At 37.6% G+C, this 144,179-nt stretch overlaps 7 protein-coding genes and 1 pseudogene across 10 annotated transcripts; all 8 read right to left on the bottom strand.

Moving 5' to 3' along the window:
• Window positions 1-16,674: 16,674 nt before the first annotated feature.
• LOC135361476 (olfactory receptor 4F3/4F16/4F29-like) lies at window positions 16,675-17,613 on the bottom strand. The gene has a single exon (XM_064569685.1). The coding sequence runs from the start codon at window positions 17,611-17,613 to the stop codon at window positions 16,675-16,677; it is 939 nt and encodes a 312-aa protein (XP_064425755.1).
• Window positions 17,614-35,455: 17,842 nt separating this feature from the next.
• LOC123862363 (olfactory receptor 4F3/4F16/4F29-like) lies at window positions 35,456-36,397 on the bottom strand. The gene has a single exon (XM_045901929.1). It carries the CDS (start codon window positions 36,395-36,397, stop codon window positions 35,456-35,458), a length of 942 nt encoding a protein of 313 aa, XP_045757885.1.
• A 23,378-nt stretch (window positions 36,398-59,775) lies between these two features.
• Window positions 59,776-60,611, bottom strand: LOC123862119 (olfactory receptor 4F6-like; annotated as a pseudogene).
• A 12,219-nt stretch (window positions 60,612-72,830) lies between these two features.
• LOC123862362 (olfactory receptor 4F3/4F16/4F29-like) lies at window positions 72,831-73,754 on the bottom strand. Its single transcript, XM_045901928.1, has one exon. It carries the CDS (start codon window positions 73,752-73,754, stop codon window positions 72,831-72,833), a length of 924 nt encoding a protein of 307 aa, XP_045757884.1.
• Window positions 73,755-85,152: 11,398 nt separating this feature from the next.
• On the bottom strand, window positions 85,153-123,607 carry LOC123861390 (olfactory receptor 4F15). 2 transcript variants are annotated; one of them, XM_054513622.1, is made up of 3 exons: window positions 123,513-123,597; window positions 92,692-93,971; window positions 85,153-88,194 (listed from the first exon to the last, which is right to left on the bottom strand). In XM_054513622.1, the coding sequence occupies exon 3, from the start codon at window positions 88,149-88,151 to the stop codon at window positions 87,222-87,224; it is 930 nt and encodes a 309-aa protein (XP_054369597.1). In that variant the 5' UTR covers window positions 88,152-88,194; window positions 92,692-93,971; window positions 123,513-123,597; the 3' UTR covers window positions 85,153-87,221. The 2 variants fall into 2 exon arrangements, with proteins under 2 accessions (XP_054369597.1, XP_045756384.1); XM_045900428.2 differs by lacking the exon at window positions 92,692-93,971 and having other exon boundaries at window positions 123,513-123,607.
• Window positions 96,748-101,728, bottom strand: LOC123861391 (olfactory receptor 4F6-like). The gene is given in 2 exon segments (XM_054513623.2): window positions 96,748-99,853; window positions 99,855-101,728. Coding segments are annotated over 2 exon segments (918 nt in total). The 5' UTR covers window positions 100,250-101,728; the 3' UTR covers window positions 96,748-99,330.
• Window positions 109,513-123,599, bottom strand: LOC123861388 (olfactory receptor 4F3/4F16/4F29-like). The gene is made up of 2 exons (XM_045900426.3): window positions 123,513-123,599; window positions 109,513-116,237 (listed from the first exon to the last, which is right to left on the bottom strand). Exon 2 carries the CDS (start codon window positions 116,202-116,204, stop codon window positions 115,233-115,235), a length of 972 nt encoding a protein of 323 aa, XP_045756382.1. The 5' UTR covers window positions 116,205-116,237; window positions 123,513-123,599; the 3' UTR covers window positions 109,513-115,232.
• Window positions 123,608-129,684: 6,077 nt separating the features above from the next.
• On the bottom strand, window positions 129,685-143,876 carry LOC123861389 (olfactory receptor 4F6-like). 3 transcript variants are annotated; one of them, XR_010405085.1, is made up of 4 exons: window positions 143,741-143,876; window positions 143,075-143,149; window positions 138,326-138,463; window positions 129,685-130,981 (listed from the first exon to the last, which is right to left on the bottom strand). XR_010405085.1 is itself a non-coding variant. In XM_064570728.1 (2 exons), exons 1-2 carry the CDS (start codon window positions 138,396-138,398, stop codon window positions 135,252-135,254), a joined length of 780 nt encoding a protein of 259 aa, XP_064426798.1. In that variant the 5' UTR covers window positions 138,399-138,447; the 3' UTR covers window positions 134,817-135,251. The 3 variants fall into 3 exon arrangements, 2 of the variants coding, with proteins under 2 accessions (XP_064426798.1, XP_045756383.1); XM_064570728.1 differs by lacking the exons at window positions 129,685-130,981; window positions 143,075-143,149; window positions 143,741-143,876 and adding an exon at window positions 134,817-135,958 and having other exon boundaries at window positions 138,326-138,447; XM_045900427.3 differs by lacking the exons at window positions 129,685-130,981; window positions 138,326-138,463; window positions 143,075-143,149; window positions 143,741-143,876 and adding an exon at window positions 134,817-138,318.
• Between the last annotated feature and the right edge of the window lie 303 nt (window positions 143,877-144,179).

Below are 144,179 nucleotides of genomic sequence, written 5' to 3'. Positions count from 1 at the left end.
GCCATCAATATTGAGGTAAGACCCTCCACTGGCAAAAAGATTATGACTCATTAAAAGCTCAGATAATGGTTAGTATTATTTAGCAAAAAAGTATTTTTTAATCAAAGTATGGTTTTTTTAAGATGGGTTTTTATATGGTTTTTGATGGTTTTTTAGATGTAATGTATTGTACACTTAATAGGCTACATATAGAGTAAACATAAACTTTTATATGCACTGGGAAACCAACAAATTCATTTGACCCACTTTATTGCAATATTTGCTTTACTAACACAGTCTAAACCCACACTATCTCTGAGGTATGCCTGTAAATAAAAAGCATAATAGAAATGAAAATCACTATAAGAAGAAAAAAAAAGTATGGACTTAAACATTGAGTAAATAAAATAAAAAAACCAAAGAGCTAAAAAGAATTAGAAAAAATACATAGATTAAAATAAGATCTAAGAAATGAAAAATTAGTGTTCCCTTCTTTTTTTTTTTTTAAAAGATTTTATTTATTTATTTGTCAGAGAGACAGGCACAAGCAGGGGGAGGTGTAGAGGGAGAAGCAGGCTCCCTGCTAAGCAAGGGGGCCAATGCGGCACTCAATCTCAGGACCCTGAGATCATAACCTGAGCCGAAGGCAGACGCTTAACCATCTGAGCCACCTAGGCATCCCAAAAAATTAGCGTTCCTTAAGAGTTCACAATATTTGGTAAAGAAATAATTCAAAAGGAAACTTTCCTGAAATGAAAGAAGCATTAAACCTACAGTCTAAAGACACTTTCATGACCCAGGGGGAAAAAAATGTTATTGCATGGGCCACATCAAGGCCAATCCAGTTGAAGTTACCAGACTCCACGTGCACAAAGTAAACAGCCTACAAAATAACAAAAACAAACAAACAAAAACCTAAGGAAATAGAGTTCCCATGAGGTCTTATTAAAGAAAACCATTAAAGAATAAACTTCACTAATCAAAGGTGAGTAGAGATAACATATTAAATTATGAAGACTAATATTAAGCAGTTCTGGGGATTATGATTAAAGAACAGAATACAAATACTATAAACCATGACAGTATTAAAGAATATTTATCTTAGTAACAAAAATTTAAAAAAAAAAAAAAAAACATTTCTACTGAAAAACTCTGGTTTCCTCACCTTTCTCGGGGGAGAATCAACAGATTATTTTAAGGGTAATTAACTATTATATTAAAGTATAAATGTAATTATTAGAACTAAGAATACTAGAATCAAATAAAATTGAGTGAAGGTAGAAAGGGAAGTGGGGTAGAGGGTTAAAGTATAATAATTTGTCTCATAGTGAGGATTCAGTGGATACTGTCTTTGGCGGTAACACAAAATTAAAGAATTAACTTACAAACAGTGAATAACTAAAATGATCTATAAACCTTCAATATTATCAAATCATTCACACAAAAGAAATAAAACATCATATAGAGAAATCTTAATGAAAGGATTAAATGGATGCATAAAATGTATTCATTCATTTATTCTACTAAAATTTACTGAGCACTCATATGCCAGTATTGTGTTGAGTGCCAGTGATGTAGAGCTCCTGAATCTTGGAGTTTTACAGAATAGTGGGGGAGGTATATATTAATCAAACAATCACACAAACAAATGTAAAATTGCAACCATAAAAATTACTCTGCAAAAGAGTGAATATCACATTAATAGAAGAATTTGACATAAACAGGAAACTCAGGGGGGGTTCCCTGAGGAAGTGACACTGGAACTAAGATCTGAAGGATAAACAGAAGTTAAGGAGTGGAGGAGAAAGGATTCCCTGCAGAGGGAACAACTTGTGCTCCCCCTTGAGGCCAGAGGTGGCATTGGGAGTTGTGTCTGGAACCACACTGCAAGAAAATGAGGTGAACATTATACAGAATACGGCTGAATTAAGTAGTGAGAGACTGCTCCTAAGGGAATGAAAAGGAAGATTTTAAAGCAGAAGGGTGATTTGACCAGACTTGATATTTATGAATATTACTCTTGCTACAGTGTACAGAATGGATTTGAAGGAGTCCAGACTGACTGCAGGTGAGCCATACTTGTCAAGGCAAAAAGTGTTATTTAGACTAGGTTTAAGAGTTTGGGAAGGAGGTAGGTTTGCCATATATTTAGGAGAGACAATCAAAAGGGCTTGATGACGGGTTTAGCTGGAGATGTACTCACTCTAATGTTTCAAGTTTAAGAATTATTCAACTCCAGGGTGCCTGGGTGGCTCAGTTGTTAAGCATCTGCCTTCGGCTCAGGTCATGATCCCAGGGTCCTGGGATTGAGTCCCATATCGGGCTCCCTGTTCGGTGGGAAGCCTGCTTCTCCCTCTCCCACTCTCCCTGCTTGTGTTCCCTCTCTCACTGTCTCTCTCTCTGTTAAAAAATAAATTTAAAAAATTTTTAAAAAAGAATTATTCAACTCCACCAGGACCTCCAATCCAATGATCCTACCAATATTTTTACTGTCCCTCACTCCCCTGATGTCCTACCTCTCTTCCTTTCCCAGCTTAAATTCCATGGTCAATTTTCTTGCTCCCTTTTATTTTGTTGTATTCACCTAGCCAAACCTGCTAAAACAGCACTGACTGCTATGTTTCTACTATTTCCACCTTTCTGAATGAAAGTGCCTACTGTCGTTACCCTATGCAAGTCTTGCCATTGTATGTATTGTGTGTGGACAGAGAGCTAATAATTTATCTTCAGATCAAGAAGAATCATACTCCAACAGCTGTGTCTAAGGAACCGTACCTGGGGAATATCATCTGAACTTGATTTAAAAGGCAAGACCTTGGACTTTCAGCTAAGGCCATAATGAGATGAGATTTGGGGGCTCTTAGGAAGAGGTGGATGTATTTTGTATATGGGAGGGGCTTACACTGTTGAAGCCAGACAGCAGATGGTGGTAGCTTTTCTATAACAAGAACACCATCAATTCCTTCCCATCCACCCCGAATATACATACCACTCCCCCATCAAGAGACAAGGTCTATGCCCTCCCTCCTTTTGATCCTGAGCTGACCTCAGTTATTTGGCTGACTAACAGAATGAAGCATAAGTGAACCCTAAGGCCTCCGATGCTAGGCATGGGATGTTTCAAGTTTAAGTGTGAGTTTAACTTTTATAAAAGAAACTGCCAAATGGTTTTGCGAAGTGGCTTTACATTTTACATTACCATCAGTAATGCATGACAGTTCAGATGTTCCACAACCTCAAGAGCCCTTGAAATTGTCAGGTTTTCTTTTCTATTTTCTTTCTTTTTTCTTTCTATTTTGGATTCATTTATTTCCATTAATAACTAACAGTGTTGAGCATCTTTTCCTGTGTTTGTTATCCACATATTTTCTTAGGAAAAGTATCTGTTCAAATCTTTTGCTAATTTAAATGGGGTCATTTTTTTCTTAGTATTGAGAATTCTTCATAGATCCAAAATACAAGTCATTTCTGATATATAATGTGCAAATATTTTTCCCCACTATGTAGCTTGTCACTTAATTAACAGAGCAGAAATTTTTAATTTTGATGTCAATTTTTTGTTTTGTTTTTGGTGTCATATCTTAGAAATCTTTACTAAGCTAAGGTCACAAAAATTTTTCCAGTATTTTCTTCTAGAAGTTTCATAGTTTTAGATTTTACATTTAGATCTACAATCCACTGTGAGTTAATTTTGTGTAAGATGTAAGATATGGGTTGAGGTTCAATGTTTGCATGTCAATGTTTGTTTTAGCATAATTTGCTGAAAAGACTACCGGTTCTCCATTGAATTGTTTGTACATATGTGGGTCTATTCCTTGAGTCTTTTTTCTGTTATACTGATTCATGTGTATTTCATAAAATTCAACTTGATCTTTTTTAAATTGTTTTTGGCTGTTCTAGTTCCTGTGCATTTCCATGCAAATTTTAGAATCAGTCTGTTGAGATCTTCAAAAATTTGATGGTATTTTCACTATGGTTTTGTTGAATCTGTGGATCAGTATGGAAAGAACTGACATATTAATATTAAGTGTTCCAATTTATTTATACCCTTTGATTTATTTCATCAATGTTTTATAATTATCAAAGTGTATATATTCTGTTATATTCATACCTAGGTGTTTCATGTTTATAAGTGTTATCATAATGGGCATATTTATATTTTTTATTTCTAACTGTACATTTCTAGTACATAGAAATACAATTGAACTTTATATATTGACTTGAAGCCTGTGGCCTTCACTTACCAGTTTTTGGAGCTTGTCTTATAGATTCTTTAGAATTTACTTTATAGAGAGTCATGTCTTTGGCACATGGAGGCAGTTTTTTATTTCCTCCTTTTAAAACTACATGTCTCTTCTTTCTCTTGCCTTTTTCCCTGGCTGGGACTGCTACTGTGATGATAGTCATGAGAATGTACATCTTTGCCTTGTTCCCAATCTCAGGATGAAAGCATTCAGTCTTTTGCCAATGAGTTTGATGCTACCTATAGGTTGTTGGTGCCTTTAATTAGATTAAGGAAATTCCCTTATATTTTTGTTTGCTGAGTGTTTTTATCATGAATGAATATTTAATTTTGTCAAATGTTATCTCTGCATCCATTAAGACAATCATGTGGTCTTTTTTAGTCTCTCAATTAAGTGTTGAGCCAGCCTTTCATGCTTTGGATAAACCCTAATTAGTTATGATGTATTTATACTTTTTTATACGTCTGATTTTAATTTTCTAATAGTTTTTGAGCATTTTTGTGTCTGTGCACATGGCAGATATTAGTCTACAGTTTCTTTTCTTATAATGTATTTGTACAGTTTTGATATCAGAGTACCATTGATCCCATATTTTGAGTTGCAAAGTGTTCCCTCCTTTACTATTTTCTGAAAAAAAAGATTGTATAAAATGGATATTATAGACAGAATGGGAGAAGATATTTGCAAATGACATATCAGATAAAGGGCTAGTATCCAAAATCTATAAAGAACTCATCAAACTCAACACCCAAAGAACAAAGAATCCAATCAAGAAATGGGCAGAAGACATGAACAGACATTTTTCCAAAGAAGACATCCAAATGGCCAACAGACACATGAAAAAGTGCTCAACATCACTCGGCATCAGGGAAATCCAAATCAAAACCTCAATGAGATACCACCTCACACCAGTCAGAATGGCTAAAATTAACAAGTCAGGAAACGGCAGATGTTGGCGGGGATGCGGAGAAAGGGGAACCCTCCTACACTGTTGGTGGGAATGCAAGCTGGTGCAGCCACTCTGGAAAACAGTATGGAGGTTCCTCAAAAAGTTGAAAACAGAGCTACCATACGATCCAGCAATTGCACTACTGGGTATTTACCCCAAAGATACAAATGTAGGGATCCAAAGGGGTACGTGCACCCCGATGTTTATAGCAGCAATGTCCACAATAGCCAAACTGTGGAAAGAGCCAAGATGTCCATCGACAGATGAATAGATAAAGAAGAGGTGGTATATATATACAATGGAATATTATGCAGCCATCAAAAGGAATGAGATCTTGCCATTTGCAACGATGTGGATGGAACTGGAGAGTATTATGTTGAGCGAAATAAGTCAAACAGAGAAACACATGTATCATATGACCTCACTGATATGAGGAATACTTAATCTCAGGAAACAAACTGAGGGTTGCTGGAGTGGGGGGTGGGGTGGGAGGGATGGGGTGACTGGGTGATAGACACTGGGAGGGTATGTGTTCTGGTAAGCGCTGTGAATTGTGCAAGACTGTTGAATCTCAGATCTGTACCTCTGAAACAAATAATGCAATATATGTTAAGAAAAAAAAAAGAAGAAGAAGGTAGCAGGAGGGGAAGAATGAAGCGGGGGAAATCGGAGGGGTAGACAAACCATGAGAGACGATGGACTCTGAAAAACAAACTGAGGGTTCTAGAGGGGAGGGGGGGTGGGAGGATGGGTTAGCCTGGTGATGGCTATTAAAGAGGGCACGTTCTGCATGGAGCACTGGGTGTTATGCACAATGAATCATGGAACACTACATCTAAAACTAATGATGTAAGGTATGGTGATTAACATAACAATAAAAATTTTTTTAAAAATGGATATTATAGCTTTCCTAAATATCTGATAGAATTTGCCAGTGAAATCATCTGGATCTAGAGTTCCCTTTATTGGAAGGTTTTTAACTAGGAATTCCATTTCCTTAACTAATATAAGACTATTCAAGTTATTTACCTCTTCTTGATTCAACCTGAGTATTTTGTCTTTCAAAAATCAAGACATTTAAGTTGTTAAAATTATGGGAATAATTACTTGTAGCATCTCACTATTGTCCTTTTGATGTGTCTAGAGTACACACTGAGGCCACAACTTTCATTTCTAATAATTTAGTCTTCTTTTTTCTTGATTAGTCTGGTTAGAAAGTTTTCAATTTTATTCGTATTTTCCAAAAATCTTTTGGTTTCAATGTTATTACTTTATAGATCTATTTTCTTTTTTTATTTAAATTCAATTAATTAACATATAGTGTATTATTAGTTTCAGATTTTCAAAATTTTTTCTATTATCATTGCTGTTTCTTTTCTTCTGCTTATCTGTATCTAATTCAATATTGTTCTATTTTCTTATGGTTAAATATTAGAGTACTGATTTAATAACTTCCTTATATTCTAATATTAGTATTTTTATAAACCTTTCCCTAAGCATTGCTGTAACTGCATTCCAGGCATTTTGATGCTGAGTGATTTTCCAAGATGGTGGAGGAGTAGGAGACTAGTTTTGTCTGGCCCCAGGAATTCAGCTAGAGAGCTATCAAATCATTCTGAACATCTGTCAACTCAACCAGAGATCTAAGAAAAGAATTTGCAATTCTACAAATAGAAAAGTGACCACTTTTTGCAAGGTAGGAGGTTCAAAGAAGTGAATCCAAGCAATATATGGGAACATAAACCATGCTGGGGGAGGGAGCCTCAGTAAGCTGGCTATTGGAAAGTGATACAGCAGCTGAGCACAAAATTGGAACTTTTAGAAGTTTGTTCCAGTAAGGGACAACCCTGCCTGAAAGGCACTCAGGTGGAGAAGCGGGTTGGAAACCTAGGTGGCACAGTGTGGGCTCAGGATCCATGGGGCCACAGAAAGAACAGGGGTGCCTGAGTGCATCAGAGTTCCCAGGCACCAGACAGGGGAAGCTGGCTGCAATCAGCGAGCCCAGGAGTGGACTTTCAGCTCAGTGTTGCCATAAATCACGAATCTCAGCACAGGTCAGGTGACTGCTCTCTAAGCAAGGGCCCAGCAAATGGCAGAACCACAGGGAGACCCTCCCCCCACAGGATGAGCAGGGCAGGTGTACACAGCAGGACTCTGCAGGGTTTGGAGACTTGAAGTAGGGTCGTGTGCCTGAGATTGAAATGCTCGGTCACAGGCTGGATGAGCACGGAGTGCAGATGGAGACCAGGGAGACAGGAGTAATTGACTGCTCTTCCCTGAGGACGCACTGAGCAGTGGGGGAGTGTAAGCTTTAAGTGCCAGAGCTAGAGATTGGGAGGCTGCCATTTTCATTCTCATCTTCTAAGGCAGTGCAGAAAGCCTTCAGGGAACAAAGTCCATGTAGAGCAATCTGGAGCCCCTTACTTAGCCTAGCCTCCAGAGCAAGCGTGGTACAACTCAGCACAGAGCATCAGTGAAACAGGACCCTCCCCCATAAGATCAGCAAGAATATCCAACTAAGACCAAGTTTATTATTCACACAAAACTGCAAAACTCCAGGGTTAAGGGAAAATAGCATATAGAATTCATGGGAGGTTTTTTCATGATTCTTTAGTCTTTCTATTTTAATTTTTTTTCTCTTTCCTTTTCAATCAATTTCTTATTTTATCAACTCTTTAAGTCTTTTTTAATTTTCATTTTTGTAGTTACATACTATCTTTTCATTATATTTAATTTTATTTTTGTATGTATATAAGGTTTCTTTCTTTACAATTTTGGGATGCAGTTTCTTCTAACAGAAAAAAATACACACAGACTCTAGTGTATTGCTCTGTTCTCCTCCCTTGATTATATTATTTTTAAAAAGTCTTTTTTAATATTCATCTTTATAGTTACCCTTTCAATGTACTTAATTTTATTTTTGTATATATACAAGTTTTTCATTCTTTACAATTTTGGGATGTAGTTTCTTCTAACAAACAGACCAAAATACACCCAGGATATAGTATATTGCTCTGTTCTGTTCATCTGTCTGTTGATATTCTTTCTTTTTTTGTTTTGGTCTTTTAATATTCATTTCTCCAATTACATTCTATCCTTTTACTCTATATAATTTTATTTTTTCTACATATATAAGCTTTTCTTTCTTTACAATTTTGGGATCCAGTTTTCTAACAAAAAGACCAAAATACACACAAGACCCAGTGTACTGCTCTGTTCTGTTCACCTGCCTGATTATATTCTCTTTTTTTCTTAATTTTCTTCAGTTTTGGGTCTCTTCTGATGTATTTAGTGTATATTGCTCTGGGGTCGTTGTTCCGATTTTAGTATTTTGTTCTCTCGTTCATCTATTCTTCTCTGAATAGAATGACAAGATGGAAAAACTCACCTCAAAAAAGAGAACAAGAGACAGTACTGACTGCCAGGGACCTAATCAGTATGGATATAAGTAAGATGTCGGAATTAGAGTTCAGAATAATGATTATAAAGACAAGCGTGGCTTGAAAAAAAGCACAGATGACACTACAGAATCCCTTTCTGGAGAAATAAAAGAACTAAAATCTAATCAAGTCAAAATCAAAAAGGCTATTAACGACATGCAATAAAAAATGGAGACTCTAAATGCTAGGATAAATGAGCCAGAAGAGAGAATTAGCGATATAGAAAAAAATGAAGAATAAAGAAGCTGAGAAAAAGAGAGATAAATAACTACTGGATAATGAGGCGAGAATTTGAGAGATAAATGATACCACAAAGCAAAACAATATTAGAATAACTGGAATCCCAGAAGAAAAGCAAAGAGAGAGAGGGGCAGAAGGTATATTGGAGCAAGTTATAGCAGAGAACTTCCCTAATCTGGGGAAGGAAACAGATATTCAAGTCCAGGAGACACAGGTAACATCTCTTAAAATCAAAAATATAGGGCAACATCTCGACATATAATAGTGAAGCTTGCAAATCAGAGACAAAGAGAAAATCCTGAAAGCAGCTCAGGACAAGAGGTCTTTAACCTATAGGGTAGAAACATTAGACTGGCAGCCCACCAATCCACATAGACCTGGCAGGCCAGAAACGACTGGCATGATATATTCAGGGAGCTAAATGAGAAAAACATGCAGCCAAGCATACTTTATCAAGCAAGGCTGTCATTCAAAATAGAAAGAGAGATAAAGAGCTTCCAGGACAAACAAAAACTGAAAGAATTTGTGATCACCAAAACAGCCCTACAAGAAATATTAAAAGGGATCCTATAAGCAAAGAGAGAGCCCAAAAGTAACACAGACCAGAAAGGAACAGAGACAATATACAAAAACAGTGACTATACAGGTAATACAACAGCACTAAATTCATATGTTTCAATAATTACTCTGAATGTAAATGGGCTGAATGCCCCAATCAAAATGCACAGGGTATCAGATTGGATAAAAAAGCAAGACCCATTGATATGCTGTCTGCAAGAAACTATTTTAGACCCAAAGACACCTCCACATTTAACGTGAGGGGATGGAAAACCCTTTATCATGCTAATGGACATCAAAAGAGCTGGAACAAATAATCCTAAAATTTGTATGGAACCAGAAAAGACCTCAAATAGCCAAAGGAATATTGAAAAGCTGGTGGTATCACAATCCCAAACTTAAAGCTCTATTACAAAGCTGTAATCATCAAGACAGTATGGTACTGGCACAAAAGCAGACACATAGATCAGTGGAACAAAATAGGGAACCCAGAAATGGACCCTCAACTCTATGGTCAACTAATCTTCGACAAAGCAGGAAAGAATATCCAGTAGAAAAAAGACAGTCTCTTCAATAAATGGTGCTGGGAAAATTGGACAGCCACATGCAGGAGAATGAAACTGGACCATTTCCTTACACCATACACAAAAATGTACTCAAAATGGATGAAGACCTAAATGTGAGACAGGAATCCATCAAAATTCTAGGGGAGAACACAGGCAGCAACCTCTGTGACCTCAGCCGCAGCAACTTCTTGCTAGACACGTCTCTGAAGGCAAGAGAAACAAAAGCAAAAATGAACTATTGGGGCTTCATCAGGATAAAAGGCTTTTGCACAGCAAAGGAAACAGTTGACAAAACCAAAAGACAACCTATAGAATGGGAGAAGATATTTGCAAATGTCTTATCAAATAAAGGGCTAGTATCCAAGATCTATAAAGAAAGAACTAATCAAACTCAACACCCCAAAAAACAAAAAATCCAGTCAAGAAATGAGCAGAAGACATGAACAGACATTTCTGCAAAGAAGACATACAAATGGCTGACACATAAAAAAATCATCACTTGGCATCAGGGAAATACAAATCAAAACACAATGAGATAGCATCTCACACCAGTCAGAATGGCTAATATTAACAAGTCAGGAAATAACAGATGTTGGTGAGGATGCAGAGAAAGGGGAACCCTTGTACACTGCTGGTGGGAATGCAAGCTGTACAGCCACTTTGGAAAATAGTATGGAGGTTCCTCAGGGAGTTAAAAATAGAGCTACCCTATAACCCAGCAACTGCACTACTAGGTATCTACTCAAAGGATACAAACATAGTGATCCAAAGGGGCACCTGCACCCCAATGTTTATAGCAGCAATGCCCACAAGAGCCAAACTATGGAAAGAGCCCAGATGTTCATCAACAGATGAATGAATAAAGAAGATGTGGTATATATATACAATGGAATACTACTCAGTCATCAAAAAAATTAAATCTTGCCATTCACAAGGACATGGATGGAACTGGAGGGTATTATGCTAAGTGAAATAAGTCAATCAGAGAAAGACAATTATCATACAATTTCACTCATATGTGGAATTTAAGAAACAAAATAGAGTAGCATATGGGAAGGGAGCAAAAATAAAATAAGATGGAATCAGGGAGGGCGACAAACCATAAGAGACTCTTAACTAAAGAAAACAAACTGAGGGTTGCTGGAAGGGAGGTGGGTGGGGTGATGGGGTAATTGGGTGGTGGGCATTAAGGAGGGCATGTGATGTAATGAGCACTGGGTGTTATATGCAACTGATGAATCACTAAACTCTACTTCTGAAACTAATAATACACTATATGTTAATTAATTGAATTTAAATAAAAACATAAAACAAAGACTGTAACAAGAGACAAAGTAGGGCATTATATAATCAAAAAGGGAACAATCCAAAAAGAAGATACAACAATTACAAATATTCACACACCCAACATGGGAGCACCCAAATATATAAAACAATTAGTAACAAACCTAAAGGAACTAATTAATAATAATACAATAATAGGAGGTGACTTTAACACCCCACTTGCATCAATGGACAGATCATCTAAACAGAAAATCAACAAGGAAACAATGGCTTTGGATGACACCCTGGCCCAGATGGACTTAAGAGATATTCAGAACATTCCATCCTAATGCAGAATACACATTCTTTTCAAGTGTACATGGAACATTCTCGAAAATACATCAGATATTAAGTCATAAAGCAGGCTTTGACAAATACAAAAACATTTAAATCATACTATACACCTTTTCTGATGACACTATAAAACTTGAAGTCAACCACAACAAAAAACCTGGAAAAACGACAAGTACCTGAACAACATGACACTAAACAATGAATGGGTCAACCAGGAAATAAGAGAAGAAATTTAAAAAAAAATACATGGAAACAAGTGAAAATGAAAACATAATGTTCCAAAGCCTTTGGGATGCAGCAAGAGCAGTCTTGAGGGAAGTAAATAGCAATTATAGGCCTACCTCAAGAAGCAAGAAAAATCTCAAATAAACAACCAAACGTTACACCTAAAGGAGTTAGAAAAAGAACAACAAATGAAGCCTAAAAGCCAGCAGAAGGAAGGAAATAATAAAGATTAGAGCAGAAATAAATGATACAGAAACTAAAAAAAAAAAAAATAGAACAAATCAATGAAATCAGGACTAGTTCTTTGAAAAAATTAATAAAACTGATAAATCTCTAACCAGATTTATCAAAAACAAAAGATAAAGGACCCAAATAAATAAAATCAAAAATAAGAGAGGGAAAATAACAACCAACACCACAGAAATACAAACAATGTAAGAGAATATTATGAAAAAATGTACACCAGCAAATTGGACAAACTGGAAAAAATGGGTAAATTCCTAGAAACATATAACCTACCAAAACTGAAACAGGAAGAAATAGAAAACTTGAAGAGATCAATAACCAGCAAAGAAACTGAATCAGTAATCACAAAAAACCCCAACAAATAAAAGTCCAGGATCAAATGCCTTCACAGGCAAATGCTAACAAACATCTAAAGAAGAGTTAATACCTAGTCTTCTCAAACTATTCCAAAAAATAGAAAAGGAAGGAAAACATCCAGATTCATTCTATGAGGCCAGCATTACCCTGACACCAAACTAGATAAAGACACGACTTAAAAAGAGAACTACAATATCCCTGATGAACACTGATGCAGAAATTCTCAATAAGAGACTAACAAACTGAATCCAATAATACATTAAAAAATCATTCACCACAATCCAGTGGGATTTATTCCTAGGTTGCAGGTGTGGTTCAATATTCTTAAATCAATCAATGTGATACACTACATTAATAAAAGAAAGGATAAGAACCATATGGTCATTTCAACAGATGTGAAAAAATCATTTGACAAAGTAAAATATCCATTCATGATAAAAAAAAAAAAAAAAACCTCCACAAGTAGTATTAGAGGGAACATACCTCAACATAATAAAAGCCATATGAAAAACCCACAGCTAGTATCATTCTAAATTGGGAAAAACAGAGTTTTTCCTCTACACTCAGAAACAAACAGGGATGTCTATTCTCACCACTGTTATTTAACATAGTAGTGGAAGTCCTAGCCACAGCAATAAGACAATAAAATTAAATAAAAGCATCCATTTGCTATTTGTAAAAGGCAGGATACGATATATAGAAAACCTGAAAGATTCTACCAAAAAACTGCTAGAACTGACATATAAATTCACTAATGTCACAAGACACAAAATCAACATACAGAAATCTGTTGTATTTCCATAGACCAATAATGAAGCAGCAGAAAGAGAAATTGAGGACTCAATCCTATTTACCATTGCACAAAAACCATAAGATACCTAGGAATAAACCTAACCAAAGAGGTGAAAGACCTATACTCTGAAAACTATAAAAACACTGATAAAGAAATTTAAGACAACACAAAGAAATGGAAAGACATCCCATGCTCATGAATTGGAAGAACAAATATTGTCAAAATGTCTATACTACCCAAATCAATCTACACATTTAATGTAATCCCAATCAAAATACCACCAGCATTTTTCACAGAGCTAGAACAATCCTAAAATTTGTATGAAACCACACACAAAGACTCTGATTAGCCAAAGCAATCTTGAAAAAGAAAAGCAAAACTGAAGGCATCACAATTCTGGACTTAAAGCTATATTATAAAGCTGTAGTCATCAAAACAGTATGGTACTGGCACAAAAATAGATACATGGATCAAAAGAAAAGAATAGAAAACCCAGAAATGAACCTACAACTTTATGGTCAATTAATCTTCAGCAAAGCAGGAAAGAATATCCTATGGGAAAGTCTCTTCAACAAATGGGAAGGACTTCTGGGAAAAATTTGACAGCTATATGCTAATGAATGAAACTGGACCACATTCTTACACCATACACAAAATAAATTCAAAATGGATGAAAGACCTAAATGTGAGACTGGAACCCATCAAAATCCTAGAGGAGAACACAGGCAGCAACCTCTTTGACCTCAGCCAGAGCAACTTCTTACTAGACATGTCACCAGAGGCAAAGGAAACAAAAGCAAAAATGAACTATTGGGACTTCATCAGGATAAAAAGCTTCTGTACAATGAAGAAAACAATCAAGAAAACTAAAAAGCAACCTACAGAATGGGAGAAGATATTTGCAAATGACATATCTGATAAAGGGTTAGTATCAAAAATCTATAAAGAACTTATCAAACTAAACACCCAAAAAACAAATAATCCAGTTAAAAAATGGGCAGGAGACATGAATAGACATTTTTCCAAAGAAGACATACAGATAGCCAAGAGACACATGAAAAGATGCTCAACATCACTGATCATCAAGGAAATGCAAATAAAAACTACAATGAGATACTACTGTATGGCTAAAATCAACAACACAAGTAACAACTTGGTGAGGATGCAGAGAAAGGGGAACCCTTTTGCACTGTTGGTGGGACTGCAAACTGGTACAGTTACTCTGGAAAACAGTATGGAGTTTCCTCAAAAAGTTAAAAATAGAACTTTCCTACAATCCAGCAATTCCACTTCTAGGTATTTATCCAAAGAACACAAAAACACTAATTCAAAGGGATACATGTACCCCAATGTTTATAGCAGCATTATCTACAATAGCCAAACTATGGAAGCAGCCCAAGTGACCATGGACTAATGAATGAATAACGAAGAAGTGGTATATATATAATGGAATATGTTACTCAGCCATAAAAGAAGAATGAAATCTTGCCATTTGCAACAACATGGATGGAGCTAGAGAGTATTATACTAAGTGAAATAAGTCAGTCGGAGAAACAAATACCATATGATTTCACTCGTAATTATATAGAACAAACTGATGGCTACCAGAATGGGGGCGGGGGGAGGAGGATGAAACAGGTGAGGGGATTAAACAGTGCACTTGTGATGAGCAGTGGGTGTTGTATAGAAGTGCTAAATCACTATATTGTACACCTGAAACTAATATTACAGTGTATGTTAACTAACTGGAATTTAAATAAAAACTTTTAAAAAATTGAATAAAACAAGTGAATAAACAAAAAGCATAATCAGATCTGCAAATACAAAGAACAAATTGATGGTTGCCAGAGGGGAGGGGAATGGAGGGTGGGCAAAATGAGTGAATGTGAGTGGAAGATACAGAAGTCTAGTTATACAGTAAATAAGTCATGGAAATAAAAGACACAGCACTGGTAATACACTCACTGGTATCGTAGTAACACTTTATAGTGGTGGTAGCTACATTTATGGTGTGCATAGCATAACATATACAGAAGCTGAACTGCTGTTATATACCTGAAACTAATGTAACATTTTGTGTCAACTACACTCAAATAAAATTTTTTTAATTTTTTAATTAAAATAAAATAAATTTAATTAAATAATTAAATATATAATCTCCTAGGCCATACACTTTAGGGTGCTTCCATGAATTCCTAGAAACAATTCCCAATATAGAGTAAGCACAACTCCATACATGCAGTATGCCAAAAAAAATAATTTTAGAAAACAAATGAATAAAACAAAGAATAAATTACTGGTTCATGAATGTGCATATGTATGTGATCAAAAGGAAATCAGAAGGTGCCATTGGTTTATGCTTTTCAAAATTCTTTCAGAAAGAGTTACATCACCAACAGAAAAAATATTGAGTAATCATGAGGCAATTATCTAAGAGAAAGATTAGCAAGAAAAGGGGGGGGGTGAAGGGAGAACACAACGAAGCAGGAGAGATCAGTACTCCTCTAGTCTGAAATCAGATTGCTTTTAATTATTTGAAGAACAATCTGAACGCAAAATTTTCCTGCTGAACAAGATAACTATGTCCTCCAAAACATAAAGAAAAAATTGACTTGTACTAGACCTGAAGAACCTGGATTAGATGGGACGCCTGAATGGCTCAGATGGTTAAACATCTGCCTTTGGCTCAGGTCATGATCTCCAGGTGCTGGGATCCAGCCCCAAATCAGGCTTCCAGCTCAGCAGGGAGTCTGCTTCTCCTTCTGCCATTCTCCCTGCTTGTGCTCTGTGTCTCTGTCTCTCTCAAATGAATAAATAAAATCTTCAAAAAAAAAAAAAGAGCCTGATTAGATATGAATATTTCCCAACTCACCAAAGGAATAAGGAAAAGAGACATTATCGGTAAAAGTGGAGATTAGCAATCATAAGTGAATAATTAGCACCTGGGATACATCAAGAGAAAGATTATAAGAAAGTATGTAGATAAACTGAACAAACAATGATAGACTGAAAACTTTAACAAAAAAAGTGAAGCAAAGAAATTATTATAAGTAGCACATATATGTGCAACTTCATATGAATCAACGTAAGTTTTCAATTAAGGTTTTATTTGTCTAAGTCTTCATTATTCTAAGGAAAGAGGAGATTCTTAAAGGGTGCAGTAACACTCAAATCAACTGCAGATGCATTAAAGAAGCCAATTCTAAAATTCCAGAAAAAAGCTACATGATGATCACGATAAAAATCTTTACAGCATTTTTTTTTAAAGATTTTATTTATTTATTTGATAGAGAGAGACACAGCGAGAGAGGGAACACAAGCAGGGGGAGTGGAAGAGGGAGAGCAGGCTTCCCTCCGAGGAGGGAGCCCGATGTGGGGCTGCATGACCATGGGATCATGACCTGAGCCGAAGGCAGACGCTTAACGACTGAGCCACCCAGGCGTCCCTTTACAGCATTTTTTATGAAATCTTTCTAAAAATCACTAATGGTCTGAAAGCTCTTTTCATTGCTGCCTTCATCTCTTTATTCCTGAATGTGTAGATGACAGGATTTAAAAAAGGAGTGAGAACAGCATCAGAGAGAGCAAGAAATTTGTCCATGTGCGAATTGGGATGTGGCCATGTATAGATAAACATGGTTGGACCAAAGAAAAAAAATACCACAGTGATGTGAGCTGACAAAGTGGAGAGGGCCTTGGATGAACCACCTGAGGAATGTTTCCAAACAGTAAACAGGATGAAGATGTAGGAGATGAGGAGTGTGAAGAAAGAACCAACACAGATAAACCCACTGTTGACAGTCACCATGAACTGCAATCTGTAGGTATCTGTACAGGCTAGTCTAAGGAGACGAGGAAGGTCACAGTAAAAGCTGTCCAATACATTAGGACCACAGAAGGGTAAATTAACAATAAATGCTAGTTGGAACAGTGAGTGAATAATGCCAAGGGCCCAAGCAGCAGCCAGAAACAAAATGCACATTCGCGGGCTCATGATGGTCAAGTAGTGGAGAGGCTTACAAATGGCAACATATCTGTCAAAGGCCATGGCAATAAGCAGCACCATCTCCACGCCACCAATGACGCGGATGAAGAAGATCTGGGCAATGCAGCCTCCAAAGGAGATAACTTTGTGCTTTCTGAAAAGATCATAAATCATCTTGGGTGAGGTGGCAGAGCAGGCCCCCAAGTCAATGAAAGAGAGACTGGCCAGTAGGAAGTACATGGGGGAATGTAAGTGAGGATCGATGGTTACAGAAAACACAATGAGGATGTTTCCAGTCATGCTTGCCACATAGAGCACAGAGGAGACCACCAGGAGGAGAAGCTGGACCTCCCATGAATGAGTGAGTCCCAGAAACACAAACTCAGACACAACCGAGTGATTCCTTCCATCCATGGATCCAGCCAACTGGGCTGCCACTGAAATGATGAGAACTAACAATGTGAGAAAGAAATTATGATTCTCAGGAATTATAGTGGTATTAATTATTTATGTTGCTTTCCAAATGAGAACTACCTGGTAATCCAGTTCTTCAGACTTCATAAGTAATGATGATAATGATGACAATGATGATGACATAAGCACAACTCAGGAGATCATATTATAATTGGAACTATCAGGAAAATCTCTCATTGCCTAAAATTAATAGGAGAATTTGGCAAGAAGAAAAGCTTCACAGGTGCCTGTAACAATAAACAAAATATACAAGCAAGAAGGTATATTTGCTCACAAAAGAAAAAGAGACAGTAGGTGAAAATAAAATTTAATTACCCACAAAGGGAAATTATAGTTATACAAATTATATCTGACGCTACTTTCCCATATCAACATATTTCATCCCCCTTTTATGATCATTGTCCATTTCTTCTCTCTGTACAATTTACACTCAGAGAGTAGGATTGTGGGGAAACTGATTAATCAATGGATTACCATTTAGGAGTGAAAGTTTTCTGAAACATGAGATAGGAATGAATTAAGGAGAAACACACTGTAGAACAGGATGAAGATTGAGATTAGGGACAATGAAACTGGGGAATAAGAAAACACCAAAACCAGTCAAGAGTAGTAAAAGGGGAGAAATGGGCTTTATCGAAGATAGAATTTCATTCTTTTTCATCACATCAGGTTCATTGCTTTTCTGAATCTTCCCATTTTTTTATTGTGGTAAAAACCATATAGCATGAAAATCTACAATATAAACCCTGCAGAAGTGTACAGTTCAGTATTATTAAGTATATTCATCTGTGGTAGAAAAGATCCCTAGAATTTCTTCATCTTGTAAATCTGAAAGTCAATACCCATTAAACAACAACTCCCTTTCCCCCTCCCCTCAGCCCCTGGTAACCACCATCCTACTTTCTGTTTTTTTGGATTTGACTACTTTAGGAACCTCACAGAAGAGGAATCACATAGTATTTATTTTTGATTGTCTTATTCCACTTAGCATAATTTCCTCAGATTTATCAACCACACCTTCCCATTTTTTAAAGTACTATCAAAATCATACAGAGATCTCTACTGGCCACTCTACTCAATAAAATTCCCCCTGGAACCTACACCTGGCCCTGCAAGACTTCTATCCAGACTTAAGATATGTACAAACATATCTCTATAGTTTGCTGTCCTCAAAAGTCAAATAAATGTTCTCAATTATTTTTAATAAGCTTTCCCTGAGAGTTCCAGTACATAATGGTCAGGGTTTTTGTTTTTGTTTCTGTTTTTCTAACTTCTGTAAGTCACAAACTCAATAAACCCACTGGAAATACATAAATTGCACACATAATATCTACAATATAAGGTAGTATACAATATATGCCATACAAACAGTACAGAAAATTATTTGCTGAATGTGTGAGAAAAAAAAAGAAATTCAAAGGAAGGACAGTATTATCCAGTAAGGTCAAGGATTTCAGGAAGAGGATGGAATGTAATGTGTCCCTTTTTTTTAAGATTTTATTATTTATCTGAGAGAGAGAGAGCAAGAAGGGGGAGGGAGAGGGACAAGCAGACTCGTCACTGAGTGCAAGCCTGACACAGGCCTCAATCCCACGAACCCAAGATCACAATCTGAGCCAAAATCAAAAGTCCAACCTTTAACCGCCTCAGCCACCCAGGTGCCCCCATGATGTGTCCTTTTAAATATGAGTGGGAAACACCTTAATCTGCAAACTGTAGTCTTTTGCTATTAACCATAATGCCTCAAAAGTTTTATTTTATTGTCTGAAGTTCCTAAGTGTAAACGTCAGTAAATATTTCCAGAATGAAACATTGGTTAATAATCACTCCACACTCAGGAACCAGTGACTCTGACACTGTTTTTCCACCATCTTTGAAATAGATTGCACACATGGAAAAGAACTTTTCTTATCTCTTATATCAAAACTGACAATAACCATAACTAAGAGTCTCTATTCAGAGGCACCCCAACCTCTACAACATATACCTTGCTTGGGGATGGAGGAAACTTTTCTCCGCAAACCTACACCTAACACTCAATTTCATGAAGCTTGGCGATAATCTGAGAGGTAGAATGAAATAGGGAAGAGAGGAAATAGAAGACAATATGAAAAGAGAGAAAGACACAAGGAAAGCAGAAATTAGAAAAGATACATACTGCAGTACCTGGGTGGCTCAGTCGGTTAAGCATCTGACTCTTGATCTCAGCTCATGTCTTGATCTCAGGATCATGAATTCAAGCCCCATGTTGGGCCCCACACTGGGTGTGGAGGCTACTTAAAAAAAATAATAATAATACACACACACACACACACACTGATAATGAAAGGAAGACAAAAAAGAAACCATAGAGGAACAGAGGGGGAAAGTTCAGAAGAGTTCAGATAAAATTAAACAGGAAGATCCAATTCCCACCTCTGAACAAGTGATTCAATTTGAAAAGGCAAACTCCTTCAGTACCTGCCCAACAGGCTCACAATTTCCTGTGATTATCACATATGATAATGAATGGAAAGACTGCTTTTTATAATGCAACGGAAATGGAAATTACCCAGAAGTTAAAACTGCTACTCTAACTTGAGAAGGCCACAATAGAGCTGTGAATAGCTTGGGCTTTGAAGTCTATGAAGGCTGTTTTAAATCCAGACTCCACTACAACTTGCTATATGAGCATGGGAAAGTTATTTAACTTCTCCAAGCCTCAGTTTCCTCTTCTGTAAAGGTAGATCACAACACCTCTCTTGCAGTGCATGGTGGGAACTAGGTGATATGATGATACATGTAACATGTACCTAATGCAGTACCTACCATATTGTAAGGGCACAATAAGTGGTACCTAATAAGTAGTAAGAACCAGTTAGCTACATGTCCCAGTTCTGAGTTCCAAGTATTAAAATTTTTTTAATTTTCAATACATTATTGTGAGATAATTAAGAACTGGTTTCAGTTTAGGTTTTCATGTCTAAGCTGCTGTCCAATAGCTTGAAAGGCTTCATTAGGGATATTTTCTATAGAATAATTTGCTCCTAAGTGGAGACACTGCTCAGGGCTTGATTTGTGAGAAGTTTGTGTCCTGACAATAAGAAGGGCTGTGCCATTTCCACAACCTCCCTACAGCCAAAGTCATAGATAAATTCTCACAAAAACTATTCTGAAGCCTTTCTTGACCACCTTAAATCATACTGGTCATTTGCACCTGCATGGGGGTGAGGTGCTTCATGGAATTTCCAAAGGTGTGCTCATTCAGATAAAAATTTGCATAAACTTACCTAAAAAGAGGCAAACCCACAAAGACCTGCCTTTCAGGAAATAACTTGCTCCCTAACTCCCATTTTTTTTTCAAGATCCATTTAGCATCTTTAGTTATAACTGTTGCTAATTGTGTACAAATGCAAAACACAAAGAGTATTTATGCATGTCAAAAAATCAGTTATGGATGCAGATGGCAACTCAGACCAATGTAGTCCTAGTTCTGTTTATTCCTATTCTACTGTGCCTTCTTATTTAATTATTTTACTAATTAAAATGTACTTACTTAGTATCTATATCTTAGTATCTGTTAGTTGCTTGGTAAGACAATGCCTCTCTCACATCTTAAGTCAATATCAACAAGCATAGTGAGATGAATGCCACAGACTTAGCAATACCTGAGTAAAGTGGAAGGAGAAAGCCATAGCTGTGGTGATCAGAAAGACAAAATGGAAAATGCAGCATTGAGCAGAACTTTTATAAATAATAATATTATAATACATAAAGAGAGTCTGAAGAATCATTTCAAGCAGATAGCACAGTATAGAAATGACAGTTAAGTTCAAGGTATTCAGATAATGGTGAAGAGTGCAGGTTGCCCAGAGAATGGGAAATGTTTAAGAGAACAGTAGAAAATAAGATGAAAAAGAAAGTTGAGACTACTTTTATTTATTTTTTTTATTATTATGTTATGTTAATCACCATACATTACATCATTAGTTTTTGATGTAGTGTTCCATGATTCACTGTTTGCGGATAACACCCAGTGCTCCATGCAGAACGTGCCCTCTTTAATACCCATCACCAGGCTAACCCATCCCCCCACTCCCTCCTCTGTAGAACCCTCAGTTTGTTTTTCAGAGTCCATAGTCTCTCATGGTTCATCTCCCCCTCCGATTCCCCCCCTTCGTTTTTCCCTTCCATCTTCTTCTTTTTTTTTTTTTAAACATATAATGTATTATTTGTTTCAGAGGTACAGGTCTGTGATTCAACAGTCTTACACAATTCACAGCGCTCACCATAGCACATACCCTCCCCAATGTCTATCACCCAGCCACTCATCCCTCCCACCCCCCACCACTCCAGCAACCCTCAGTTTGTTTCCTGAGATTAAGAATTCCTCATATCAGTAAGGTCGTATGATACATGTCTTTCTCTGATTGACTTATTTCGCTCAGCATAATACTTTTATTTTACCTCAGGCTCTAACTTCAGATGATGGAGTACTGAGTACTGTTAATAAATAAAGGGGAATAAAGACTTAGAGTAAGGAATTAATGGATGAGACCAGTGCTGGAGGAAGATGATTCATATGCCAGTGTGACAGATAGGCTGGAAAGAAAGGCCAAACAAGAAAAGAAGCTCAATTAAGAGACTGTTATAGGGCGCCTGGGTAGCTCAGTTGGTTAAGCGACTGCCTTCGGCTCAGGTCATGATCCTGGAGTCCCTGGATCGAGTCCCGCATCGGGCTCCCTGCTCTGCAGGGAGTCTGCTTCTCCCTCTGACCCTTCCCCCCTCATGCTCTCTCTCTCTCATTCTCTCTCTCTCTCAAATAAATAAATAAAATCTTTAAAAAAAAAAAAGAGTGTTATAATAGAGTGGATCCGACTTGAGAAAATCTTCATCATATCACCAAAACCATCTCCACCCTTAGAATGGAGAAACCTTTGTTCTCTGATTTTCTTACCATTCTTATCCCCCTCACCTACCTGTTTTGCCAAGGGAACTAAGAGATCAGCATCACTAAAGATTCAGATTTGGTTCCCCAAACAGATCTTATTCAGGATCATTACAAACATACACAAATAGCTTTATAAAACAATGTCACAGTAAGAGTGAAAGCTAATTACAGCCCCAGAGGGCAGTGACCAAGTGATGCTGCAGAGATCTGGGATTGCCAGACTGAGATCACTTGACCTGGGGAATTATCACCTATGATCATTTTGGTTTTCCCAGTGTAGCTAAGCAGAGAGGCTATTAATGAGAAGAAATAAGAGTTTGTACTTTTCTGACAAAGAGACTCTTTGCAATAATCTAGAACTATTTGGAATCTTTATTTTACTGTGACAGAAAATGCATTCCACAGAAAAATATAAAGTGGACTTTTGCATTTTTAATCATTTTATGATCATTTCAATAATACATATTCCATCTCAGGAATGTGAAAATACAGAAAAGTATTTTTAAAACCTTGAGGACAGAATATTTTGAGTTTTTTAAAAATATATTTCAAATGTGAAAATAAAGTGATTTTGGAAATCAAGCCTTTTGCATATTATTTTATTGAATCCTTAGAATAGCATAGCAGAGTAAGCACTACTATTACATGCATGGCTTCAATTTGTGTATTAAACTAGATTATATAGCTAATAAAGCTTAGTTTCATCTTTGAAACCAAAACTACAAAATTCCTTCTTCAATGAATCATGGAACACTACAAAAACTAATGATGCACTGTATGGTGACTAATAGAACATAACATAATAAAAATAAAAATAAAAAATAAACATTGCCAACAAAAAAAAAATTTTTTTTTAATTTAAAAAAATTCCTTCTTGCTTTTCTTCTCTTGAACATATTTTTGACACAAATTGTGTCAAAGTGCAGAATAAAGGTACAATATTACCCATGTATTTTATAAGGCAAAATCAAAGTATCAGGTAAGAACAATGCCACAACAAAAAAAAATTAGCAGCCACATCACTTTTGAAAATAGAGAATTCTAGTCTAAGAGCAGAAAAAGAAGTGTGTCCTCTTCTTTTCCTTCTATACCAAAGTGACAAGGCTCTCACCAAACCTCATTCATTATAACCCTTCTCTCTTGTGCACTCACAAACCACTCCAGCTTTCCCGCCTCTCTCTCTTCTATATCATCTGTGCTTCCTTCTCTATTGTGTTGTTCTCCTCAGCTTTCACCATGTGTTATATCTTCCTTCTTACTAAAATCCCTTGATCCAACTTTCCTTTCTGGCTATTGCTCCATTTCTCTAAAGACCTTTGCAGGAAAATTCCTCAAAAGAGTTGCCTCTGCTCTCTTGGTCCAATTCTCTCCTGTGTTTTCTTTCAAATTCACTCCAATCAAAATTTGCCCCAGAACCTCCACTAAAACTGGTCTTTCAGTTCTCCCATGACCTCCATATCAAAATCTAATGATCAAGTCTTAGTCCTCATCTTTTAACCATTATCTACTCCAATCTTCATGTACATTTTGTTCACTTGGCTTCTCAGGTACCATACAATCCTGGTTTTCCTACTATATCACTGGTGGTTCTTTCTTAGTCTCCATTAATTGTTATTCACTCTCTGACCTCTTGATTTTTAAGAATACCAGGGCTCATGTCTTTTCTATCTATATTCATACTCCAGGTTTTCTCATCTAGTACCATGCCTTTAAATAACATCTATGTATCAGCTCATATCCTCAATGGGGGAAAACTGAGAGCTTTTCCTCTATAGTCAGGAACGAGACAGGGATGTCCACTCTCTCCATTACTATTTAACAAAATACTGGAAGTCTTAGCCTCAGCAATCAGACAAGAAAAAGAAATACAAGGCACCCAGGGCGCCTGGGTGGCTCAGTCGTTAAATGTCTGCCTTCAGCTCAGGTCATGATCCCAGAGTCCTGGGATCGAGCCCTGCATCGGGCTCCCTGCTCAGCAAGAAGCCTGCTTCTCCCACTTCCCCTGCTTGTGTTCCCTCTCTTGCTGTGTCTCTCTCTGTCAAATAAATAAATAAAATCTTAAAAAAAAATTTTTTTTTAAATACAAGGCACCAAATAGGCAAGGAAGAAATCAAACTTTCACTATTTGCAAATGGCATGATACTCTGTGTAGAAAACCCAAAAGACTCCACCAAAATATTGCTAGAACTAATACATGAATTTAGCAAAGTTGCAGGACATAAAATCAACGTGCAGAAATCAGTTGCATTTCTATACACCAATATCAAAGCAGCAGAAAAAGAGATCGAGGAATTGATCCCACTTACAATTACACCAAAAACAGTAGGATACCTAGGAATAAACTGAAACAAAGAGGTAAAAGATCTGTACCCTGAAAACTATAGAACACTTATGAAAGAAATTGAAGAGGACCCAAAGAAACAGAAAAATACTCCATGCTCATTGATGGAAGAACAAATATTGTTAAAATGTCTATACTACCCAAAGCAATCTACACATTTAATGCAATCCCTATGAAAATACCACCAGCATTTTCCACAGAGCTAAAACAAACAACCCTAAAATTTGTACAGAACCACACACAAAGACCCCAAATAGCCAAACTGATCCTGAAAAAGAAAAGCAAAGCTGGAGGCATCACAATTCCAGACTTCAAGCTGTAAAAGCTTGATTATATTAGAAAGATGACTACAAAGCAGTCATCAACACAGTATGGTACTGACACAAAGTCAGACACAGAGATCAATGGAGCAGAATAGAAAACACAGAAATGGACCCACAACTCTACAGTCAGTTAATCTTTGACAAAGCAGAAAAGAATATTCAGTAGAAAAAAGTCCCTTCAACAAATGGTGTTGGGAAAACTGGACAGCAACAAGCAGAAAAATGAAACTGGACCACTTTCTTATACCACACACAAAAATAAATTCAAAATGAATGAAAGGACCTAAATGTGAGACAGGAATCCATCAAAATCCTAGAGGAGAACACAGGCAGCAACTTCTTTGACCTCAGCCACAGCAATTTCTTACTAGACATGTCACCACAGGCAAGGGAAACAAAAGCAAAAATGAACTATTGGGACTTCATCAAGATAAGTTTCTGCACAGCGAAGGAAACAATCAAGAAAACTAAAAGGCAACCTACAGGATGGGAGAAGATATTTGCAAATGACATATCTGATATCCTAAATCTATCAATAGCTTATCAGACTAAACACCCAAAAATCAAATTATCCAGTTATGAAATGGGCAGAAGAAATGAATAGACATTTTTCCGAAGAAGACATACAGATGGCTAATAGGCACATGAAGAAATGCTCAACATCCCTCATCAACAGGGAAATACAAATCAAAACCATGATGAGACAGTGGTTTATTTATTTATTTACCTCATACCTGTCAGAATGTCTAAAATTAACAACTCAGAAAACAACAGGTCTCGGCAAGGATGCAGAGAAAGGGGAACCCTTTGGCACTATTGGTGGGAATACAAACTAGTGCAACCACTCAGGAAAACAGTATAGAGGTTTTCCTCAAAAAGTTAAAAATAGAGCTACCCTATAATCCAGCAATTGCACTATGAGGAATTTACCCAAAGGATACAAAAATACAGAATCGAAAGGGTACATGCATCCCGATATAGCAGCATTATCAACAATAACCAAACTATGGAGAGAGCCCAAATGTCCATCGACTGATGAATAGATAAAGAAGAAGTGACATGGGGTGGCTGGGTGACTTAGTCAGTTAAGGGTCTTTCTTCAGCTCAGGTCATGATCCTGGAGTCCTAGGATTAAGCCCCCTCCCTGTCTGGCTCCCTGCTCAGTGGGGAGACAGTCTGCTTCTCCTTCTGCCCCTCCTCGTGCTCTCTCTCTCACTCTTTCTCTCACTCTGTCAAATAAATAAATAAAATCTTAAGAAAAAAGAAGTGAGATACACACACACACACACACACAGTGGAATATTACTCAGCCATCAAAAACAATGAAATCTTGTCATTTGCAACAATGTGGATGGAGCTAGAGTGTATTATGCTAAGTGAAATCAATCTGAGAAGGACAAATGCCATATGATTTCATTTATGTAGAAGTTAAGGAAAAAAAAAGAGGAATATATGGGAAAGAAAACTGAAAAGAAAGGGAAGCAAACCATAAGAGACTCTTAACGATAGAGAACAAACTGAGGGTTGACGGGAGGGAGGTGGGTAGGGGACAGCTAAATGGGTGATGGGTATTAAAGAGGGCACTTGTTATAATGAGCACTGGGTGTTATATGTAAGTGATGAACCATTAAATTTAAATAATTAAAAATAAAGTGACCAGGTTAATCATAAAAATACATAAATAAATAACATCTGTGTATCAATCTCTTGCTCATATTTCTACCCTGTATATCAGACTTGTTATCCAGATATCTACTTTACATTTCCACTTGGATATCCAAAAAGCATCTTAGATGTAACATGCACACAGTTGAGCTCCTGCTTAAACCTACTCCTTCATCTTAAGTGATGACAAATCCATCTTTCCAGCTGCTTATGTCAAAAAACTTGGGAGTAATTTCTCTAAAATTCAATATCCATCAGCTGGTAAATTGTGTCAGCTAACCAAAATCTCATATCTTACCATTTGCACTGCTACCCAAGCTACAATTTCCCTCTTCCCTTAATCTGCAACACAGTACTAACTTACCACTGCTTAGACCATTGCACCACTTTTCCTAGATTATTGTTAGCAGGACAACAAGACATAAAATTAATATTTATTCCTTTTTTTCCCAATTTATTGAAAAAATTCAATTTAATTTTCAAGGCGGGGCTTGAACTCACAACCCTGAGATCAAGACTTGAGCTGAGATCAAGAGTTGGATCCTCAGTGGACTGAGCCACCTGGGTGCCCCAAAGTTAATTTTAAATGTAAAAGATATCATGTCACCTCTTTGCTCAGAATCCTCCAATGATCCCCCTTTCTCATCTGTTACAATGGTTTACAGAATCCTATATGATTTGGCCTCATTTTAACTCCATGAATATTCTCCTACTATTCTCCCTCTTTTATACTGACAAAGTCACACTGGCCTTCTTGCTATTTCTTGAATACAACCAAGCACTTTAGGCCTTTGTACTGACTATCCTCTCTGCCTGGGATGTCCTTCTCCCTGATATTTACATTGATAATTCACTCACCTATATCAAACCTTTGCTCAAGGACACCTTCCCAACGATGCCTATACCCTGACTACCCTACTCAGCAGTGCAACCCACTCCTCACAACTCTAGAGTTTCAGATTCACCTTAACCTTCTCTATTATATCGGTAGTGCACTTATTTCTTTTTAACTTACCATAGAACTTACTTGTTTATTTTGCTTATTATTTATTGCCTGGATAGCTCCACATGGTAGGAATTTTATATACATATATAAAATATATATACATATTATATATATAATATATATTAAATATATATTTTTTAACTGAGATATCCCAAAAGCCTACAATAATACCTGACACTCAGTAGGTACTTGGTATTTGCTGCATAAATGAAAAATTGAAAAGGGGAGATGGAGGGAAAAGGAGAGGGAGAGAATGAGAATCGCTCCTGGGTTTTTTGTTTTCATAACTGAATAGAGAATAGTGGAAGAAGACACAGTTTTCAGTGATGATAATAAATACTATTTTGCATTTATTCAGTCAAAGGACATATGAAAGGTGCTAGAAGATATATTACACATGAATCTGATCTCAGAAGAGATAAGGACTATGTTTTACATAATAGTGTAGTATAAAATGGTTACAGATCAGAAGGGAAATGATTATTCACTAAATAGTGCCAAGAAAATTAACAAGCAAAGATCCTCTCCTATTATTTCCACTAAAAATAATTTTCAGGTGGATAAAGTATTTTAGAAATACATACTCATGGATATGCTTTAGGTATTAGAATGGAAAAGGACTAAGAATAAAATTTAGTCACAATAAAGAATAAAAATATAAAGTCACAATTTGAAAGCTCCATGAAGTTGGAGTGACAAAATCACTACTTTCATGTTGCAGAACATGATAGGTTAAAACAACAAACTGAGGGAAATATTTTGAACACAGATATGATAATAAAGGAGTTAGTGTCATCAACATATATGTGAGACTGGTAAATCAATATGACAAAAGTAATATTCTATCTATGGGGATGGGGAGGAAGACCACGTCAGAAAGGTTTTAATTCAAATAAGAAAAAACATGTGACAATTTTTTGCCTGCCCTCAATCACTTTTCCCCATCTCCTCCATTTGGGAAATGCTCCTCCTCAAATTCATGTAGTTCTTTGGAGGCTCTCAACCAGATTACACTGGTCCCTGCCCACTTGGGTGGGCATGTGATCCAGACCTAGCCCATGGGAGACCTGTCATAGAGCTAAAACAATGCCATGTAGGATCCTTTTGCTGGGTTTTAATATGGAGCTGAGAAAGAAAACCCTTCCCTTTTCTATGAGGTTGCTCCGCTGGAATGATTTAAACTTGGGAATTATTTGCAGCCTCTCCCCTCTCCCCACACCATACATAAAGAAATCTCTGTGTATTTCCATCTCTTTGTGTCTTCCTTAATTACTTTCATAAGTGTTCTGTAGTTTCTAGAATACAGATCCTTTACCTCTTTGGTTAGGTTTATGCCTAAGCATCTTACGGTTTTTGGTGCAACTGTAAATGGGATCAATTCCTTAATTTCTCTTTCTTCAGTCACATTGTTAGTGTATAGAAATGCAACTGACTTCTATGCATTGATTTTGCATCCTGTCACATTGCTGAATTAATGTATGAGTTCCAGCAATTTTGGGGTGGAGTCATTTGGGTTTTCCACATAAAATATCATGTCAACTGCAGAGTGAGAGCTTGACTTCTTCTTTGCCAATTTGAATGCCTTTTATTTCTTTTTGTTGTCTGATTGCTGAGGCTAGGACTTCTAGTACTATGTTGAACAATAGTGGTGAGAGTTGGCCTGACCTTAAGGGAAAAGCTCTCAGTTTTTCTCCATTGAGAATGGTATTCACTGTGGGCTTTTTGTAGATGGCTTTTATGATATTGAAGTATGTTCCCTCTATCCCTACCACTTATGGATTGGAAGAATAAACATTGTTAAAATGTCTATGCTGCCCAGAACAATCTACAGTTTTGATGCAATCCCTATCAAAATACAATCGACATTTTTCACAGAGCTAGAACAAACAATCCTAAAGTTTATATGGAACTAGAAAAGACCCCGAATAGCCAGGGGAACGTTGAAAAAGAAAACCAAAACTGGGGCATCCCAATGCCTGACTTCAAGCTATATTACAAAGCTGTGATCATCAAGACAGCATGGTACTGGCACAAAAACAGACACACAGATCAATGGAACAGAATAGAAGGCCCAGAAATGGACCTTCAACTCTACAGTCAACTAATCTTCAACAAAGCGGGAAAGAATGTCCAATGGAAAAAAGTCTCTTCAATAAATGGTGCTGGGAAAACTGGACAGCCACATGCACAAGAATGAAACTGGACGATTCTCTTACACCATACACAAAGATAAACTCAAGATGGATGAAAGACCTCAATGTGAGACAGGAATCCATCAAAATCCTAGAGGAGAACACAGGCAGTAACCTCTTCAACCTCGGCCACAGCAACTTCTTACAAGACAAGGGAAACAAAAGCAAAAATGAACTATTGGGACTTCAGCAAAATAAAAAGCTTCTGCACGGCAAAAGAAACAGTCAACAAAACTAAAAGGCAACCTACAGAATGGGAGAAGATATTTGCAAATGACATAACAGATAAAGGGCTGGTATCCAAAATCTATAAAGAACTTATCCAACTCAACACCCCAAAAAACAAATAATCCAGTCAAGAAATGGGCAGAAGACATGAACAGACACTTCTCCAAAGAAGACATACAAATGGCCAACAGACACGAGAAAATGCTCCACATCACTTGCCATCAGGGAAATTCAAATCAAAACCACAATGAGATACCACCTTACACCAGTTAGAATGGTTAAAATTAACAAGACAGGGAACAACAAATGTTGGCATAGATGTGGAGAAAGGGGAACCCTCTTACACTGTTGGTGGGAATGCAAGCTGGCACAGCCACTCTGGAGAACATTATGGGGAGGTTCCTCAAGAAGTTAAAAATAGGGCTACCCTAAGACCCAGCAATTGCACTACTGGGTATTTACCCCAAAGATACAGATGTAGTGAAATGAAGGGGCACCTACACCCCAAAGTTCATAGCAGCAATGTCCACAATAGCCAAATTGTGGAAGGAGCCGAGATGCCCTTCAACAGATGAATGGATAAAGAAGATGTGGTACACAATGAATCATGGAACACTACATCAAAAACTAACGATGTTATGTATGGTGATTAACATAACAATAAAAATTTTTTTTAAAAAAGATGTGGTACATATATACAATGTAATATTACTCAGCCATCAGAAACGATGACTACCCACCATTTGCATCGACATGAATGGAACTGGAGGATATTATGCTAAGTGAAATAAGTCAAGCAGAGAAAGACAATTATCATATGGTTTCACTCATATGTGGAATATAAGGAATAGTGCAGAGGACCATAGAGGAAGGGAAGGAAAACTGAATGGGAAGAAATCAGAGAGGAAGACAAACCATGAGAGACTCTGGGAAACAAACTGAGGGTTTCAGAGGGGAGAGAGATGGGGGTGTGGTAGCTGGGTGATGGGTATTATGGAGGGCACGTGTTGTGATAAGCACTGGGTATTATACGCAACTAATGAATCAATGAACACTACATCAAAAACTAATGATGTACTATATGGTGGCTAACTGAACATAATAAAAATAAAAAACAAAATAAATTTAAAAAACAGATGAATGGATAAAGATGTTCTTCATATATACAGCGGAATATTACCCAGCCATCAGAAAGGATGAATACCTACCATTTACATCAACGTGGATGGAACTGAAGGGTATTATGCTAAGTGAAATAAGTCAATCAGAGAAAGACAATTATCATATGGTTTTACTCATATGTGGATTATAAGAAATAGCACAGAGGATCATTGGGGAGAGGAGGGAAAACTAATGGGAAGAAATCAGAGAGGGAGACAAACCATGAGAGACTCTTGACTCTGGGAAACCAAACTGAGGGTTGTGGAAAGGGAAGTGGGTGGGGGGATGGGGTAACTGGGCAATGAGCATTAAGGAGGGCATGTGATATGATAGGCACTGGGTGTTATACGCAACTAATGAATCATTGAACACTACATCAAAAAACTAATGATGTTGGCTAACTGAATTTAAGTTAAAATATATGTGTAAAACAAGAAAATAAGACCAAGGTATAGAGATAAACAGAGTTAAAAGAGAGAGGGAGGAGAGAAAGAGAGAGAAGAGCAAGAGAAAGGGAGTGAACGATAGAGCAAAATCTGAGTGTAAAACTGAGTCCATGAGGCTGGAGACCATGAGGCTGATTCCACTATTGGATATCCCAATAACCTGAGTCAATAAATTCCTTTTTTATAAAATACTTTATTATTTTTTTCTGGGGCACCTGGGTAGTTCAATCAGTTAAGCGTCTGCCTTTGGCTCAGGTCATGATCTCAGGGTCCTGGGATGGAGCCCTAGGACCAGCTCCCCACTCAGTGGGGAGTCTGCTTCTCCCTCTCTCCTTCCCCCACACTCGTGCAAATGCAAGCGCTCTCTCTCTAATAAATAAATAAAATCTTTACAAATAAAATACCTTTTTTATTTTTAATTGTGGTTTTAAAACTTACCACTTTAAGCAGTTTTAAATGTATAGTTCAGTAGTGTTAAATGTATTAACGTTGTTGTAAAACATCTCTAGATCTTTTTCCTTTTGCAAAACTAAAACTCTACTTTTTTAGTTATTTTAAGCTAGTTCTGACTGGATTCCTGACACATGTAATTCAAAGAGTTCAGGTTAATAACAATATGTGAAAAATTACAAGCATACAAAAACTGAAGAAATTTAAAATAAGACTGTATCTTTTTTTGTCCTTTAAATTGGCAAATGTTTTTAATAAATAGTCATATTCAGTGCTTTGGGAGGGGTACTAAAGTGGATATACTTCTTAGCAGGTACAAATCTTTGAGAAAAAATGGTAATGTGAATTAAGAGTTTAAAAGATTATTATCCCCTACTAACTTCAAATATATCAATCTATAAAGGAAGCAATCTGAAATATAGACTATGTATGAAAGATTTTCAAGACAGAGTAAAAAATTAAAGATAATCTAATTGACCAGTGATAGAGGAATAACAAATATAATTCTGATTTAATCATATAATACAATACTATGTGTGTATTTAAAATTATTTTGTACAATATTTAATAATGTGAAAAATTTCTCATAATGTAATATTCATCAAAAAGGCATGATGTGATCAGCACTGGGTGTTTTATGCAACTAATGAATCATTGAACATTACACCAAAAACTAATGATGTACTATATGTTGGCTATTTGAATTTAAATTTTAAAAAAGGCAGGATAAAAACATAGAGACCATTAAATCCCCATTTTGTAAATGTATGTTTTTTATTTAGGCATAGAAAAATGCTAGAAATAAGTATACCAAGATATTACTACTAATTATCTCCATATGGTAATTTTATGGATGATTTCTGTTTTATCATCTCTAATTTACAAATAAGTTTTTCTTTATAAGAAAAATTCTTATTAGAAAAAAGTAATATTTTCTTAGATAAATAATAAAACATGGAGGATTTCACCACTAGAAGTAATGGCAAAATACAATCTTCTTAGAACCAGAGATGTATTTATCTGTACCCTTTTGATTGTAGATGACAGAACGGCACCTTAAACAAACTTAAGCAAGAGGGTTAATGTATTGGCTCATTTATTAGCTCAGCTGGTAACCAAACTAATTGGAGGACAAGAATGAAGTTGAATACTCAAGACATGTGGAACCAAGAAACTGATTACTGCCAAGCTTCAATCTTTTAAAACTTATAACTTCTCCTACATATCTCTTTCAGTATCCCAGACTTGATTTTTGACAGCAGGAAATATGATTACCAGCAGTTTCTGCATATACAGCTCCAAAAGGGATTGAGTTTGTTTTCTATTCTCAAATCCAACATCCTCAGGAAAAGCTTGTATTTGGCCCATCATGGTCAGAAGCTCACACCTGCATCCTTCAACTGTGGCTAAGAGATGTGCATTATGACTTGATTCAGAAGCCCAACCTCTGACCAAACAGTAAGGGTCAAAGAAGTAGGATTTATATGTCACCTTCATAATCATACATGGATACTGCAAGAGAAAGCTACATTTACTAAGAGAAGGAGATTGCTGATTTGAGCAAACAACAGACCAGATATCCACTAAAAGTAGTTGTTTCTTCAGAGTAAAAAGAATGACCTTTAAAAGTAGATGATACAGAAAATCTTTAGGCACTATGCTTTGGAGAATCTATCTTGTAATAGATATAGACCTGAGAGAAAAGCAGAAAGATGAAAGACTAGGAGGCGTAGGCCATTTTTTTAATTAACACATGTAAACAGTGAGGAATCTGGGAATCCCTGCTAGACCTATTAAACCTTATTTAATCAGTGAAAGAGAAAACTGAGTGGAATTTCCATTTTAAAAACACCACTTCCAAACAAATTTTAGGGAGACTGAGCATAAGTGGTAGCTAGCTAGTAAGCTGATAATATATGTATTGGTTTTTCAAGTGTCCAACAGAGGGCTCAAAAAAATGAATGATATAAGAGCAATGGAAATCAAAAGAAAAGGCACATAAATTATCAAGTGAGATAAACTATGAGGTAAATAATGACCATTTATAAGACAATAGGAATACTGATAAACTGGTTAAGATGTATGGAGTATGTGTAAGGATATATAAGGTTCAGAGTCAATTGTACTACATCTCTGAGAATGAGCCTTGGTTCCTCTTTGTTGAAATGGGTAGTAATTGAAATTTCTAAATCTGTGTATGCAAATCCCTCATTCTGACAGAAGAGAATACAGTCATACATAAAAAGCCTCCCAAACTAAAATTTAGCTTGTAATGACTCAAATCATGTAAATGCAATGGGAATAGTATTATGTCAGCAGAAGAAAAAGGAAGAACCTGGCTAGTTACAAATGAAAATAAGAATGAATCTTAAAGAACATAGGGGTTAGACAGCTTGAAACATAGTACAAACAAAAGTCAAAAGTTAAATCTTGTGAGACCAGCCAGCACTGTCCGGATAGAAAGGTGGCCTGGTCTGCGAATCCTATAGCATCAAAATCTGATATGAGTAAATATTTGAATAATCCATCTAACTCCTCTTACTCTGATTCCCTGCTCATTAATGTCCTTTTCATCACCTGACTTCTCAAAAATTTCCCTATAATGAAATAGTAAGTTAGGCTTTCATGACAGTTCAGACCACTTTACTAATTTTTAACAGCAAATTGATAAATAGACATCTTGATATACATATATTTGTATCCAATGTCAATGTAGTGTCAATAGCAAGCATTCCCTTATATAATCCACTTGGACACTGAAGAGATTAAATTTTGAATTCTAAACCATAGTAAATTCATCAAGGTAATGTCTCCTGAGAGACAAGCAATTGGCCTTCTCTGGGAGATACTTTTTATCACACCACATGCTTCCTCCAACCAGAGGCAGCAACACAATTTCTCAGTTAAGATTCTTAAAGAACTGTATTATTTTCATCTGGGACACCTAAACAGTAGTAAGGTACCTGGAAACTGATATTGAAACTATAGAAATTTAATGTTATCTCAAGTCAGTAAGGAAACTCCATAATACTTTTGTCATTTACGAAATCCTTCTATAAGTAAGAAATTGACTGCATACTTTCCTCATTGCCACTTTCATTTCTTTGTTCCTGAATGTATAGATGACTGAATTTAAAAAAGGAGTAAGAACTGCATCAAAAACAGCAAGAAATTTGTCTAAGTGTGATGTGGGGTGAGGCCAGATATAAACAAAGATACAAGGACCAAAGAACAAAATTACCACCATGACATGAGTTGACAAAGTGGAGAGGGCCTTGGATGAACCTCTTGAGGAGTGTTTCCGAACAGTAATCAGGAGAGAACTGTAGGAGACAATCAATATGAAGAATGATCCCAGAGATATAAACCCACTGTTGGCTATGATCATGAACTCTAGACTGTAGGTATCTGTGCAGGCAAGTTTGATGAACCGAGGGAAGTCACAGTAAAAGCTGTCTAATAAATTAGGGCCACAGAATGGCAATTTTATAACAAAAACCAGCTGACTCACAGAATGGGTCAAGCCAATTACCCATGCAGCAACCAGAAGCAAAATACACATTTTTCGGTTCATAATAGTCAAATAGTGCAGAGGCTTACATATGGCAACGTATCTGTCAAAGGCCATGGCAATGAGCAGCACCATCTCCACACCACCAATGACGTGAAGAAAGAAGATTTGAGTGATACAGCCATCAAAGGAGATGACTTTATGCTTTCTGAAAAGATCATAAATCATCTTGGGAGAAATGACAGAAGAAACTCCCAAGTCAATAAAGGAGAGGTTGGCCAACAGAAAGTACATGGGGGAGTGTAAGTGAGGGTTAGAAGCCACAGTGAGCATGATGAGGGAGTTTCCCATCATGCTTGCCACATAAAACGTGGAGGAGAACACAAAGAGGAGAAGTTGGAGCTCCCAGGAGTTGGTGAGTCCCAGGAACACAAACTCTGACACCACCGCAGAATGATTTGCTCCATCCATTATTTTATCAGCTAGAATGTTTCCAGATTCAAAAAGAAAGTAAAAAAGAAACTAAGAATGTTAATAAAGTTCTCTATTATAATGATTAATTATTCAAAGATATTCACACTGTGAAAACTATCTATCCCCTCAATTCCTTCACAGAGCCATTATTAAATAAGCATTTTACCTGGTGTCACCTAAAGCACTTGAGTCACTTCCATATGCAATATCCCTAAAACCATGGCTTCCAGGACTATTCATCTATAAACAAGAAAATGAAGCAAATATGAAAACATTGTAGATGTGCATAGCAAGGATTAAGAGGGGGTAAGGAAGGCAGTACAGTACAACACAATGAGAAAAAGAAAGAGGAGGTAAGAAAGGTGGCATTTGCCAGAATTCACTGGTACCATTTTAATTGTTCACAGAACAATTCTTCAGCCATTCAAGTTGTCTCATTGCTTACCCTTGCTCAGGCACATAATATGTCTCTTATAGTCATACCACTATCTACAATCATATTTGCAATTCACACAACGCCCACAGGGTAGCAGTAAGCATAAGACAACCAGGCATAGGGTATAGAGGTGACTCAAGAGTATGACAGGATAAAGGCAAGGGTAGATTAGATATTAATGGCACAGAGTATTTGCATGGGCACCCAGAAAGTATAAGTACCTAGTAGGATGGTTAGCAGCCAGGACATGACCAAGATGTACAAAGAGGAAGGGAGTGTTATGGGAAGTCAAGGAAGTTAAGGAAGCCAGTTTGATTTATCTGTCCAGATTCTTCATAATCTCTGAAGTTTGTGAACCTTGGTTATAGCTATTGGAGCCCTAAGCTTTTGGAATTTGCTGGGGATGAAGAAATGCACACTAACATTGTAATTGCCATATAACCATTGACTCTCTCCTGTCCCTTCAACAATCTTAGCCCCTTTTATCCCTCTTATCTCATCTCTCTGCTTCAAACCTTTCAAGTGTCTGGGATCCAATGCCAAGTCTGACTGTTCCCTGACCCTAATTCTAGGTGACTACATGAATCGCTCTAGTTCTTACCCATTTTTTTTTTAAGATTTTATTTATTTGAGAGAGAGAGAGAGACACAGCGAGAGAGGGAACACAAGCAGCAGGAGTGGGAGAGAGAGAAGCAGGCTCCCCACTGAGCAGGGAGCCCGATGCGGGGCTCAATCCCAGAACCCTGGGATCATGACCCGAGCCGAAGGCAGACGCTTAATGACTGAGCCACCCAGGCGCCCCTAGTTCTTACCCATTTTTTTGCAAGGAATACAATGTTACCACATGGAAGATATATTCTTTGCCTGTAGGTCAAACAGTTCTGTGTCCCAAGTCCTCTTGCTCCCATAATACTTAGATGTGCTGCTAAAAGGTGAAGTGATCTGAGGAAATAGGTTGCAGAATAAAAAGTAAAGGGGGCACCTGGGTGGCTCAGTCGTTAAGCATCTGCCTTCAGCTCAGGTCATGATCCCCGGGTCCTGGGATCGAGCCCCACATGGGGCTCCCTGCTCAGTGGGAAGCCTGCCTCTCCCTCTCCCACTACCCCTGCTTGTGTTCCCTCTCTCGCTGTCTCTCTGTCAAATAAATAAAATCTTTAAAAAAAAAAAAGAATAAAAAGTAAAGGGCTGGTAAAATAAAGGTACATGAATGCACAAAAAGCCTCACACCTGGAAGTGAAAGGAAAGGGCAAGAGAAACCTAGCAATAGAAAAAAATGGATCCCAAAGCTTTGTCTTTTAATATGTATACTTATATATGCACATATACACATACCTCAGTTGTGCATGATGAGTGAAATCAGTCATAAAAATATTATCCCACAAATCTCATGAGTGATTACCTAGTCCAAATTAATCATTTACAAATGAGAAAACAGTAGTCTAGTGAGGAACAAACAACTAGTTATAGACAGAGAATCTGGATTTTCTAGTCCACATATGGCTTCAGATTCCACATGCTAGAAAAATCATAAAAGTGAGAAGAGATATGCCAAACCTAGATCTACTCGGTCCAAAATAGTAGCTACTAGTTACATACGGTTATTAAATGAAATTAAAAATCTATTTCCTTGGTTGTACTAGCCACATTTCAAGTGCTCAACAGCCTTATCTAGCTGGTGGTTATGGATAGGACAGTGCAATACAGAACATTTCCAATCACTACTCATCCCTTAAAGGTAATTTAAAATCCCATTTCCTCCATGAAAATTTTCCTAGTAACTCTACTTTATATGTATCTCTTCTCTTATTCCTAGAAGTCATGAAACTTAAATTTTAATTGAAAAATAATTATCCACATAAAAATAAACCACAATATATAGTACCATAGGAGATATACCAGATGTCTACTCTTGGCCAGGAAGGATACACAAAAATCCAGGAAATTCAGAGACAACTTTACAAAGGAGAAAGGTCTTGTGAGCTTTGAAAAAGCAACTTTAGGAGTTTAATAAGTTGAGAGGGGAAAGGAAAGCATTCTGAAAAGATGTAATAACTGATTGCTTATTTAGAGCAAATCAGTTCTTACTAATCGTAACTCCTCAATGGTTTCAATTTTATAGATTTTTCTCTCCTCAAAAATATTGTAAGTTTGAGAAAGAAAAGGACCATTTCTTCTGGCTCTTGTGTTTCCTAAAATACAATTAATACTTCTCTGAAGTAAAGCCACTTTCTCTGGTCCATAATTTTTCACAGTTCCTGTTTTTCTTTTTTTTTTTAAAGATTTTATTTATTTATTTGAGAGAGAGAATGAGAGAGAGAGAGCATGAGAGGGGGGAGGGTCAGAGGGAGAAGCAGACTCCCTGCTGAGCAGGGAGCCCGATGCGGGACTCGATCCCGGGACTCCAGGCTCATGACCCGAGCCGAAGGCAGTCGCCCAACCAACTGAGCCACCCAGGCACCCCACAGTTCCTGTTTTTCTAGTCTACCATCTTTTTCTATGAAGTCCAGCATGCACAAAGGAAGTCTCCAAATTCAAAACTAAGCGTTAACACATTTCCCAATCATTCCCAAGAGAATGCCTGGTATTCTTGCTATAAACTTCCAGCTGGGGAGTAGGAAAGCCTCATCTCAAGACTTATAATGGTCCATGGTTTAACTTCATGAAGTTTTAGAAAATAAGAAGAAGCATGTAAAAGGAAAAGAAAAAGTTGGGGGAGCAATAGTTCCAATAGCAGCCAGTATAGCAGGGAATTTATGCAGTTTCTATTTTCCAGGCTTCATGATATAATAATAATCATCTTCCATGCCATTGTTAAAGTCAGAAAAGAAAATATAGATTTTTTTTCACCATATTCTAAAAGTTTCTAAAGTATTTAACGATGGAATCTTAGAGCTGGAAAACCATAATTTTTATGGCACATATTTACTAAGTACTTTCACATGTTTGATCCTTACAATTACCTGTAGGGTAGATGTACCTGATAGAATTATTTTCATATATAGATGCAAGATCTCAAAATCAGAGAAGTTAGTAACTTACCTAAAATCAGACCTTCTGATTCTAAATCCAGTGCTGTTTTGACTACATCATGCAAATATGGATATCTGTTCATGATCTAAAAGAATTATTCCTGTTTTGAACTTCAAACAAGAATGCAAAAAAAAATGTACACCTTAAGCTGACACAATGTTTTATGTCAATTATATTTCAATAAATCTGGGGAAAAAATTCCATTTTACTCAGAAGAATATTCCATTTCACCCACATAAACATTTAATACATACATAACTTACCCAAGATTTTAGAGCTACTAGTGGTAGAGCCAAGACTTAAACCTACATATTACTGCTGTAAGTTAAGGGGAAGGGAGAAAGGTGACTGCTGATTAGAATGGGAAAAAAACAAAATCCACCAAAGTTTTGATGCTAGTAAAAGACTCACTAGAGGCACCTGGGTGGCTCAGTCACTTAAGTATCTGACTTTGGCTCAGGCCATGATCTCAGGGTCCTGGGATCCAGCCCCGCTGTCAGGCTCCATGCTCAGCAGGGAGTCTGCTTGTCCCTCTCCCCTGCCTCCCCTCCTTCTCCTCCTCCTCCCCCTGCTCCTGTGTGTGTGCTCTCTCTCAAATAAAAAAAATCTTAAAAAAAAAAAAAAAGAGTCACCAAGTCAGGGGGCCATTTATTCATAAAAAGCCATAGTAGTTGACATGCAAGCAATATCCCACCTAGAGACAAAAATTTAGAAGTCATCCAAAATTTGAAGTCATGAGAAAGAAAGATTTGCTTAAAGGATAACATATAAAGAGATAAAAGAAAGGTAATGGAGGAAACATACATGGCCAAAAAAGAACAAATACATAGTGTTTGTCATCATCATTATTATATTACTATTACTACTATTTTTACGTATTATCTGCCTTTTAAAAGCCCTGCTTCGATGTACAAAAAGCAGGGGAAAAGGAATATCAAAGAATTAAGTAATGGCTTACTTTCACATGCTAAAGAGTGATCAAAATTAGAAGACGAAGTAAAAGGCATAGATTTAGGGCTGAATATCACTGGTGCCATTAAAGAGAGAGAAAGTCAAACAGCAGAGAGAAAATCAAGATTTTAGGGAGGTAACAGATGGTGTTAAAGTGGAGAAAGAAAAATCAGGAAATGACAATTTCAATAATAGGGGAAAAGGTTTGGGGAGAGTGGGAAAATAAGGCAATATGCTATGTGTAGAAAATCTGTAGAGTGTCATAAATCTACAAATAGTTAAAAGATAGTTTCCTAGCAACTGTGAGAATCTTATTGAAGATGGGTATCATGAACTTAGTAAAAAGCTAGATGGAATCTTTTTGTGACACCATTAAGAAATGTTCAGGAACTTAATATTCAGAATTTTAGAGTAGCACATCTGTTTGGCACAATAAGCAGAATAGAGTATCAAAAGAGACAGAGATCCTTTGTTCATCTGTTTTGTTTCTTAAATTCCACATATGAGTGAAATTGCATGGTATTTGTCTTTCTCTGAATTATTTTCCTTACCATCATACATTCTAGATCCATCTGTGTTGTTGCAAATGGCAAGGTTTATTCTTTTTATGGCTGAATAATATTCCACATCTCTTCTTTATCCATTCATGTATCGATAGACACTTGCACTGCTTCCATAATTTGGCTATTGTAATAATGCTGCAATAAACATAGGGGTGCATATATCCTTTTCACTTTAAACAATAGAGAACAAACTGATGGTTATGAGAGCAGAGGTTGTTGGGGGGATGGGTAAAATAGGTGAAGGGGATTAAGAGTACACTTATCATGATGAGCACTGAGCGATGTACAGAATTGTTGAATCATTATACTGTACACCTAAAAGTAATGTAACACTGTTAACTATCTGGAATTAAAATTAAACAATTAATTAAAAAAATAAAATACATTACCTTAAAAGAGAGGGAGAGACAGAGAAAGAGCTCCTTGGAAGTCTTAGGTCACACTGAAATTGTTTGACCAAATTACACACTGGGCAATGTAGCAAGTGAAGCCAAAGATGAGCTGACATATGGAGATAAAAGAATACAGATGAGAGATCTTAAAAGCAGGGACAGTAATTGTAAGCTTGTGGTAACTCTATCTTTTACTCTATCTTTCTCCCATATCTTGATTCTCAAAACTGGATTCCCATTAAAAATCAACTTCACTACAACATTATGACTATAGTTAACATTGCTGTATGATATATAAGAAAATTGTTGAGAGTTAATCCTGAGTTCTCATCACAAAAATTTTTTTTCTCTTTTCTTTTTATTTAATCTATAAGATGATGGGTGTTAACTAAACCCATTGTGGTAATCATTTCATAATGTATATAAATCAATCCATCATCCTGTATACCTTAAACTTACAGTGATGTATGTCAATTATTTCTCAATAAAACTAGAAAAAATCAACTTCACTTTCTTTCATGTGCCTTTCTCTATACAGTTGCCCCCACTCTTCTTTCCTGTATAATTTCTGTTCCTACTCATTTGATTATATCCTTCCTCTCAGGAAGCACAGGAACCTGTGAAGGAGCTTCTTCTTCTGTTAGAATATGTTTCACCAACCCCTCAGTCCCTCTTCACTACACCACCTACCTAATCTATCAAAAGATCTCAGGTAGCAGCATGATCAGGGAGTCAGGGAAGTTCCACCGACTGAATTTTCTCCTGTGCATAAGCATTGCCCATATCCTTCCATCCACCCTCCCCAGGACAAGGAGCTAAATAAAACTCTGCTGTTTTGAGAAAGGCACCTAATTAAGCTATAGGAGAAGGTGGTGACCAAGTGATGCATTAGAGTTCTGGGATTCTCAGACTGAGATCATCAGGCCAAGGGCACTGTCTCATAGGATTATAAGGAAGGGAGGAAAGAGGTGTAGGATCTTCTTATAAAAAATAAAGATCCACTATTTTATTTCTTATATACTTTTTACCTTTATTTTATATTACCCAGGAAAATCTCTAATAAAAGAAAGGATGTATTTTCTAATTTTTAAATGGAAAAAACTCAAACTTTTATGAAAAAAAAGTTGTAGAACTTAGAAATCTTGACACATTTTGTCAACTCTCTGTGTGTTCAAGGTCCAAACAACAATTAAGAGCAGCGAGCATGAGTAATTATGAAAGACTTAGAATAATGGAGGAAGATGTGAACACTTGGAGTAGAAACAGATTAGGACAAGAGACATAAGAGATGGAGATGGAAAGATGTGTGCACAAACCCTTTACTTTCTGGAGAAACAACAGAAAACCAACTAAAAGAATTGTCAGAGTGCAGCAAATTTGAAAATTACAAGATAATTCACACAAAAACTTAATACAAGGATACACAATTAAATACATTAAGATTATTGCATTCAAAATAAGACCCAAAATATAATTTTCTTGGATCTTACATATATTAAATATGAAAAACATTAAAATAAAATACACTTTAAATAATATAAATTAATCATTACAGACATATACCTTCTTCTACTCTAGTAAACCAAATATAGTAGAACCAGTAGAAGACAAAAAGTAGAATGAACTGACAATTCAGAAAGGAAGAAAAATTAAAAGGCCAATAAACATACAGAAGTACAAAACTTGGAGGCAAAATGTTTGGTGTTTATCCTTTCAACATTTCATGATGGCAAAGGGCACCCAAGGATTATCCAGAAGAATCTACTTAATTCATCTATTAAGTATTGATTAAAGGATGTAGACTTAGTGAAGTTCCCATTTTCCTCATAGGTTTTTGCCCCGTAGGGATGTACATAATTTCTGAGCAGAACAGATAACCCCAGATATTTATGGCCTGTTGAACATTAACCAGTGTTATATCTATAATTCAGCAATCATGCTAAAATGTCTTTGCAAAAATGTCTATAGGTACCCTAATTTTTTCCAGATTTACTGAGATATTGGCATATGATACTGTATAAGTTTAAAGTGTACAGCATGTAAAATAAAAAATAAAAGTGTACAGCATGATTTGATACATACATTATAAAATGATTATCACAATAAACATGTCCACCACTTAAATAATTACCATTATTATGTATATGGTGATAACATTTAAAATTTACACTCAACAACTTTCTGTATGTAAGACAGTATTGTTAGCTACTGTTACTATGCTATACATTAAACCCCCAGAACTTATCCATCTTATAGCTGGAAGTTTGTACTCTTTGGACAATATCCTCCCATTTTCCCTACCCCTTGGTCCTTGGCAACCACCATTCTACTGTTTCTACGAGTCTGGCTTTTCAAAATTCCACATATAAGAAAGAATGTACAATATTTGTCTTTCTCTGCCTGACTTATTCCATTTAGCATAATGCCTTCAAGGTCCACCCATACTATTGAAAAAGGCAGGATTTCCTTCTTTTTTATGGCTGAATAATATTCCATTGTGTGTGTGCATGTGTGTGTATCACAGCTTCTTCATCCATACATCCATCAGTGGACACTAAGGTTGTTTCCATGTCTTGGCTATTGTAAACAATGCTGTAATGAACAAAGGGGTGCAGGTATCTCCTTAACACAGTAATTTCATTTCCTTCAGGTATATGCCCAGAAGTGAGATTGCTGGATCATATGGTAGTTCTATTTTTAATTCTTTGAGGAAACTCCAGACTGTTTTCCATAGTGGCTGCACAAATTTATATTTCCACCAACAGTGCACAAAATTTCCATTTTCTACACATCCTTGCCAACACTTGTTATCCCTTGTTTTTGGTAAGAGCCATTCTAACAGGTACAAGGTACTACCTGATTTGCATTTCTCTGATAATTAGTGAGCAACTTTCATGTACCTGTTGGCCATTTTGTATGTCTTTGGGAAATGTCTATTCATTCCTTTACCCATTTTTGATTTATTTGTTCTGCCATTGAGTTGTATGAGTTCTTTATATATTTTGGATATTAACCCTTTAGAACATAGATTATTTGCAAATATTTTCTCCCATTCTGTAAGTCATTTCTTCTGCTGTACAGAAGCTTTTGGGTTTGATGTAATCCCATTTCTTTTAGTTTTTATGATTTTTTTTATTTATTTGAGAGAGAGTGTATGTGCACACGCATGCACACACAAGCAGGGGGAGAGATAGAAGGGGAGGGAGACAGAGAAGCAGATTCCAGGCAGAGTGCAGAGCCAGACATGGGGCTTGACCTCATGACCCTGAGATCACGACCTGAGCTGAAATCAAGAGTCAGACACTTAACCAACTGAGCCACCTAGGTGCCCCACCCATTTCTTTGAGTGTGACTGTATATGCAGGGATTTGTTATGGGCTCTTGATTCTATTTTACTGATGTATGTGCCTGTTTTTATGCCAGTACCATACTATTTTGATTACTATAGCTTTCTGTATTAAAGTTTGAAATTAGGAAGTGTGGTATCTCCAGCTCTGTTCTTCTTTCTCAGGATTGTTTTAGCTATCTAGGGTCTTTTGTCATATGAATTTTAGGATTCTTTTTTCTATTTTGGTGAAAAAATGCCATTGTAATTTTGATAGGAATTGCATTGAATCTATAGAAGTATAAAATAAATAATTATAGAATATTTTAAAATGTTTCATAGCTATGAAAGAGCTTTGAGTAAATAAACATTTTATTCATTCTTTCAATCCATGAACATATGATAAATTTCCATTTATTTGTGTCTTCTTCAGTATCTTTAATCAATCTCTTTAAATTTTTACCTTCTTGGTTAAATTTATTTTTAAGTATCTTATTCTTTTGATGCTATTGTAAATTAGATTATTTTATTTCTTTTTCAGATAGTTCATTGTTAGTGTAAGAAATGCAAGTGTATGTTGGTTTTGTATCCTGCAACTTCACTACATTCATTTATTAGTTCTAAGGGTTTTTTTGGAGGAGTCTTTTGGATTTTCTGTATTAAAGAAAATCATATCAACTGCAAACATAGACAATTTACTTTTTCCTTTCTGATTTGGATGCCTTTTATTTCTTTTTCTTATCTATTTGCTGTGGCTAGGATGTCCAGCGCTATATCAAGTAGAAGCAGCAAGTGTGGGCATCTTTGTCTTATTTGTTCCTGATCTTACAGGAAAAGGTTTCAACCTTTCCCCATTGAATATGATGTTTGTTGTCATTTTGTCATACATGGCCTTTATTTTGTTTGGGTACATCCCTTCTACACCCAATATGGTGAGAATTTTTAATCATGAAAGGATGTTGAAGTTTGTTAAATTCTTTTTTTGTATCTATTGAGATAATCGTATGATTTTTATCTTTCACTCTATTAGTATGGTATATCACATTTATTGATTTGTATATGGGCATCAAATTATCACATTGTACACCTCAAAGTTGCATATGTATCAATAATGTCTTAATAAAGCTGGAAAATATATAATCTATTTTTTAATTTTAAGATTCTGTCTTTACTGATGGTTGTTGAAAAGAAACGAGACTTACAGGAACATCTGAGTGGCTCAGCCAGTTAAGCATCTGCGTTTGGCTCATGTCATGATCCCAGGGTCTGGGGATCCCAGGGTCTGGGGATCCCAGGGTCTGAGGATCCCAGGGGGATCCCAGGTGTTGGGGTTAATGTAGAGCATGAAACCAGCCATACCTGGCTTACTAAAATCTAACACGGAGGCCACCGAGGGCAAGAGAAGGTTTCGGAGAAGAGCTACGCCTTTGGAATGCTGAGGCCCCCGTGACCACTCTGCTGTTGGAATACCACCAGGAGTTACCTTCCCTGAAGCTCTCTTAGCCAAACAGCCGCCCTGTGATCTAAGAGATGTGTGCATTGTCCCTTAGGCTATGTTTAGTAGAACAGGCAGATTTGCACATCCTATATTTCCCGTAAATCCTCTCAGTTTCAGTAAGACCCCTTGTCGCATATCACGTGCTTGAGAAACAGTGATAAGGATATCCTGAAGGACCAATAAAAGCAGGAGCAAAGAAGAGCAAAGGGTCTTCATCTCTGAGTGTTGACCCCCTTGCCTTCTCTTCTCTTTCACAGCAAAGTTTGGAGTAATCTTTCATCCGTCGGTACAGGGATTGCTGGCCAGGTATTATGGCTGGTTTCATGCTCTACATTAACCCCACCACCCATCTTGGGATCCCAGGGTCTTGGAATCGAACCCCGCTGTCAGGCTCCCTACCCAGCTGGGTGTCTGCTTCTCCCTCTCCTTCTGCCCCTCCCCCTGCTCGTGTTCGCTCTCTCTCTCAAATAAATAAAATGTTTAAAAAAAAAAAAGAAATTAGACTTATCAATGTAATCATTTAATCAAGAAACCGTATTTGCCCCAGAGAATTCCAGTTGTCTACTTAAGTTATGACACAATATGTTTATTATTAGAAGTAAAATTTGTTCACTAAAGCTATAAAACTACTCAATACTTCTGTGATAAGTAAATCCATCACTATTAAGGTTTATAGATCTTTCTTGCTAGTCAGAAAACTTCAGCCCCTAAGTCCATCATTCTCTTTCCAGCCCTAAAAACTGTAAGTGAAGTCAAACTCCAAAAAGCCTTTTTCTTTCAGATAGCAATTTCCAACACAGGGAAATAAAACAAACTAGCTTAGCAACTAAATCACAGGTACACCAAAAACAAAGCTAGAACCCTTTCTTTAGGGCTTTCAGTGAGAGCTCTCTGTCTCTGCAGCTAATCTCTAATTTGGGATAGAACCAGTTTGTTTTGTTCTGTTATTTTTTTCCTGTAAATTTGCTGGAAGCATTAATGAGATAAGGAAAAGGAAATTCATCAAATTACTGGGTAAGGATCCAAGGTCATGTGATGCTGTGAAAAGTAGTACTTTTCCACTCATGAACTTTTATAAGACTTTCCGTATCTAAAAGCAGTTTTAGGAACTGAAAAAGAAAATAGGAGCAATAAATTCTCAGGAGCAAAAAGAAATCACAAGTAATCACCACCATGAACTATAAACTGACCAGTCATGAAAAAAATCACAGGAGTGTTGAAAATGAACAAGCTGTACCACCACCTCATTTTAAGTTAACAAAAGTTTGCTAAGCCATGTCTCATTAAAAACGCCACCTAAAGTTTATTCAGGTAGTCACTACTACAATCTTCTTGAATAAAGCACTTGCCTTTGCCTCTATTTAGAGGCTAATTAGTCTCAATTTCTATCTTGTTGTTGTGGTAAAATAAAAATTAAGAGACAGAAGAAAGTGTTGAATGGAAACATTTTATCAAATCCAATCCAGAAACAGAAAAAAAAAATTAAAGATTGGTAGTTCGAAGGCAGGGCTCCTAAAAAATGTAGCACATACCAGCTTAAGAATATATAAAATAATAATAATGAATTAGGGCGCCTGGGTAGCTCAGTTGGTTGGGCGACTGCCTTTGGCTCAGGTCTGATCCTGGAGTCCCGGGATCGAGTCCCACATCGGGCTCCCTGCTCAGCAGGGGTTCTGCTTCTCCCTCTGACCCTCATACCTCTCGTGCTCTCTGTCTCTCATTCTCTCTCTCAAATAAATAAATAAAATCTTTAAAAATAATAATAATAATAATAATGAATTATTGCAAGAAAAGGAGTAACTATTAAAGCTGAAAAGTCCATGATCTGACTCCGTCCCATAGTGGGAAAGCAATCTCTGAATTTTGTTGATTGGCTGGCAGTATCCAGGTAGATGGGTTAGGTAAGCACTAACCCATGGGGTTAGCTGCTGGGGGTGTACTGCAAGTGAGGTACCAGACTCTAGGTCACACAGGTGTCTGCAGGGCCACTTGGCCCTGCATAGAGAAGTGAAAGGATACTTTTCAAACCACTAAAATCATGACACTCATCCAAAGTCATTCATTAATGAGCAAACTAACAAGATGTTAAAAATCACTTCAAATGGAGATTTGACTTACAGAGACTTACATTCTCTGTATTTGCATTGCCATAAACAGCATGTATTGACACTGCCATGGACAGAATCCATTTCCATTGTTCTGAACAGGAAACAAGCATTACTTTCAATTTTCTACAAATTAACTTCAATTTCTATAGGACTGTAAAATAGCCTAATCAAAGACAAAGGCCCACATTACAAAAAACCACACAATCCCACAAGATACCCCTAGCCAATGCCCTGTATTCCACGAAAGGGGGACCCACTAATTTTTTTGCCATTTCCAAGTCATTTTCAATTTTTTCCTAACAGAAAGTATTTCCTTGTTTCCCACAGCAAGACCTGATTAATTTGAGGTTTAAAAAAAAAAAGTCTCCCCTCCAGTGCAGTCCAATGATGTTCAAAGGAAAGTAAAAATTCTCCTGTGGGTATCCATTGGCCAAATCTAACTGCCTCACTGCAGAGAAACTAGTCCACAAGAATATTTAAAGTGCTGTCCTAAGGTGATTTGGTCTGAGTGTATTCTTGATGAAATAAAGTTATAAATACTCAGTTGAGTTCTGAAGCTGACCTACTATGAATCAAGTTTCTCTGTTTGACCCTGATATAATAGAGATAAATAGAAATGTTTCATGTGTTTACAGTGCCTTCACCTCAAATACTCTTTCTGCACAAACAGACGTTGATTCTGAAATAAGGGGAAGAGGTGGTCTAGGAAGAGCTGTCTCTATAAAGAATTTGTCAAGTCACAAATTCTTGAAGTGGAATTATTTTGCTCCAGACATGTATATAATTATTCATAAAACAATTAACTTACATAAAATTGCCAGATTATCAAGAAAAAACAATCAAATTAAAAGTCATAAAGAAACTGCCTATACAGAGAGTACAAAATCTTATCAGAAAAACTGCAGCACAAATTATAAAAATGTGGGGAAAGTATCTTTATATTTTCCTCTCTTGCTCTTTCTCTTGCTAGAAGAAATAACTGAACTCCCTGCCTTTGGAGCTTGGTGCAGCTATGGGAATAATTGTTTATAATCACAGTCTTCTCCCCTTTTCCTTTCCCACTAGCCTAGCAATTTACAGATCATGAGTATCTTACTTAAGAATGACTTCTTCCCATTTGTAACTAGTGACCTATAGAAAATTAAAAACGAGTCGGGGTGTTGCCAGTATGTATGGCTCATACAGATAAAACACAGAAACAAGCTAAAGCCAGACACTAAAGACAAGTCTGTATTTCAATAGACTGAAAATATAGAAAATAATAATTGACATGAAGGAAAACAGAGTAAAACTAACAAGGAAGTCATCATTTGGCCTCTAACCAGAAAAGACTGACTTACAACATAGACTGATAAAATCTTTCTCATTTTAGCTTTAAAAATCAACAAAAATCCTCTTCTGGCAAAGGAAGTTGGTTAAATGCCAAGGCTACTGATGGGAAGTGGTAAGGATGTAGCTTAAAAATGTTCTGTTTTGATTATATTTTTCCTTTTTTCGATGAGGACTGCACCTTAACTTCTGTTTGAAAGATAATTGTATGAAAACAATGTAGCTAGACAGAAGGTTTACATGAATTTGTGAAAAGTTTTGTTGGTTTCTCAAAAAGGCTGGATGCCTTTTGTCATTCTCGGACACTTGATGGATTCTGAGTACCCTAGATTTTAAAGGTCTTACAAGTAATTGAATTGTGTTATCACAAACTGAGTTACTCATAAAATCATTAAGTTGAAGAGTTCAGGTTTGCTGTATTACGCAAACAATGAATCATGGAACACTACATCAAAAACTAATGATGTAATGTATGGTGATTAACGTAACATAATAAAATAAATAAATTTTTAAAAAAATAAAAATTTAATGAGTGGCAACTAACTTCAATGAAAGGACTCTTATCTCAAAGACAGACTCAAGTTGATTCTTTAGGATTAGAAATCAAATAAGAGGCAAAGACTAAAATGCAGACACATGTTTGAGAAAGTGTCTGGCCTCCTCTGAATCTTGATTTGAAGCTACTGCCACTATGGTTTCTGACCTGAGAAAGTCAAAGAAATAGCCACCCATCCTTCTACTATTTTCTAAAGTAAAAATGAATTTTAAAATTCACTACAAGCATTAAAGGTTTCCACATTTGGGGACTTTTTATACTAAGTGTTTTTGTTTATAAGACCAGAAAAAATATGGTATAATTTTTTCATAGTCTCAGTTTAGGAATCTCCTAAATATTTTAAAGCATTAGTTAGTGGGGGCACCTGGGTGGCTCAGTCGGTTAAGCATCTACCTTCGGCTCAAGTCATGATCCTAGGGTCCTGGGATTGAACCCCATGTCAGGCTCCCTGCTCAGCAGGAGCCTGCTTCTCCCTCTCCTCCCCGCTTGTGCTCTCTCTATCTCTGTCACCATCTCTCTCTCTCTCAAATAAATAAATAAAATATTAAAAAAAAAAAAACATTAGTTAGTGAATTTAAGGATTTTATGTGGAAATCTTCTCAAATAAAATCTTCTATGATATTAACTAAACAGTTTTACTGACTTACTGCATCAAGGAAAAACACAATTCCAAAATAGCACTTAATTAGGGAAAGTGAGAACATGGTTTCTATGGCATATGGGTTGATCTCACAGTTATTAAAACAGGTTACCAAAAACTGGGCAAATCTTTGGATTGGTTGAGGTCTTAAGGCAAAAGTTGATGCAGGCAAGGCAAGGTTTTAGGAAAAAAAAAAAAAAAAAATGCAATGTGAATCACAAGATATTCCCTGGTTATAATTACACAATTGATGGAGATGGTTGTTCTAGTTCTTAGTCAAGCATAACTGATGACTGTGTTTTGTCCCATCCAGAGGGTCTGAAAAAAAGTAGCCTCACTCTTAACTACATCACTGTCAGGATTTCTAGATGGCATTGATGTCACAGAAACAACAGTTTGGAGTCCAATTAGGAACTGATCTCCATGCTCCTTTTGTCAAATGATGAGTTGTTGGATCATGTGGTATGATAGTGGTTATACAGCTGCCTTTAAAACTTTGGAAATCACTTGCAATCACAATGCACATAAATTGAAGAGCAAAATAATGATTAAACACTGCAGATTGCTTCAGAGACATAATTTAAAATTACCAAACTCAAGCTAAAACAATGTGTCCCTAAATCTATTTACCTACGTGGCAAGCCAGATAAACCATCTTCTTCAGTTTAGAGATTAATTGTTTCTTCTGGCTCACATCCACGTGCAACACAAAGTGTTGGCAACAGCACAGACATAACTTACTTGGCTAGCTAATAAAAAGTCTAAAGCTATTTGTGTGTCCACTATCACATAGGCTAAAACGCTTAGAGTTGGCTATTGAGCCTCAAAGCTGTCAGAGTCAATTTTAATTTTAACTAAGGTTAATTACACATTTCTGGCCATGTTTTCCAATTAATGGTCACTTATAAAAATCTCCATTTGGATGGAACCAGAAAAAGTGAATCAGTGATTCCTCTAGGAAATTCTCCAGCTGTTAGGTCATGCAAGATTTCCTTGGGAGGATGAAGAAAAGATGGTAGTATCTGCTAATGATAAGGCCGGGTGTATTACATGAGTTCCTTGTAGTATTGGGCCATATCTGCTTGCAACAGATTGGCATCTAAGATCAGATGATATTCTAAGATGCACAGGTTGGCCTGTTACTATGCCATAAAGGAGAGACTATGAGCTAGTGAAGCTCAAATATTTCTGAAGTTTTTCTACTAGGCCAGAAGATGGGAGATGGTATGGAAGTGGAGTTTTTGTGTGAGAATGCCTTGCAGAGCTCCTTAATGAAAGCCTCGTCATTCCCCAAATGGGAAACTGAGGAAAATTTTGCCAGTGTGAGAGCCATGGATCTTTAACAAAGACTATGACATTCTGAAAACAAACATAGAAAAACAAAAACGTATTCATATCCCATTGTAGGAGTAATAATAGGAAGTCAATTTAGAAGTATTCAAATAGGTTGTGAGATTCTGGCCCCCACACATGCCTAACCTTTAGAGTTTTGCCAGGATTATACTGTTGGGAAAAAAAGGCATGTATTAGAGGTACTCTAAGTGATTTTTTCAAAAATTCCCTAGCAATAATGGTTTAGAATGATGGCAAACTTTGTCCTTGCTATGACAGATCAGTTCATAGACTGTCGAAACAAAATTCTACCTGAAATCATCTGCAACAACAAGACAAGTATCCTGGCAATGCCAGAGATTATCTTCATATAATTTATATCCATATCATTTCAAATATTCGTTCTTTGATGTTGGAAACCAATTTTGGCATTCTATGACCTCTTTGAACTCCTCCAAAGTCCTATTTAGGGGAAGTATCACAAGAGCAAGCACCTTTATAAGGGCTTTATACGGACTCCCTACAATGGGGCATTCTCACACAATAATTCCATTGTCCCTATTATCTCCAATCTTCTGGCTTAGTAGAAAACACCAATGTAATTCTCAAAATTAGTCAAACTTGCCTTATAAGATAACTAATTGCAATGCTTCTTAATTTACATGTTCCTTTAAATTTTATCTGGTGTGGAGACAAGTTAAGAAGGGCATTTGTAAATCCTTGATCAGAATGGATGAGGCCAAGATCTATAAAGAACTTCTCAAACTCAACACCCAAAAAACAAATAATCAAATCAAAAAGTGGGCAGAAAATATGAAAAGACACTTCTCTGAAGAAGACATACAAATGGCTAACAGACACATGAAAAAATGTTCATCATCATTAGCCATCAGGGAAATTCAAATCAAAACCACATTGAGATACCACCTTACACCAATTAGAATGGCAAAAATGGACAGGGAAAGAAACAACAAATGTTGGAGAGGTTGTGGAAAAAGGGGAACCCTCTTACACTGTTGGTGGGAATGCAAGCTGGTACAGCCACTTTGGAAAACAGTGTGGAGGTTCCTCAAAAATTTAAAAATAGAGCTGCCCTATGACCCAGCAATTGCACTTCTGCGCTCCAAAGACACAGATGTAGTGAAAAGAAGGGCCATATGCACCCCAGTATTCATAGCAGCAATGTCCACAATAGCCAAACTGTGGAATGAGCCGAGATGCCCTTCAACAGATGAATGGATAAAGATGTGGTCCATATATACAATGGAATATTACTCAGCCATCAGAAAGGATGAATATCCAACTTTTACATCAACATGGATGGGACTGGAGGAGATTATGCTAAGTGAAATAAGTCAAGCAGAGAAAGTCAATTATCATATGGTTTCACTTATTTGCGGAACATAAGGAATAGCATGGAGGACATTAGGAGAAGGAAGGGAAAAATGAGGGGGATGGGAATTGGAGGGAGAGATGAACCATGAGAGACTATGGACTCTGAGAGACAAACAGGGTTTTAGAGGGGAGGGGGTGGGGGGATTGTATTAAGGAGGGCACGTACTGCATGGAGCACTGGGTGTTATACGAAAACAATGGATCGTGGATCACCACATCAAAAACTAATGATGTATTGTATGGTGACTGACATAACATAATGAAATAAATAAAATAAAATAAATAAAATAAATAAAATAAAATAAAATAAATAAAATAAAATAAAATAAAATAAATAAAATAAAATAAAATAAAATAAAATATCTTCCCATAAAAAAAAAAAATGGATGAGGCAGGGCTCCTAAAATATGTAACACATACCAGCTTAAGAATATATAAAATAGGGGCACCTGGGTGGCTCAGCCATTAAGCGTCTGCCTTCGGCTCGCGTCATGATCCCAGGGTCCTGGGATCGAGCTCCGCATCGAGCTCCGCATCGGGCTCCCTGCTCAGCGGGAGGCCTGCTTCTCCCTCTCCCACTCCCCCTGCTTCTGTTCCTGCTCTCGCTAACTCTGTCAAATAAATAACTAAAATCTTTAAAAAAAAAAAAAAAAAAGAATATATAAAATAATAATAATGAAGATGCATCACAAGATATTTGTGTGTGCGCATGCATGCGTGTGTGTGTGTGTGTAAGAGAAAAAAGAGAGAGAATTAAAAGGTAAGTTTAATGTGAATTAGAAGATAAAACAAATTTTATTTTTAAGCTGATAGACTTCAAGCAAATGGCTATAGTTCAGGGAAGGAACCCAGGCTAAGTTTTAAATTAATAAAGCCTTGTCAAATATTATCTCAATTAGTCATAACCGTAAATCTGTGAATTCTGGTGCAGTGTTGGAAGAAACTGAAATTCAGAGGGGTTAAGTGACAGGTAAGATAACACAGCAAGTGAGTTGGTGCCGTTGGGACCAAAAGCTCTGAATTGTAACTGCAAATTTTGTGTGATGCTATACTGCCGTTCATTTTAAACTTGTTTTAAGACAAAGATTGTGATATTTGGGGGAATAGGCAAATCTATATACTGGGCACCCCAGATCTGTCCTGCCTCCTGTTTTTTTGATAAAGTTTTATTGGAAATCAGCAATGTCTATTCATCTATGTATTGTCTATGGCTACTTCAATACTACCACAGCATAACTGAGTGATCGCAAAAGATATCATACAGCCCACAAATCTGAAACTATTTACAATCTGATCCTTGTTGACACAAAATGAACAAACTTTATAGAATCTCTAAAAGTAAGAAAGAAACTTTATTCAAGCCCAAGTTAGGACAGCTGCCCAGGAAACACACTCTTCACAGGGAAGAAAGTGTCTGTAGACTGAACAGTTTTCAAAGAGTTCTGTACTTTTTTATATCTTGTAAAAGCTCAAAAGATTACAGATTACCATATAGGCAGGAATCACAAGTTCTATTTTTTTTTTTTTTTTAAGATTTTATTTATTTATTTGACAGAGAGAGACACAGTAAGAGAGGGAACAGAAGCAGGGGGAGTGGGAGAGGGAGAAGCAGGCCTCCCGCTGAGCAGGGAGCCCGATGCGGGGCTCGATGCGGGGCTCCATCCCAGGACCCTGGGATCATGACCTGAGCTGAAGGCAGACGCTTAACGACTGAGCCAGCCAGGTGCCCCTGGAATCACAAGTTTTAATATCAAGGAATGCAGGGAGTAGGAGCATTGATCAGTATCTTTAAGGACAAGATGGTTTTCCTTTAGGCTACTCATTTACAAAGCAGGTCTACAATGTATGCTTGATGGGCCGTAAGTTAGGCTTTTGTTTTAAAAAAAAGTGTCATCACACACTGAAATAAAGCTCTCAGACACCAATCTGAGTTGTTGTGCATGGCTGCCTCTGCTAAGGAGAGTAGTGGCATACGAAGTTGGTCTTTATGGACAACCTGTTGCTTACTTAAAGACGTTCCCATAACTAACAAGTTTATAACAGACCGAAAAATAGATCAGAGAGAAATCAAAAGTAAATATTGCACTCCTGAAAGAAAGAAAAAAGTGAGTTCAATGGTCACTCCATCACGGGCATGGAGTGCCTGTAGTTCCTACCTGGATGAGCAGACGTCCTTTCCCTTTCTCCGGCTTGAGGAGTGACGTGTGTGCAGGCAGGGAGTACATGGAGTAAGTGACCACCAAAGACAAATGTTTCTCCTCTCATTTACTCCCCGGATGAGTGTTGAGTGCATTGAGCTGCAACAAGGATCTGACTGTTTTCAGTCCAGAAATTTCAAAGAAGGCCCAGTTTTCTGGACATTCCTTTGCTTTTCAATTAGTCTCATCTAGGGAGGCGTATGTTTATTAAATCTTATCTAGTCAGGCATTATGAATTCCCACAAAAAGTTAAGGTACAGACATACTGACTTAGAAAGAAATCTAAAATGTCAGGTCTTTAGAGTTCTTTCTTTCATCACCCTTTATAGAAAGTTTGCCAGCACCTGATCTATTTGACTGAAAATAAAGTCGAGAACATTCTTCAACATATGGAACACAGAATGAAAGCAAGAATTGTAAATTAGAATATGTAAGTAACCACAGATCTTAAAGAAGATTACTGCTTCTTACCCATAACCAAAAGGCTAAAATAACAAAGCAGAACAAGTGAAAGGAAGATAAGAGACATGAGACACAGATAATAAAGCATGATGTTAACAAATGTATCAATTATAGGGCAGGATAGCCTGAAAACAGTAATATGCTTATCCTGAGAAACAAATTTATTTTAATCATTATCTATTATGTGTGACATGTATTACTGACATGGTTGTTTAGGAACTGAAAAATAAGGGCTAAGGTAATCTATGATTTCTAAACCATTAACATGAAACCATTAATAAAAAAGTTTCTTTTTTTTTTTTCGGCAAAGAATGTCATCCATTCTTCAGTGAGAACAAAATTGATCACCGTATGAGTGAGGAAGGTCCGCGAACACGCGGTTATATATATAATAGGAAGATGGTCCCCGCCCCATTCCATCCAGTTCAAGGTGGTGACGAAAAAGGATCCTGAACTCACCCCTCCCACAAACACACCTTATCCACATTATCTATGGAACAGCTTCTTCTGAAAAAAACAAACTAAAAACTGACTCCCACGTCAAGAAAGGCCCACATCTAAGCAGGTAGGAGAGGCTGGGACACAGTGTAACCATAAACCCCAACCCCAGCACTGCAACTGACAGGGAACTCAAAACCGTGAGCTTTTCCCCGAAGAGTGGAGGGCTTGAACCCCACATCCGTCACCCCCCGCTCTCAAGACGAGCACCTGCCGAGCCCCCAGAACAGCTAGCTTTGAAAAACAACAAAGCCGGCATCCGCGAGACCCACAAGTTTAGAAGGACCCGAAAAACAGCTCTTAAGGGGCCCACGCGCTTGGACTCACCCGCCTCAGGGCCCGACGTGGAGGCAGCAGATGGAGGGACGACCAGCCTTTGTGTGGGGGAGGCTCTCTCGCTTTTTTTACGGTCTTGCAGCATTGGCCTGAGGGGCAGGCGTCTGATTCAACGCACATGTGGACGCTTGCGGGTGGGGGGCGGCCCTCTCCCTTGATGGAGACTGGCGGGCGCCAGCTTGGCGTCTCCCTCTGCGGAGCCCCGAGCGCCAGTCCCTCGTGGAGGGCAGGTTTTTCTTGCGTCTTGCGTGCTTGTCTTCGTGGCTGCCGCCTGGGGATGCCCTTGATGCCCAGGCTCTGGTGACCAGGGGTGCTAGTGTTCCTGGATGCCACAGGACTGTAACCATCAGAGACACAGTTCTTGGCAGGCTGCCACCCCCAGGGCGCTGCTAAGGCTGAGGCAGCCCAGCGTTTCTGTGAAGAAAGACCCGTGTGCTTGTTCGGAAGCTTCTGCCTGAGGCGCGGGCTTCAGGTTTGGCTCACGCGTAGGGGCCTGGTGATGGACGGATCTCGCGCTCTCCTGCTCTCAGGGACTGTCGCAGGTGCTCAGCATGTCGCTCTCCCTCTGCCTCGTACGGCTCACTGGTATCGCCCAGACAGGCGCGTATACGCTCATCTGGAGCCCCGATTTTTGTGACTGCCACTCAGGGGACACCTCTGGATCGCCTGGCTCTAGTGGGTCACAACGCTTATGCTTGTGGTCTCATAAAGCTGTGTGTATTTGCGTTTCTTTTATTTTTTAAATTTTATTTTATTTTTCTTCCGGCTTTATTAAGATATAGTTGACATAAAACGTTGTATAAGCTTAAGGTGTAGGAGTGATAATTTGATACACTTATATATTATCATTACAAAATAATGATCACAATAGGCTTAGTTAGCACTTCCATCACCTCATAAAATTACCATTTTTTACTTTTGTGGTGTATATTAAATACTTTAAAAGCTACGCCTTAAAAGGGGCGCCTGGGTGGCTCAGTCGTTAAGCGGCTGCCTGGGATCGAGCCCCGCATCGGGCTCCCTGCTCGGCGGGAAGCCTGCTTCTCCCTCTCCCACTCCCCCTGCTTGTGTTCCTGCTCTCGCTGTCTCTGTCAAATAAATAAATAAAATCTTTAAAAAAAAAAAAAAGATATAATATAATAGGCTCAGGGCTCCTGGGTGGCTCAGTAGGTCAGGCTCCCTGCTCAGTAGGGGCGCTGCTTCTCCCTCTCCCTCTGTCCTTCTCCCTGCTCCTTCTCTCTCTCTCAAATGAATAGATAAAATCCTTAAATATATATATTTATAGAGAGAGAGAGATATTATAGGCTCAGTTTTCTCATCTGTTAATGAGGATAAGACTTCTTTCACTTTTATGCTGAAGCAGTGAACATAGTCATAAGCTGCTTAGATGCCCCTTAAAAGAACTTGTTGGGGCGGCTGGGTGGCTCCCTGATTAAGCACCCACCTCGATCTCAGCTCAGGTCTTGATCTCAGGGTTGTGAGTTCAAACCCTACATTTTGTTCCACGATGGGCGTGGAGCCTACTTAAAAAAAAAGAGTGGGGGCTGGTGCTTGGGTGGCTCAGTTGGTTCAGTGACCAACTCTTGGTTTCAGCTCAGGTCATGATCTCTGAGTCCTGGGATCCAGCCCTGAGTTGGGGCCTAGGCTGGGCAGGGAGTCAGCTTGAGGATTTCTCCCCGTTTGCCTTCCCCCCACACACACACAAGAGCCTGCTTGTGCTCTCTCTCTCTCTCAAATAAATAACTCTTTTTTTAAAAAAGAAGAAAAAGAAGAAATACTTGTTGCCCCAGCCGTCAGCTCCTGCAAGACTGTTTTCAGAGCATGTCCTCATCCAAAGACTGATTGCAGTGGGGATGGAAGGGTGTGTGCGCCCATCTTAGCCTGCTGCTGTGTAGCCCTAAAAGGCTGGACAACACTTTCTCATGTCTGCATTACAGTTTGAGTTCTCACTCTGCCCAATCCACCTCTTCCCTTTCCCTGCCACAGCTAGTGATCCCTATAAAATATCCTGCATGCCAGACCTTAAATATATATAGTGGACTGCTTGGATTATCACAAAGGTTTGAGAGACAACAGTAAGAGAGAGCTAGGGTAGGGTTGAACAATAAGTTTTCTCTCCTACATGAGGCCCCTCCTTCAAAACTGGAAGAGGTAGATGTTTTATTTAATGTAGAGAAACCAACACAGAGAGCCAAGAGAAATATGTTCCAAACAAAAGAACAAAATAAGAACTCAGAAAGATGGTCCATTCTTCTAGAGGATTGGCTTTTAGGAACAGAAAATTAATCAATAGTCACTTGGAAATTTTGTGTTTCAATAAAGCCATTTAGTGATTTTTTTTTCTAAAACCCATAAGCTGACTGAACACTCTCCTCTTTGCCATTTCATCTCTCTGTTCCTGAAGAATGTATATATGTATATATGACTAGATTTAGAAAAGGAGTTAAGACTGCATCAAATCTGGCTATAAATTTATCGAGATGTGTTGAAGGAGAGGGCCACATATGGAAAAAAATCAGTGGACCAAAGAATAAAATCACCACAATAATATGAGCTGACAGAGTAAAAAGAGCCTTGAATGAACTACCTGAGGAGTGTTCCTGAAGAGTGGCGAGGAAGAAGATATAAGAGAGGATGAGCAAGAAGAAAGCAGCCAAGGAAATGAACCCACTATTAGCAGTGACCGTAAACACCAGTTTATAAGTATCTGCACAGGCAAATTTGATTAGCCAAGGTATGTCACAGTAAAAGCTATCTAATACATTAGAGCTACAGAGGGGCAAGTTTACCACAAAAGCTGGTTGGGCCAATATGTGAATGAAACCAATGGTCCAGACAACCACTAAAATCAAAATGCACATTCATGGGTTCACGATGGTCAGGTAGTGGAGAGGCTTACATATGGCCATATATCTGTCAAAGGCCATGGCAATGAGCAGTATATCTCATTGCCTCCAACAGCATGGCAAAAGAAGACCTGAGCTAGATAGCCCCCAAAGGAGAGGACTTTCTGCTTCCTGAAAAGATCACAAAGCATCTTGGCTGCTGCAGTGGAGCAAAATATCAGGTCAATGATGGAGAGATTGGCTAACAGAGAATACATGGGGAGGGGAGGGTATAAGGGTCAGAAGTCACAGTGACCCCTACTAGAAGGATTCCCATCATCCTAGACATATATAAAAGACAATAAAAGCAAAAAAGAAGCTGGATCTCCCAGGAATTGGAGAGTCCCAGGAACACAAACTCAGACACCCCGGGGTGATTGGCTCCATCCATTGGTTCATTTGGTAGGTTTACGCTCCTGATACCTAAAGAAAGTGATAGAATTTAAATTCGTACTATCACATTAATACCCTCTATGGAAAAAGTATATAAAATTTGGAAGACAAATATTACCTGAGCATTTCACAAAAATCAAATAACATCCTTTTGGCCACTATTACTGTAGTTACATATGATAGCAACTGAGTTGCCAAATAGCCTTGCTAACATAAGGAGTGGTGCCTGGGAAAAATTTATTTAAATGACAAATCTTTCATATACCATGTAAATTATTTTTTCTGATCACTTTTTGGGAGTAGCAGCTAACTCAAATTTAGGTATTTAAGCAAATGGGACTTTTGATAGAATAAAAAGCCAAATAAATTTGGAACATCTGGTTCTGTCCAAATATAATGGGCCTCAATGAGGTACATCAGAAAGAAGAATTGGACAAGGAATTGCTGAATAGACAGGAGAATTTACTTGAACTTCTTTCACATTAAAAAAAACATTGGAGAGAATAACAGGGTGGATCATTGTTCATGTTGGTGGTCGAGTTAACTAAGGTCTAATGGGTGAGGAGGAGCGAGCATGGGGGACAGAGTGGCAAGGAAAATGCTTCTAGCAGAAGGAACAGCAGATAAGTCTTGGAGACAGGAGAGAGCCACGCATCTTTTATCCTTCAAAACCTGCTCAAAGATTTCCTTTTCCAGAAGCCTCCCCAGTATAGGCCTCCAGCACATATTGATGATTCCATATATTTTTGGCATTTTCAGGTACTGATCCAAGCAACCCAGAAAGAAAATGTGCATAAAAATAAAATCAGTGATTTCAAGTTAATTTCTGTGAATGGTGTAAGATAGAGGCCTAGTTTCATTCTTTTGCATGTGAATATCCAACTATCCAGCACTATTTATTGAAAAGAATGTCTTCTCCAGTGAGTAAAATGTTAATGGTAGAACCTAAATGGTGGGTAGGCAGGTATTCGCCATAAAATTCTTTCATCTTTGCAGTATGTTTGAAATACTTTCAAAATAAAATATTTCAGAGGGAAGGGAAGAATATATCTAATAAAATGATGATGTTCTACCAAAGATGGCATGCAAAGTACAATCTCCAAAATCTCCTAAAGCCATTTGGGGGAAAAAAAAAAGTCCATTAGATTGTAAGTCTCTTAAAAGCCAGGAGCTAAATATGGAGTTTATTCATTCAACCTATTTTTTGACCATTACCTGTGTGCTAATTCCTAGACAAGGAGCTTGGAGCCCAGTGAAGAGACACACACATCCAAACAAAGCAATTTAATCCAATCTGGATAGCTATTATACTATAGCTATTATACTATACTATATATAGATTATACTATATTATAGTATAGCTATACTATAATGCATGTTCAATGCAGTGGGTAGTAACATAGAAGAAAGAAACCCTAAATCTACCTGGGGGGATCTGGGAAGGTTTCCCAGGGAAAGTAGCATTTGAGTAGAGACTTAAAGAGTTTGAGAGAGGAATGAATGGGAGGTGAGAGTTTAGGGTGCCTGAGAAGACATTCCAGGAAGAGTTCCAGGTGGAGTGCAGCCTGTGACATGGCATGTTTGGCATGTTTGAGAAACTGTAGTCATTTAGTACTCATGCAACATTACGTACAGTGTGGAGAGTGGTAGGAGAAGAGACAGAGAGCTTTTTAAAATTATTGTGCCCACCCCATGGGCGCCTGGGTGGCTCAGTCGGTTAAGCGTCTGCCTTCGGCTCAGGTCATGATCCCAGGGTCCTGGGATCGAGCCCTGCATCGGGCTCCCTGCTCAGCGGGAAGCCTGCTTCTCCCTCTCCCGCTCCCCCTGCTTGTGTTCCCTCTCTCGCTGTGTCTCTCTCTGTCAAAAAAATAAATTAAAAAATCTAAAAAAATAAAAATAAAAATAAAAATATTGTGCCCACCCCAGACCAATTAAATCAGAATCTTTGAGAGATGGGCCAAGAGTCTAAGTATTTTTTGAAAGCACATCAGGTCATTCTAATGCACAGCTACTGTGGGAAACTACTGCTCTACTCTATGCTTCTCTTTGTTTTTTTGTTTGTTTGTTTTTTAAAGATTTTTATTTATTTATTCATGAGAGATAGAGAGAGAGAGGCAGAGGCAGAGGGAGAAGCAGGCTCCCCGCGGAGCAGGGAGCCCGATGCGGGACTCGATCCCAGGACCCTGGGATCATGACCTGAGCTGAAGGCAGACGCTTAACCGACTGAGCCACCCAGGTGTCCCTCTATGCTTCTCTTTGTACTCCCAAGAATCTTGTACATCCCTTTTTCTTTTTTTTTTTTTGGAGAGAGGGAGAGGGGCAGGGGTAGTGGGAGAGAGGGAGACAGAGAGAATCCCAAGCAGGTTCCAGCACAGAGCCAATGTGGGGCTCAAGCTCACAACCCTGAGATAGTGACCTGAGCCAAAATCAAGAGTCAGACCCTTCCCCCCTGAGCCACCCAGGCACCCCCTTTGTGCATCCCTTTATCACTATACTTACCTCATAACATTGAAACTATTTCTCTGTATCTCACAGAAAAGAAGCTCCTCAATGGCAGGGATGCTTTCTTATTTTTCTCTTTATCTCCAGTGCCTTGCACTCTTTCTGTCACTTAGTAAATACTCTATAAGTATTTGTTGATCTGAGCAAAACTAAAATATAAAGGATAAAATTAGACCAGAGCTCAAGTATTAACCTCCCTCAGTGTCTCCCCAAAGGCCATTCATGTCCATGACCCACAAACTCCCTTTCATTCACCGGGGATGACAGACAGCATATGCTTTATGAACTACACCTATAATGAGTCAGCTCAATTATACATTATCCTTAAGCCATAGAGTAGTCTGAAACAGAACAATTGCAAACCTCTTTCATTTTAGCTGGGGAAAAAGGTGTGTATTAATTAATAAAATCTTAATTTTTAAAATAAACAAATGATACTTTGAAAAAATCTCACAGAATGACTTGATCGAAGAAAAATTATCAACTAATATATTAATTTTTAAGTAAGTTTTAATTGTACAGAAAGCACATGAGTCTATTCTCATTTTAAAATCTAGAATACCACTGATAAAACCAAAGACCTTTTGATCATAACCCTTAATCCAGACCCCTGCCCTCTTCTCTAGGGGTAAATGATACATGGTATGTATTCTTCCAGACCTTTTTTATGCTCTACATTTATATCTATTCACCTGTGTAAATAAATATGGCTCTAGTTAATTTCTTTTTTAGATATTTTTATAGATATTTCGGGGTATTGATCAAAGTCCAGACAGGAAGAGAGGTCACATTCAAATGGGTGATTGAAGAGAGTTGACTACAGGAATTATATACAAGTGTTTAGGCAGGGTTAAAGGAGCCAACAAAAGACTGTAAAGGCACCCAGGGCTGGCAAGAGAAGTGAGCTCTTATCATTCCTGGAGTTACATAAGATGGGGAAAGAATGGTTTCTAAGACCACAAGTAAAATCTGTAGCTAGAGAGGAAGGTGACCCAAGAGGAGCTGTGAAAATAACACAACTGTTTCTGTAACTTATCACAGGCCTATAATACATCCTGTAGTATAGGATGTTATCATTCCAAGTAGTGCCCCAACTAGCACTGTAACTGCACCTCAGCAGGTCATTCCACTAATCTATTACTGATGGAGCATGTAGGTAGATTAATGAATTCCATATGTGTGTGAGTATACTTCAATTGCTATAAAATGTATCCCCTGGTAAGATGCAATGTTCTGTAGATATAGTAGTAATAGTAAGACATTCTATAAATCTGCAAATGACTGTGCTGGCAGTTGCATTGAGGGTGTATCACTCAAGAGTTTGATCAGAGAAGTGGAACTACTATGAGTGATTTAAAAGAAGGCAATTTCTTATAGGGATTAGACTTTATGCAATGTGGAATCCGTTAAGCAGTCTAGGTAAGTTTGTTACCACTGAATGTCATGCTGGGCCTGAAGCCCAACAGTCTGGAAGGGAAAATGGACAGGAAGTGAAGATGACCAACGACAAACTTGAACTATGTCTCTCACTGCTTCTAATTTTGATGATGCAGGTGGCCTACCTAATAAACTGATGCCCTTCATTATAAAGACGCAGTTGCACCTGGCCCAGGATTTGGAGGAACTGAAGATGGAGATCCAGTAGGAGCTAAAGGAGCTACAGGCCCAAGTTGTTGTCCCACATCAGCAAGGTTGGAGCCAGCAACATGTATGAGCTATAATGGTACTTGCCCTATACCGTCCTTCAGAAGTGTACTGCTTCACTTCCATCTTCCAAATCTCACACAAACTTTTCTTGTGGTGAACTCTAACATGGAAACATGCATGGAAGGGAATTCTGGAAACATAGTTCTGGTTTAGCTAAGTTGACAGAGTATGAAGCCATGACAACAGACTAGCAAGGCAAATCCATTGTGAAATATATATCTATTCCTTGGGGTGCCTGGGTGGCTCAGTTGGATAAGCATCCAACTCTTGATTTCAGCTCAGGTCATGATCTCAGGGTTGTGTGATTGAGCCCCACGTCTGGCTCTGTGTTGGGCATGAAGCCTGCTTAAGATTCTCTTTCTCCCTCTCCATCTGTCCCTCTCCCATTCTCCCTCCCTCTCTGGAAAAAAATATAAAAATAAAAAATATATATATACATATGGAGGTATATGTATACATGTATGTATCCATATGTGTGTGTGTGTGTGTGTGTATAATATATATATTTCTGCTGGGATAAATCACTGCCTCCATGATAAAAGAGATCCAGTGTAATCAGTGTGCCACTAGGTAGCTAGCTAATCCCCCCAAGGAATGGTGCCAAATTGGTTTCAGCCATTGACAGTTTGGGACTCAGCAATGGTAGTAGACAGATCCACTTTATTGAAGGAAAGTCCATGGTAGTGAGCCCATGCATAGTTTCCATCCCTATTACCATAACCACTTTACACATGAGCCCAGTGAGCAAGCACTGGAGTGGTTAGGGACAAGGCTGACTAAAATTTAGTGAATGGGTATCTAATCCACATAATTAATAGCCTTCTCTAAAATGGATGCCCTCTACTGGGCATTTACATGAAAATATCTTCATTGAGTACAGGATTTAATTAACCAAATCTAGCAGGCCATTTATAACACTCCAGGTACTCATATCAATACATTAATATCTGAATATCAGGTGAGTACTTGTACCCTACCTGATTTAGTCTCATATTTTGTCTTTTGCAGCCTAATAATCTTAAAATTCACTCACATACATATTCCCCAGACTTTACCAATATTGGCAAGATCCTACAATTGCTTTGGTATAAAACTGTATATTATCAGAACAGTCCTTGTACTTCTCTCTTCAGAATATGTTGGGACCGAACTCTTATAATGGTCCTAAACACAACAGTTCCAGGTAAAGCCAAAAATATATTTTTATTCAAGGAAAGACTGGTTCATTCAGACTTCAATGAAGGTCTTGTTCTGCCAGCAAAAAGGGTAAGGAGCTGGGAGATCAAGTGACTATGACATTTGCTTGTATATGATTTATATCCTTGCCTTTCACTTGAACTTTATTCCATAAAAGCACAAGTGATAATCTGAGTAAAAATATGTATCTTCCTTGTCTGAGGGATATGTGCCACATAGGATCAAAGTCCAGTGTGCCCCAGACAAGGAAGATATACAGGTATTCCTCTATGTGAGCCAACCATTCCCAGGATCCCATTGTGAGGGTCTGTTTCCTGGGACTTCTCTTTATACAAATAGTTATGTTAGGGTTCCACCAGGAAAAAATGTCTCATTCAAATGGAGTAAATGGGAAAAATATAATGAATAAGGGTGTAGGGTGGTAATAAGGGAAATCAGCAAGGAATGTTAAAGTATCCAGGACTTGTAACTACAGGGTGCTATTACTATCCCTAAAGCTGATAAACAATGGGAGGAAACACTACCATAAACCAGAGAAAGAGCTACTGGAATAGAATAAGACCACCAACAAGAACTGAGGGTTTTGGTGGAGGAATGCAGTAATTGTCAACACAAAGTACAGAAGGGAGGAAGCTGAGGGACTTAATACCCACGTTTCACTCTTCATGTCCTCCAGATCTCTACAATAGCCTCCATTAGCTACACCCAAGCAGAAGTCAAAGAGCACAGCAACTGGTTGATTTAGTCCATAAAGTTCAATTTACAGGGCACAGAGGAGAGGAGAGTCGACACAATGAAAATTAGATATGGAAAGACAATTAGAGAATAGCCATCAGAACAGTTTAACATTCTCCCATAAGTGAACATCTGGGTTTTCCCAATGTTGCTTTTATAAGATAATAACAAAAATTGTTATATGTGTTGTTATACATATGTCTGAGTGCTTCCAAAGGATATATAATGAGAAGTGGAGTTTCTAGGAAATATTTTATGCAGTTTCATTTTTAATATATATTGTTAAATAGTCCCTTGACCACATAGAAGTCCCATGACCACAACTGTTTAACTAATGAACAGAAAGAATGCATTCAGATAGTAGTCATATGAGAGACTTACCAGTTAGGACAAAGGATAATTACATTAGCATTGGACAGAGTTTATTGATGCCTTCCTTTCTACTGGGTTGGTGGACTCATGACCCATAAAGAGTGGAACTACCAGATCAGAGGAGCCCTGGGTGTTATCATCATTATAGGACTTGGATCCTTTATAAACCCATGAAAAATATATCAACATCTTAGCCAATAAACCTACATTCTAACTGCGTTATCAGTTGGACTTTTTTTCCAGATTTTAAGACTGGAATTTTATGCCACAAAGCTGAGGAAATTTCTACATTTGTCCCACACTGCATATGGGCTTTCAGCCTAGAGAATTTATTTAATTTGAATTTCCCTAATTAATAGTGAAGTTCAGCATTATTCATACTGTTTCTTAATTTTAAACTTTTTAAATATCTTAAAATATAAACTGTTTCTATGTCTTATGTATCGAATGCTTGTATCAGTTAGGGTCCCATCAGGAGAAAATGACATATTAAAATGTAAAAATGAGAAAAATCTAATTTAAAAATATTTTGTAAATAAGAGGTAATCTGACTCTAGCTTTTTCCCTCGGGTTTGTCTCTTAAAAGCTCTGAAGTGGTCACTGAGCTTCAGCTCATTTATAAAACACTGGCATTAGTCAGAATCATGGAATTGATAAAATCATGATTTTAGGGATCATTTACAGTAGGATCCAGTCTGTCTTAGAAATGGATTCTATCAAAACCTGATTGGAACCAGTTTACCACCCTATTGGTTCCCTCATTAGTAAGTTACATAAATAATTGACACATGTTCACTTTATATGAGTTATATTTTTAACTTTTTGAAATTGTTCTTTGACTGCTCTGAAGGTCCCATCAATATATCCAAGTAGACTCACAACAAGGAATGTTCCTCATAGGATGTTTAAGCCAAGCATGTCTCTTCTTGGTTTGCATAATGAATCCCAACCAGCAGTAAAACATTACCTTCACTGACACTCTGATCTTGGTTTTGTTTTTCTGCTTTGGTAGTTTTTTGTTTGTTTGTTTTTGGTTCTTGACCAAGTTTGGTTCCAATCCTGGTTGGCACAGGACTGATAGATTATTTCTCATTGGTTGTAACAGAGAATATGAATTAGGTTTCATGATCTGATTGTTTGGTAATCTCTATTGGGATGGTAAGGACCTATTCTCTACCAGATGAGAGATGAAAGATAAAATTTGGTTTGTTACGTGACTTTTTTTTTAATCTGTTTGTCTCCATTTTTTCAATCTGTTTGTCTTGCTTCCATTGGATGTAGAATTTGTCTTGTTTCCATTGGTAACAGAATAAAAGTTTCATTAGAGATCTAGTATGAGATTTTGTGTATCAATTAATCTATACTTTTAATTTTTTGGTGAACCCAAGTCCTGATCACTAGCTGAAATTCTAGAACTGACCTAGTAGTTTTATGTGTGACTGTGTTTCTGTAATTGAGGAAAGTTTTCCTCTCGTTTTATGAATGTGAAATACTTTCCTACTTCCAGAATGTATTAATAAATATAAACCCTCCTCAAGGAGTTCTGTTAGTATTGCTTTGTGGAGATTAATAAGTGCTGCCTTAAATCTACTATTCCCCAAATTCCAAAAAAATAAAGTCAGATTTCTGCTGTTTTATATATGAGATGTTTTTCATGGGGAAAAATCTCATAGAAATTATGGCTCAGAATGTTTTTCTGTGGCTCAGAACATTTTAATGTGAGAATCCAAATATAAATAATCAAAATAAAAGTTTGCACACAGACTGGTTTGGTAACATGTTTTATAAAATAGCTATAGGTCTGTTTGTGATTTTATCAGAATGGAGTATAAAGGAAGCATTTAAAATTATGGAAAATGTAAAATCAGTTGTTCAGTCATTTGGAAATATAATTCAGTTTTATAGTGAGTCTACTGAAATATAATTTCTAAGATCCTGAGTTGTTTTTAAGATTTTGGGTTAGTGTTAGTAAAGTAATTAGTAGATATTCACTGGATAATTTTTAAATGAGATTCAGTATTGAAACATTGGGGGGGTGTGTGTGTGTATGTGAGTGTATCACTTTACTCATACCTTTATAGGGTGTATCTTTGGATCGTGTTAATAAATTTGTTCATTTTTACTACTCCAAGAAAGGAGACTCTTAACTATAGGAAAAAAACTGAGGGTTGCTGGAGGGGCGGTGGGTGAGGCAATGGGACAATTGGATGATGGGCATTAAGGAGGGCACTTGATGTAATGAGCACTGGGTGTTATATGCAACTGATGAATCACTAAATTCTACCCCTGAAACTATTAATACACTATATGTTAACTAAATTGAACTTAAATTAAAAATTTTAAAAATAACAATAATAAAGGGGATTAACATAACAATAAAAAATTTAAAATAATAATGATGATGATGTTTAATACCATTAAGAAGGTATAATTAGAATGTTTGTGAAAACAGGGGATTATATTTTGAACATTCCTGAGTCTTCTTAGTCTATTAACATAATAATATAGGAGAGGCAATTCTTTTTTTTTTTTTTTTAAGATTTTATTTATTTATTTGACAGAGAGACACAGCGAGAGAGGGAACACAAGCAGGGGGAGTGGGAGAGGGAGAAGCAGGCGTCCCACAGAGCAGAGAGCCTGATGCGGGACTCGATCCCAGGACCCTAGGATCATGACCTGAGCCGAAGGCAGTCGCTTAACCGACTGAGCCACCCAGGCGCCCAGGAGAGGCAATTCTTAATTACCCACCTTAAGTTAACAGATCCATCTTCTTTTTTTTTTTCACTTTTACATGTCCATTTATTAAACAAGAACTCCTTCATGGCAATTTCATACAATATTTATTAGTGATTAGTGTTGAGAAAATTATTTCCCTCTACATACAAAAATACAGATTTGAACACTATGAAAACAATCAGGACAAGTAGCATGAAAAATAGGTCCTTCAAAAGAAATAGAGGCAATGTGAAGCTTTGTCTGCTGTCAGGGACAAACCACAAGGAGCAAAGGCTTTGGGGCCCCAAAACCACTCCAAATGGATAGAGTCAAACCCACAAGCCAGGGTTTGAGAAGCCAGGAGACCCACCAACAGCATAAACCAATCATAGCTGTGTCCAAACTAGTAAAGGAAATAAACTTTTAGGAAGCAAAATGTAATAGTTATTAAATTAATATTGCTCCCCAAAAGTGCCACCGGGCCAAGTACCAATATTGGAGTTACTAGCCATCTGACTTGACTTCCTCTGTTAAAATAATTACATATGCTGACCCTTCAAAAGGACAAAAAAGAAGCTATGACTTTGTCTCAATAAATCCATTCCTTCATTTTGCAACAGCTTAGCTCATTTACTCGAGATTTTTCTTGACCAGACAGAACCTGTGTCCTACAGGGGTGGGAAAGCCAAAGGAGCAGCTAGAGTGTTAGCTGAGTCTTGATTTCATCAAGCTCCTCACAGCAGGGAATCTATTTGTCCAGGCATAAAACCAGAAAGAGTCACTGAGCCCACCCCAGGCATCCATAAATCAATCCGAGATCTGAGAAGGCCAGCTGGCAGAGGCCACCTGGGCAGCCTGAACAAATCAGTCTTCTTGACCAAACTTTAATCAGGCTTCTCTGAGCACTCTTCTCCACTAGCCCTCAACTCCACTAAGCCCCAATCCTTGCTGGGCTTCCATAGACCAATTATAACTAGAATCCTATTAAGTCAGTTTAGAGAAAACCCCTCACCTTTGATATCTGATTCTTAAATACTTACTCTCAATATCTGATCACTCTGGCCTGCCTTCAGCAAGAATCCTATTAGGTCAGTTTGGCAAGAATTCGCCCCTTAGTAATTTCTATCCACCAACCACCTCCCATCTGCTCTTTGGCTATAAATTCACACTTGTTCTAATTGTACTGGATATGAAGCCCGGTTCTATACTGAGATCTCTTTTCCCTTATTGTAATACTACCTGATTAAAACCAGTTTTTCTCACTTAGACTACAGCTGTCAGACTCTGAGGTGTTTTTTTTTTAATAGAGTACTGTCTGTGAAACAAAAGTTATTTACCTTGGTAAAAGTCTTAAAAGGGATGATTAAGACTGTATGAGAAGTAATTGTAAGGTAACAGGATCTGGTTTTGTTTATTCAGTGGGATAATGGACAGATTTATTCTAAGGTAAAATTTCTGGTTTTTCCAGAATTTGAAAGAGGAAGACAAACTCCAATGTAGATAGAAAACTATAGAAGGTTCAGGAAGCAAATTCTACTTGCCTTGGTTTCATATATATATGAATATAAATAATGAGACTGAAAATAAACAATGATATATGTTAATATTTTGGCAGTTTGCAAAGCCCAGCTTTAATTGCTTTTTTTTTTTTTAAGATTTTATTTATTTATTTGAGAGAGAGAGAACGAGAGACAGAGAGCATGAGAGGAAGGAGGGTCAGAGGGAGAAGCAGACTCCCCGCCGAGCAGGGAGCCCGATGCGGGACTTGATCCCGGGACTCCAGGATCATGACCTGAGCAGAAGGCAGTCGCTTAACCAACTGAGCCACCCAGGCGCCCCTAATTGCTTTATTTTTAAAAACAGAAATGCTTTATGACCAAATACTATATTGAAGCAAGACCAGAATTTGGTTTCCTCTCATTTACAATGTCCTGACAAATTACCTTGGTATATTCATTCTACTCTTGACTAAAGGCAGTAAATGTTATTCTTTACCTTCTGTGTAACCATACAAGTTAGCAGAGATTCTTTGGCTCCCAAGAATAACTTTGTGTCTTATGCTGACTTTTTATGCTCTATTATTGGACCCGGAGAGACAATCTGGGGGTTTCAGAGGGGAGGAGGGTGGGGGGAGGGGTAACAGTGTGATGGGTTTTGAGGAGGGCACGTGCTGTGATGAGCACTGGGTGTTATACTTAACTAATGAATCATTGAATACTACATCAAAAACTAATTATGTACTATACAGTGGCTAACTGAACATAATAAAAAATAAATAAATAAAAATAGAGTTAATTACCTATGAAAGAGCTGAAGTTACTTCTGTTTATTTTAAATATATTTCACTCTGATTAATAGGTAGCTATACTACAGCCATTCTCGTTCTAAGAACCTACACTACCTACACCACTGTTGTGGGTGGTTTTGTGTCTACCAAATATATAAGTTGAAATCCTAATCCCCAATACCTGTGAATGTGACCATGTTTGGAAATGGTCTTTGCAGATGTAGTCAAGTTAAGATGAATTCATGCTGTATTAAGGTAGATTGGGAGATACTTCATATTCTGAAGGCCTGAAAGAAGTATACCCTCTTATATTTCTAAAAATTACTTCAGATAAATACTGTTCCTTAGGAATTTAGTCTTGAGATTACTATAATCATTGGTTTAAAAATACTTCCTGTGTAATACTCCTTTTTCAAAAGTGAATGTCCCTCCCCCCTGAGTGAAAGACAAAATAGACCCAGTATCATCATGTATAATCAAATCAAGGTAAGAAAACAAGAGCTTTTCTCTAAGTTTGACCATCAATAATGAACATCAGTACTCAACAAGGGCTCTTCACAATACAGGCATCACTTAAGAGATCTTCCTCTAACTCACTAGCTGTCTGCATACTCTCCTCATTGCCACCTTCATTTCTTGATTCCTGAATGTATAAATGACTGGATTCAGGAAAGGAGTGAGAACAGCATCAAAGATGGCCAGAAACTTATCCAGGTCTATGGAGGGGATTGACCATGTATAAAAAAAAATCAAAGGACCAAAGAACAAGAATACCACAGTGATGTGAGCTGACAGTATGGACAGAGCCTTGGATGAACCAGCTGAAGAGTATTTCTGAACAGTGAGAATGATGATGATATAGGAAATGATCAGTATGAAGAAGGAGCCAACAGAGATGAATCCACTATTGGCTGTGACCATGAACTCTATTCGGTAGGTGTCTGTGCAGGCAAGTTTGATGAACCGAGGAAGGTCACAGTAAAAGCTGTCCAATACATTAGAACCACAGAAGGGTAAGTTTACCACAAAAGCCAGTTGAACCACAGAGTGGATAAGGCCTGTCATCGAGGCAGCCACTAAAAAGAAGATGCACATTCCTAGGCTCATGATGGTCAGATAGTGGAGAGGCTTACATATGGCAACATATCTGTCAAAGGCCATGGCAATGAGCAGCACTATCTCCACACCACCAATGACGTGAAGAAAGAAGATTTGAGCGATGCAGCCACCAAAGGAGATGACTTTACGCTTTCTGAAGAGGTCATAAATCATCTTGGGAGAAGTGACTGAAGAAACTCCCAGGTCAATGAAGGAGAGGTTGGCCAACAGAAAGTACATGGGGGAGCGCAAATGAGGGTCAGAAGTCACAGTGAGCATGATGAGGGAGTTTCCCATCATGCTTGTCACATAAAACGTGGAGGAGAACACAAAGAGGAGAAGTTGGATCTCCCAGGAGTTGGTGAGTCCCAGGAACACAAACTCTGACACTACGGAGTGATTCATTCCATCCATTGGCTTTGTTGGCACTGCTATCTGAAGAAGGACATAGGAGAAAATGTAAATTATGATAATTATGTTAATAGATTGGGAGAGAGGTCAAAATTATGAAGGCCTGTTTCTACTATAGCATTAGAACCAACCTGATATGCTCATGGCCTCTCAAATGTGATTACCCAGAAAAATGGTGGCTGTCATGTGGAGCTGCTCTCTACCACCAGGTTGTCTCTGCATTTGATGCCCTCTGCTTCCTCTCAGGATTGATGCCGTGATTATTCATGAGTTATAACATAGTCAACATGAGCCAAACCTTTTGATTTTTGGTTCAAAACTGATATGATCTGGCCCCAGTCATGCAGAACTAATCACTATTTCAATCCCTTCCAAGTCCATAAGCCTTTATCTGGAAGACAGATCCTTCTTCTCTTCCATCCCAGTCCCCACCTCTGGGAATATATTCATCTTTAATATTACTTAAATGTTTACAATGTCTACAAAGTCTTGCTTTATTATTACTAGTATAGCCACCAAGTTTTCTCTGCATCTAATACTCTGCTTCCTCCCAGGGAGATACTATGATCCTTGTCCTGAGTTATAAGATTGCTCAACTTGGGTAATAAGAATTCAACACCAAATTCTTTTGATTTTTGGTTCAAGACTATTATAGCCTGCTTCCAATCACACAAAACTCCTCACCACTTCTAAACTATTTCATTCACTTCCAAAACTACAAGGCTTATTCTGACAAACAGACCCTTCCTCCTAACTCCCCACCCCTGGAACATATTTATCTTCAAGGCTTATTAAATTTTAACCATGTCTGTGAGGTCTGCTTTATATCACTAGCATTTATTTTACTATGTCTTGTGTTTTAGTAACCTAGGTACAGTTCTAACTCACCAAAAGACTATAAGCTCCTTGAAAGCAGATATTGTGACTTATTCATATTTAGATTCCCTGAAGTAATGAAGAAGTGGTCCACACAGAGGTGCAGGTCCATAAACTGTCTTTTATGAGTTTGCATCATGGTATGCACAGAAATTGAGAGGGCTAAGAAACTTATCTAGCAATTTTACATCACAGCAAAACCCAGATGTATGATTTTGTATTTACTAGAGTATCAATCCATGATTGGGGAGGTGGGGAGGGGAACCTACGTCTTCACCATTTGAGAAGCACTGCCCTAGAATACTGAACACATGACTTCAGCAGCCTAAACCATGAAAGGCATCATGGTGCAGTGAAAAGTATTTTGTTCAAACCTCTTTAAAAAGACTTATCACAGACCTGTACCTCTGAAACAAATAATACATTATATGTAAAAAAAAAAAAAAGAAGAAGAAGAAGATAGCAGGAAGGGAAAAATGAAGGGGAGGAAATCGGAGGGGGAGACGAACTATGAGAGACTATGGACTCTGAGAAACAAACTGAGGTTTCTAGAGGGGAGGGGGGTGGGGGGATGGGTTAGCCTGGTAATGGGTATTAAAGAAGGCACGTACTGAATGGAGCACTGTGTGTTATATGCGAACAATGAATCATGGAACACTACATCAAAAACTAGTGATGTAATGTATGGTGATTAACAGAACATAATAAAAAAATAAAATAAAATAAAATAAAAAGACATCACATTACCTTGTAATTTTAATTTTATTTAGAGAAGCAACATAGCATAGTGGAAAGAACACGGATTTTGGATTCACAAAACCAAGAGTTATACTCTGGTTCAGCCACTAAGTGGATATTGGGCAAGTTAATTAAATTCTTGAACCATCTGTGAAACTGCAATGAATAATACTAATTTCTCTGAGTAAGTTGTAAAGATAAAGTTTCTCATCATGTATTATTCAATGTGTAAATATTTAGCAAATGTTGGTTACTTCCCTTTATTTCACTTGTCCTTAATAGTGCACAACACCTGAGATAAATGAATGAATAAGAAAATAAAATGGTACTGGCCAGCACACAGCATCAAAATTTCATATCTAAAAGATATTTCTTTTATTATTATGTTCAATTAGCCAACATACAATACATCATTAGTTTTTGATGTAGTGTTCAGCAATTCATTAGTTGCATATAACGACCAGTGCTCATCACCACACATGCCCTCCTTAATACCCATCACCTGGTTACCCCATCCCCCACCCCCCTCTCTTCTGTAACCCTCAGTTTGTTTCCCAGAGTATTTCAACAATACATTATGATTATCTCCTTCCACATAATAGATATAATATTCATAATCTTTTAGTGATCAAAATCAATACCATCCTGTGTAGATTAAATATATTTGCTCTCAAAAATCACTGTATTTCTTTATAGTACTTTCTACAAATGTAATTCATTCATTTTTTTGTTTGTTCTCCTTCCTGATTGTACCGCAACCCCCACAGAGTAAAAAACTTCATCTGTCTTATTGTCCAGTATATCCCAAAACTTATAACCACACCAGTTACAGAATAGGAATTTGTAAATATTTCAAGAAATAAATATTTTCTGAAACAAGAGGATATATTTGGATTATTCAAAAACATGTCCCATTATATAATTAAGGAAGATGGATAAAGAGACTGCATAGTTCCTAAGTAACAGAGAAGATAGAAAATAAAGGACTGTAGAAGTGAAGAAGGGTTAGGAAAAAAGAAGAATAAAAATTTTAAAAGGATGAAGAAATTAGGAAAATATATGTATAATAATGAAGAAAAGAAGGCTAAAGCTTACTTTAAATTAAGTAAAAGGTAGTTTATGAGGTTATGATTTTCATTACTTTCTGGACCCACTCTTGACAAATTCTGTAATCACAAATATAGTATTATATCTCCAAGTGTCTTTTAGGTGCTAAGGCTCTTGGGAAAGTGTCTCAATAAGCCTTTATCAGCTATGCTCATAGAGCCATGGATTCATTTACCTTTTGGCGCTCCAGTCTCCATCAACTACGTAAGAACAGAATTTTAGGAAAAGTGACTTTAAAGCAGAACAAGATATGAACATGGAACTAGAAGCACTAAAAGGATAAAAATACATCCATTCAAATATCAGGGAATACAGAAACTTGAAAAGTTTGGGTCCTCACAATTTTAAAGTGACTTGAGACAGGGTCATATCCAAATCTCAGTCCAGAACAAAAATCAGAGATAGAGACACAAAGATGTGTTTATTCACCTAAAAGTTATCAAATACCCATAGGGAAAAACTCCTGAACAGTGGTATTCTGAACTCACCCTCTCTTATGTATTTGCTATGCTTTGAAATAACTTCTATTAAACATATTAATTATACACATAATTTTGTAACTAATTAAATATCCATGATGCAAAAGACAAGGTCTAGCTCTTTGTCTTCTGTTGTGATTAATCCTTTTTCTTGATCTGAATGGAAATGATTAATTCTCCAAACAGATCCCCAGACATTTAATCCTGTATAGATGAAGGAAATACTGGAAACTGAAGTTCTAAATAATAGTTATCAAGGTGAAAAGGATCTACAGATAGCTGTTAGGTTTGAAAAAGGTACTAATCTAAATCATCATCCATATAAATTTCCTCAATATAAAGATACTGTGAGTTTAACATCTCCCTCAGCTCACACTTTCTGCATTTTTACCTTCCAAATTGTCACAAAACCTTCTTTATACTCAAGTAAAATCTGCCTTCTCTACTTTTACTTTTTATCATTCTGGGAAAAATAAATCTTGAAAAGGACTTTTCAAATAACTGTTTCTGTACACAAATGCAACAAATAAAGTCACCCCTGAGTTTTCTGTTTGCAAGATGCAAAAAACTCAATATTTTTATTTTTCCTCTTAGAATCTTTTTCTCCCTCCCATGCAAAAAAATTCTCATTTGTCAACCTTCTTTAAACCTTTCTTCTTTCTACTTACAACTTATTGATAAAATTCATATAAAACACTCTAGTTCCGAACTATTAAGGTACCAGAAAAATTAGTTTAATCTCTTACAAGCTTTATGGGTTTTTTTAATCTTTCACATCACATTTTAAAATGCTGTTACAGGGACACCTGGGTGGCTCAGTCCGTTAAGCGGCTGCCTTCGGCCCGGGTCATGATCCCAGAGTCCTGGGATCGAGTCCCACGTCGGGCTCCTTGCTCGGCGGGGAGCCTGCTTCTCCCTCTGTCTCCCTCTGCTTGTGCTCTCTCTGTCAAATAAAATGCTGTTACATTGTAAATTGTTTATTAGGCTTTGGGGTTTGGGGTCTCCATGTCTTCTATTTTTATTGAAATGTCTATGAAATCCTTTTCCATCTTATAAACTTGACAAGTGCCTAATAAATTTGCTTCCCTTTTCACAGAAGATGATCAGTTTATACCCATCTCTTTTGAAAAGCTAATGGGGAGAAAAATATAATTATCCTTGTTATCTTCCTGTGTCATCAGTCTTTCTCATCTGTTGATCAAGTGGCAGAGAGTGAGAAACATTTATATAATCAACACAAACTGATTAATTTGCTGAATACAAAATACTACAAAACCATTTGACTGTTTCTAATGTCTTTCACATTACCCAAGGTACAATGTGATTCCAGCTAAAAGTCAAGGTCAGTTAACCTTTTTCAAAATGTCAACCAACTTTTTCACAATTATTCTTCTATGCTATTCAGTTCCTTATCCTGGATACTATCTTCTTTGCTTTAGGATAACACTCATGCACTTGAGGATATGACTTATATTCATAGCAATTCCAACAACAAAATCATGTCTAAAATTAAAGCCACTTTTTGCATTGCTGAATTTTTTTCCATTCTTCTATTTTACCTGTATAAAGGGAACAGCATCTTCAGGAAGTTTGAAATTTTCCTATGTTTTCTAACATAAAGTGACATATAAAATCCTGCCATTAGAAGAAATGAAGCTAATTACAGGTCAAGAAGACAATAACCAAGTGATATTGCAAAAACATGATAGTTTAGAAGGAGCTCCTGGATCAGGGGACTTTACCGCTAGAGAACTATTTGGTTTGACCAGGGCAACCAGTAATCTAAAACTCATAATAAGACACTAGAGAGGAAGAAGGAAATAAAGTGGAATATTTTTATTTAATACCTTTATGCTATTTTGTTGGAATTTTTATAAATATTGATAATTACCCATTAGAATTAATCTCTGAAAATAGGTAAATATTAACTCAAAAAAAATTAATTTTGGTCATCTTCATCATCTCCAAGAAAGCCACTGTGCTTAATTTTTTAGTATAATTTAAATAGTAGAGGAATATATGCACAACTTCATTTTTATGCAATCATTATACTGAGTAATTAGAGATGTATACAAAGATTTAACTATATAGTAATTCATTCCAGTGAATGGAGCTTAAAAGTGAATAAAACAACTGTAACTTCCATCACTAATAAGGAAGCACAATGTCTGGTAGATTTCTCCTGTTTCTGGAGGAAACATACTCTGTAACGGGAATAGCACTCAAACTCATGTACTAAAAGATGTGAAAGGTTCTCAGCTTGAGCAGGGTACAGATCTGGAAAAGGTTTTATTTTCCAGCATTTCCAGATTTGATGCAAATAACCCTTGTACCTGGACCATCCTACTTGGCATACCCTGTAGTGTTAGAAAAATTGGTAGTGAAAAAAGAAAAGCTGTGAAGTTTATAGCAAGCATCAATTGGATAATCACAACACAATGTTTTTTATAATTCTGGACCAACCATTTCCTCCAAGGATTATAGTTCAAGTGAAATGCAGACACACATGATAACACAAAATATCACATCATACCATGGATCCACGTTAAAGAAAAGGAGGTGTTGGCACATGAACACTGGATCTATTGGTCGTATCAAGCTGTACCAACCAGAATCTGCTGGTCTAACAGAGGAATGGAAGGGCTTACTGCAGGCGCAGCTGAAGCCGCAGCTTGGACTTGATATTTTGAGATATATACATATATATACACAATAAATAATTAATATTTAAGCCTTCTAATGGAAAGAACTTCAGGGAATACCTTTAGTTGTATGCTTCCCTTGGAAGGAAAGGATAGCTGTGGTACAAATCTTACTAATTTGTGGCAGGCTTAATTGTTTGGTTTGTTCAGGGACTAAGAAAGAATGAGCTTATACAATTACTGGCATGGAGTTCTAGGGAGAGGTAGGTAGCTGGACTTCTCAGAAAAACAGAGAGAATGACAGTATTCGTGCCCATATAAGAGCTTAATTGAGGTTACTCACTGTACATGAGTAAGATGACCTGCCCCTGTGGTTGTCACTCAGCCTCTTTCCCCAGCTGTTCTAGAACTGCTTAAGTGGCATTAAAGCATAGCAGCAGAGTTGATGTCTCTGCAAAAAATCAGCTACTTGAACTTCCCATCACTAAGGCTGATTTGCTTACCATTGCTGCTGGTGCCCAAGCTGCCAATACAAAAGTAAATGGTCAGCTCCTTGTATGGTACCATATCTTACCTTACTCTGAGAGGACTGGGACTATTTACCCTTGTGACAGACTGAAAGTTAAACCCTTCTTTTATGAAATGAGGAGATGCTTATCTTCATAGGGATATTTATGTCTATTTCTATCTATGTCTTTCTCTAATTTCACTTCACAGGGAAAGATATTATCTATATATATATATCTCCTATATATTTTATATATAGACATATTATAAATATTAAAAATTCTTATAAATTATAAATATATGTGCTATACATAGTATGTAAAATATATAATGTACGTTATAAATAAACTGTAAATATGTTTGTAATATATATGTTTACATAATATAAATTATCTGTCACCTATTTATTTGTTAATTTGGGGTACTTCTTTGCCTTTCCTACCCACAGTGGTGTTGCCAGCAATACCATTTATTGATTCATAGAATACCTTCGTTGCCTTATATGTGGTTATGGTTTGATATATAATATTGCATCTGGGCATATTTTGATAGGAAGTGAAGTGTGACCATGGGTTTACACCCACTGCATTCACTGGACTTACCTGTGCTCCAAACCCCAGAAACAACTGGCTTGCTAGAGTAGTGTAGTGGCATACAGAAGAAGGCTCAGTTTTTATATCAACTGGGAGGTGAACATCTTGCAATTTCAGGACACTCTCTGATGCAGTACATATCTTAAACCAGTGACATATATATATATATATATATATATATATATATATATATATATACACACATACACATATACATATACATATAGCTACCTGTTTTAAAGCTGGAATATATGAATCCAAGGTAGAAGAAGTCACTCTAACAATAAAACCAAATAATATACTAGGGAAATTTATGCTTCCTACTAATGGGAGCTTTGATTTAATGGTAAGCAAATCAGCCTTAGTGATGGGAAGTTCAAGTAGCTGATTTTTTGCAGAGACATCAACTCTGCTGCTATGCTTTAATGCCACTTAAGCAGTTCTAGAACAGCTGGGGAAAGAGGCTGAGTGACAACCACAGGGGCAGGTCATCTTACTCATGTACAGTGAGTAACCTCAATTAAGCTCTTATATGGGCACGAATACTGTCATTCTCTCTGTTTTTCTGAGAAGTCCAGCTACCTACCTCTCCCTAGAACTCCATGCCAGTAATTGTATAAGCTCATTCTTTCTTAGTCCCTGAACAAACCAAACAATTAAGCCTGCCACAAATTAGTAAGATTTGTACCACAGCTATCCTTTCCTTCCAAGGGAAGCATACAACTAAAGGTATTCCCTGAAGTTCTTTCCATTAGAAGGCTTAAATATTAATTATTTATTGTGTATATATATGTATATATCTCAAAATATCAAGTCCAAGCTGCGGCTTCAGCTGCGCCTGCAGTAAGCCCTTCCATTCCTCTGTTAGACCAGCAGATTCTGGTTGGTACAGCTTGATACGACCAATAGATCCAGTGTTCATGTGCCAACACCTCCTTTTCTTTAACGTGGATCCATGGTATGATGTGATATTTTGTGTTATCATGTGTGTCTGCATTTCACTTGAACTATAATCCTTGGAGGAAATGGTTGGTCCAGAATTATAAAAAACATTGTGTTGTGATTATCCAATTGATGCTTGCTATAAACTTCACAGCTTTTCTTTTTTCACTACCAATTTTTCTAACACTACAGGGTATGCCAAGTAGGATGGTCCAGGTACAAGGGTTATTTGCATCAAATCTGGAAATGCTGGAAAATAAAACCTTTTCCAGATCTGTACCCTGCTCAAGCTGAGAACCTTTCACATCTTTTAGTACATGAGTTTGAGTGCTATTCCCGTTACAGAGTATGTTTCCTCCAGAAACAGGAGAAATCTACCAGACATTGTGCTTCCTTATTAGGTGGAAGGTACAAAGTTCAGTAATTTTCCTTTACTTTAAGAGGATACCCTCTTAAAGTAAATGGTCTGGACATTCCCCAGACCATTGAACTCCCTACAGTTTTTTTCAAACTTTATTCAGGATAATTGACAAACAAAATTTTATATATTTGAAGTTTACAATGCAGTGACCTAATATACACATATACTGTGTAATGATTGCCAAGATCAAGAAAATTAACACATCCGTAACCTCATATAGTAAACTCTTGGGGCTGTGTGTCTCTGTGTCTGTGTCTGTCTGTCTGTGATAAAAATTTTTTAGATTTACTCTTAGCAACCTTCAAGTACACAATACCATATTATTAACTATAGTCACCACATCGTACATTAGATCCTCTGAACTTATCTTCCTACAACTGAAAGTTTGTACGCTTTGACCTACATCTCCCCATTTCTACCTCCCCTAAAGCCCTGGCTACCACCATTCTATTATCTGCATCTATAACATCAGCTTCTTTTTTTTTAAATTACTCCACATATAAGTGATACTGTACATTATTTGTCTTTTTCTACCTATGTCAGTTAGCATAATGGCCTCCAGGTTTATCATGTTATCACAAATGGCAGGATTTGCCTTTTATGGCTGAATATTCCAGTTCATATATATACCACATTTTTTTACTCATTCATCCATTGAAAGAAATTTACATTGTTTCCATATCTTAGCTACTGTGAATAATGCTGCAGTGAAGATGAGTGTACAGATACCTCTTCAAGATCCTGATTTCATTTCCTTTCAATATATACCCAGAAGTAGAATTGCTAGATCATATTGTAGTTCTGTATTCAATTTTTTGAGGAACAACCATATTGTTCTTTGCAAGCTTCATAATGTTTACTGTAAATTAGCAGCTGTACCAATTTGCATTTCAACCAACAGTACAAAAGGGTTCCTTTTCCTCCACATCCTTGCTAACATTCATTTCTTGTCTTTTTTAGAATAGACATCTGTGTGTTATATGCAACTGATGAATCACTAAATTCTACTCCTAAAATTACTAAAACTATATGTTAACTCAATTAAATTTAAATAAAAAATTTAAAAAAAAAAAAGAATAGCCATCCTAACAGGTGTGAGGTGAATCTCATTGTGGTTTTGATTTGCATTTCCCTGATGATTAGTGATGGTGAGCAACTTTTCATGGGTCTGTTGTCCGTTTGTATGTCTTCTTTGGGAAAATGTCTATTCGGGTCTTTTATCCTTTTTTAATTGGATTAATTGCTTTTTACTATGAGTTATATGACTTTCTTATTATTTTGTATAATAACCCCTTATCAGATATAGAATTTGCATGTATTTTCTCCCATTGTGTAAGTTGGCTTTTCAATTTATTGATTCTTTTCCTTTTGTATAGAAGTTCTTCAGATTGATACCTCCCCAACTGTCGATTTTAGCTTTTGTTGCCTGTCCATTTAGTGTCTTATCCAAGAAATCATTCCCAAGACCAATGTCAAGGACCTTTTGCCTGTGTTTTCTCCTATGATTAAGTCTTTGATCCATGTCTCTGAAATCCTAAAATTTTAATGATATGGCAATTTCCGTATTCTTTATGCAATTTATTCACTCCCTTGACAACACATACATATGACCTAAGCATGAATGTACTTGCCATTTCTTCCTTATCTGGTTTGATGGTGTAGTGTCGTTAATATAATAGACAATCTTAAATATATATAACCTATCCAGATGATCCATTTCTCTTCACACTATGACAAAGGGTAGAACAATAAATGGATACTGATGTCCATTCCATATAAATTCTGTTTCTAACTCTACTTTCTGAAAAAGATGGAAAAGAAAATTTACCATATCAGTGACCACATATCATATACCCAAGGCTGTGTTAATCTGCTCTACAGTGCCTAGGTGGCTCAGTCGCTTAAGTGTCTGCCTTCAGCTCAGGTCATGATCCCAGGGTCCTGGGATCAAGTACCTCATCGGGCTCCCTACTCAGTGGGGAATCTGCTTCTCCTCTACTTCTGCTGCTTCCCCTGCTCCCCCTGCTCCCCCTGCTCTTTCCCTCTCTCTCAAATAAATAAATAAAATCTTTAAAAAATAAAAAATCTGCTCTTACAACAATACCACTTTTGGTACAGCAACTGCAATTAAGGCTACTACTGAATTGAGTTTACAATAGTCCATTGTCATTTTCCAAGATCTGCCTGACTTTTGTAGGGGCCACAGTGGTGAATTAAATAGACAGAGGGTGGAGATCCCCTTCCTATATTGTTTGGGTATCATTGCCACCACTATCCCTACAGAATATTATGTACTTTTTAAAATACTGTCTGAGTGTATGGATGTGACAGTCAGTGCCTTCCCCTCTACAGTACCTGAAACCCACAGGGCAAGGAAACAGTGTGGCAGTTGTACCAATGACCAAGTATATCCATTCAAATTATACATCCAGGAAATGGTGTAATGATCACAGGGTGGGAGGGGTGTCATTTGGTGGACCCACTATGCACCAGATCTAGACCGGGACTTTGTATATAGTTAACTCCCACATGCCTCCCTTCAAATAAAGGATCACAACGACCCTTTAGGGATTTGAGTATACCTTTCAACTCAGACTCTGTGCCCAACAGTCCTCAAAATGTTGTGATATTCCTTTATTCCTAGTGTATGATTATGCAAGTTCATGGTCAAAGGTACCTTTGGGGAAAGTACTGAGAGAATCATTGTCCTGTATACTCACTGAGCTGTCACACAGCCCTTCCTCCTGGCATTTTTGTTAAAGTAATCTTGGTGTTGCCATGCCCCCCCAGCCCCTCCCAGAAGGATAGAGTTAGGGGTTATCTAAGTAGGTTACACATAATAGATCCATTCAAACATCTTGAGCCTTTAGGCTCCTTCCTCTACAGTATATCAGGGGAAATCTGGCATTTCAACTTCCCTGATAGTAGTGAGTGCCTTGGACAAAATGCCTGGTTGGTTTTACATACACAATAAATAATTGTAAATTTACTAACCCCATAAATACTGGGTTTTGTTGGTGATGAGGTCACCAGAGGAAGCCCACAAGGTTGTTTTCAAGTAAAACAGTTATTTTGTTATATTTTATTACCAGATACATTACAGTGCAGAAGTTAAGATTACAGATCCTGCATCAAAACCACAAGGCTTTGTGTCCAGTCTGATTACTTAATACAGCTTAGAATATTTAACATCTTCGTGCCTCAGACCCCTGCTGTGTAAAATGGGGATGGTGAGAGTATCTACTCAATAAGATTCAAAGTAAAGCCCTGAGAACAATACCTAGATTGTAAAAAGCACCATATGAGTCACCTCACTTATTACCTCCCCTAGAACACAAATGATGACAGACGATCATTATTTCATTGCCTCATGAAGGAAACTTCAATTAGTGCATGCATTCCATTCCATTGTCTAGTAATTTTGTTAAATAACAAGCTGCACAATGTATGGAAAAAACCCTTCACACATATTCTTTAAACATTTCATTTTAAAATTTGCTGAAATATTTTAATTTCTCTTTCTGGAAGAGATACAATGATCTTAGTGTCACTTAAGCAGAGTACAAAGTTAATTAATGACATTCTTTCCCACAAAAGAAATAACATCATTAATTGTAAGTATTTGGGGGGACTTCAGGCCTACAAAATAGAATTTAATCAAAAATCTCACACAGACCTGTACCTCTGAAACAAATAATCCATTATACGTTTAAAAGAAGAAGAAGAAGAAGATAGTAGGAAGGGAAAAATGAAGGGGGGAAAATCGGAGGGGGGAGACGAACCATGAGAGACTATGGACTCTGAGAAACAAACTGAGGGTTCTAACGAGGGGAGGGGGATGGGGGGATGGGTTAGTCTGGTGATGGGTGCTAAAGAGGGCACATATTGAATGGAGCACTGAGTGTTATACGCAAAAAATGAATCATGGAACACTACATCAAAAACTAGTGATGTAATGTATGGTGATTAACATAACACAATAAAATAAAATTTAAAAATCTCTGATACAACTGTAGACAAAAGAATCCTGCTTAATAATGAATTCTAAACATGTTTTTTATAATTAATGCATTGTCTTAAGACTCAGCTTTGGTAGGACCTGAACAAGGAAATGTATGGTCATGGTAGAAACTAAGAAAAGATTTAGAAACAATAAGGAAGTGCTAAATGTAATGACAATTTACCAGAAAGAAGGAATACACATAAGACATGTAGAGCTCTTTGTACAAACAGACCCATAAGAAAAGCTGAAAGACTAGCATATGCACAGAAATTCAAATACAAAATCATTTGAACGTGAAGGGGGACTAACCTGGCAACCAGGAACATGGTTTCTGGTGCCTGGATCTCTGGTGATTTCTGGCTGTGTGCCTTAGGCTAATTGATGTCACCCCTCAATTCTTGGGTTATAGCTAGTGCAAAAGAAGGAGTTAGAACAAAAGATATTGACAATTCATTCTACCTTTAACTTTCAAAAATCTAACATAGGGTTAACAATTTCCAGAGTGCCTGATAAGGATGCAAAGGATGCAGAAAATGGAGAAATAAGAAGCAAACAGAATAGCAACAAAGAGAATTGAAATCAAGATATAAACTTGAGGGGCATCTGGGTGGCTCAGTTGGTTGGGTGACTGCCTTCGGCTCAGGTCATGATCCTGGAGTCCTGGGATCGAGTCCCGCATCTGGCTCCCTGCTCGGCAGGGAGTCTGCTTCTCCCTCTGACCCTCCCCCCTCTCATGCTTTCTCTCTCTCATTCTCTCTCTCAAATAAATAAATAAAATCTTTAAAAAAAAAAAAGATATAAACTTGAATAGTAAGTAGATGGAGGATGATGTAAATGCGTAATTTCTCTATCAATAGAATAATCTGTCCAATGTAGGAAAAACATAAAACCTTTTTATTTACTCAATTACATGATAGCATTCTCCTAACCATGTAGGTTACAAAACATGTATTATTCACTTTTTAGCACTTTGATGTACAGAGTATCAAAAAAAAACATGACTTCTAACTTAATGGTGAAATAGATATCATAATATCATAGATAGTAGATTTCTAGGCGTATAACATGTCCTAAGTGTTGGGGATTTTTCTAAAATTGCATAATGTCTTTTCTATAACCAGCATGAGGGAGAATCTGTGATTTCATATCTTACACCATCCGTTCACAAAATCTTCCTGTAATACACAAGACGACTGCACAGTCTCCTCATTGCCACTTTCATCTCTTTGTTCCTGAATGTATAGATGACTGGATTCAGAAAAGGAGTGATAACTGCATCAAAAATAGCAAGATATTTATCCAGGTGTGATGTGGGAGAAGGCCATGTGTAGAAAAACATCAGTGGCCCAAAGAACAAAACCACCACAGTGATATGAGCTAACAGTGAGGAGACAGCCTTGGATGAGCCACCAGAGGAATGCTTCCAAACAGTAAACAAAATGAAGACATATGAAATGACCAGCAGGATAAAGGAGCCCACAGAAATGAGCCCACTATTGACAGTAACCATGAACTCCAGTTCTTGGGTGTTTGTGCAGGCAAGTCTGAGGAGCCGGGGAAGGTCACAATAAAAACTATCCAATACATTAGGGCCACAAAAAGGCAAATCTACCACAAAAACTAATTGAACCAATGAATGGATGAGCCCAATGACCCAAGAAGTGACTAAAAAGTATAGACATATCTTTGGGCTCATGATGCTCAAGTAGTGCAGAGGCTTACATATGGCCACATATCTGTCAAAGGCCATGGCAATGAGCAGCACCATCTCAGTGCCCCCAACAGCATGGCTAAAGAAGATCTGCGTAATACATCCACAAAAAGAGATGGCCTTGTGCTTCTTAAAAATATCACAAATCATTTTAGAGGCTGTGATTGAGCAAAACAACATATCAATGACGGAGAGGTTTGCCAGGAGGAAATACATAGGCGAATGTAGATGAGCATCCAAGGTTACAGTGAACACAATGACAAGGTTTCCCATCATGCTTGCCAAGTAGAACAAAAAGGAGAAAACAAAAAGGAGAAGTTGGATCTCCCATGAATTCGTGAGTCCCAGGAACACAAACTCTGATACTATCGACTGGTTCATTCCGTCTATTGCTTCAGACACCAGGATCGGTTTTCATGTTTCCCTAAAGGAAGAAAGAAAATGAAAAATGATTTCCTAGGCAAGTATTGGTGTTCACAAAAGGAAGCCTCCAGCCCATGAAAACAGTCATCATATTAACAACTCCCACAGCCAAATAATCTTCATCACATGCACATTGGACTTCTACTTAGAGGAGCCAGCTGGTTCCCAATGCCAGTATGAATTCAAAACTGCTACAACTAAATAAATTCCATCTCTGGACCTGTTTCCCTTCTGCTTTCTTCTACTATCACATGGCTATTTCTTATTTTCTCCTGCCCTCCATTCTACTTCAGTAACATACAAGGTCAACCTCAAATACTTTTGACTAGGACTTCTTATGAATGGATAGGATTTCAGCCACTCATATGAGTCACCTAACAATTCCTCATACATAGCATACAGTTTTCAAAGTCTCTGTTCTGTTATTCCTATTGCTTGATTAGACTTTAAACGTTTTCCTTCTTTCAGCTTTCAAAATTTCTCATTCTATTCTTTACTGTCCCAATTTCAATGTCCCAGTTCAAATGCTCCCTCCCTTGTGAAACCTTCCAGATCTGCCTCAGTCTCTCTACTCTCTCTGCACTGTTATCATTGATTTCACTCTGCCTCTCCCAATTATATAAATTTCCATTTCTCAAATTAACGTGTAGTTTCTTGGGTACAGGAATCATCTTAGTTCATATGCGTATTCCCCACCTCCATCACAATCACCTGTGGTGACTAACACAACCACTTATTTAATGAGTGCTTCACACTGGTTGAATGAAGAAATTAAGGTACTTAAGGTACTTAAGAAATTAAAGGTACTTAAGAATGACTCCTGCAGGGCGTCTGGGTGGCTCAGTTGGTTGAGCGACTGCCTTCGGCTCAGGTCATGATCCTGGAGTCCCTGGATCGAGTCCCGCATCAGGCTCCCTGCTCAGCAGGGAGTCTGCTTCTCTCTCTGACCCTCCCCCATCTCATGTGCTCTCTCTCTCTCTCTGTCATTCTCTCTCTCAAATAAATAAATAAAATCTTTAAAAAAAAAAGATTAAAAAAAAAAAAAAAGAATGACTTCTGCAGTCATGAGAGTTTATCATAATCCACCAAAGTTCACATTAATCATATATTTTGTGGTATCAGTCAGGAGTTATCATAGGATCCCAGGCCTCATCATGCAATTGTTTAACTACACAACATAATTATTTCACAAGAGAACTCTGTCATCAAATGAAATATAGGGTCTCAACTATTAATTTAAAATAGCAAATAGAGGGCACCTGGGTGGCTCAGTTGGTTAAGCCACTGCCTTCGGCTCAGGTCATGATCCTGGAGTCCCTGGATCGAGTCCCGCATCGGGCTCCCTGCTCGCCGGGGAGTCTGCTTCTCCCTCTGACCCTCCCCCCCCCCCATGTGCTTTCTCTCTCTCATTCTCTCTCTCTCAAATAAATAAATAAAAAATCTTTAAAAAATAAATAAATAAATAAATAAAATAAAATAGCAAATAGAAAGCCTTGTATATGTTTCAAATGGAAAAAAAATATTTTATCTTTTAATTATGCTTACTTTCCAAAAAATTCACAATTTCTAACATAACACATGTGTTGACCTGAGGCAAATAATCTCCTCCACTAGTAGACAGACAAAGACAGAGATGGAGAGTCATTGGAGCCCCAAAGATAAGAACTCTCCCACATAACAGTCTTTTTTCTTTCTCAAAATACATTTGGAATGGATAAAAGAGTAACAGGAAAATAAAACTGGTGAAAACAGCCAGACAATATCTGTGTCTGCAATTGAGAGAGGGTCACAATTGAGTTACAAGGATAATGGGCACAAAAAGAACTAAGGGACAGTAGCCAAACTGCAGCATGGGTAACTAGGACACAATTACAGTTCTTTAAGGATAAAAAAAAAAAAACCTACCAGAAATAAATCATCAGAGGTCCACTGCTCAGTAGCTGTTTCTGATTTAGTACAACTCCATGACTCCATGTTATACCAATGAAATAATTTATATAGAAAGAGATATATGAGGTGACCTGCTCATTATCACAAAGTCAATTGGTAGGAGGGTTTATAGAGGATCAAGAACCCATGGCTCCCACTGAATGTTCTTTGCCCTAAATAGAACTTCATATTAGTTCTATTTGTATTCATTCTTTATTTCTGCAGTAACAAATTACTGGGAATTTAGTGGCCTACCAAAACACAAATGTGTGATCTCACAGTTCTGAAAATGAGAAGCCCAAAATGGGTCTTCCAAGCTAGAATCGAGGTGTCAGCAGAGCTGCATTCCTTCTAGAGGACCTAGGAGACTATCCACTACCTTCCTCTTCCAAGGTTGCCTGCATTCTTTACTTCATGACCCCTTCCTCCCTCTTCAAAGTACATCACTCCAAACTCTGCCAACTGTCATCACATCTCCTCTCTGATTCCGACCATTCTGCCTTCCACTTGTAAGGTAGGATTCTTATGATTACATTATGCAGATAATCCAGGATAATTTGCCCATCTCAAAATTCTTAATCACATTGACAAAGTCCCTTGTGCCATGTAAAGTAATATATTCACAGGCTCGGGGATTAACAAATGGATATTTTGGGGCCATTATTCTGTACACCACAACTTCTCACAAGTGAACAGAGTTTTAGGGGGAAAAAGAAAACTTTATCACTAACAATGAATCTGACAAAGGAACTTTCAGAGAGCTCTCAGGAAAACGGAAGAGATATTGAAGGAGGAAGGACAGGTAGTGCATCGGGACCTTCTCCCTGAAACTACACATAAGACGCTTCTGACTCCTATTATATCTAGGACCAAGTCTGACCAACTAATATTCACCAATGATGAGGAACTTATCTTTGGATTATCTAAGATAATCAGCCAATCAATATGTTCTTGGACAACTAGGTATATCATTTTATCCTGAGTGCTTCTCTGAATGATTTTGATATGACTTTTGTTCATTAATTCAGCAAATATTTTTGAGTGCCCAGAATGCCAACTACCATTCCGGGCACTGAGAATACAGCATGGACAAGAATTCCTGCCTTTGTGAAGTCCATATTCATGACAGAAAATGCAGTTCTGGTCTGTTATATACAGATTTCCTTCCCTAGAAAGGATAAGAACACTTGAAGAAATGCTGTAATTCATCAAATACAGAGTCACAAACACTCTGCTTCTTTCCAGTTCAATTTCCACATTCACAGAGTCTCCTCTCAGTATTCTGACTTATTTTTTATCTGAATTTTTACATCTATGATTTCTGTCACAGTAATTTTTCAATGGCTTTCTGATAAATATGCATGGGTTTTATCTCCCTAAATATGGTACAAGACACTTGGGGTGAATTGTGTACCATAGTTGTTCATTCTGACTGAAAAGCAGCTCAGAAATGATGCTGGCTGGATTTCTTGGCTAATTCACTCATTCATTCAACAAGTACTTAGGTAGCAGTTAGCAGGACAATTTTAAGTGAAAGTTGTTTAAGCTGTTTTATGACCTAAAACCAAACCTCCATATCATGAAGTATGAACTAACTAATCAAAATTTTTCTAGGAATGGGCAGAAAAATAAGGCAAAAAGCATTCCTTCTGATCGCTAAAGGGAAAAGTGTGTTAGCCAAAACTCTTCCAAGGCTTCCATGAAGTAGGAATAACAGTGAGAATATACTATGACCTGTAAATATAAGTGGTGCTTCCTCCAAATTAAAATGTGAAGAGCAAAAACAAAAACAAAAACAAAACAAAAAAGTGATGGGGCCACTGGTCGACTCAGTCGGTTAAGCATCCAACTCTTGATTTCAGCTCAGGTCATGATCTCAGGGTCTTGAGATCAAGCCCCACGTCAGACTCCACATGAGCATGGAGCCTGCTTAAGATTCTCTCTCTCCCTTTCCCTCTGTTCCTCCCCCCACCTCACTTGCTCACACACTCTTTCTCTCTTAAAAAAAGAAAAGAAAATAACAAGTGAGAAGATAAAAGAAATACTGATAAACCTGACTGTTAATAATTTTGTAAGGAATAGGATTAACATAATCAATAAAGGATTTACTGAGTCAATCAGAAAAAAAAAAAATATATATATATATATATATATATTTCTGTGTAAAACTTCCATAAAACTAGAATCTAGCCAGAGGGTAAAAAGGACAATTTTGGAGAAAAAGAAAATTAAATACATTTTTAAAATCAGAAAGGAAATTGATGGAAAGATGACGAAAAGGAAGACAACAGGAAATTGGGTTTTTGAATGCTGCAGGAGTCCAAGATGGTCAGTTAGAGGGAAAATTGTGGCAAACAGTAAGAAATGGCAGACTGGAAGCTCATTCAGATGTGCAGTCTCAAAAGTCCAGCAGCTCAGAATTGCTTCTTACTAGCATTAGAGTTGCTTTCTTTTTGACTAACACTGCATTCCCTAACTTTTGACTAACATACTGCATCCCCTAGTTTTACTTACATTGCTTAAGGGAAAGGTGCCATATTATGCTACTATAGACAAACAAATAAGTTACCAGATGGCTCTCCTTCGCTGAGATCTTATGTGGCAAGAAATGATGATTTCCACAATGAAGAAATAACTGATTCATTTTAAACCAGACTCATTACCCAAGAAGGATGAGCTTGGATTGGTTGCTGCAGAAGACAGAGCAAGAACAGGTGAGCTCAGGAGGGGAGAGCCAGACTCCAGGAATGAGAGCTAAATCTGAGAAGGATAAATGGGCCAAGGACAAAAGGTACCTACTTTACATCCCTAAAAGAACAAAAAAGCCAAATAATACAACTCACAAATGGGAGATCTGGAAACTTACCCAGGTCCTGTCTTCAACTATTCAACAGCTTCTAGAAAGAGACACTAGGTTCTGGGTGCTCAGGCACCTTGGGACATTGCAGACTTCCATGGAAACAGCACTGCTCCTTTAAGGCCATTGCCATTAGAAGATATTCCACTCACTTCTCTAGTTCTAGTCTAGCTATTACAATCAAGAATTATGACACGAATTACAGCCGTTCTTTATTTAGACCATGTAAATGATCATGGTATGCAGAAAACCCATATTCTGCAGCATTTAATGGAATCATCATTTATTTTTAATTTTTTTTTTAATTCAAGTTAGTTAGCATATAGTGTATTATTTGTTTCAGGAGTAGAATTTAGCGATTCATCAGTTCCATGTAACACCCAGTGCTCATTCCATCAAGTGCCCTCCTTATGGAATTATCATTTAAATGTCTTTATTTAGGGTCACCTGGGTGTCTCAGTTGGTTAAGCCCCTTCCTTTGGCTCAGGTCATGATCCTGGAGTCCAGGGACCGAGCCCCATGTCCATCGGGCTACCTGCTCAGCAGAGAGCCTGCTTCTCCTTCTCCCTCTGCCCTTCCCCCTTGCTCATGCACTCACTCTCTCTCCGTCTCTCTCTCTCAAATAAAGAAATAAAAATCTTTAATAAATAAATAAATAAGTGTTTGATTTAAATGGAATCAGAATTGGGGAACCCCTTAGAATAGATACATGGGAATTTTACATTTTAAAATGTTCTGAAAAAAAAGAAAGATGTTCATTATCCCCAATTAATAAAATCACTCAGTTGGAAGAGATATTGTTCTGACACAGTTCCTTTCTTTTGTTTCTCCATCCTGGACATGTCAGTTCCTCTACAGTTTACACGGTTTGAAACTGCATTTTCTTCCTTGGCGTCCCGCTTTTTATTAACATAACAGTCCAAAAGGTTCATCCTTACGAAAAGAAAATCTCTCATTCTTTCAAGTAAGCTGATGGCCACTTGATTCTTTCTCTGTGAACATAAAGACATTGTCAGCAACTCCCTCAGATAAATGTTTGATATCCTTGAACTTGGTAAAAGCAAATAACGATCACTTGTCTGTGCCCTCTAGTTTTAACCACCTCGATTCCTTTAGTCCTCCTTCATAGGATTATCTTCTATGCCTTCATCTTTGGCACTCGGCCTAACCACCCCCATTTCACCACCAAACATCTCACTGCAGTGACCTAGAAAAAATTCTAGCGAACATTTAAAGAACACAAAATCAGGAGGATTGATTACTGGTTGTGGAACATTACATATTTAGTTCCCTACTTTTTTCTCCATTCTTCCACCACCTAATTTTAACCTACACTACATTAGTTTACGTTAGGGTGAGTTAGTTCCCTAGATATTTTTCTTCTAAGCAGGTTTTAATTACACTTTCTCCATCGTGATCTATGAAATTGGAGTTTTATTTTTTTAATTCCACTTATCACATATACCTAATGAACTTTCTCTTTATTTCTTCGTTCCCTAAAGACAGAGGTAAAGTAAGCTTGTTATGATGGCACACATATTTGTATTTAATTTTAGTGCTAATAACTTCCCTAAAGATCCCTTGGTACAGTTAACAACCTAGCCTGCATCCTGGTCCTGACCACAGTGTGGACTCCAGACTCTGCAGTGTATCTTCAGTTGCATCTTTGGATCTCCAAGTCATTTCCAAGTCCTAGTTAAAACTTAAGGTTAATTCAGTTATTCATGTTGACAACCATTTGTTATTTATTCTCCTGCTCTGCTCATCATCTCCCCATCACCACCTGTTTCTTCCTGCCTCTGGGCCAAAACATAATTGAAAGAGACAAACAGCAAACCATTACATGAGTTTTCCTTGTCATTGAAGTTTATCTAGTTTAATACCTTCGTCTCTTGTCAACTTCACTCCATCCTTCCCTTGGAGCTATTCACAGACTATTATCTTGAACCCACAGAGGTATATAAAATGTTTCTAAAAATGGAAAATATAGCTAAATAACTGAACTGGATGACCAACTAATGCTGTTGTGAACTGGGGTTGCAAAACTGAAGTCATTTAATCAAGAAAATTGTCTCCTAAAAATATATTCACTTTGATTGAAGCAACAAAGGGAAGTATTGATAATGAGTCACAGGGGGAAGGAATGACACTAGAGTTTTTAAGAAAATTAATCTCAAAATTTTTTGCCACTTTAAATCCTATCATGAATAATAAAAACATCCCTGGATAATTTGGTAATACTCACTTTCCAAGAGATTTTTACAAATTATATGGAACAGCCTTATAAATATCGATTTTTCTCTAAATGTAAGTGAACTAGGCAAGTGAAAGAATGAGATAAAAAAACTTTTGGTAAAAAAGAGCATACAAAAAAAAAAGAGCATACAATATGACTCTTATAAATAATAAATTTACTGCATTGTAATAACCACTTTGAAGATACAGCTCTGTCTCACTCATATTTGCTTCTTCCAAAACAGCTTGTACACTGTCTTGCAATCAAGGGGGCAATCAGTGTGTTTGTTGAACTTCACCAAAAAATCCAGTCACTGAAATAATTCCATTGTCCCTTACTGTGCTTGTTATTTGAAATCATATTCCTATAATATGAATTAGAAACTTCACTTCAAAATATTAAGAGAAAGTAACAAGACTTGTGTCTATCTTTTTTAGCCTCAAGTGCAAGAGATTGAGGTAATCATATCCCTCATTTCATGGTACATTATCAGCATTGATTTACGGAGGGTCCCTCTCTTATTTTACTTACTTATTCCCATTAATATCCATTCTCTCTTTCTAATTCCTTTTCCTCAGAGGCAACCATTCTAGTATATTTTAAATGTAGCATGGTATTGATGTGGGAAACAAAAGCAAAAGAAATGCAGCTTAAACTAAAATCTCCTTGCAGGGTCACCTGTGTGTTTCAGTTGGTTAAGTGCCTGCCTTCGGCTCAGGTCGTGATCTCAGGGTCCTGGGATCGAGCCCCGCATCGGGCTTCCTGCTCAGTGGGAACCCTGCTTCTCCCTCTCCCTCTGCCACTCCCCTTGCTTGTACTTTCTTTCGCTCTCTCTCTCTCCCTCTCACTGTCAAATAAATAAAATCTTTTTTAAAAATAAAATAAATAAAATCTTACAGCTTGTAGCCCATTGATAGATACCTGAAGCAGGCAGAGCGTGACCTTTCTCAAGGAACTCGTGGCTGCCTTAATGTCTTAATGTTTAAAAGTAACCTTATCTTGGCAGAAGCTGGCCCCTCAAGGTCCTGAAAGCCTTGCTTCCAGATTCCTTGGAGACTGGTGCTATCCCTAACCCCCACTAATTAAAAAGTATACAATCAGTCACTCCTCACAGTCTCAGTACAGCTCTTTCTGCCCACAGGTCCTGTCCCATGAGTAGGGAAGAAGCTAAGGTATAGGCAGGAGAGATAGGAGGCTCCTGACTCCCCTGACTAGGCTCTGAAACTATTCCTGGCAGGTGGAGACTGAAACAGAGCAGAATAAGAGATAAGGGAACAAACCAAGACAGCACAAATATCTCAAGGCCACAAGCTTCCCAGTCAGTTCTCAATAAAAGGCTGGCACTTGGGCGCCTGGGTGGCTCAGTTGGTTGAGCGACTGCTTTAGGCTCAGGTCATGATCCTGGAGTCCCAGAATCGAGTCCCGCATCGGGCTCCCTGCTCAGCGGGGAGTCTGCTTCTCCCTCTGACCCTCCCCGCTCTCATGTGCTCTCTCTCTCTCAAATAAATGAATAAAATCTTCAAAAAAAAAAAAAAAAAAAGGCCGGCTCTAAAAGCCCTCAGTGGCAAGCCATTTGAGATCCCTCTCACTCCAGAGAGCTTTTTCTTTCCTTCCTGTTCTCACCCTCACTTAATAAACTTCACTCCACTTCACCTTTTTGTGTCCATGAGATTCATTCTTCAACTCGGTGAGACAAGAATCCTGCAATCCTACGACGGTATTCCATTTGCTATCATAAAACATGCAGAATGTTTTCTATGCACATACATATAAAATATTGTTGTATGTACCATTCTAAATATTTTATTTCACTTAGCCCAAGTTGCTATGTGGACATCAGGTCTATTATTCCCAGATATCACATAGTAATCTATGGTGGGTATGCACAACTTTTTGACTGTCTGATCACTAATACCTAATGGCAGACACCCGAGTTACCTCAGGGCTACTGCATATGATTATACAAGTATTGGGGTCACCTGCCACAACTTCTCCAACACCCATTTTCCAATAATGTTTATTTCAGCTGAAACACAGCTGTGTGATGAACATATTTGTTAAAATTCTAAAATATATGCACACTGGTTAGAATACAGCCACTGCCATATTTCCACTGGGGCTCTACCTGGCACTCAAGTTCTTTCTCCAGAATTCTTATGAATCAGATGTGAAAAGGGAATGCCTAGAATATCAGGGGTCTCCAGGATCTGGCTACTTTTGGAAACACTGGTGAAATCTGAACACAGTCTAGCATTGAGTTAATAGGAATGTACCAGTGTTGATCTCTCAGTGTACCACAAATGGACCGCAGAGATATAAGATGATAACATTAGAAGAAACAGTTGAAACTGAAGCTGGTCGAGGGCTGTATAGGAACTCCCTGGAATACCTTGGCAACTTCTTGGTAACACTAAAACTGTCCAGAATGAAAGCTCTATTTAAATGAAACAAGAAATCAGAAAAGAAATTTAAAAATAGGGCCGAATAGATTTATTAAGTGAAAATCATTCATGAACATTTGTTGAAGCTCTGCAATTTGGCGAACAGACATTCAGGAGACAAGGTGAATAATATACTGGTACCTGTCAGTGACAACTTAACAGCCCAATGGATACATGACACTTAACCACTGAGGAAATAAGATCTAAAGTGACAGAAGGCAGCAAAGGACCAGGAGCCTGGCAACCTAGACTCTGGATTTAAATCTTCCATATATTCCCTTTAGGATCTTGAGCAAATTAACTACTTTTCCAGTACCTGAAACTTTTTAAAATAGGAAAACTCTATGAGATGATTTACCTTAAAGTTAAAAAACCATGAGACCCCCCCCAACTGAATTTTAATAATTATCTAAGTAACTGTGTGGGCTCTATGAACTATTATCTTTCAGCTCTAAGCTATCCTTCTATACTCTGTCAAGAAGCAGGAGCTGACGCTCTGCAAACTCATTTCTTTTTGGCCAGCTCTGCCATTAGGGGGGGGCACTAGAGGGAGACTGCACGGCTGGAAGAGGAAGAAGGGACTTTCTTGCTGCCTGTGGGCTTCCTTTCTGCTCACCATGCCTGTGAGCATCACCCAACCACACTGTTCACCTCAGCAACCTTGGTTTCTTTCCTAGGCAGCAGCTGCGTTCCAACCTTAGAGGAGGTCACCTCATCACACCCTCCTCAGGAATACCTGTGTTAGCCTGCAGTACGCTTGCGACAGGGGTGGTGTCCCCGCCCTCCTCTAAGCTGAGAGATCTTAGCACCAGCCAAGCAGCAGTCCCTCCTCAGATATGTGAATTTCAACTCCACAGGTCCTTCCTCCAAGATTTTAGTAGCTTTTTATTTTTAAGTTTTAGTAATTCTAACTTCTTCCCTTCATTTTCCATCCCAAGGAGTGAGAGCTGCTTCCTACAAATACTATGTATGTATGTGATATCTCACATACATAGGATGTATATCTCATCCTTTTTCAAAATCTAGTTAACAGCTTTTACTTAGCAAACCATTCTTTACACCAAACTTTTCCTTTCAAATTAACTGGTTGATTACTCCTTAACTGGACCCTGAAAAACCAGATTAGCAAATAGAACAATGAGGGAAGCTAAGAGATAATGAGCTGCAAAGATAGAAAACAAATCAGCTATATAGTAAGACAAATCAGATGAAGTAAAAATTAATACTTATCTTTAAAGTAAGAGAGTCTCTTTAACATGGAGAAAATAGAAAATAAACAGTGAGCCACATATTGCCTTTCAAAAGGGATTGTTTCACATTTATACTAATTCTATTTGGCACCATATCGAGGTAAGACCACTGGTGAGATAAGAAAACCACGACCAGGGCGCCTGGGTGACTCAGTTGGTTAAGTGTGTGGCTTCGGCTCAGGTCATGACTTTGGGGTCCTGGATCCAGCCCTGCATCTGGCTCCCTGCTCAGTTGGGAGTCTGCTTCTGCCTCTCCCTTTGTCCCTCCCCCCACTTGTGCTCTCTCTCGCTCTCTCTCATAAATAAATAAATAAATAAATAAATAAACAAACAAACAAATGCAAAAAAAAAAAAAAAAAACATGATCTGTAAGTCTCTCACATAAGCAAAGCCCAAATCCTCTGCATATTTAAGAGACATTACTCTAATTCACAAACTGAGAACATAGTCTCCTCATTGCCACCTTCATCTCCTTATTTCTAAAAGTGTAGATCACTGGATTCAGAAAAGGAGTGATAACTGCATCAAAGATGGCAAGGAACTTATCCAGATGTGATGTGGGAAATGGCCACACGTAGAAGAAGATTAATGGCCCAAAGAACAAAACAACCACAGTGACATGAGCTGACAGAGTGGAGAGGGCCTTGGACATACTCCCCAAAGATTTTTTCTGAACAGTCACCAAAATAAAGGTGTAAGAGATGATTAGAATTAAAAAGGAGGCCACAGAAATAAAGCCACTATTGGCAGTAACCATGAATCCCAATTTGTTTGTCTCTGTGCAAGCAAGTCTGATAAACCGAGGAAGGTCACAAAAAAAGCTGTCTAATTCATTAGGCCCACAGAAAGGCAAGTCCACAACAAAGGCCAGTTGAGTCACTGAATGAATCAAGCCAATGATCCAGGAAGCAACTAGAAAAAAAATGCACCTCCGTGGGGTCATGATGGTAGTGGAGGGGCTTACATATGGCAACGTATCTGTCAAAGGCCATGGCGATGAGCAGCACCATCTCAGTGCCCCCAACTGCATGGATAAAGAAGATCTGAGCTACACAGCCCCCAAAAGAGATGGTTTTGCACTCTCTTAAAAGATCATAAATCATCTTGGGAGCTGTGGAAGAGCAAAATATCAAGTCGATGATGGAAAGGTTGGCCAGCAGGAAGTACATGGGGGACTGTAAATGAGGGTCAGAGGTCACAGTTAGCACAATGAGGAGGTTTCCCATCAAGCTGGCCACATAGAACACACAGGAAAAGAGGAAGAGAAGGAGCTGGATGTCAGGTGAGGTGGAGAGTCCCAGGAACACAAACTCCAACACCGCTGAGTGATTGCCTTCATCCATGGCCTGTCAGCAGTGACACCGCTCATACCACCTGAAAGAGGAGAGTAAGGAGAAACTGATGTAGGAGAAATGGCACGGATCTTAATCTTGGGCAATTCAATCATTGTCAGAAAACTAGACCAAGGCTGATGCGTGCTCTTGGAGACCATTTCAGTCACAAAGCAATTCAGATATCTTTGTCGTGTTTCATCACCAGAAGGCAAATAAAAGAATAAGGATCCTTTTACTCACTTAGATTGATAGTTCTGTTGTATTTTTCCTGTCATTGTTTCATAGTCATATCTCATAAATGACTATGAATTAAGAGGCTTTCAGAAAGTACCTAACTACATGAAATAATGCAGTGACAGTACATTCCATAATTTGGACATATCACAGTATAGTGTTACCATATCCATGACCACATTGGCAAGTTCTATGAAAATCTTTATAAGCTTTCTTTGAAGACCTGATATGTAAATATCTCATATCTATGAATTAGCAAGACAAGATGAGTTATTTAGAGGAAGGAAGGAAAGAGAGGCGTAGAGGATGCCAGAGCATGGCACTCACCATCCCATAGAAGGAGAATAAGTTCTAGTGAGAGGGACACAGTTATGGGTTCAGTGGAGGGGATTCTGCATAGGGGCAAAGAGAAGAAGGAATGTGAGACCAGAATGACAATGATAAATCATATATGCCAGTAAAAGAGAAAGAGTAAAAGTGAAAATATCGGTCTTTACACTTGGCTCTCTTGATATATATAAAAATACTTAACCGCATTCTGAATTAAGTAAATGTATGCTAAAATAGCAAGACACTAGTTTTTCTTATAACATTGGCAGGGATTTAAAGACTTGATAAAATGCAGGGTTTGAGAGGAAATGGGGAAACAGGTAGTCTCATAACTGGTGGTGGGAGAGTAAACTGATAAAACATTTGCCAAGTTGGTAATACTTTCCAAAATTGTAAATGTTCATATACTTTGACTCAGCGATTCTACTTCTCAGAAAAATATCTGGATATCTGTGTGTGTGCACAGAAACAAAGTGAACAAAGAAGAGATACAGATTGGTAGTTGCCAAAAGGTAGGGGGATTGGAAGGATGGGTGAAATAGGTGAAGGGGGTCAAACGATACAGTTAAAAAATCAGTAAGTCATGAGGATGTAATTAATGCACAGCATGGTGGCTAGAGTCTGTAGGAATGTATTGGCTATTTGTAAGTTCCTAAGAGAGTAAATCTTGAAAGTTCTTATTGTGGTGATCTTTTTGCAGTGTATACAAATATTAAGTCATTATGTTATACACCTGAAATTGATAGAATAGGTCAATAACACCTCAATTTAAAAAAGATACAAAGAGTTGTGCCTTAGTGGCACAGTGGGTTAAGCAGTAGACTCTTGGTTTTGGCTCAGGTCCTGATCTTGGGGTCTCGAGATTGAGCCACAGGTGGGCCACAAGCTCAGCACAGAGTCTGCTTAAGATACTCTCTCCCTCTCAGTCTGCCCCTCCCCACCCTGCACTTGCGCTCTCTCTCTCTAAAATAAATGAATAAATCTTTTAAAAAAGAGAGAGAGAGGGGAGCGCCTGGATGGCTCAGTCGTTGGGCGTCTGCCTTCGGCTCAGGTCATGGTCCCAGGGTCCTGGGATCAAGCCCCGCATCGGACTCACTGCTCGGCGGGAAGCCTGCTTCTCCCTCCCCCACTCCCCCTGCTTGTGTTTCCTCTCTCACTGTGTCTCTCTCTGACAAATAAAAAATCTTAAAAAAAAAAAAAAAAGAGAGAGAGAGAGAGGTACAGAAATGTTTACTGAAGCATTGTTGCTTGTAAAAGCAAAAGCCTGAAAATAATTTCAATGTGTAGAAATAAGAGACTAGTTGAATAATTTCTAGTAGATCCGATCTATGGTATACTACATAGCCATTTATTTTGCTAAAGTTCACCTAAATGTACATAGACAGGATAGACAGGTGGAGAGGGGGCAGTATCTTGCATTCATCTTATCCTATCTGGTTTTTTAATATTTATACAAATAAATTACATATATAAAATTAAATAAATTAAAAAATGGATTAACAATGCCTAGGTTGATATGCAAGAAGAAAAGTTAATAAAAATTACCTCTAAGGACTAGGAAATTATGCAGGAAAAGGGATCTTTTGCTTTTCACTTTATAAGCTCTTCCCACTATCTTACATTCTTGCAGTAAACATAGTATCAATTTCTAATGATGTATTTTATGATGACTAACATATCATAATAAAATTAAATTTAAAAAGAAGATAAAAAAATATCAATTTCACTTTTACAAAATGTCAGGGTATGTGGATCTGAAAAATTATACAATTTGTATCTTTGGGATTTAAATCTTCCAAAGATATCTTCATAATGTATCTTCCAATTTATAGCAAAGATCAGAGCTACACCTAAGATATTCACTAACTTTGTTGCTATACTCCTTCCTCTGCCTCCCACTCTAGCTGAACCACCTCCTGACAGGCACTCAAATGGTATTTACCCCTCCCTCACACACACACTCAAATATTCCAGCCCATGGCTTCCCTTCACGTTCTTCACTCAGCCTGCAATGCCTGGGCTTCATTACATCTCTCCAGTTCTTCCCATTCTTCAACAGCCCACTCTGCAAAACCCCTTCCTCTATAAAGTCCTTTTTGATACTCTTACTTTACACACATGGGGGAAGACAAATGTTGCTTACAATGTGGTGACAAAACCAGAAACCCTAACAATCATACGGTTCTGTTACTGCTCTAACAAAGACCACTATCTAATTCTCCATTGCTATACATAAAGGTTTCTAAATATATGTTTAAAATGTCCTTTTTAGACTTTTTCTTAATGCTGGTGTTTAATGATACCTACCTTAATAAAAAGCAACTCAGCTTGGAAGCAGTTAGATTCCTTTCACAGGGATAATCACCAGGAATCTCCCTACTGATGCAATTCATCCAAGCGAATGATTGATCCTGAGTTACCCTCCTGGAAGCTGCCACTTATTCCAGCAATGCTTCTAAATCCCACTCCATCCCAAACTCTTGGTAGTTTTAACACAAGACCTTATTTTATCTTCCCCCTGAAAATGGATGATACTTTTTAATGCATCAGATTAGCTAAACATTCAAAAAGTAGATAATTCCTAGTGTTAGTAAAAAGATGGAAAACAGGATGGGACACTTGTTGGTGGCCCAGCTTCCTAGCCAGTCTTTCACTTTCTGCCTACTGAAAACTTAAGGTCTCTAGGGGCCTTACTTGGTATCAGTCTCCACTTTTAAACAAGGGCAGAATAGTAGTTTAAATCTGATCTTTTCCATGCAGGCAAGTGAAACTGTCCCCTTAACTCCTTCTGCAAAAAGAAAACAGGATATCAGTTTAGACCAGCAACTAAATTCCAGGGAGCCTTTGTAGTGTCCTGAGTCTCACAACTGTTCATCACACAGCACTGACTGCTGCCCACACCCCCACCACAAGCCCATAATGTAAGAAATGAGAGATTCCTCAGAGATCATCTAGTGACCAGCTGACTCTCTTCTCTTCTCACTTCTGCTCATCCTTGTTCTGGCCAGCACAGATAGCAAACAAATTAGAAATAAGGTGGGTTCACCTCCAATTCAAGCAAGGATGACAATTCTGGAGTATTTTGAAAGTAGATCAATGTGGAGGTCACTCAAAGATTGGTAGTCCTCTACTTCTTAACCTGAGTCAGTCTCAAATTACTCACAAGGTTGAATTTACATTAGAGTTACTGGAAAATCATAAAATTCACAGAGAAACATCTCAATCTCATCATCCTATGCATTTCTCCCCTAGTTTGCTCCTCTGGAGATGTGTAGAGAGAGCTCAGGACAGGATAGTACAAAGATGTACAGAAATGGGCACTTTAGCTGCATGCTGTCAGAGTGGTTGTTTCTACTGCTATCAATGCAGCAAGCCCTGTAGAAAACTGCCATTGCTGGGACCTGAATGAAACTGCTAGTGATTGTAAAATCTGTTTATTTTAAAGTTAGGAAAACCCAGGTGCAGAGAGGATAAATAGCATTACTGAAGTTAAGGAACAAGCCGGTGGCCAATCCACAATCAATATGGTTGACTCTTGGTTTCTGGACAATCCAGCTCATGTCCACTCTACCACACTTCTTTTACTGGGATGGTCCAACCTGGGCCTCCTGAGTGTAGCCCAGGAAATGATAATATATCAAAGCTACTTTCTTCAGCACTGTCCAACATTCTTCTTGCTTTAGTCCCACTGGACTCAGATATTCTGCTCCTACTATATTCTGGAGACCGACACTCAAGACACATCTGCAAATGTCACTAGAATAACTCCTCCAATACAGGTCATAAAGTGGTGATTTGACTCCACTCATCTTGCTGTCTTCTCTGTTTTGGTTGTGTATTTATCTGCTATAATCTCCCTGTTGAATAACAGAATTGATTCATTTCTTCTAGTTAATTAGATCTCCCTTCTCACTGCTCTGTGTGTTTCCACTTGAAGCTCTCATCTGCATCAAAGACTGTGTCCACACCTCTGTAACTCACCTGGACCCATGTCGAAATGACCATGGCCTTAGAGGACAACAGAATGCAGAGCTCTTGCCTTTGAAATGTTCTTATCAGCTGGCATAAAAATCCCTATGTAATGCCTCCAAGCAGGAAACACAGCTAATTAGCAGCACTGGAAAGTTACTTGAGCACTGCTGTAGAGACCTGGGATTGCCACCATGCTACATTTAGCCAAGGGAGTTTTGTCCTAGAACCACAGAAATTTGGCCACAGCCACCAAAGGGAAAAGTTAGTAATAGGTCACTTGAGGGAAGAAGGAAAGGAGACTAGGGATTTTTGTGGAAATTACCTATTTGGTTTTCTTTCTTTTTTTTTTTTTTAAGATTTTATTTATTTATTTGAGAGAGAATGAGAGACAGAGAGCACGAGAGGGAAGAGGGCAGAGGGAGAAGCAGACCCCCCGCTGAGCAGGGAGCCCGATGCGGGACTCGATCCCGGGACTCCAGGATCAGGACCTGAGCCGAAGGCAGTTGCTTAACCAACTGAGCCACCCAGGTGCCCCCTATTTGGTTTTCTGATCCATGAAGGCAGAAACTCCATAAGAATGAAAAATATATACCTTCAAACAAGTGAAAATAATGCTAATCGTCTCCATAGGAAAAAAGAGAGGGAGAGAAGGAGGAAGCAATGCAGGGCTCCAGTGTGGCACTGACCATCACCTGTGTCCCATTAGAAAGGATAACTAGAGGTAATAAGACATGCAGACATTCCATCAAAAGTTAGCTAGTCCTTTATTATGTGTGTGATGTGGAGAGGTGAAGAGGGTGCTATAACAGCAACTCAAGGGGATGAACCCAAAGGGTAGTGGGGCTGGGATGAGGCAAATCACTAACAGTTTAATCTCTCATAGGTCAGCTTCTTAAAAAGAAACATCAACAAAACAGAAAATCTCCTCCAGTTATATTGTATATCTTTATATCAAAAGTATGCAGAGGGTCAGTGATGTGGCCATTGATAAACTATCATTATATAGAGCACTCTGTATCAGTTACCTATTGCTGTATGATAAAGTAGCTTAAAGCAAGGCCATTTTACTTGCTCCTGACTCTGCAGTTAGGGCTGAGCTCAGCTGGGCAGGTCTCATGCTGATCTCACCTGGGTTTTCTCACGAGGCATCAGTTATCTGGCAGTTTGGGATTGGAGGGTTTAAGAGGGCCTCGTTCACATGTCCAGGGCCTTAATGCTGGCTTCGCTGGGCCTCCCTCTCCAAGGGATATTTTATTATTCAGTAGTCTTGCCCAATTTCTTTACAGGGTAGTAGGAACTCTGCAGGACAAGAAAGGCAGAAGGTGCAAAGCAAACGATGCCTCAGTTCTGGAATTCATGCAGTATCATCTTTACCACATTCCATTGGTCAAAGCAAGGCAGGAAACCAGGCCAGATTTCAGGTTGGGAAATAGACTCTACCTCTTGACAAGAGAAGGTGTAAAATATTGTAACCATGTTTTTCAATTAACTAGAGGCTCCATATCTACTCATTGTGAGTTGTGTTGATTGGCTAAGTCTCAGTTAGCCTTAATATAAGGAACTGATATATGTCCTATAGAGTTCTATGGTGCTGTTGCTCCACATTTTACTAACTCAAAGCAGTTAACTCAGCAACTCTCTCCTGTTCCAGTATTTGTCTTCTATTTAACCAGTTTGTAATAATTTTAATTTCTTTTTTTTTTTTAAGATTTTATTTATTTATTTGACAGAGAGAGAGAGAGACAGAGAGAGCAGGAACACAAGCAGGGGGAGTGGAAGAGGGAGAAGCAGGCTTCATGCTGAGCAGGGAGCATGATGTGGGACTCGATCCCAGGACCCTGGGATCATGACCTGAGCTGAAGGCAGACACTTAACGACTGAGCCACCCAGGCGCCCTAATTTTAATTTCTTTTTTTTTTTTAAAGATTTTATTTATTTATTTGACAGAGAGAGAGAGAGACAGAGAGAGCAGGAACACAAGCAGGGGGAGTGGAAGAGGGAGAAGCAGGCTTCATGCTGAGCAGGGAGCCTGATGTGGGACTCGATCCCAGGACCCTGGGATCATGACCTGAGCCGAAGGCAGACGCTTAACGACTGAGCCACCCAGGCGCCCTAATTTTAATTTCTTTTTTTTTTTTAAAGATTTTATTTATTTATTTGACAGAGAAAGACACAGCGAGAGAGGGAACACAAGCAGGGGGAGTGGGAGAGGAGGGAGAAGCAGGCTCCCCGCTGAGCAGGGAGCCCGATGTGGGACTTGATCCCAGGACCCTGGGATCATGATCTGAGCTGAAGGCAGATGCTTAATGACTGAGCCACCCAGGTGCCCCCTTAATTTTAATTTCTTAATGAGTTTACATCCTGATACTATATATGAGACTAGGTTAAGCCACATGACCTTCTAGAGTCTCCTGTGTGCAGGACAGACCAGCCTCCTGTCAAAGAATATTCAAGAACACTGAGGTAGAGACACAGCCATTTTACTTGATTTGAAAGGAGCCTAGAGTTCCTGTGGGATAGAAATATCTCACCATCAAAGTATAAGAAATGGGTGATGAGTTTGAGTTGTCCAAAGGAGGGCAATCGAATGCATTTGAGAGAAAGTCATTATGAAAGCAAAAGATATCTGGCAAAGTAGGCAGGACTAAGCAAGCAAGTCCTGGTGTTAGAGCAGGCAGTAATCCCGGGCACAAAGCGAGCATATGCATGACCACCATCCCACACAGCCTCTCCACCTTTTCCCCACCCCTGTTCCCCCAGATCCCTGCTGTCCCTGTGCTCTCTGGAAATGAATGGGCTGTGATACAAAGAAAAGACCTGTGATACTAGAGCCCAGATCTCTTTTGTGGGAGTCCCTTCACAGAAGAGGCTGTGAGGAGCAACATAAAGCAAGCCAAGGCCAACAATCCAGGGCAGGCCTCCCGAGGTTCAGACTACAGTGTGGGCAACTGGCAACCAGCTGTTTGGGAAAGGTGGGCAATGACCCAAGCAGAGAGCTGTGTGCCAGAGTGACCTCTGTCCCTGAAGCAGAAGAATGCTATGGCATGGCCAACAGAACGCAGAGTCTGTGCTCATAGGAGAATCTTCCCACCAAGTACTCTGGAAAGAACACTTAGGGAGCAGAACCCAGGAAAAGATTTAATTTCTGCTTCAGAAGCAGGTCAGAGAAATGAGACTTGGAATGTCTTGGTAAATATGACACATTTGTACCAGGTGAGGTCCTGCACCTGGTGTTTTGATGGTCTCATTTCTACTTTGTTAACTTGATTGTGTGCCTGTTTATTGACGAGTGTGTGTAGACATAAAATGTTGGATGCCTAGATAAATATTTTACTTAAACCAAACATTGTCTTTTTACCAACCAAAAGATATTCAAGGCCTAGGTTTATGAAATTAATGAATCTCTTCCCCTTCACCTGGAGATAGTCTCTACAATAAATGATGTTGGGAAAACTGGATATCCATGTGCAAGAGAATGAAATTGGACCCTTAGCTTACACCATTTACAAAATCAACTCAAAGTGGATTAAGGACTTTAAACATAAGACCTGAAATTTTTAAACTCCTAGAAAAAAACATAGTGAAGAACTCCTTGACATTGGTCTGGGCGATGATTTTTTGGATTTGACACCAAAAGCACAGCAACAAAAGCAAAAGTAAAAAAGTAGGACTGAATCAAACTCAGAAACTCTGCACAGCAAGGGAAACAATCAATACAATGAAAAGGTAACCTACAGAATGAAAAAAAAAATACAAATTATACATCCAATAGGGGGTTAATATCCACAGTATGCAAAAAACTCATACAACTGCATGGCCAAATAATAATCTGATTAAAATGGGCAAAGGGCCTTAATAGAGATTTCTCCAAAGACATTAAAATGGCCAACAGTTATATGAAAAGATGCTCAAAATCACTAACCATCCAGGAAATGCAAATTAAAATTACAACAAGATATTACCTCACACCTACTAGAACGACTATTACCAAAAAGTCAAAAGATAACAAGTGTTGGGACACCTGGGTGTCTCAGTTGGTTAAGCTGCTGCCTTTGGCTCAGGTCATGATCCCAGGGTCCTGGGTTCGAGTCCCACATCAGGCTCCTTGCTCAGCAGGGAGCCTGCCTCTCACTCTGCCTGCCACTCCCCCTGCTTGTGCTCTTTCTCTCTCTCTGACAAATAAATAAATAAATAAAATCTTTACAAAATATATATATAACAAGTGTTGGCAAAGATGTGAAAAGAAAGGGAGCCCTTGTACACTGTTGATAGGAATATAATACAGTATTAATCACTAGGAAAATAGTATGGAGATCCCTCAAAAAATTGAAAATAGAACTACCATATGATCTAGCAAATCCCACTCCTGGATATATATCCAAATGAAATAAGAATCACTATCTCAAAAAGGTATCTGCACTCCCATGTCCATTTCAACACTATTCACAATAGACAAGAAATGGAAACAACCTAAGTTCATTGACATATGAGTGGTTAAATACACACATACTAAACACACACACACACACACACAGGAATATTATTCAGCCTTTAAAAAGAAGTAAATCCTGCCATTTGTGATAACATAGATGAACCTGGAGGACATTATACTAAGTGAAATAAACCAGACACAGAAAGACAAACACTTCATGATCTCACTTACATACAGAATCTAAGAAAATAAGCAACAGAGTGCCAGAGAATAGAATGGTTGTTACTAGGGACTGGGAGGTGTGCTGAAAGGGATATATTAGTCGAAGAGTACAAGCTTTCAGTTACTAAATGAATAAGTTCCTTAGACCTAATGTACACCATGATGACTACAGTTAATATATTGTATATTTGAAATTTGCTAGGAGAGTAGATTGTAGGTGTCCTCACATAAAAAGGAGGGGTTTAACTATGTAAGGTGATGGATATGTTAATTAACTGATTGGGAGGTAATCACTTCACAATGGGTACATAGATCAAACCATCACATTGTACAATTTAATGTGTACAATTTTTATTTGTCATCATACCTTAATAAAGTTGGGAAAATGAATAAAAATAAATCCCTGTCCACTAACTGTTAAAATATAGACATCTTTTATTTTGATACCTACTAGTGTGTTGCAGAAACCACCTCAAAACAACCTCATACTAGTTAACTAAGAGGAAGCTTTGTGTATGCCAGAAAGAGCTGTACTTGAAGTTTAGTGTTCTTTTTTTTTTCTTTAAGTTCTTGTTCAAGTACTTTGGAGGAGCCTAATGGTATAGAATCAGTAAATAGTTTATCATTTGTTAAGTTATTTTCAGCTTTCAGTAGAACAGTCTTATTAAAATTGGCTCATCCTCTGCCTGGACAACTGCAAAGTGTCTGGCTCTGTGAGAAGGAAGGAACCCCAGGAGGTGTCCACTCAGGCTTCAGTTTTCTCCTCAAATAACATGACTCTGTCATAGACTATCTTGGAGGAGTAGATGGTGCAGTGCCCTCCACTCATGCATAATTTTGTTTGAATATAAGGGAGTTATAAAGTTATTTTATTATATAAATCACCTCTGAGTCTCAGCCCCTTTGAACAGTAAATAGATGGATATTTTTAATGATAGATTTAAAAGACAGGACACAAAAACATATTTTATTGAATTGATGCATGTTTTATATTTATTTTGTTATTAAGTAGAGAGAGAAAAAATATGTTCAGATTTTAGAAGGACAGGTGAGAGACACCCACCAACTTGGAAGTGTGATTAAGAGCAGGGATACTGGAGAAGAAGCTGTGTGGTTTTGCAACCAAGCTTTACCACTTACCACCTCTTTGTCCCTGGGCTAGTTAGTATATCTTTCTGTGCCTCAGTTAAATCATCTATAAAATAAGAATGATAATATTACCTACCTGATTGCTGTATTAAATAAATTAGTGTATGTTAACAACGTAAGAGAGTACCCGCCACATAAATGCTCAATAAATGTTGGTGATGGTGGAGGTGGTAAAAGTAGGACAAAATGATGAATGGGCTTTAAAAAGCCAGTAAGAACATTTTGGATGAGAGAGGAGCTATGAAGTTTCAACCAGGCTTGTAAATGGCACAGTTAAGAGCAAGTAAGGTGATGATAAATCCTGTACTGAATTTTATTTGGAGTGATTGCACATCTAAGTTTCCATATATCAAATAGAAAGTCAAAGAATCACATAATATTTGCAAGGCTGATATCCAAAGGAGCATTCTATGAGGTCACGAGGAGAAAGAGAAGTATAAACAAAACTTATCAAGAGGGAAAAGAAACAATTTCATACATACAACAATCATAAGCCCAAGGCTAATTTTGACAAAAAGAAATATCTCTTACTTGGTTAAGCTAAGGTCTTAACCTGTAATTATCCTAATAAATATATATTTTACAAATAAAGAAGTCCAAAGTAGCATCGGAAGAAAAGTGAAGGTAGAAGAACAAAGTAAATTCCTGAATGAAGTCTGAAACTAATATAACACTCTATGTTAACTAACTGGAATTAAAATAAAACTATTAAAAAATAGGTAAACTGAAAATAAAAGAAGTCTGAGACCTGTTCGTGGTTTAAGACAGATTCAGGGGCACCTGGGTGGCTCACTGATCAAGTCCTGCATCAGGCTCCCTGCTCTGCGGGAAGCCTGCTTCTCCCTCTGCCACTCCCCCTGCTTGTGTTCCCTCTCTTGCTGTGTCTCTCTCTTCAAATAAATAAATAAAATCTTTAAAAAAAAAAAAAAGAAAGGAAGTGGGGGCAATGAGAGATAATACTTTATATTAGTACTTACAAGTGAATACAAAAGAAAAAGGTAAATTTTCTTACATCTAGGAAGAGGAAGTGAATGTTTGAATAACCTTATCTAATTTTTTGATATAAATTTCATGTTCAAGAATGTTTATTTAAAAAATAAGAGAGAATACTTATTCCAAAGAGTTTCTTTTATTAAATCTTTCCCTCTAACCAGCTCTAGAAGCATTAGTATTTTAATTTCACATTTCCTCTAAACCTTTAATAGATAGTTGGAGATGGGAGGAGACCAGAAATGTCTGTGAGATTTAAGAGTATAATTTTAAAGTGGGAAACACTTTGACAGAAAAACATATGTAAAAGAAAAACACAAGAATTTCAATTTTCCCTAGGTAAATCCCTAAATGTAATGTGATCTCAATACAGATATCATCAAGCCTTTTTCACGAGCTAGATAAATTGATTATAAGTTTCGTTTCAAAGATCAAAAAAAAAACAAGAATCATTAAGTAATCTTAAAAGGGAAAATCATGGGGAGGAGGAGGAGGAAAGACTCTCTAACAGATATTAAAATATATTAAAAGCCTCTGTAAATAAAAATTAAAGGAATAGACAGATAGATTAATGGGACCTAATAGAAAATACAGAAACATTCCCAACTGCAATTGGAAATTTAGTATTCACTAAAGATGATCTTTCAAATCAGTGGAAAATATATGGACATTTTAACGAATGACTTGAGGAAACTAGAAAACTACATGTAGAAATGGTTATGTTAGTCCCATTTCTGATGCTATATAGTAAGATAACTTCCAAATGATGCAGAGGTTTAAATATTTTTAAATGAAGACACACAGGTATTAGAAGGAACAAGAGTGAATTTCTCTATAACCTGAGAAAACATTTCTAATTATAACTCAAAATCCAAATGCAGAAAGAAAAGATAGCTAAATTTTACAATATAAAAATAAGAACCTTTGTATTGCCAAAACCACCATAAACAATGGGAAAATATTTGCTACTTAAATGACAAAGTTTACATATATCTAACATACGAAAGTTGTCTGAAATAGTTGACCATGTATGTGTGAGTTTATTTCTGGGCTCTTAATTCTGTTCTTTGATTTGTCTATTTTTGTGCCAGGACCATACTGTTTTGATCACTACAGCTTTGTAGTATATCTTGAAATCTGGGATTGTGATACCTCCAGCTTTGTTCCTTTTTCTCAAGATTGTTTTGGCTATTTGGGTATTTTGTGATTTCATACAAATTTTAGGATTTTTTTTGTTCTATTTCTGTGAAAAATACCATTGATATTTTGATAGAGATTTTCACTGAATCTGTAGATTGTTTTAGGTAGTATGGCCATTTCAACATTAATTCTTCCAATCCATGAGCATGGAGTGTCTTTCCATTTGTTTGTGTCATCTTTGATTTCTTTCATCAATGTCTTACGCTTTCCAGAATACAGGTCTTTCATCTCTTTGGCTAAATTTATTCCTAGGCATTTTCTTTTCTGATGCAATTGTAAATGGGATTTTTTTTCTTAATTTTCCTTTCTACTATTTTGTTAATAGTGCATAGAAATGCAACAGAATTCTGTATATTGATTCTGAAAAAATAAAAAACAAAATACCTGAAATGAAAATTTCACTAAGTAGAATAAACAGCAGATAAAAGATGTAACAATCCTAACAGTCACTAGTGAGATAAGAAAACCATGACCAGGGAACCTGGGTGGCTCAGTCAGTTAAGCGTCTGCCTTCATCTCAGGTCATGATCCCAGCGTCCTGGGATCAAGCCCCACATTGGGCTCCCTGAGCAGGGAGTCTTCTTCTCTCTCTCCCTCTGCCCCTCCCCCTGCTCATGCTCTCTCTCTCAAATAAATAAATAAAATCTTAAAAAAAAAAAAAAAACCCAGAGTAAGTGGTAAACAGAAATAATAAAGAAAAGAGTATTATTAATAGAAAAGAGAAAAATAAGGACAAAATCAGTAAAATCAAAAGCTTGTGTCTGAAAAGTTCAACAGAACTGATAAACTTCTCACCATACTGATCAGAAAAAAAAAAGAAAAAGGAAAGAGAAAATTACCAATATCAAGAATGAAAGGGGAAAAAAAAAATTAAAAAAAAAAATTAAAAAAAAAAAAAAAAAGAATGAAAGGGGATACATTACTGCAGATCCTACAGGTTTTACAAGAATAGGGAATATTATGGACAACTTTTTGCCAGTAAACTTAACAACTTATATGAAATAGATAAAATGTTTGAAAGAGAGAGACAGACAGACAGACAAACCAAGAAACAGACTCTTAACCATAGAGAACAAACAGATGGTTACCAGACAGGCGATGGGGTTGGAATGGATGAAATAAGTGAAGGGGATTAAATAGTGCAGTAGGATGAGCCCTGCTTTCCTTCTCAGTAGGGAGTCTGCTACTCTCTCTCTCACACTCTCTCTTTTTCTCTGCCCCTCCCCACTGCTCATTCATAACAAGTCGCCTAGCCCACACATGAATAATAATGCCTTCACTCAACACCCACTCCTATTTGGTAACACAGAAAAAATAGTGAGATAGTCTTTGGATAATTATTTATACCACTTCTGAACAGTATATTTATTTTTTAAATAATTATATGTAATATATTTCATCACATGGAAAGTTTAATACATTTCTTCATTATAGACAGTTCATTAATATATCTCTTCATTTGTAGACAGCTTTGTAATAAATTTTCTTCTGTAATGTCTACACTTTGTATTTGCTATTTATTTAGTTATAAACCTGATTCATATAATGTAGAAATCTTTTGCATTTTATTTATTTATTTATAAACCAGTGCCACCTATCCTTAGATCCAAAATATTCAATCCATTTATAATCTTTTAATATTCACATAGTTTCCTTTACCATATAAAAATTATTTAGGAAATAATTGGGGTAAAATATAATTATGATACACACTGAGTGGTATAGGAATTTACAACTTCTGGTCTCAAAACATTGGATTAAATAATAATATTAAAGTTTCCTGAGTTGTCACTCTATGATTTATCCCAAATTTGACCTTCCAATCCCAACTAAATCTAAAAACCTCAGTATTGGGGCACCCGGGTGCCTCAGTCAGTTAAGTGTCCAACTTTTGATCTCAGCTCGGGTCTTGATCTCAAGGTTGTGAGTTCAAGCCCCACACTGGACTCCATGCTAGCCATGGGTTCTACTTAAAAAAAAATTTTTTTTAAATAAAAACCTTAATATTAACTAAATCTGAGCGTGGATAGTCAAATCCACATGTTAGAAGCCTCAAATTCTGAAAGCTACCTAAGCAACTGTCTTCATTTTGTGTATTCCTCCAAGTATATAAACACAAGAAACTCAGAGGGCATGAATATCAATACACATATAGATTAGAAGAGATACGTCTTTGAGAATCACTACCAAAGAGAAGAGTATCCAACATTTTGTTTTAATGGAAAATGTGCCCAGTATGTGAGATTTCATATTCTTCTATAATAAACAAGAAAGACACTACATTTAAAGGCTGAATTCACTCTTCCTCAATACTTCCAGGATCCACAGGGTAAGAGTCCTTATGAAAAACTGACCAGATCAGAACAGAGTCCTTGAGAATCTTCACAGTGGACATTAAAATTACTAACTAAAGTGAAAGGATTTATGAAAAGTTTAATTAAAGAGATTAATTTTCAAGAATAGTCAAGATGAATCTGGATGGCTTTGATTGGTCATGAAAGAACTCTTCCTGAAACTTAGAATCTTACCAAATAGTCTCCTCATTGCCATTTTCATCTCCTTATTTCTGAATGTATAGATAACAGGATTCATAAAAGGAGTGATAAGGGCATCAAAGATGGCTAAAAATTTATCTATGGGTAAGGTAGGGAATGGCCACACATAGACAATAATGCAAGGACCAAAGAAAAAGACCACCACAGTGATGTGAGCAGAGAGAGTGGAGAGGGCCTTGGATGAACCACCTGAAGAATGTTTTCGAACAGTGACCAGGATGAAGATGTAAGACACAATCAAGATGAAGAACGTGCCCATGGAGATGAAACCACTGTTGGCAGTGACCAGAAATTCCAGTCTGTATGTGTCTACACATGCAAGTTTGATGAACCGAGGAAAATCACAATAAAAACTATCCATTTTGTTGGGACCACAAAAGGGCAAGTTTACAACAAAAGCCAGTTGGGCCACAGAATGGATGAGTCCAATGGTCCAAGCAACAGCCAAAAGAGAAATGCACATTCTTAGGCTTATAATGGTTAGGTAGTGGAGGGGCTTACAGATAGCAATGTATCGGTCATAGGCCATGACTATAAGCAGCACCATCTCCGTACCCCCAAAAGTGTGAATAAAGAACATCTGAGTAATGCACCCTGTCAAGGAGATGACTTTATGTTTTCTGAAAAGATCATAAATCATCTTTGGGCTTGCAATGCTGGAAACACCCGTGTCAATGATGGAAAGATTCGCCAGCAAAAAGTACATGGGGGAATGTAAGTGATGGTCTGAGATGATCGTAAGCACAATGAGAAGGTTTCCTAGCATACTTGCTATGTAAAATATAGTAAGAAACAAAAAAAGAAGAATCTGAATCTCCCAAGAACTGGTGAGTCCCAGCAACAAAAATTCAGACACCACAGAGTGATTTCCTCCATCCATCAACTTCTTGTGCTAGACCAATCCTGAAGATACCTGAAGAGCATAAGAGGGAGAAAAACATGATTTTTAAGTTGAAAGGGAAGCCTGGCTATAGGGTTACACAAATAATTCAGAAACAGATCCCAAAATATCTGATAATTTAGCGTAGTGCAAAAAATAGTTAAATTGAAAGAGGAAAGAATGGGTCATTTAACACACAGTGCCATTATTATTTTATTCACCTGGAAGAAATTAGAAGTGAACTTATATTTTAAAATATATACAAAAATAATAAAGCACAGTCCTAAATAGAAAATAAAACAAAGTATTGAAAGAAAATATAAGGTGTACATGTATGATCCAGGAGTAAAGGAGATCTTAAAAGCCGTATGTATAAAAAAGTAATAGCTGTGTTTTTTTTTAAGATTTTATTTATTCATTTGACAGAGAGAGTGAAAGAGCACAAGCAGGGGGAGCAGCAGAAGGAGAGGGAGAAGTGGGCCTCCCACAGAGCAGGGAGCCCGATGCGGGGCTTGATCCCAGGACCCTGGAACCATGACCCGAGCCGAAGACAGACACTTAACAACTGAGCCACCCAGGCCCCCCCTCTATTCTTATTTTAAAATAAGATGCCAATGGGGCGCCTGGGTGGCTCAGGCTGTTAGGCTACCAACTTGATTTCGGCTTTGCTAGTGATCTCAAGCCCCATGTCAGGCTCCAAACTGGGCATGGAGCCTGCTTGGGATTCTCTCTCTCCCTCTCCCTCTGCCCCTTTCCTCCCCCGACCCAAAAAATATAAAAATAATAATAAAAATAAATTTAAAATAGATAAAATAAGATGCCAACTATTTTCCCTACCAATATGTTCTATTTCCTTCCTGCCTTACCCCAACACCAATTAAGATAAGACCTTTAAAATACCTTTCTCCCCAACTTCTTACCTCCTTCCTTCCATTTAAATTAAATCAGTTCCTTTTTGTCTTTCTCGAACTTCTAATTATTTTATATATTATGCCTCCTGAGTCCTCCCTGTTTGGTTTCCCTTCATGATTTCTATCTCATTATCTTTACCCTATATGCTTCAAGATACCCATTACTCCTAATCTTCTAGTCTCAAATTTAGATTTCAAGAATAATCATCTTTTGTTTAAATTCATCTCAATAGTTCAGTTCCAGAGGGTCTTGTTTATATTTCCCGTGAATCCCTTTGCATGCTAATATTACTTTTTATTGAAATTAGCATCTGCTTCTTCCAACAGCCTTGTGTCCAACATCAGCCTAATATCACATATACTTAATATATTCTTTACACATATAAATTCTAATATCTGAGATGAAATTTCCAAAATCATCTATATCAATCTGTCTGATTTCAAGATTTATTCGATATATCCAGTCTAGTCTGGTACTGTTTTTACTTCTCTAAACTCTCAGGGATGTAAATGCCACCTAATACATAGTGTCCTTGTTAAGTATTGTTAGAATAATAATTTGACAATAGAGAAGTGCCTAAAAATCTGTGAAGTAAGTAAACATCATGTCACTGGGGTTTGAAGTAAACTATAACTCTGTTACAATATTCTTACGTATTGCTTTATGATAAAGTGATTAAAGAAAAGCTGACTTGAGAGTTTGATTTTTTTTTAGTTTGATTTTTTTTAAGGCTCCAAACTAAGAATTAATATCATCCCAAATATTTTCTGTCACAGTGAAGGTTGGTCTTGAAGACAAGTGAAATTTTCTTTACAAGGTAACAAAGAACTAGAATTTAAAATAAATATCCAATCCTGTTAATCTTTCTATGTATACAGATTTGGTTATTATGTTGTTTATTTAAATTGGTTAATTCATATTCTTTCTATGTTTCTTGTTCTGGAGAGACAGATGTAAAATATTGGTTAAAAGTGAAGAATCACAAACCAGACTACTGGGTTTAAACTTGCCTTATCCACTCCCTACCACTAACCCTTGAAAGAGGATTTCAACTCCCTCCATGTTGACCTCAGTCCGTACCTTCTAATTGATTAAATTCTTCTTTCTAGCTTATCTCTGAATTTAGACAACAGACCCTGCAGGCAAAGCATCCCCTGATGGAAACCAAACGTACCCCCTTGGAGCAACAGGGACTGCCCTGACACCAGCATGACCTTGCATGATTGACCTCAGGACAATGATTCACCGGATCTTTACTGCCCACTGCAGTTACACCCTGACCTCAGATAACTTACTTAATCTTAATTGTGTCTAAGTTTACTCATCTGTTAAATTGAAGTAATAATAGTCTGGCCTCAAAAATTGCTATGAGTAAAGAGCTTAGAACAGTATTGAACACATAGCAAGAATTCAATAACTGTTAGCTGTAATGATGTTATTTTAACATCCTTAGTTCACTAAACTCTTCTGGTAGTCCTAAGTCTCAGACTTGTCTCCCTCATTTTTGTCCTCTGTTCACTATATACATTATTTAAGACCTTGTCTTGTTCTCCTCCTAATGGGCTTCTTTTATATTCTAATTATACCCTCCCCAAAAGTTTGACCACTGTGTGAAAGACAGCATATATGAAAGGGTTTAATACTTTCATTAGAATACAAATGCTAGTTGAATCCAAATAGGTATATCACTCATTCCTTAATTCTATCCTAAACGGTATAGTCTAATTTCCCATAGTCTACTAAACACTGTCACTTAACACTTATATATCAGTCACTATATAAGTGTCTATATAAGTGTCACTTAACACTTATATATCAGTCTTGTGCTTGTGGAATTTCACATGACTACCACAAAGCTAATAATCATCACTTTCCTCCCCATGCAGCTTTTCTTTCAGATCTAGTATAACATGACAAGCATCTTACCCGCTCAGCTCTTCTCAAATCCTCCACTTGCTTTCACTAACCATTACCAAAACCCTACTATACAGGACAACTGATCTCTCCCTATCTAACCTGAATATGGCCATCAGATTACTCTTTCATTGCCTCTGAAAGTACAAAATCCTAATTTAGAAGGTGCTGCTACAATTTGGCTCCATAGCATCTTTCCAGGATGCTTCTATTTTCAAAAAATATTTATTCCTCTTTAATACTATCTGCTCTGTTGCCTATAGATGACTTCCTTCTTAAGTCCCTACATTCTGACAGCTGATGTGAGGCCACTGAGCGAATGGTCAAGAAAGAATTCTTGAGACATCTTCGGTGCAAAAATGTGCTTTTATTATAGCACAGGGATAGGACCCATGGGCAGAAAGAGCTGCACTGGTATTGTGAGGAGTAACTGATTATATACTTTTTAGGTAGTGAGGGTTAGGAATAACATAAGTCTCAAAGGAATTTGTGTATGCTGAAAGCAAGGTCTCCAAGACCTTGGAGAGCCAGCTATTATCAAGATAAGGTTATTCTTTGTTGTTTTAATAAAGCATTAGTCATGAGACCCTTTAGATGTGTGTTAGTGGGCCACATGTTGAAAGATGATTGTTATCATATCCTGGAGGTTTGCAGTTATCAGAGTGAATTTCACTAACCAAAGCAAAGCTATATTGATCGAACATTAAAGAAAATCTTAAGGGAATTGTAGGAGTGTTACACCCTGTATGTCTCAGGGATTTATCAGTGGGCTGCAAGTTGTAAGGAGACTTCATTTTAGCTACAATTCCTTTGCCTTTGTTCCCCTCATCATCACGAAGATCACTAAATACCTTGGAGTAGCTAAATCTTCATCCTTATGATCTCTCTGCATCATTTCATACTGTTCACCATTTCCTACTTTCTGAGAAATATTATAAATAGTGGGATGTATAGAGACTTTGTCATTTTTCTCCCTGTTGGTAATGTCTATTCTATAAACTGGACCTAGTAAGATAATCCCTCAAGTAAGAATTTTAACTAGTCATTAACATAGGAAAGGACCTAAATCCTTACGGATTTACATTCTCATTATGTTGTACACCTGAAACTAACATACTATCATATGTCAGTTATACTTCAGTTTTTAAAAAGACAAAAAGGGTTAGCCAAAAGGAATATTTAAACAAAGGACAGAGAAGAACTGGAGGTAGTAGATGGACAGTGCGAACATTAAAGGAGGCTTGAATTGTCACTCCACGGGGAAAAAATGGGTTAATTTTTTTTTCTACCTGGTTTACAGTTGGATAGAAAAATCAAAAGTTATTCCCTGTACAGGGGCCAGAGACATTTCTGTTCATTAAACTTACAGAAAGATTCGTAAGGAAAAAGTAGTGATCTAAGAACATAGTTAGTAGAATCTCTGATACTAATACAATATTATTTTAAAAGATTCACTTCCAGATAGTTAGGAAGATCATCTTACTTAATTTTCCTCTTTCTGACCATTCTCATGTGGGCACAATTGAAAAAAAAGACTTCTAACTAGAGTCATTAACATATGAAAGGACTTAAATGTCAAAGCTTAGAGGCCAAAGGGCAGAATGTGTCTAAACACACAGTGCATAACTTAACTTCAAATAAATGCAAATGTGTAAATTCTAAAACCTACTTTGGGCATCCTTTTGAGTTTCCTAAATGATTTTCTTCACTCCTCTCCAAACCCTCAGATACAATTTTCTTAGGATGATTATTTAGGAGCAATTACTTTTGCTGAATCCTCAGTATAGATGGAAACTATCATTATCCACTGGATATTGATCTTTTATACATGTGAAAAATGCCAAAGGGGCCATCAACTAAAACTGCTGATCAATGAGTCAGCCATATTATTTTTTTTTTTAAGATTTTATTTATTTTTTAGAGAGCGAACGAGAGAGAAACAGCATGAGAGGGGAGAGGGTCAGAGGGAGAAGCAGGCTCCCCGCTGAGCCGGGAACCCAATGTGGGACTCGATCCCAGGATCCTGGGATCATGACCTGAGCCGAAGGCAGACGCTTAACCATCTGAGCCACCCAGGCGCCCCCATATCATTTTTGTAAACTCTCACACCTCTTCTTAATCTTATTATATCCAGAATAAATACTTTAAAAAAAAAATTTTTTTTGAGTATAGGTGCCACACAATGTTATATTAGTTTCACAAATATTTTTTATTATTAATGGTGTCTTTTTTTCCTCAGCTCTCTTTAACATATTAATAGTTCTCTGATCCTCTTCACTGTCTACATATCATTTCCATTTCCTTAATGTTCTAATGAATCTTGGTTGTAAAACATTGGTAAGAGTCTAATTATAAATATAATACAATTATTTCCTAAATGTTACAAGTCAGACTTCTATTAATTCTGATCTCACATTGGCTTTAGAAAACCTTAATGTTATATATCATATTAGTATTATATATAATAGCTGTACTGCATCCTCTGGAAATAAAGATGCTGTATGTGAGAATATCATTAGTCCTCATGATTAGCCATATGAGTTATAAATTCATCTGAATTAAGAATGTTTCTATTCTCGGGGCGCCTGGGTGGCTCAGTCATTAAGTGTCTGCCTTCGGCTCAGGTCATGATCCCAGGGTCCTGGGATCGAGCCCCGCATTGGACTCCCTGCTAGGCGGGGAGTCTGCTTCTCCCTCTCCCACTTACCCTGCTTGTGTTCTCTCTCTGGCTGTCTCTCCCTGTCAAATAAATAAATAAAATCTTAAAAAAAAAAAAAAAAGAATGTTTCTATTCTCTCACATAATTACAACTAAGACAATTTCTTCAAGTTCTGCCCTACCAGGAATACTGCTATTTTTATTTTGTTTCATTAATCATTTCCTACAGGTTATGAATACCAAAATTTATAACATCATTTTGCTTTTTCTAAAAGTTTGCAACCTCTAAAAACCTTTCACATCTTTTGTTGTACAATACACAGGGAAGAGTGTAGGAAAGAGAATATGATCCATATTTTACAGATTAGAAAACAAGAACTCAAAGAGATTAAATGGACTGCCTAATTTTGCACAACTAACTGTCAAATTCAAGCCCAATTCTTGCAATTGTTGTAAAGATGCAAGTGAATAAAAGAAGTATGTGAAGAAAATGCCAAAATTTTAACAGTTGCTATCTTCCTATGAAGGGGCTGTAGGTGATTTTTTCCCTTCCTTATACTTTCATAAATTTTCTATTTTGCACATCTATTTCTCTTTTTAAAAAATATTAATTTAAAAAATAAGTTGAAGGTACCTGGGTGGCTAGGTCAGTTAAGCATCTGCGTTCGGCTCAGGTCATGGTCTCAGGGTCCTGGGATCAAGCCCCAGGAGGGTTCCCTGCTCGGCAGGGAGTCTGTTTCTCCCAATCCCTCTGCCCCTCCCCTCCATTTGTGCACTCTCTCTCTCTCAAATAAATAAATAAAATCTTAAAAAAAAAAAAAAAAGCAAGTTGACTCCAGAGTCCAGGCTTTCTTCACTACAGTGCTGTGTAAGTCATTGACAACCTGCAGTCAAAAATAAATTGAAGGGGGGGCACCTGGGTGGCTCAGTCATTAAGCGTCTGCCTTTGGCTCAGGTCATGGTCCCAGGGTGCTGGGATGGAGCCCCACATCGGGCTCCATCCCAGCCTGCTTCTCCCTCTCCCACTCCCTCTGCTTGTGTTCCCTCTCTCGCTGTGTCTGTCTTGTCAAATAAATAAAAATAGTAAATAATAATAATAATAATAAATAAATAAAAATAAAAAATAACTTCAAGGGCATGAGGAAGTAGCTTCTACTACTAAGGTACTTGATAGAAGTTCATAGAAGGCAACGTGGGTCTTTAGTGCCTACTTCCTCATCTCCAGCTCTTCTACCATCTACTGTCATACTGCCTTCTACACCTGTTCAGTTATCTACTACCCTCATGCTGTCTCTGGCTGTCCAAGACCTCCACTGTCATTCTTACCCAGATCTAGTCTCTTCTAAGTTCCCAGCCTCCAGTGTTCTCCTTTCCAGACCCTTTTCAATTAAACCATTTACATGCTGAGCCATATCCACATAAAGTGTGTTAAAAAGAACTCAATAGTTACCTGAATTTATATAAATTTAACTCTCATAAAATTTTCATTTTAGTTCTGTATGTCCATGCGCCATGCTTCCTAACTATTCCAGGCTACTCCCAACTCTTCCACTCTCAACCTGCCCTCCTTGAACATCAGAAAGAGACGTCAACAGCTTGGCACTCAACTTCTAAAATGTTGCCTATACCTAATCCTATATCCCTATGGTGAAATTTTCACATGAGAATTGTAGTTTACTGCATTCCATTGTCTGTTTCATCTATGTTGCATCAAAAAAACAACACAGATGAATCTTCTCTGAGCCCTAGAAATGGCTCACATTCAATGCTGAAAATGTCATTAATCCTATTTGAAAAGAAAGGCAGTGGGAACCAGACTCTTACCTGAGTTAGACCAAAGAATCTATTCTTCTCAAATAGTAGTAGATCAATTCCCTCCAAATTTTGTGACAAGATAGAGAGCTTCCATAATGTAAAAACTATAATTTCTAAAAGAGAAAAATAAGAATTAGTTTAATGGATACAGAGAACCAAATGACAGAAATTGGGAGTGTATAAAACAGAAACTGAAAATACCACTTAGGAATTTATCTACCACACACAAAAAAAAAAAAAAAAACTTAAAGAAAATACAGAATAGGGGAATAGAAAAGAATAAGAAATAGAAGAGATGAAATATGCTGTTTCCTCCTCCTAGAACATCCTCTTCTAGTCAAAATCCCACCCTTGATTCATGATCCAGTTTATTGTCCTCCAAATACCCTTAGCAATACCTTCCCCAGTACACTTAGCAAGAGCCATAGTTCCTTCATCTTGATACTCCTCCCCATGCCTTGCCCAGAATACATGTATCACAAATATGTGGAATAGCAATTAAACTGTGTATCAGGTTAAGAGGAAATAATTACTGAGCAACCATTGGAGAGAGACCCAAGAGTAGGTTGGATTAATGTTCAGTCTGCTAAACTGTAAAACATTTGTTTTGCATACATTTTACATGATAGTACTTGAGGTAGAAGCATTTTTCTAAATTCAGGGGAGGACAATTTCGCATTCTGACTGGACTGTAAACTTTTCCAAAACAAAGAGCTTAATATTGTTTTCCTCAAGTAAAAAAGATTCTAATTAGCAACCTTGAATACTAGTGACCAAAATGATGGTGTGAGTCTTGGGAATAGCCAACTTTTCCTTGATTAGATTTTCCTGGGAATTATTCCTTGGGCTCCACGCTGATTTCCCCCCTGGGGAATTAAAAAGGGCAAAAAGGACTGAAGAAAGAAAAGTAGCTTCTGGATACCAGATTTAATGGTGCTTTAGATGGATGTACAGAAATATTTTTGCTTTAAAATGAATCAGTAGAGGGGTGCCTGGCTGGCTCAGTCAGAAAAGTGTGCAACTCTTAATCTCAGGGTCATGAGTTCCACCCTCACATTGAGTCTATAAGTTACTTACATAAATAAATACATACATACATAAACTTTTTAAAAAATAATAAAATAAAAAATAAAATGAATCAGTAGAAGTATCTAAGAAATCCAACACACCAGAATGCTTGAGAAGCAGATAGAAAGGGAAACAGTATTACTCTACTATAGTACTAACAAAGATTTCATGGCAAAAACACTAATCAATGAGAATAAGGAGGTAACAGCAAATGAAAAACCACAAGACAAAAAACTATCTCTCACTTTAACAATTTTGGCTCTCTAGATGCCTTTTAGTCCCACAAAATTCAAAATCCAGGACCTTAGACTACACAAATTTTTCATCAGAGTGCTATCAAGTTATAAAGCAGTCATTACTGGAGTATAAAAGGAATTATGTCAGAAAGTTTTAAAATAAATACACCTTGGGGCTCCTGGGTGGCTCAGTCGTTAAGCATCTGCCTTCAGCTCAGGTCATGGTCCCAGGGTCCTGGGATGGAGCCCCGCATCGGGCTCCCTGTTCAGCGGGAGGCGTGCTTCTTCCTCTCCCACTCCCCCTGCTTGTGTTCCCTCTCTCGCTGTCTCTCTCTCTGTCAAATAAATAAATAAAATCTTTTTAAATTTTTTTAAAAAAATAAATACATCTTTTCCATAAAAGCCTTCCTTGACCACATTTAACAAAAGAGGTTATTATGCTTTTCTTTCATTGTCCTATAATCATTCCCTCTGCTTCTATTATCAGCATCTTTGGGTATTATTGTTTAGGAATTATTTCCTCATATTAACTCTTTTTTTTATTTAAATTCAATTAGCCAACATATAGTGCCTCATTAGTTTTTTGTTTTTTTGTTTTTTTGTTTTTTTATTTGAGAGAGAGAGAATGAGAGAGAGCACATGAGAGGGGGGAGGGTCAGAGGGAGAAGCAGACTCCCTGCCGAGCAGGGAGCCCGATGCGGGACTCGATCCAGGGACTCCAGGATCATGACCTGAGCTGAAGGCAGTCTCCCAACCAACTGAGCCACCCAGGCGCCCAGTGCCTCATTAGTTTTTGATGTAGCGTTCAATGATTCATGTATAATGTATAATGATTCAATGATTCATGTATAACACTCAGTGCTCATCACATCATGTGCCCTCCTTAAGGCCATGCCACCTCCTTAACCCATTTTCCACATCCCCTCACCCATCTCCCTTTCTGCAACCCTCAGTTTGTTTCCCAGAGTCAAGAGTCTCTCATGGTTTGTCTCCCTCTCTGATTTCCTCATATTAACTCTAACAAAGAATTACAATTGATGGGCTCCAACATCACACCCTGCCATAATCTGACCAGTAAAGTCAAGCAAGCAGAGGTACACAGTGCAGAACATATAGTCAATATTTAATAAATATTAATTTTAAAAATATTTGACTAATTTTTCTAATGTAGTTTAGAATAATTTTTTAAATTAATTAATGTATTCAAATGGTTAATCCCTCATAGACATAGCCTTTACAATGATCAGCTGTTAAAAGAATTCCATGAGGTAGAACTATTGTCTAGGTTTTACATATTTGTAAAGAATTTATGGAGAAAATGGACTTTAAAAATCCATCTGTGTGTTATTTAAAGACATAAAGGTATAGAAAACATATATATCTTAATGAAAGAAGATGTTACTTGAGCGATTTATACACAGTGTAGTGTCAATGAGCGAAGCATACAGCTAGTCCATTACACTTCTACACATACATTTACCAACACTTATAACTTAATGAAAGGAGAGGTTAGCTGAAGGGCACATTATACACAATGTGGTTTCAATGAGTTAAGAATATGGCTATGCCCATATGCTTCCACCCATCGGTTTCCAAACACTTGTATCTTAATGAAAGCAGATGCTAGGTGAAGGCCCCTTATAAATACAATGTATGGAATATTACTGAGCCATATAAAAGAATGAAATCTTGCCATTTGCAATGACATGGATGGAGCTAGAAAGTATTATGCTAAGCGAAATAAGTCAGTCAGAGAAAGACAAATACCATATATTTCACTCATATGTGGAATTTAAGAAACAAAACAAACAAGCAAAAGGAATGAAAAAAGAAAGAGACAGGCAAACCAAGAAACAGACTCTTGTTAATTTGATCAAGCAAGAGAAAATTATATACTTATATATCTTCTTTGGAAAAATGTGTGTTCAAGTTCTTTGCTCATTATTTTCAGAAGCCAGTATAACTTTTATTGTCTATAAATGCTACTTCTTTATTAAATATCATAAAAGAACTTTTCCATTAAATGTCATTAGTTATATTCCATTCATAACATGCTATATGCATAATGTTACAGAGTATATATGTAAAAGGCATTTGTATAATTGTTATAAACTTCACGTATTATTTGTCATGTAAATGGTATATGAATCTTAATATACTGTTTTTTTTAAAAAGTATAATTTAACAGTGCCAAAATTTGATAATGATATGTCTAAGTTAAATTTAAGTATGTTAAACAGAAAACTATGGGCAGAGAGAGTCTAGCCTTTCTTCTTAGAAATTTGGAACTTTTTAAAAAATTGTCTAAATAATCTAATTTCTTTTTTTAATTTAATTTATTTATGCTCATGAAGTGAAAACTCAAAATAATCTATGATGTCATCTACTTGTAATTGAATTTTTCCTACATCCCACTGTTTACAACAATGATTTCTTCCACAAAATCTCCCTAGAAATATATTCTCTTAGGACTTTGCCCATTTTTTAATTTGGTATTTGGTTTTTTGCTGTTGAGTTATTTGAGTCCCTTATATAGTTTATAAATTAACCTCTTATGAGATACATGGTTTACAGGTATTTTCTCCCATTCCACAATTGTCTTTTGACTCTGTTGATTGTTGCCTTTGCTGTGCAGAAGCTTTTTAGTCCCACTTGTTTATTTTTGTTTTTGTTACCTGTGTGCTGTTGATGTTATGTCCAGGAAATCATTGCCAAAACCAATGTCAAGAAGCTTTTTTCCTCTGTCTCCTCCTAGAAGTTTTATAGTTTCAGATGGACATTTAAGCTTTTATTTATTTATTTATTTCAGATTTTATTTGTCAGAGAGAGAAAGAAAAAGAGCACAAGCAGGGGGAGCGGCATGCAGAGGGAGAAGCAGGCTCCGCACTGAGCAGGGAGCCCGATGCTGGGCTTGATTCCAGCACCCCGGGATCATGACCTGAGCCGAAGGCAAACGCTCAACCAACTGAGCCACCCAGGCGTCCCAGACATTTAAGCTTTTAACCATTGTGAGTTGATTTTTGTGTATGGTGTAAGTTAGGGATCCATTCTTGTTGTTGTTAACCTTAAAAATAAAGCTGCCATTTATTTTACCAGCAAAAAAATGGGTTTATTTAGGAATAGCAGAGAATTACAATTAGGGACATGCAGTCTATAGCAAAGCCATAGGCGAAATCTGGAGAACAAAGGAGAGGAATACTTTTTTTCGGGGGGGGGGGGGGGGGCGGTTGGGAAGGGCTGTTATAAACCAAAAGTGCATTGAAGTAAACTGGGAGTTCAAACCATAGTGGCTTCTCATTGGCTGAATTGTGACAGTCCCTTGTAGGCTGGGCTGTTGCCCGGGAGGAAGAAACCTTCTTTCCCTCTGCTGAGATAATAAAGTACTATCCAGTGCAAAGACCTTCTTTTTCTGTTGTATTTGAAATTGGCAACAAGTGGTAAGACATGAGAGCTCCACCTATTGGCCTTCTTACTCCATTTTGGTGAGGTTTCCCTGCATTAATTTTCACATTTTGCATGTAGATATTCAGTTTTTCCAACACAATTTGTTAAAGACACTATCCTTTCCCCATTGTGTATTCTTGGCACTCTTGTCAAGGATCAGTTGACCATACACATACATGGGTTTATGTCTTGGCTTTATAGTCTGTTGCATTGTTCTATAAGCCTGTCTTTATGCATACCTTACTGTTTTAATTATTGTAGCCTTATAGTATTTGAAATCAGTAATTTGAAATTAGGAAGTGTGATGCCTCCAACTTTCTTCTTTCTCAAGATCATATAAATGGTCAATAGGGATATGAAAATATGCCCAACATTATTAATTATCAGGGAAATGCTATAATGAGATATCACCTCACACCTATTAGGATGGCTATTATCAAAAAAAGAAAAACATGGTAATGGGTATTAAAGAGGGCACGTTCTGCATGGAAAAAAAAAAAGTACATGGGAAACTATGCTATAAAGATACAAATAAAGTGGTTTGCTCCATCTAAAATGAAAAAGAAAGAAAGAAAAACGTAACTGTTGGTGAGGATGTGGAGAAATGGAATCCTTTGGCACTATTGATGGGAATGTAAATTGGTGCATTCCTTATGCAAAGTATAGTGGTCCTTCAAAAAATTAAGAATAGAGGGGCGCCTGGGTGGCTCAGTTGGTTAAGCCACTGCCTTCGGCTCAGGTCGTGATCCTGGAGTCCCGGGATCGAGTCCCGCATCGGGCTCCCTGCTCGGCAGGGAGTCTGCTTCTCCCTCTGACCCTCCTTCCTCTCCTGCTCTCTCTCTCATTCTCTCTCTGAAATAAATAAATAAAATCTTTAAAAAAAAAATTAAGAATAGAATTACCATATCAGTATCTCAAAGATATCTGCACTCCCACATATATTGCAGCATTATTTACAATAGCCAAGATATGGAAACTACCAAAGTGTCCACCAACAGATGAGTCAGAAAGAAAATCTGATACTCATCTTCAATGGAATATTATTTAGCTTTGGAAAGGAAGGAAATCCTGCCATTTGTGACAACATGAATGAAACTGGAGGACATTATGCTAAGTGAAATAGCCATCCACAGGACAAATACTACAGGATTCCACTTACATGAAGTATCTAAAATAGTCAATACAATACAATAGTGAGAATACAATAATGATTGTCATGGGCTAGGAAATAGAGAGTTGTTTTCCGTTGGGTATAAAATTTCAGTTCCTTTAGATGAATAAGTTCTAGATATCCACTGTACAGCATAGTGCTTGTAGTTAATAATATGGTATTGTACACTTTAAAATTTGTTAAAAGAGTAGACATGTTATGTGTTTTGCCACAAAAAAAAAGTAAAGTAAAATTAAAGGACACAAGGAAACTTTGGGAGGTGTTTCATATTGTCTATTACTTTAATTGTACTGATGGTATCATGAGTGTTTGCATATATCCAAACTCATAAAATTGTACACATTAAATATGTGCAATCCTTTATGTATCAATTATACCTCAATAATACACATAATACACAGAGGGAGGAATAGAGAGAGACAGAGCGGTAGAGAAAATCAAGTAAGAATATATCAACATGGTATAAATATATCATTTTTAAAAAATAAACTACTATAGAAAACTTTATGCCAGTATATTTTAGAACTGTAAAGATGAAATAGACAAATTCTTTTAAAAACATATTCATAATTCTTTTTTGAGTGAGTTCTAATAAGTTATATACATTTTTATTTTTTTATTTTTTATTATGTTATGTTAGTCACCATGCAATACATCATTATTTTTTGATGTAGTGTTCCATGATTCATTGTTTATGCGTAACACCCAGGGCTCCATGCAATACGTGCCCTTCTTAATACCCATCACCGGGCTAACCCATCCCCCCTCCCTCCTCCCCTCTAAAACCCTCAGTTTATTTCTCAGAGTCCACAGTCTCTCATGGTTCATCTCCCCCTCTGATTTCCCGCTTCATTTTTCCCTTCTTCTCCTAATGTCCTTATGTTCCACAAATAAGTGAAACCATATGATAATTGACTTTCTCTGCTTGACTTATTTCACTTAGCATAATCTCCTCCAGTCCCATCCATGTTGATGCAAAAGTTGAGTATTCATCCTTTCTGATGGCTGAGTAATATTCCATTGTGTATATGGACCACATCTTCTTTATCCATTCATTTGTTGAAAGGCATCTCGGCTCTTTCTGCAGTTTGGCTATTGCAGACGTTGCTGCTATGAACATTGGGGTGCATATGGCCCCTCTTTTCACTACATCTGTGTCTTTGGGGTAAATACCCAGGAGTGCAATTGCTGGGTCATAGGGTAGCTCTATTTTTAATTTTTTGAGGCACCTCCACATTGTTTTCCAAAGTGGCTGTACCAACTTGCATTCCCACCAACAGTGTAAGAGGCTTCCCCTTTCTCCACAACCTCTCCAACATTTGTTGTTTCTTTCCCTGTCCATTTTTGCCATTGTAACTGGTGTAAGGTGGTATCTCAATGTGGTTTTGATTTGAATTTCCCTGATGGCTAATGATGATGAACATATACAAAGATAAACTCAAAATAGATGAAAGACCTCAATGTGAAACAGGAATCCATCAAAATCCTGGAGGAGAACATAAGCAGTAACCTCTTTGACATCGGCCACAGCAACTTCTTTCAAGATACATCTTCAAAAGCTAGTGAAACAAAAGCAAAAGTGAACTTTTGGGACTTCATCAAGATAAAAAGCTTCTGCACAGCAAAGGAAACAGTCAACAAAACAAAGAGGCAACCCACGGAATGGGAGAAGATATTTGCAAATGACACTACAGATAAAGGGCTGGTATCCAAGATCTATAAAGAACTTCTCAAACTCAACACCCAAAAAACAAATAATCAAGTCAAAAAATGGGCAGAAGACATGAAAAGACACTTCTCTGAAGAAGACATATAAATGGCTAACAGACCCAGCTTTCTTTTGAGGTCTGTTGACATGAAAGATGGTTCTCCATCCCTTCACTTTCAGTCTGGATGTATCTTTATTTCTTTTTTTTTTTTTTTTTTTTTAAAGATTTTATTTATTTTTTTTAGAGAGCGAGCGAGAGAGAAACAGCATGACAGGGGAGAGGGTCAGAGGGAGAAGCAGGCTCCCGGCTGAGCCAAGAGCCCGATGTGGGACTCGATCCCAGGACCCTGGGATCATGACCTGAGCCGAAGGCAGACGCTTAACCATCTGAGCCACCCAGGCGCCCTGGATGTATCTTTAGGTTCAAAATTAGTCTCTTGTAGACAGTTATATACATTTTTAAAGAAGAATATATGCAAACATTAAAAATGAGCAAAAATTAAACAAGATTGTGGATATATACTTATTTATTTTTTTAAGTATTATTTTACTTATTTTTGCGAGAGAAAGAGCGTGTGCACATATGAGCGGGAGGAGAGGCAGAGGGAGAAACAGACCCCTCGCTGAGCTGGGAGCCCTACTCAGAACTCGATCCCAGCACCCTGGGATCATGACCTGAGCTGAAGGCAGATGCTTAGCCAACTAAGCCACCCAGGTGCCCAGATATATACTTCTTTAATAAAATTATTTTTCAAAAAAGCAAAAGAAATATAAAAATAAATCCAGAATAGTGATTGTTTCTGGGTGAAAAACAAGGTAAAGGGATAGGGGTTGAGAAAGTAGATGCAATGATAGATAGGCTCACAGGTATTTATTTTATTATGCTTTTTAACTCAAATATATGTTACATATTTTGTAAATACATAATATTTCATAACAAAAAGTAGAAAAAATCAATTAGATCAGTAGATAAAATTTTTTTCTTTCAGATTTGCAAAGATTCAATTAATTATATATCCTCTGTTTGCAAAGATGGGAGAAACTCATACTCTAATTCACTGCTGGTGATGGAATCTTAAATCAACCCAATCATTTTAGAAGGCACTTTTGCCATATTTAATCAAGCCTTACAAATACATATTGGCACAGCAATTTCATTTCTATTGTTATTATGAGGAAGTAACCAAAGGCATGTATATATAAAAAGGTACATCAATATCTTTCATAGCAGAGTTGTTGAAAACTAAAAATTGGTAATAACTTAAATGTCAGCAGTGAAGTATTGACTAAAGCAATATGACTATATCTGTGCAATAGATTACTATATAGTGACCGAGAACTACATGGTAGAAGTAGATTTATTAGCATAAAAAGACTTACACATTATATTGTTAAATGACCAATATCAGTATTGTTAAATGACTTACATATCATATTGTTAAATGGATTGTAGAACAATGTGGTCCTATTTTGTATGATTTTTCAAATGCATAAAGGAAAATCCTAAAAGAAATATAACAATATTTTGACAATTATATTTGAGTGAAGTGATTTTCGGTGATTTTTTTTTCTTTTCTTCCTTGTGCTTATTTATATGTAACCTACAAATGTACTTTAGATTGCACAAGTTTGTTTTCCTGAATAAGTTTAACATTTGTGCTAAATCTACTAGCTTTTTCCTATTTCTTTGCATTCCTTGTGATTCATAATGAAAGAGTTGTTTCTCTCCCTCTCAGCTTTTATTTACCATTTGCTCTTTGGACAAAAACAAATAATTATTGACTTCCCACTGTAGGTCCAGCATCTGTCTAGGTACAAAGATCAAAAAATCATATTTTCTGCGTTATGGATCTTCTTTCCATGTGGACAGAAACAAAAAATAATTAATAAAACAAAACAATCATTCAAATGGGGACAGTCAACAAAGCATATGATAGAGAATGACTGGAGTAGAAAGGCAAGAGGGAACTTCTTTAGATAGGAAGTTTCTTGGGGTTGACATTCACAAATTCATGAACTCCCTCTACTCAAACGCTTTTGTTCAGTCTGCCTTCCCTATCACACCCCTTACTTTCTTGCAGTGATTTTTTTGCCTCAGAGATGGATCGCCCCTTCCTACAATTAAGCTGTATATTTCTTTATTTTTTAAGATTTATTTACTTATTTTAGAGAGAGAGAGCACGCATGCACTCGTGGGGGGAGGGGCAGAGGGAGAGAATCTCAAGCAGACGCCACGATGCATGCAGAGCCCAACACCTGGCTCAATCCCAGGACCCACAAGATCATGACCTGAGTCAAAATCACAAATGGAACACTTAACCGACTGAGCCACTCAGGCACCCCAGGTTATATACTTCTAACACAATTTTCTACTGTGTTCTAAATCCTGTGTTCCTAGCACAGGATTTAGAACATAGTAAGTATTCAATACCTTTTTTGATTAATTGAATTTCTATTTATGAACTTTTTATAACTTACTCAGCTTGGTAACGTCTTCCAGCACATTAAAAAGCACCATAGATAACAAAAACAAGCTTCTTAGAACTAATGCATAGCCCATAAGAAGGCATTTGAATATAAAAGAAAGTGTAGAAAGTAAATTGAATTGCGGCATTTTGAAGTCTCTATATTCAAGGAATTTTATCATTTAAAATATTTTAGTCCTGGGATGCCTGGGTGGCTCAGGCGGTTAAGCATCTGCCTTTGGCTCAGGTCATGATCTCAGGGTCCTGGGATCGAGCCCCATGTCAGGCTCCCTCTTCTCTCTCTCTCTCTCCCTCGCTCTCTCTCTCTCAAATAAATAAATAAATAAATAAATAAATAAATAAAATACTTCAGTCCTGTTAGGAAAAGTGTATGTTCTTGATCAAGATCTGATGAATGGACTTAGAAAGGAAAGGAAATAATTTGTAGACAGCAGGGAAGAAGGTCATCAAAACTGAGAAATGGTTTTAATGTTTTATTTCATTTTACTGAGCAGGCACTTACATAACACTATAGATCAAGAATTGTTTAAGTACCTTACAAATATTAACTTGATCAATCCTTATAATCTTATGAGGAAGGTAACTTTACCATATCAGTTAAGTCAAAAACAAATATCAGAAATTTCAGACGGTTCAACTTACCTCTATTTTACAGATGACAGAATTTAGGCATATTAGGTTAAGCAATTTGTGTGTTAGTAAAATGCAAAGCTAAGTTTTTAAGTCAGGCGGTCTGGCTCAAGAGTGTGTACTTGTAACCCATGGCACTATAAAAGGAAAGAGTTTACCTAACTCTGAGGTATCATTGCTGATTTCAATATAATTAGGGCAAGAATTAGCACTACCTAGGACAGAATTATTAAGTAGGTCATTGTCTTTGTCCATTACCTGGCCCCCATTATTTAAATCCCATGACAGTACAGGAATACAGCTTTTGAAAGAACTGGAGTAATTATAAGGCTTAATTCATGCATTAGTTGAAAAGCTTAAGAAGCTATAACCCAGTGATCCAATTTCAGGTTGATGTTGTGATAAAACACACACACACACACACACACACGCACACACAAAGAGAATTCAAAATAACTTGAGCTCTTTGCTTTTTTACTAAAGGGCAATATATATTGAAAGGTAAGAGATAGGCAACAATATCTTTTTAAAATCCTCTTTTTGTCTTTTATCTATTTTTTCACACACTACGGCTACCCCCACACATCTCAATGTAGAACCTCTAAAGAAAAAAAAACACTATCTCTAATAATGGTAATTTTTTAATATTTCCAAAGCACTTTTCTTCAGATTCTGCATTACAAACCCCAAAAATAAATCTGACAAGGGAGGATTCTCCTCAGAACACAGAGTAGGAAAAGAGAAAGTCCTGTCCAAAATCCTCATCAAGGAGAAGTGAGAAAATGTGGAAACAATTGTATATTAATACTTCTTATTCTATCACATTACATAGGAAAGAATACCATATCCTCCTTGACTATGGGCAGAAAACTCATTAAGAAAATCCTGGAATTAATAATTAAACTAGTAAGTAGAGCATCCATGGTGCTGTGTTTCGCTGGATTCATGTCTGCAGCACAGTCAGGGAATGTTAGAGATGCTTGTCTTTCTTGATATCAAAATCACTTAAAACAGCTTCCTGGAGCTCAACACCTGACTGAATATCCTCCTCATTGCCACTTTCATCTCTTTATTCCTAAAAGTGTAGATGGCAGGGTTCAGAAATGGGGTAATAATTACATCAAAAATGGCAAGGAACTTATCCACCGGCACTGTGGGAAATGGCCATGAGTATATGAAAATACATGGACCAAAAAATAAGACCACAACTGTGATGTGAGCTGACAGAGTAGAGAGAGCCTTGAACAAGCCACCTGAAGAACGTTGCCAAACAATGACCAAGATGAAGATATAGGAAATAACCAAAATGAAAAAAGTTCCCAGAGAGATGAAACCACTATTGGCAGTGACCATGAGCTCCAATCTGTAAGTGTCTGTGCAGGCAAGCCTAATAAATCGAGGAAGATCACAGTAAAAGCTGTCCACTTCATTGGGGCCACAAAATGGCAGGTTTACAACAAATACAAGTTGGATCAATGAGTGGATGATTCCAATGGTCCAGGCTACCACCAAGAGTAAAATACAAGTTCTGAAGTTCATGATGGTCAGGTAGTGGAGAGGCCTGCATATAGCAACATAACGGTCAAGGGCCATGGCAATGAGCAGAACCATCTCAGTTCCTCCAATAAGATGAATGAAGAACATCTGAGCAATGCAGCCTTGGAAAGAGATTACTTTTCTCTCCTTGAAAAGATCAGAAATCATCTTGGGAGCTGCAATGGAGGGAACCCACATGTCAATAAAGGAGAGGTTGGCCAGCAGGAAGTACAGGGGGCAGTGTAAATGGGAGTCAGAGATCACTGTGAGCACAATGAGGAGGTTTCCTAAAATACTTGTTACATAGAACACAGAGAAAACTAGAAATAGGACAAGCTGCATCTCCAAAGAACTGGTGAGTCCCACCAACACAATCTCAGACACCACCGAATTATTTCCTACCCCCATGGTTTCAGTCACTTTGGGCTCCAAATTTGCCTGAAAGAACAGGAAAAAAATAACAAATTGGGATTACTGGCCATATCCATCAAGGTTCCATTAGAGAAGCAGACCACTAGGAGATAATATACTAAGGTATTTCTTAGTGATTTGACCTTGCATAATCATGGGAGCTGATTCAGCAGTTTCTGTAAGTCTATTGTCTTTGCATCTGATGACGTAGCTTGACGTCCACAGGACAGGCCCCCAGGAAGGGAAGATGGATGTAAATTGAAGGAATACAAAAATAAACTGGAACACACAAGCAAAAGCTAAAGTCCTCAAGGACAGACGAAAATTAGTGTCAGTGTTCATTGCCTCTAACCTCAATGGTATAGATGTACTGCAGAAGCCAGGGCCCTCCACCACAGAGCTAAACACACAGCGGGCCCACAAGTCAGAGAAGCTCAAGAAGGATCCCAAAGAGGGTGTGGCAGTTGTGGTCCCGGCCACTGCCTCACCCCAATGAGATAAGCCAGCAGAGAAATGACAACGTGTATGAGCTATAAATATGGCCGCTGTTCCACTTTAACCTAGAAATATTGCAAAAGAATATCCTTTACAATGTATTCTAGTTGGAAACATAGAGAAAAAGGAATTCTAGAGCATGTAACTCAATCTAGGCAAGCTGACACAATACAAAGCCACCATACTGTCTATTTAAAAGAATATAGGAGCGCCTGAGTGGCTCAGTCAGTTAAGTGTCAGACTCTTGTTTTCAGTTCAGCTCATGATCTCAGGGGCATGAGATCAAGCCCTGCATCTGGCTCGGCACTCATCAGAGAGTCTGCTTTCCCTCTCCCTCTGCTCCTCCCCCTGCTCACACACGCTCTCTCTCTTTCTCTCTCAAATAAATAAATCTTTAAAAAATAGATTTCTAAAAGAATGTACAAATTTTGAAAATTAACTACCACCTCTATTCATTTGGTCAAACCAAATTTAAGTGGCACTTAAGTAGACTTGACAAAGGCTCTAAATCTATTGGTCCTAATCTCACTTCATCTCCCACCAACTTCCCTTGTTATGACTGACTCTGTTTAAAATTTCACCACGGGTTCTCCTCTGATGTCAGGAAGCCCCTTCAAGAGAGAAATGGAAAAGAATTTAAATAGAGTTTTGTAGTGAAAGGAAAACAAAGGTACTAAGTATTATATGGCAATAAATTGTTGCTTCTACTAGCCCACAGGGACTTCAAAATGCCTAAAAACATAAAAAGAAAAAAACTGGCAGAACTACAAAAGAAATAGGGACATTCTGTATACTTGTGGAAATAGTCGGAGAGTGAAACATTTCCTTCAGTGAACAATAGAACAAACCAACAAAATAGCAGTCAGCATAATGAAGGTTTAAAAACATGATTAATCAAATTGAATTATATAGATCCCTGTCCCCAATATATGCAGAACACTCAAGTATTTATAGAGCATTACAAAACTTTACCATATCCTGTATTATAGAGCAAATCTTAACAAATTTCAAAAGATTGCTACCATGCAAACCATATTCCAGGCCCAAAGCAATTAAGGTATAACCACTAACCAAAATGTAACTATAAAATCTTCGTATGTTTGGAAATTAGGTAACACACTTTTAAATAACTCTTGGGTCAAAGATGAAATCACAATGGAAATAAGAAAACATTTTAAGCTGAGTTATAAAATATTTTATACCAAATCCAATAGGATGAAGTGAAAGCAGTAGAGGAAAATATATAGTCTAACTGCTTATATTAGAGAAAGAAAAAAGGCTTAAAATTAATCTAAAACTTAATGAGCTAAGTGTCCATCTTTAAAAGTAGTAAACACAGCCACAAAACAAAAACATTTTCTATTAATGAAAGAGAAACAAAAATAAACTATAGAGAATCTACAGAAACAAAGGCTGTTCTTTGAAAAGACAAATAAAACTGATAAGCCTCTGATGAAATGAATCAAGCAAAAAACAGAGAGATGGCACATAGAACTAATATCAAGAACAAAAGAGGAATATAAGTAGAGATGTTACAGACATTGAAAGCATAATAAGAGACTATAATAAACAACTTTATGCCAACATATTCCAAAATTTTGATGATATCAGCAAATATCTAGTAAAACATAACTTACCAAAACTCACTGTGCTGGACATTCTAGAGCCACTGTCCTTCTCCACCCTGCTCCACACCTCTGGAGAAGGCATTTAAGGACTGCATAAACTGGGCTCCCCTGCTCTCACTGTTGGCTGCTTCTGATCAATGAGAGGCACTAACAAGAAACAAGAGGCCAGGAAGAGAGAGTGAAAGATAAGGATATCAATCGCCTGACAGTCGCCTCCCGGCCCCGGGCTGGCAATGTCTGCATTTCTCTTTAATAGGGCAGTCCTCTCCTACATCTATAACTTCCTTTACAGATCCCAGCAACCACCCTGGGATGCTTCACCATGCCTTACTGGTTTCCCTTAATCCCATCCTCATCTTTCTAAATAGTCTACTCATTGTGAATCTTCCCTCTATTACTCTACTTGAGTGTGCTATTTTCTGTGGGGACCACAATTAATAAGATAGGAAACCTAAAAAATCTTATAACTGCATTAAAGGGATTAAAAAATTTAAGTTGAATTTTAAAAATCTTCCGGTAAACACAATTCTTTTTATGGCAAAATCTACCAAAAATTCAAGGAACCAATAACTATAATTCTACTGATATTGCAAAGAAAGAGAGAAAATTTTCTCCCCTACCTTATTTTTTGAGACTAACATAATGTCCATACTAAAATTTGACCAGGGCAGTATGAGAAAAAAAACTTCAGGGCAATATCACCCACGGATTTATTTTTTTTTAAGATTTATTTATTTATTTGAGAGAAAGAGAGCACACTCACGAGTGGAGGTGGGAGGCAGAAGCAGACAGAGAGGAAGAGAGAGAATCCCAAGCAGACTCCCCACTGAGAGGGGAGCCCTACTGGGGCTCGATCCCACAGCCCCAAGATCACAACCTGAGCCAAAATCAAGAGTCAGACACTTAACCGAAGGAGACACCCACGCGCCCCCATTACCCATGGATTTAGATGCAAAATTAATAAAAATAATTTTGCTAAAAGGAGGAAAAGTGGGGCAGTATAGCAGTCCAGGTTTCCCAAAAGCAAGCACTGAGGTGGAGGTTAGGGTATAAGATGATCATGAGAGATTAACACCTTTAAGGAGAAGTCAGAGGAGGCAGGATTGGGCAAAAGACAAAGTCTAACTGTGATGCAGACCCAACAAATCCCCACCCTACTGAGCCCTGGAAGGAGTTTTGCTCCATGAGATTGCCCCATGTGGGCTGGAAATAGCTGGGCACTTATACTTCCCTTCACTCAGTCATCCAGCACATGTGGGCTGCTCTGGTCAGGGTGTGACCTCAGGGCTATCTGCTGATGGCACTCCCCATGGCTGGGCAGCAAATCCCTCCTTGAAGGAAAACCCAGGTGGCAGGGAGGGCAGGAGATGAAGGATTCTAGTCTAGACATGTAAAGTGTTAAGTGAAAGGTGGACATCCAGTAGTATTCATCTTTAAACAATGCACATTTTTTTTTGCTTTTGCCTCCTTTGCATACATAAATAACAGAATAATAGGAAAAGAAAAAGCAAGGGATTTTTTTAAAGACTCTATTTGTCAGAGAGAGAAAGAGAGAGAGCACACGCAGGGGGAGAGGCAGGCAGAGGGAGAAGCAGACTTCCCGCTGAGCAGGGAGCCCTATGGGGGACTCCATCCCAGGACCCTGGGATCATGACCTGAGCCAAAGGTAGACACTTAACTGACTAAGCCATCCAGGCATCCCAAAGCAAGGGATTGTTAACACAAAAACCACATGGAGGTTAACTGTAGAAAGGAAAGAGAGGAACAAAAACAGAGAAACACGGGAACTTTATAAGGTACTAGAAAAACTCTTTTAACCTGAGTGATGAGTGCACAGGAATTCACATTATTTTTAATATACCTATGTTTATACACTCCTCTGTATGTAGAATATTTCACAATTTTTAAAAAATAACAGAAAAAGAAGATGGATAGGAATATTCCAGATGGGGGAACAGCATGTGCAAAGGTACAGCGGTGAGAGTGAGCAGCAGTTTTGGGTGGAAAACAATGACTTTTATGGCTTCTATGCAAGGTTGTGTAGGAGGAACATAGGAGATAAAAGGTAAAGATAAGTAGAAAACAGATTGCAGAGGCCCTAGAAAGCCAGGCTATGGGGGATGAAATACTCCATAATGGGGATTTAAGTTGAGGAACTTGATACCTGTAAAGTAGTGTTTTTTTAAAGGAGCTAAGGCTAGAGAGGTGACTTAGAAATCATCTGCATAGATATGATCATTGAAGCCACAAGAAATATATATATCTAGAGGAAAAGTCAAATATGCTATGAGAAAGGCCCAAGATTTAAAGTCTGGGAGAAAGGGGCACCTGGGTGGCTCAGTTGTTAAGCATCTGCCTTCAGCTCAGGTCATGATCCCAGGGTCCTGGGATCGAGCCCCACATCAGGCTCCCTGCTCAGCGGGAAGCCTGCTTCTCCCTCTCCCACTCCCCCTGCTTCTGTTCCCTCTCTCACTGTGTCTCCTCTATCAAATAAATAAGTAAAATCTAAAATTAATTAATTAATTAATTAATTAATCAATTAATTAAAGTCTGGGAAAATGAAACAAAAACAGGGAAAGAAAAGGTTCCAGAGAACCAGAGAGTTCAGAACTCTAGAAGTCAAGACATGAGATTATTTCAGAAGGTGAATAGTGTTGCAGTGGAATCAAGAGGAATAAGAATTAATTCAGCGTTTCTGGGATCAACAAAAGAAAACTGGTATTTGAAAGCAAGGCACTGCTAGGAATTCTTCACTAATGTATTCCCAGTGCCTAGAATGTAACACATCGGATGTGCTCCATGAATATTTATGGAATAAATGAATAATAGAGGGAGGAACTCAGACTGCCCAGGGTTAAGGTAAAAGTAGGCTGTTAAGAAAGTTAGTCTCTTGGGGCGCCTGGGTGGCTCAGTCGTTAAGCGTCTGCCTTCGGTTCAGGTCATGATCCCAGGGTCCTGGGATCGAGCCCTGCATTGAGCCCTGCATCGAGCCCTGCATCGAGCCCTGCATCGAGCCCTGCATCGAGCCCTGCATTGGGCTCCCTGCTCTGCGGTAGGCCTGCTTCTCCCTCTCCCACTCCCCCTGCTGTGTTCCCTCTCTCGCTGTCTCTCTCTCTGTGTCAAATAAATAAATAAAATCTTTAAAAAAAAAAAAAGAAAAGAAAGTTAGTCTCTTGAGAGTATACAATTTAAAAATAAAGGAGGAGAAGAATACATGGAGAGAGCCCAAAATAAAAGGACTTTTAATGAGTAAATAAACAGGAGAAATGAGTGTTTCATAGGAACCAGTGGGGGAGAATATGAAAGTGCACAACAGCCAGAGGTAACTGGTCATAAGGCTCTGGAGTAGCAGAAATGGATGAAATAAAAAATAAAGATAAGAAGGCTTAGCCTTGCAAAATACAAGGGCCATGTATTGTTCTAAGTCAGGAAGGGAAAAGGGAAAAAAAAAATTTGTGAAGACACAAACATGTTATAATAAGGCTTCTTGTTATAGCAAGAACACTAAAGTAGTAACAGGTGAATTTGAACTGTACTAGATCACAAGGTCTGTCTTTTAGTGGCTATACTGTCAATGAGGTTTTTGAACCATAGATTTTCAAGTAGATGTATAAAATGATTTCTGCCTATTACCGTCCCTTTTTTCATTTGATATCACCATCAAATAAATAAAAGAGGGATGCCTGGATGGCTCAGGTGGTTGAGTGACTGACTGACTCTTGATTTTGGCACAGGTCGTGATCTCAGGGTCCTGGGATCGAGCCCCACATCAGGCTCCCACTGAATGGGGAGTTTGCTTGTCTCCCTATCCCTCTGCCCCTCCCCCTGTTCGCACTCTCGAGCTCTCTCTCTCAAATAAATAAATAAATCTTTAAATAAATAAATGAAAAGCCCTCAAACTAAGGAAAAGATCATCCGACATCCTGCAGTTTTACTACTTGAAAAAGAAAAAAAAAAATCGGGGCGCCTGGGTGGCTCAGTCATTAAGCGTCTGCCTTCCACTCAGGTCATGATCCCAGGGTCCTGGGATCGAGCCCCACTTTGGACTCCCTGCTCCACGGAAAGCCTGCTTCTCCCTCTCCCGCTTCCCCTGCTTGTGTTCCCTCTCTTGTTGTGTCTCTCTCTGTCAAATAAATAAATAAAATCTTTAAAAAAAAAATCAAAATTTTCCATGATTTATCTAGAATCTGGTTGGGATGGAGTGGGATCCAGGGAAGCAGGGAAGAGAAACCAATAAGAAATAGAGGATGAACCAATAGACCAGAGCTTCAAGATGATACAGTAGTGAGGACTGATGAGCCGAAAAAGGAAAATACAAGGGTCCTGCAAAATCCAGAGTGTTCCTGGTTCCCAGTCTCTGCCCGCCCCCGCCTATTCGACAGCAAAATAATATTCCAGAAGCACTAGCTGTGCCTCTCTACTAATCCAAATTGGAGATTTCCCATTGACTGGAAAACAACCCAGGTATTCTAAGGCCTCTGTGTTTGGGCCCCAGCACCAACTCACCCTATCTTCAGCTAAACAAACCCTTCAACATCTCTGAAACTCTTTTCTTCCTTTTCTTCAGTCTCTCCCTTCCAAATAAAAAACGCTGCCTCATCTATCTTGAAATGTTGTTCATTTTTCACAGCCCCATTTAAGTGCCACCCATTTCATGAAACCTCCCCAATTATCCTAGCAGGAAAAAAAAATCTTGTTCCCTCTTTGCCGTAGCACTTCCTACTTAGCACAGCACCTTTTGTCCTACAGTATAGTTACATGTGCATGACTTGGTTCCTGTGTTTCCAAGCACTAGAGGGCAGGACCTCTGCATTATTCATCTCTATCTTCATCCTAGGAGAGTTTCAGAGGGCAGAATTGTCAATTCTAGGAAGTCAGTGTTTGCCAAATTAATTTGAATTAATTCCTTTGCAATTTCAACTTAACTGTTTAAAATAAGATATTTTAGAAGATGAAGATAAAGAAAACATACAAAGAGAAGAATGATGGTAAGGAGTAGAGAGAAAAAACAATTTAATGATAAAGAAAACAAAAATTAAGCAAAGGAGTAAGTAATAGGGAAAGAGTGATAAAAAGAATCATGGAGAAGAGAAAGCAAAAAGGAAACAGAGTGAAACTTCCCCCAAGTTCTGAGACTAGAGACTAACATGCCCAAATGGAAAAATACAGGAAAGGAATTAAAAACTAGCTTAAATATTGAAAATTCCAAAGCGCCCTAGCCACACACCCAGTAGAAGGCTTTTAGAAAGAGGCTAATCTCACAAAGACAAGGACCTGAGTTTTCCTTCTCAGAAAATATTTGACAGAAAGCCTCATCTGCCATGGAGAATGGCAGATCCTTAACTAGAAACCAAAGTTTTCCCCATTCTTTCCACTTCTTTTCTAATGAGACATTTCCCTAAATGGTATGCCTCCCTTACTTACCTCTCCATCTCTCAGCTGTTCCTGCTCCTGGCGCAGTGATGCAACATAACTTTCAGTTTCTATCTCCTATTCCCACTGAGTCCAGCTCATGAGGGGAAGAAGTTGTGTATTTTTCTCTGTATTCCCAGAACTCTGGCTAATGTTGAAAACATAACAGAAGCTGAGGAAGTACTTTTTGTTGAATGAAACAATGGATATACAAATAACCCAGATATCAAGGTTTTCTGAATCATTCAGGAAGATGTGCGTCCAATGAAATAAATTAGAATATTTGACCTCAGCAATTACTTCAGATTTTTTCTCCTCAGTCATTTATTATAATAACTAATTAAATGGTCAGTGTAGGAGGAAAGAACATGCAGTTCCTGCTTCTTTGGCAAACAGTGGCTAAATTGCATATTTCTGTTTTCTTGGTCCACATAGAAGTTGTGTTCCACCA

This window comes from Mirounga angustirostris, unplaced genomic scaffold, assembly GCF_029215605.1.
Source record: "Mirounga angustirostris isolate CCGP_5_RB_7025 unplaced genomic scaffold, mMirAng1.0.hap1 SCAF_9, whole genome shotgun sequence".
NCBI lineage: Eukaryota > Metazoa > Chordata > Mammalia > Carnivora > Phocidae > Mirounga > Mirounga angustirostris.
Note: the sequence above shows the minus strand (reverse complement) of the source record. Positions and strands in the feature narration are given on the sequence as shown.

Coding starts and splice junctions, on each gene's coding strand:
- LOC123862363 (XM_045901929.1), bottom strand. CDS start 36,397: ATGGATGGAGCAAATCATTCTGCGGTGGTGTCAGAGTTTGTGTTCCTG.
- LOC123861390 (XM_045900428.2), bottom strand. CDS start 88,151: ATGAACCAGTCGATAGTATCAGAGTTTGTGTTCCTGGGACTCACGAAT.
- LOC123861389 (XM_045900427.3), bottom strand. CDS start 136,190: ATGGGGGTAGGAAATAATTCGGTGGTGTCTGAGATTGTGTTGGTGGGA.
- LOC123862362 (XM_045901928.1), bottom strand. CDS start 73,754: ATGGATGGAATGAATCACTCCGTAGTGTCAGAGTTTGTGTTCCTGGGA.
- LOC135361476 (XM_064569685.1), bottom strand. CDS start 17,613: ATGGATGGAAGGAATCACTCGGTTGTGTCTGAGTTTGTGTTTCTGGGA.
- LOC123861388 (XM_045900426.3), bottom strand. CDS start 116,204: ATGGATGGAGGAAATCACTCTGTGGTGTCTGAATTTTTGTTGCTGGGA.